Genomic DNA, 144,179 nt, shown 5'->3' with positions numbered 1-144,179 from the left:
ATGGATTTTAATACCTCATCCGAATTTTTCTTTTCTTTCCTTTACTGCTTGCTCAATGTACAGATTGAATAACATCGGGGAGAGGTTACAACCCTGTCTCACTCCCTTCCCAACCACTGCTTCCCTTTCATGTCCCTCGAATCTTATAACTGCCATATGGTTTCTGTACAAATTGCAAATAGCCTTTCGCTCCCTGTATTTTACCCCTGCCACCTTCAGAATTTGAAAGTGAGTATTCCATTCAATATTGTCAAAAGCTTTCTCTAAGTCTACAAATGCTAGAAACGTAGGTTTGCGTTTCCTTAATCTAGATAAATCGTAGGGTCAGTATTGCTTCACGTGTTCCAATATTTCTACGGAATCCAAACTGATCTTCCCCAAGGTCGGCTTCTACCAGTTTTTCCATTCGTCTGTAGAGAATTCGCGTTAGTATTTTGCATCCGTGACTTATTAAACTGATTGTTCGGTAATTTCCACATCTGTCAGCACCTGTTTTCTTTGGGATTGGGATTATTATATTCTTCTTGAAGTCTGAGGCTATTTCGCCTGTCTCAAACATCCTGCTCACCAGATAGTAGAGTTTTGTCAGGACTGGCTCTCCCAAGGCCGTCAGTAGGTCTAATGGAATGTTGTCTACTCCCGGGGCATAGTTTCGACTCAGTTAATTCAGTGCTCTGTCAAACTCTTCACGCAGTATCGTACCTCCCATTTCATCTTCTTCTAAATCCTCTTCCATTTCCATAATATTGTCTTAAAGTGCATCGCCCTTGTATAGACCCTCTATATACTCCGTCCATCTTTCTGCTTTCCCTTCTTTGCTTAGAACTGGGTTTCCATCTGAGCTCTTGATATTCATACAAGTGGTTCTCTTTTCTCCAAAGGTCTCTTTAATTTTCCTGTAGGCAGTATCTATGTTACCCCTAGTGAGATAAGTCTCTACATCCTTACATTTGTCCTCAGCCATCCCTGCTTAGCCATTTTGCACTTCCTGTCGATCTCATTTTTGAGACGTTTGTATTCCTTTTTGCCTGCTTCATTCACTGCATTTTTATATTTTCTCCTCTCATCAGTTAAATTCAATATTTCTTATGTTACCCATGGATTTCTACTAGCCCTCGTCTTTTTACCTACTTGATCCTCTGCTTCGTCACTACTTCATCTCTTAAAGCTACCCATTCTTCTTCTACTGTATTTCTTTCCCCCATTCCTATCAATTGTTCCCTTATGCTCTCCCTGAAACTGTGTACAACCTCTGGTTTAGTCAGTTTATCCAGGTCACATCTCCTTAAATTCCCACCTTTTTGCAGTTTCTTCAGTTTTTATCTACAGTTCATAACCAATAGATTGTGATCAGAGTCCACATCTGCCCCTGGAAATGTCTTACAATTTAAAACCTGGGTCCTAAATCTCTGTCTTACCATTATGTAATCTATCTGAAACCCGTCAGTATCTCCAGGCTTCTTCCATGTATACAACCTTCTTTTATGATTCTTGAGCCAAGTGTTAGTTATGATTAAATTGTGCTCTGTGCAAAATTCTATCAGGCGGCTTCCTCTTTCATTTCTTAGCCCGAATCCATATTCACCTACTACGTTTCCTTCTCTCCTTTTTCCTACTCTCGAATTCCAGTCACCCATGACTATTAAATTTTCGCCTCCCTTCACTATCCGACTAATTTCTTTTATTTCATCATACATTTCTTCAATTCCTTCGTCATCTGCAGAGCTAGTTGGCATATAAACTTGTACTACTGTAGTAGACGTGGGTTTCGTGTCTATCGTGGCCACAATAATGCGTTCACTATACTGTTTGTAGTAGCTTACCCGTACTCCTATTTTTTATTCATTATTAAACCGACTCCTGCAATACCCCTATTTGATTTTGTATTATAACCCTGTATTCGCCTGACCAAAAGTCTTGTTCCTCCTGCCAGCGAACTTCACTAATTCCTAGTATATCTAACTTTAACCTATCCATTTCCATTTTTAAATTTTCTAACGTACCTGCCCGATTAATGGATCTGACATTCCACACTCCGATCCGTATAACGCCAGTTTTCTTTCTCCTGATAACGACGTCCTCCTGAGTAGTCCCCGCCCGGAGATCCGAATGGGGGACTATTGTACCTCCGGAATATTTTATCCAAGAGGACGCCATCATGATTAAACCATATAGTAAAGCTGCATGCCCTCGGGAAAAATTACGGCTGTAGTTTCCCCTTTCTTTCAGCCGTTCGCAGTACCAGCACAGCAAGGCCGTTATGGTTAGTGTTACAAGGCCAGATCAGTCAATCATCCAGACTGTTGCCCCTGCAACTACTGAAAAGGCTGCTGCCCCTCTTCAGGAACCACACGTTTGTCTGGCCTCTCAGCATATACCCCTCCGTTGTGGTTGCACCTATGGTCCAGCTATCTGTATCACTGAGGCGCGCAAGCCTCCCCACCAACGTCAAGGTCCATGGTTCTTGGGGGGTGGTCGGTGTAATTATAGACAGTGATCTTTTGACTTCTAATTAATACTGTCTGGGAGGAAGTGTATTTTTGGGCAGGGGTTATGGTTCCTGATTTGATTCCTTCTCCTCCCCTGGCCTCACGTGAGGTCGATGTGATTGCTGAATGTGAGGCGTTGTGGGTCTGTTAGTCCGCTTCTAGCCTGACAATCCATCAGAAGACAATTGTGGCCGCCCTTACACCCGGTCGGTTAATTATTTCTATCCCAGGACATTTTGGTGGCAGGACATGGTATTAAAGTTGTTAGTTATTGTAAAATGTTAAATGGTTGTATTTTACTCTGATTGTTTTTGGAAACTGTTTGAAAAGGTTAAGTTGACCTTTCATTGGCGGGTTTTTTAAAATTGTTAGTTATTGTAGAAGGTGAATAACTCTATCTTTATTTTGATTGTTTTAATCTACTTGGCATCCTTTGAAAATGCTAGTTCTGCCTCCCTGTTAGGGAGCCCTTGTAATTTATTATCTTGTTGTGCCAAAATTTAAAAGAAGTGGCTCCCTACATGTTCGGTAGCGAAATTGTATGCAAATTTGTGTTCTTCTTTCATTACTTGGAAAGTTTTAATTTTTTTGTTAAATGTTTTATCAGAGTCTGTTTTAAGTAAAATGGCTTGGCTATTGACGGTAAAGTAAAGTTTTTAATTTCATTACTTGGAAAATTTTGATTTGTTAGCAAATGTTTTATCAAAGCCGGTTTTAAGTAAAATGGCTTGGCCGTTAACTGTAAAGTAAATTGTTTTGAAAAGGCACTCATGCCTGCTAGCCGTTTTGGATCTGTTCCTGGTCAACTGGTAAAGAAATGACTTTTAATGGTTGAAGTAATCAATAAAGAAATTGTAAATTGCAAATCGACAGTAACCAACTAATTTTGGCCCCTTTTCCCAACTGGGGGTTTTCCTTGATTAATCGTAACACCCGTCTCAGCAGCTGAAATATCACAATTCTGTCGGGGAAGACATCAAGCATGAAGGGATGCAGGTGTCTCGCATTTGTCAGCGTGTCTTCGGTTACTACCACAGGACCCATGCAAGAGCAGAAGAGTTTCTTCCGTAGCATGATTCTGCATATCCCAGGCCTACCAGCCTGCGTCCGTGGTGCGCTGCACGTTTCGAGCCGCCGTTCATATCGAGGACGGCGTTTGTGGAGACCCCTACTGACCTGGTGTAGCAAAACTGTGAGTCTCCATAAGAGCCGACATGTTTCCATTGATCGACAGCCGAATCCCGATGATCCCGAGCCACTGCAGTCTTAATTGACGATGTCGTTGGGTCAACATGTGAACGGTAGGGGTGGTGTGCTACGGAGATCGATGTACGAGGAACGTTATGCTCTGAAATACTTGTGGGTGCACCAACATTGTGCCCTTTCGGCAGGGATCTCCACACATCTCTATCTATCCTGCTGTACAGCAAGCCTCCGAACGCCGCGTTCTCTGAAGATTCGTGGACATGCAACCACATAACCCCTAGTGGTAGTTTCACTGACGACAGAGACACGTGAACATTAGGCCAGTTTCACCATTTTCTAGATACTCGTTCACAGGCTTTGAGTAATAATAACCTGTCCTTTGACAACGTCGTTATCTCAATGGATTTTTTTCATTTGCAGGCCGTATCTTCCTCCATCTGTCTCTGCTGCGCTTACATACTTTTCATAGCGCGTGACATGACCACAATGTCACCAGACGGCATCCAACCGGGCGGTGGACAGTGGTCATAACGTTTTGGTTTAGCAGTGTATGTCGGAATTGCAATTACGAGCGAACAACTTCTACATCTACATCTACATGTACATCGTACTCCGCAAGCCATCTAATACCTCCAACCCTGTTCTACTCGCGAATAGTGTGTAGGGAGAATGATTGTCGGTAAGCCCCTGTATTGGCTCTAATTTCTCCAATTTTCTCCACGTGGTCAATAAGCGAGACGTATGTGAGGAGAAGTAACATGTTGTCTGACTTCTCCTGAAAGGTGCTGTCCCTAAATTTCAGTAGTAAATCTCTCCGTGGTGCACAACGTCTCTCTTGTAACGTCTGCAAGTGGAGTTTGTGTAGCATCACGCTCTCTCGCCAGCTAAACGGTCCCGAGACGAAACACGCCAATCTTCGTTGGATCTTCTCTATCTCCTCTATCAGTCCTACCTCATAGGAATCCCAGATAGATGAACAATACTCAAGAATCGGGCGAACAAGTGCCTTATAAGTCACTTCCTTCGTGGGTGAGTTACACTTCCTGAAGATTCTTCCGACGAATCTGAGTCTTGTGTCTGCTTTTTCCACTATCTGTTTTATATGATCATTCCACTTAAGGTCGCTCTGGATAGTTACACGTAGACATTTTGCGGCAGACGCTGTTTGTCATCAATAGTGTAGATGTACAGTAGTGAATTTCGTTTCCTTTGTATGCGCAATGCGATACATTTATTTGCGTTCAGGGTCAACTGCCAGACTCTGCACCATTCAACAGTTCTCTGCAGGTCGTTCTGCAGATTCTTACTATCTTCTCACGTTGCTACTTTGGTATAAACAACTGCATCATCTGCGAAAAACCTTAAAGAGCATCCGACGTTTTCTACTAGATCATTTATATATATTGTGAACAGCAACGGTCCTGTCACACTTCCTGTGATACTCGGGAAATTACCTTTACATCTGTCGATTTACTTCCGTTTAGAGCTGCATGTTGAGTTCTGTCTGCAAGCAAGTCTTGAATCCAGTCACAGGTCTGCTTCGATACTCCGTAAGATTTTTTTCATTAAAGGGAAGTGTGGGAGGGGGTTAAATGATTTACTGAAATCAAGGAACACGACATTAACCTGAGCTCTGTTGTCCACTGTGCTGCGGATCTCATGGAGGAACAGTGCCAGCTTGGTTTGGCAGAATCTCTGTTTGCGGACTCTATGTTGGTTTTTATAGAGGAGCTGTTCATTTTCCAAGAACGTCGTAATTCTTGAGCATAAAACATGTTCCATAATTCTACAACAGATTGACGTCAATGATATAGGTATATAATTATGTGGATCTGTCTTAACGGCCTTTCTTACAAACAGGGATGACCTGGGCGTTTTTCCAGTCGTATTTTAAAGCTAGTTTCAACCAATTAAGTATAGAAAATTCATGATTAAAGAAGTGGATGCTTACTGGATACGCTGTTGCCGACGTAAAGCAAGAGTATCCACTGTGTTGTGTTACGCAAGAAAAAACCTTCCAGAATATTCTAACTACACTTGTTTATTTGCAGTTAACGTATCACACAATAATGATACAAGTCCGATAAAACTGCCAAACAGTGAGACGGATCCTACTCAAGTAAATTTCATACTTTGCAATAATTTAGGAACGTAACGTATTACTGAGAATCTTGTATTAGGAATCCTACGAATAATACACAAACACGAAAATATACTGCCGGAAAAAAATCGCAAAATCAAAAAATAATTAATGAAGAGTAATGAAATTTTAGGAATACATTTGCCTAGGTAACATATTCGAGTGATTAATACTGCAGGCTCACAGGTTAATGCAAGCGCAAGATAAGCCATTGCAAGCGTGAAATGGTGGTATGTTAATAATCGTTGTAACAGCCAGACTATTGAATGCAAGCATGCAGACGTGCGTGTATGGTGTTGTACAGATGCCGGATGTCGGTTTGTGAGATGGTGTTCCATGCCTGTTGCATTTGTTCGGTCATTACAGAGACGGTTAATGCTGTTCGTGGATGACGCTGCAGTTGTTGTTTGATGATGTCTCATATGTGCCCGATTGGAGACAAATCTGGCAATCAAGCATGCCAAGACAATATATCGACACCCAGTAGAGCATGTTGGTTACAACAGCTGTAGTTGGGCCAGCATTGTCCTATTATAAAACACCCTCTGTAATGCTGTTCATGAATGGCAGAACGACAGATGAAATCACCAGACGTACAATTTTGCGATCAGGCTGCGTGGGATAAACATTAGAGTGCTCCTGCTGTCATACGAGATCGCATCGTAGACCATAGCTTCAGGTGCATGTCCAGTATGTCTACAACGCAGACGGTTGGCTGCTGTCCCTTAACTGGTCTCCTTCTACCAACACATGGTCATCACTGGAACCGAAGCAGAACCAGCTTTCACCGGAAAACGCAACAGACCACAACCCAGCCCCCTCCCCTCCTTTCCCCAATGAGCTCTTGCTTGACACCACTGAAGTGACCTATTTGTAACTGTTCGTTGTGTCACTCTAGTGTCATCAGGTGTTGAAATTGATGCTGCAGCTGTAGGTCATTGCCCCAGAGCCACATATCTAACACCGTCCCTGTAGTGCCACGTGACCGTCCGGATGTCTTCCTGCGACTGTACATTTTTGTGACACCGCTGTCAACAATCATGCACAGTGGCTACATTCTGCCTAGACTTTCTGCAGTATCACAGAAGGAACATCCAACTTCTCGTAACCCCACTACAAATCCTCGTTCAAACTCAATTAGGTGTAGATAGTAGCGTCTTTGCAGCATTAAAAGCATTCTTGTCTTACACGAACTCACCACGACCAATCTCAAAGATAACTAACGCTCACGACCGTAAGAGCTTGTTGTTAAAGCAGAGATGATTTGCAGCGTTATCTTTCAGATGTAGAAACGCGTCTACCAACTTTCGTTTATTCCGCACAACTCCGTCTTCGAGATGCAATTTTTGTTCTGTCGGTACAGTAGAGTTTGTCGAAGTTGAAACACTACTTCTTCTTACATTACGCTTAATTCTACCGTTTCATAAGATATGCATTAACATATACGAGGAATGATCAGAGAACGAGGTTCTCTGTTGGTGCCGTGCGTGAGGAAATTGCAGGAAAAAGTGCACTGTAGGTGTACATACGCCGCCTGCAGCGATCTATCTGTGTCAGTGGTTTGTAGCAGCAGTTTTCCGCTCCCACTGGTTTCCGGCGCAGCCGATATTGCCTCAGGATCGGAGAAACTCTTACTCAGCTCTCTGCGTGGGCGACCGGCGGCAAGAAATTGGTCGGTCGCTGGCGTACGATGGCGCGTCCACCCAGCCAACGAGATATTGAGCTACGCCCCGGGAACATTTCTTGCCGATAGAAGGTGCACTTCCGATGGCAAGATACTGTTCACCGTACGGCGCAGCGTAAACAGACAAAGTAGAAAAAGCAATAGAGTCATACCTTTACTATCACATTTTAGTTGTCTACTACTCTTATGTAAGTGATACTTACTTTGTTACGTTGCCAACACTCATTCGGGCCGTATCATACCCTCTCGAGTTGAAATCCATTATAATACCGTTTTCTGTAATCGGTTCTTCTGTCTCTTTCAGCTGCCGTTCCAGTTTTCTTCCGTACTAAGTCGTTTTATAAGAGTCTACGCTCTAAGCGTGGCAGTACATCTCTCAGAATACGCAGACGTCGTGCTGTATCCTGCTGGGTCGTAAATAGTGTCAGATAACTTGCGTGTATTAAACAGTGTGTCTCTCCATATGATATAATTTTGTAATCTAGTTTATGTGAGAGGATTATGCATTCAATCACAGATGTATTTTGACGCGTAATTTAAGGCACCACTTAACACTAGGCTAGGAGAAAATAGAGTATATAGAAGAAAAAATTGGCAGTTGTTGGTATTATACCGATACCGAGTAATGTCAGGTTAGGTGAAAGACAAATACGTATTCAGTTAAATGATTTATAGATTGCTGGATCTCTAAGTTCCCTTGATCTTTCTTGAACAAATCTCAGTAGTGTGGTTATAACTGCCTAACATGTCTTCATGTTATGCCACTAGCTATTCGGAATTGGAAACAAAGAAATTTAGACAGACAGACACACACACACACACACACACACACACACACACACACATGGTGCGCAATGCGTCTAAAAATTAACTAGTTTATGAATTAAATTAATACTCAAAGATAAAACTTACAGGATGGTTGTTTTTCTGAATCTACGAAGATTCAATGTACAACGTAGCCTTTACTTCACACACAAAATTCAAATGATGTCATCGTCATAACTACTAGTAGAGAGTACCCAATAATCACGTAATTTCGACAAGTGTCCCTGTTCTCCGCCGTGAAAGGATGACTTCATATTCTTTATGTTGCCAAATTGTTGTTGTTATGAGCCGTAAGTAATTTATTTGTACCGAGCGAGGTGGCGCAGTGGTTAGCACACTGGACTCGCATTCGGGAGGACGACGGTTCAATCCCGTCTCCGGCCATCCTGATTTAGGTTTTCCGTGATTTCCCTAAATCGTTTCAGACAAATGCCGGGATGGTTCCTTTGAAAGGGCACGGCCGATTTCCTTCCCAATCCTTCCCTAACCCGAGCTTGCGCTCCGTCTGTAATGACCTCGTTGTCGACGGGACGTTAAACACTAACCACCACCCACCTAATTTATTTGTAGTTGTAGTCATTTTTACACTGGTGTGTTAGCTTCGATAAGGAATGTTGAATAACACAAAAGTGCTGAAGTTACTCTGAAACAGACATCGAATGCTACATTTTACAGAAATGTGAAAAACAAAACATTTGAAAGCGAGTTTCTATCCTCTTTCCTCCTCACAGTCTTTCGACGATGTCACTTAGAGACTAGTTCAGTACTTTCACGTAGGAAGAGTTTATAATGAATTTTAGAAAACCGCATCTCATCATCATGCACTTTTTCTGTTTTTAGTGCCGTGGCGTCCGTTGCATTGTGAATGATTGTTTAGAAGTTTGTGGCAGTTCCCCATCGAAATGGTATCATGTGCCCTGAACATCTTTCCTGTCTTTTCAAGAGTAAGTTCACAGAATAAAAGAGATTTATTAGATCAAAAGGCTATGGATTGTTTTTCAAAATATAAGCAGTTGCTCAGATCGTGCCAAGCTACTACAGTAATTAAAGATGCTAAGCCTTAACCACGAAGAGCCTTCTTTTTTTTGGGTTATCAGTCTTCTGACTGGTTTGATGCAGCCTGCCACGAATTCCTCTCCTCTGCCAACCTCTTCATCTCAGAGTAGCACTTGCAACCTACGACCTAAATTATTTGCTGCATGTATGCCAATCTCGGTTTTCCTCTACAGTTTCTGCCTTCTATAGCTCTCTCTAGTACCATGGAAGTCATTCACTGACGTCTTAACAGTGTCCTATGATTCTATCACTTCTTCTTGTCAGTGTCTTCCACACATTCCTTTCCTCTCCGATTTTGCCCAGTACCTCCTCATTCCTTAGCTAATGAGACCACCCAATTTTCAACATTCGTATGTAGCACCATATGTCAAATGCTCCGATTCTCTTCTATTCTGGTTTTTACAGAGTCCATGTTTCACTACCAACAATGCTGTACTCCAGACGTACAATCTCAGAAATTTCTGCCTCAATCTATGTTTGATACTAGTAGACTTCTCCAGGCCAGGAATAACCTTCTTGCCAGTGCTAGTCTGCTGTTAATGGCCTCCTTGCTCCCTCCGTTATTGGTTATTTTGGTGCCTAGGTAGCAGAATTCCTTAACTTCATCTACTTAGTGAACATCGATCCTACTATTAATTTCTCACTGTTCCCATTTCTGTTACATTTCTTTACTTTCGTCTTTCTTCTATTTACTCTCAATCCATATTCTGCATTCATTAGTTGTTCATTCAATTCAGAGAATCGTGTAATTCTTCTTCTCTTTCACTCGTGATAGCAATGCCATCTGCGAATCGTATCATTTTTTATTTCCATCACTGCTTCTTCAGATTGAACAGAAGGGCGAAAGACTATATTCCTATCTGACACCCATTTTAATATGAGCGTTACGTTCTTGGGCGTCCACTCTTATTATTCCTTCTTGGCTCTTTTACATATCGTATACTATCTGTCTCTCCCTGCAACTTACCCCTGAATATTACATCTTAGTAATCTGCAACTCGCGAGCAATACGTATGGCCGCAGAGTTGCCAGAAGGCTCTGAATAATTAGAATACTGCATTTCATAAATGGTTCAAATGGCTCTGAGCACTATGGGACTTAACATCTGAGGTCATCAGTCCCCTAGAACTTAGAACCACTTAAACCTAACTAACCTAAGGACATCACACACATCCATGCCCGAGCCAGGATTCGAACCTGCGACCATAGCGGTCGCGCGGTTCCAGACTGAATCGCCTAGAACCGCTCTGCCACACCGGCTAGCTGCATTTCATACATTTTACTGTTGTACAGAACTTCGACTATGGCCAATGTAGAAGTATTCACTATCAATTATAGGTGTACTCGTTTACCACACTGGCGTTATTAGTACTCATGACTGAGTGTTAAAAAATGCAACTAGCGGGTAATCATATAGCGACTGATAATTTATTAAATGCGTATCCTTATACATATTTGCTCAGCACATAGCATCTTTATTTCCTCAATTGCTATCAACTGCAGCTCACGTAAGTTAAAATGTTAGTTTATGAGGAAGTCTGTTTCATAGAGAAAAGAGCACATTATCATCTTACTTTTTGATACTCTGGATAAATTTCTTTCCATGTAAGATAGTAAAAAGAATGTAAATCATCAGAGTTCTCAGCTCAATTTTATTTATGGCAGCAAACTACACACAGGTTACAAATTTTCTCCTGCTGTCATTAATTCTAATGTGAACCTCAATTAAACTAACTGCAGTTATCCTTTATAAAACGTATTCAGAAATAACTGACTACTTTTCATTGGGCAAGAAGAGCTGGAAGGAAATGATGATAACCTCTCTGATTCAATAATGATCACGTTGTTCTCATCCTAGGTATTATTTATTCCTTTATATTTTATGGTCGTTCTTCGGGAATGTAATGACCAGGGGGAGTTGATCATCACCCTGTTTACACGCTGTGTGTCAGAGAAAAGCAGCATCTGTCAGAAGTAACTGAGTTGTGTGTGAGATGGGGGTCGTGCTGAACAATTGTTATCACTGATTCTGTCTTATAATTACTGCTTACATTCAAGACCAAATTCTTGAGCAATTATTCCATCACTTCCCTCTGCAAACTGTGTTCTGGATGTTTATTTAGGTTTGTTTCGCCATCTTACATTGGTAATCTCACTTATAGAATCACTTGTTAGCAATTTCTATTGCTCCTTTGTAGCCCCTCTTTAACCAAAACAGCAACCACACATTGGCCAAAGCTGTTTTGCTTCTATAAGCATAGCAGACTACAGGTTAGTTGGCAGCATGTCTCTCAAAATCTGCTGACTTGATGGTGTCCTAGTGGTTTATAAATCTTATCGGGCACATTCGCATTTATTCTCAGAAATGCATCATGGTCTTGAGCCACAGGCAAACCCTAAAAAGACCCATACACGTGTACTGTGGACTGGACAAGCTCACCTGCTGTGTCATTATCTGTTTGATATTCTTTTCCCCATACTAAGGCCTGAGTGATGCATGCATATTTTATTTGCAACATCTTCATCCGTTATTTCTTATTCTCTAGAGATGCAGCATATGAAAGCATTTACACATACAAAAAGTCACACAATGAGGGTTAGGACAGTTTGTAACACAGCAGCTGAAAAACGTTCAGATATTACAACACATAATTCTGATTTCACTAACGTAGAGACGCTAGCTGTAACCCGCGGCTGCGCCCACAAATCAGCTCTCCTGTTTTGGTAAATGGTTGTGAGTAAGTGGGTGCAATAACGAACGACAGTTCCCTGCATGTGAGTGCCTGTTCGGGTAACTATAGCCCTTGATGTGCGCTCTCCCCCAACTACCCTAATGCATGACTACGTTGCACGTTTAGAGCGCATGTGAGGGGGCAGGGACATCTATACATTATAAAACATGTACATTTTGCAACCAATCAATAACTTTTTAACGTTGCATACGTTCACTTGTGTGAAACTGATGTTTCATTCCCTATTTTACTCTGTTAGGGGTCGATTCTTTTCTTTTCTTTTTTGAAGTAACCTATGCTGTTCCTCATGGATCAAGCTATCCCCATACCAAATTTTATCAAAATTCGTCTGCGATTTAATAGAGCTATTTTTGTATTTACAGTACAATATTAAGTATGGTATGGATATGTGGTGTTTGTTGTTTCGGACATGTCCAAAAGAACACACACCATTTTGATCTTGCAGCCACTATGAATCAATACACAAAGGAGTTAAAGACATTAGCTGCCAGTGTGCATTGATTTATATCAATGGGGCGAGTTGAAAATTTGTGCTGGAATGGGATTCGAACCTTGACCTCCTGCTTACTAGGCAGATGAGCTGACAACTACGCCCTCCAGACACAGTGATCACAACAATCGCACATACACGAGTATACCTCTCCTCAGACCCAGATTCTCAAATTATACCCTGAGCTACCGCTACAGTTCCCCTGCTCCTTAGTTTCACTCACGGCACCGTGCCACTTCCTTTAAGCTCAAGTTCAAGCTTGATCTGCACCTGCCCCGACACTGGATTGTTGGCCACCTTCTCCTTATATATATTGGCCATGTTCTCCTTAATATACCTATATATAAAACTAAGGTGAACATGGCCAATGATCCTTCCAGTGTAGATGCACACCACCCTCGAACACTTACGGTAAACGGCGAGATGCAGCGAGTAATGAGTCTAATGGGCAGGGACACTGTATCAGTAGTAGGTGCTGTAAGATGAGAATTAGGATATTCCGTGCGGCTGAGGTGACCTCTGTGTCTGGATGGCGTGGTGGTCAGCGCATCCGCCTAGTAGGAAGGAGACCTGGATTCGAATCTCGGTCCAGCACAAGTTTTCAACTTTCCCCACAGATATAAAGCAGTGGCCACTGGCAGCTAATGTCTCTAATTCCTTTGTGCCTTGATATCAGTATGAATTTCACACCAGTGTTCTCTCTCTTAAGTCTACCTTATTACATGAGCGCAATTTAAATCCAAATCGGAAGTCCATATGCAGAGAGCGCTATGGTCCACCATCGACCTGTGCATCAGGTGACGGCGATGGCGTGCCGGAACGACCGAACTGGTAGTCTATGGTGGCGCAGATGTAGGCGGCTGCCGGCCGGTGTGGCCGTCCGCTCTAGGCGCTTCATCCTGGAACCGCGTGACCGCTCCGGTCGCAGGTTCGAATCCTGCCTCAGGCATGGATGTGTGTAATGTCCTTAGGTTAGTTAGGTTTAAGTAGTGCTAAGTTCTAGGGGACTGATGACCCCAGATGTTAAGTCCCATAGTGCTCAGAGCCATTTGAACCATTTTTTTGTAGGCGGCTGGCGTATGATGGTTGGGTTGCGACGAGGGCGTTACGTGGAACACACAGCACCGCCAGACGGTATTTACACGGCATCATTATCGCCCGATTGACCTCATACAGCGTACAGTAGCACGATGAGGGTTGTTCATTTAGTGTAGCACCCAAGTCAACGGTAACGCTACTAAGTCTATCAAAAAGAGGCTAAGACGTATCACCTTTCATCACCCTTGCTGTCAGTGTGTGTGGATAATACTATCCAATAGATTATGCATATTCCTTATCATATCTTTACTAACTTATTTCAATATGGAAGTTACTCGTCATAGTCCTTACACGAATTTCATCTCTTCAGACTTACCCTTCAAACAATGTACATGTATTTTGCATTACATATCTCCCTTGGAGGAAAGACATGCAATCTCTTCGCCCATTGTTTTTGCTGGAAATTCTTCGCTTTTCCTGGTACCTTTCAACGATGTACAAAATAAACTGGTAAAAGTGTTCCACATATTCATCTCTTCCTACACCACAGTTTATGACAAACTCCATGAGACAATATCCAGAGTTATCTTTTCTGCCATTTGCCTTACTCGATTCACTCTAAAGGTGGGCATCCCTTACACGAATGCCAGTGACCAGTCTAATAACTTTGTCGTCCACGGAACGACAAACCTTATCTTTCCTTATTTTTTTATTAATATGCAAGGGGAACTCTCATATCACTGGTGTCCGCTGGTGGATCTTGTGTTGTTTGTTATTTTATTTTAATTTTTATTCCTAAATGTTAGTAGGATCTAGAATGAAGAAATTTGTATCGTCTCATCAGATGCTTCAAATGGCTCTGAGCACTATGGGACTTAACATCAGAGGTCATCAGTGTCCTAGAACTTAGAACTACTTATCGTAACTAACCTAAGGACATCACACACATCCAAGCCCGAGGCAGGATTCGAACCTGCGACCGTAGTGGTCACGCGGTTCCAGGCTGAAGCGCCTAGAACCGCTCGGCCACACCTGCCGGCCGTCTCATCATGTGGGAGAACATTATTCAGAAATTTTCGGCCTTGAAAAGATTACACAACAGAGCACCAATGAGAAACCCTACTTCATTTGGCTTCACCAAGGTTTTGAAATTTTCTATACACTTACAAATTTAATCACGCTCTTACACATCAATATTACTAAAAACCTCCGCAAGCCTTAACTTTAGATGAGAGCAACGAGTGGATCGTTGCTGTATTCTGCTTGCAGTTCCTTAACTGCGGTTTAGTTGATTCAGGCATATCTCTGTCTTTGTCCTTGTGGCGACAGCTGCGCAGAGCACAAGATAGAAGAATCCTCTTGTGGAGGTTGCGTCAAAACCTGGGGTAGATGCACACAAGTAGGTATGTGGAAGGACAGAATTTAACCTGATAGGAATCTACGACTAGCCTTCGATAATCAGGAACATAGCACACATAACCAACATCCACTGCCTCCACAGGAATCTATCACCGCAAAGTAACAAGTTAAATTATATTTATGGAAAATGGGAGGGGGGTTTGCGGAATCTGTGTATCCCAGTCACGAACGTCGCTTTTATCAATTCACCAAGAAGCAAAAATAGTGTCATCTAGATCGCACCAGTGGAAGTGTATTATTCCACTGCTTTAATCTGGATGTAAGGAGTTCTGTTGCTTCAGTAAAAATAATATTCATCCCCATCCTCGCAAGATTTCGATAGTGCTATTAGGTGGATATAATCTTATCCTTAGACTTCCTTTGGCCTTCTAATAACTTGTTTTGGGCTGCGTGCCACATTCTAACAGTGTTGTGTGTCAGCAATTCAGGCACGTTCCAGCTACACGACATCAACAATTGTATTTCAAGTGATGTTACATTCATCCATTATGGACTATGGGGTGAGGACTGTTGCAGTTATCAAAAATGGAACCGATGGAAACAAGCAGGTATTTTAACTGTCGGGAATCTATGATATAACGCCACTACTTACAAATTGCTCAGTCACCTCTCCGAGAAACTGAATAGTGTCACAAAATAACGAATTCTAGATATTGAGTTGGTCGGTAAGTTCATAGCGTTTTTCCATGAGTTCGATAAAAACAACACATACCCATAACAGTGACGGCAGTCATCAATAATGCATTCTCCTTCACTATTTTTATCAATACATTTTCCTTTCATGCGAAGAACTCGTCAAACAATGTTTGGAGCACATTTTCATACAGAAATGAAGTTCCTTGAAGGTTGTTCGATTGAGAGCGGAAAAGGAGAAAATATGAAGGTGCAAGATCAGGTGTTTTTGACAGTCTAGGAGAATGCGGACGGGCGCTGTTGTGGAGTAGCATCCTGGTCGTTGTTTTGCAGGACACCTCATTGTTGACAGTAAATGTGAGCAGTGAAGGTTACACCTCGGGGAAGGAATTCGTAGTACACCACACCGTAGCTGATCCATCAGCTGCATAATATTATCTTTTGTGGATGCGCGCAGTTCTTTATACGGTCACTTACTGCTTTGTTTGGGCTCAACCACTCCTTTCTTTTTCTTATGTTAGCATAAAGAGACTATTTTGTCGTCACCAGTAACGATACAGAATAAGAATGGTCGGTGTCGCTCACTACCCAGTGACGAACCAGCATTGATTCACATATGGCCACCCGCTGATTCTTCTAGTTTTGTCTTAGAATATGCGGTATCGAAAAACCCGATTTTTGAATCTGCATGTAAATGTCGCACAATGGTGGAGTGAACGCAGTTCATAACATTCGCCAGTACAGTGGTGTGGATCGTTGTGCATTAATCCGCATAAACGATTTTCAACAAATTCCGAAGGTCTTCCTGAACGTGCAGAGTCACCAATGTCAAAACGATCCTCCTTAAAACGAGAAAACTCTTTTCTTGCCGTGCTCTGTCCCACGGGGTTATCCCCATACACGCCTCAATTGTTTCTGGCTGTCTCCTCTGCTGTCACCCCTCTACTGAACTCAAACAGAAGAATATGTCGGAAATGCTCCGAATTCTCCACTTGGCATTCCATTTTATAGCGTCCACAGTTCCACTCATTATCTACAAATGACAATATATAAACTCAAACAGCAACAGTGAACCACAAATTAATACCGTCACAAAAAATAAGAACACCTACAACCGTCCCTACGATTTTATTTTAATTTGTCGCTACCAGTTTCGACGCTTCATTGCGTCATTTTCAGGCTTGTCAGCCTGCCAACTGACAACTGCTGATGGTTGGAGTGCTCACACGCCTGAAGATGACGCAATGAACCTTCGAAACTTGTAGCGACAAACTAAAATAAAATCATAGGCTGTAGGAATTTTTAATTTTTGGCACGATAGTAAACGACCGTCGTCCCAGAGGCCTCCTGCTAAACGGATGGACTAGAAAATAAAAATACAAATTAATACACTCGACAAACAAGCCCATTGTAACGGGTATACCATCATGCAAAATAAAAACGCTACGAACTTATGCACAAACCTAATATTCATGGAAAAATAGGAGAATCGAGGTATTCCAGTCACGATCATCGCTTTTATCAACTGACCAAGAAGCAAAAATCTTTGCATGTAGATTCCACCGGTAGAACTGTCTCACAGTTTTATTCTGCGTATCAGGAGTTGTACTGGCTAAGTAAATAAAATGTCCATCCTGGTACCGGTAAGGAATGTCAAGAGCTGCACTGGCTAAGTAAAGAAAATATTCATCTCGGTGTCCGTAAGATTTCGATGGTTGCTTAACTGGTTTCTGGTTGCATGACGCTTTCGAATAGGGTGTTGTGTGCCGATAGTTCAGACATGGTCCAGATTCTCGGCGACACGAGGGCAACAGTGATGTTTTAACTTCCCTCCCCCTCTGAAGTTTGAAGCCAAATTATTATGACCGAATGATATCTAGTTACTTGAATGGAAACTTTAGGGCCGGAGAAGTAGCTTTCCCAATATTTTTACACAATTACCTCCACTCTTCCAGATATAAAATTAATTATTACACCTGAAATAAAACCTCTGTGTCTCAGGAAAATTCCGGCGATCGTCGACTCTGAAAATTCTTAAAATAATCAGAGGCACATTCGTACGCCATGGGGAAGCCGTCTTGGATGCTACGACGCACTCAGTATGGAGAATGGGAATCAGAGTCCAAGTTGTGTATCAGTTTCTATAAAGTTCAGAACTGAATCTCTTAAAACAGAGTATAAAAGGCGTGGTGCAGGCTTTGCTGATTGCTCAGGATGCAAAGTTCCCTACGAGTTACAACACATCATATAATGTTCCGAGTCACAAACAAGGTAGAAGTTAAACGTAGAACTGGTCGTACCTTTTTCATTCATGAAATTTTAATTTTCCATAAACTATTTTCCTAGCTACACATCAGTACATAGCATTCTCTTGTCTGATAGGAAATGTCATCATAATTCATCAAATTACACTTAGCATTAAAAATGGCAGTTTACAACAATGCCGCTAATTACAACTTCACTCATATCGAACTTTCCGCAATTCTCAATTAGAAGTAAGTAAATGTATTGTACACATAATGTTTCACAGTCAATGCACAGAGATTTTGTATCACGAGGCAGAGATAATTTGTCTCTCGTAGTCGTGAGGAGTCTTGAGCATTATCAATCACTTGCTCGATCATACACTAACATTGGTACTACATATCAAAACGTAACAGAACCAACGTGGTAGGACGGACGTATAGTAATACCAAATTTGTCCGTTGTGAACTGTGAGGTGATGACAGCGACGGTTGATAAAAACGAATATAACACGCTGTTCTCCATGAGTCACAAAGCCACTATATGAGTGGTGCAGATTTACGTATTCATAGTCTATTGTGTTTCAACAACTGCTGTGTAATAATGCAGAAAGTCTCTCATGGATGTATTATGGCTTCAGAGTGTTTATATTCACCTAGCTTGGATGTGAGTTAGTGTTCTGTAATGGTGAGTGACAGGCGAGTAGTGATAGACGTTACAATACAATTAACGTGACTAACACGCTGTTAGAACAGGACGCATAACCAGTAAGACAGACCAGGGAAAAAAGACCACTCGGAGCAAAACTATCACGCTTAATTTCTGCCTAGTTAGTGGTACTATCTAATGGAGAATTCGTGAATTAAGTCTTCAAATGAGACTAAGGCTACATCTGTGACATAGTTTCTGTTTGTGTTCTTCCACAAAAATTACAGTTGCAAACATCGTTCTATGAATTGTCCATTTGAGGTCAGTTCTAAATCCGTAATCAGCTTTTCACATTTTGTGCCTCTGCAGTTAGTCACAAATACATAGATGATGAAGTAATAAAACAGGGAAGTTGCCTACATTTTGTTCTGAACATACGAGATGCCATACTACCGTAACCTTGTGTTCCCTGAAATACAAGAGTCTGTGACAAAATGATAACGAAAGGGGGGGGGGTCATTTTACCCGGTAGGGATCGTATTACCCACTGCTAAATTTTCAGGTGTTCACACTTACGTGTTTTTATTCATTTAGAGGTAAGTTCTTTTATTTATTGAACGATTCGTTCATTCAGTGGCACTTGACTTGCTATTTAATTATTATGTCTACTTGTTAATTTTCATGTATAAATTATTATTTTTATGATTTTATCAATATGTTTATTTGCGTATTTAGTTGTGAGATATTATTTATATAAGCGTTTCAATTTTGATATTCAAGAATGGTGAAAAATTACGTTCCAGAAACTGTTCGTTAGAAGTGAACAACGCCATGAAGGCAGTTGGAAATAAAGTGCTTGTAAAAACAACAAGCAGAAAGTTTAGTGTATCTAAAGTGGTACTAAGAAGAAGAGCAACGAGAAAAAATACATCATCTGTGCCACACAAAAGCCTTTTGGAAAATTATAAATCTATAGTCACACAATGCCAAGACGAAGAACTAGTTATACATATCTTTGATATGGGAACAAGGTTCTACGGTCTGAGACAAGATATGGGCGCAATCTAGTATTTCAGTTACCAGTGACAAATGCGACGTCGGCAACCAGAGCTCTCCCTCCGATCTCCAGGATCTACATCAGTCGCAAGAGCCCGTGCATTCAATCAAACTTTTTAAAAGTCTCTCGGAAGTGTATTCTGATCAGCCATGTCCTCCCCACACGATTTTTAATGTAGATAAAACTACAACTGAAATACTTTCATTTAGGATTTCGAGAGTTTTAGCGAAGCAGGGACGACGGCGAATAGGGCGAATAGCTTGCTGTTATAGTACTGACCAGTAGTCCGTATAAAATTCCTTTAGTGGAGGAAAAAAGAAAGAAGGATCATCAACGGGAAAAATGTAACCTAGACCTAACAATCAACAAGAACGTGCAAACAAACCTAATGGCTCTTCGCGGGAGAGAAGAGGAACGTCTAAGAAACTGAGACGTTCAATGTCCAAAAGAATTCAAAGAGTGATGAAGAGGAAGATGTTGTTGATGACGATGGTAACCAACAGTCTACGTACTGCTATTAAGAATAATTACATTCTGTACGTTGGATTATGTGTCGTTATTGTGAAAACTGGTCCTATAACCAATATTCTGGAGTGGGTGATGATGATAATGAGTTTATCTGTGATTTTTGTAAAAGAAGAAATATTCCGGAAAATCGTAGAATGCTCAATATGTATAGAGCCTTGTATTATTATTATTTAATTTGTTCTTTTCAATAACAGTTCCTAATATTTAACTTTTTCAGTTTGTGATAACGAAAAAAATTGCATTTCAGCTTCACTTAAATGGATTTTATCTAAAACATTATGTTACCTATTTCTAATATAAAAACTGATTAACATATGCTTGTTTTGTTGTGTTCTTCAGTCCGGAGACTGGTTTGATGCAGCTCTCCATGCAACTCTACATCTTTCTGAATCAGCTTAGTCTCCATCTACGATTTTTGCCCTCCATGCTTCCCCCCAATACTAATTTGATATCCCTTGATGCCTCGGAACGTGTCCCACCAACCGATCCCTCCTTCTAGTCAAGCTGTGCCACAAATTCCTCTTCCCCACGAATTCAGTACCTCCTCAATAGTTACTTGAAATACCCATCCATTTTTCAGGATTCTTCTGTAGCATTACATTTCAAAAGCTTCTATTATCTTCTTGTCTACGCTGTTTATCGTCCATGGTTCACTTCCATACAAGGCTACACTACATACAAACGTTTTCAGAAAAGTCTTCCTGACACTTAAATCTATACTTTATGTTAACAAATTTCTCTTCTTCAGAAATGCTTTCCTTGTCGTAGCCACTCTACATTTTATATCTTCTCTATTTCGACCATTTTGACCCAAAGTAGCTAAACTCATTTCCCAATCTAATTCCCTCAGCATTACCTGATTTAATTCGACTACCTTTCATTATCCTCGTTTTACATTTATTACTATTCATCTTAACTCCTCCTTTCAAGACACTGTCCATTCCACTCAACTGCTCTTCCAGGTCCGTTGCTGTCTCGACAGAATTACAGCGTCGTCGGGAAACCTCGAAGTTTTTATTTCTTCTCCGTGGATTGTAATTCCTACTCCAAATTTTTCTTTTCTTTCATTTACAGCTTGCTCAGTGCACAAATAACATCGGAGATAGAATACAACCCTATCTCACTCCCTTCTCAATCACTGCTTCCCTTTCATTACCCTCGACTCTTATAACTGCCATATGATTTCTGTACAAATTGTAAATAGCCTTTCTCTTCCTGTGTTTTACACCTGCCACCTTCAGAATTTGAAAAAGAGTATTCCTGTCAACTTTTTCAAAAGATTTCTCTAAGTCTACAAATGCTAGAGACGTAGGTTTGCCTTTTCTTAACTTATCTACTAAGATAAGTCGTAGGGTCAGTATTGCCTCGCGTGTTCCAACATTTATATGGAATCCAAACTGATCTTCCCCGAGGTCGGCTTCAACGATTTTTTCCATTCGTCTGTAATTAATTCATGTTAATATTTTGCAGCCGTAACTTATTAAACTGATAGTTCGGTAATTTTCACACATATTCATCTTGAAGTTGAGGTTATTTCACCTGTCCCATACATGTAGCTCACCAGATGGTAGAGTTTTGTCATAGCTGGCTCACCCAAGGCCATGAGTAGTTCTAATGGAATGTTGTCTACTGCCGGGGCCTTGTTTCGACTTAGGTCTTTCAGTGCTCTGTCATACTCTTCATGCAGTATCATATCTCCCATTTCATCTTCGTCTCCATAATATTGTCCTGAAGTACACCCCCATGTATAGACTGTCTATATACTCCTTCCACCTTACTGCCTTCCCTTCTTCGCTTAGAACTAGTTTTCTATCTGAGCCCTTGATATTCATACAAGTGGTTCTCTTTTCTCCAAAGGTCTCTTTAATTTTCTTGTAGGCAATATCTATCTTACCTCTAGTGACATATGCTTCTACATACTTTACACTTGTCCTCTAGCCATCCTGCTTAGCCATTTTGCAGTTCCTCTCAATCTCATTTTTGAGACGTATGTGTTCCTTTTCGCGTTCTTTATTTACTGCATTTTTATATCTTCTTCTTTCATCAGTTAAATTCAATATCTCTTCTGTTATCCAAAAATTTCTACTAGCCCTCGTCTTTTTACCTACTTGATCCTCTGCTGCCTCCACTATTTCATCTCTCAAAGCTACCCATTATTCTTCTAGTGTACTTATTTCCCCTGTTCTTTTCACTCGTTCCCTAATGCTTTCTCTGAAACTCTCCACAAACTGTGGTACATTCAGTTTATCCAGGTCCCATCTCCTTAAATTTCTACCTTTTTGCAGTGTCTTCAGTTTTAATCTACAGTTCATAAGCAATAAATTGTCGTCGGAGTTCAGATCTGCCCCTGGAAATGTCTTTCACTTTATACCTTGTTTCCTCTCTGTCTTATCATTACATAACCTGTGTGGAACCTTCCAGTATCTCTATGCCTCTTGCACCTATACAACCTTATTTCATGATTCTTAATCAAGTGTTAGCTATGATTATGCCCTGTCCAGATTCACCCACTACTTTTGCTTCTCTTCCTTTTTCTACTAACGAGTTCCAGTCCCCTATAACTATTATCTTCGTGTCTATCTTGGCTACAATAATGCGTTAACTATGCTGTTCGTAGGAACTTATCAGCTCTTCAATTCTTTATTCATTATTAAATCTACTTCTGCTTTACCGTTATTTGATTTTGTATTTATAACCCTTTATTCAACTGACCAGAAGTCTTGTTCCTCCTGCCTCCACTTCACTGATTCCCACTATATTCAACTTTAACCTATTCATTTCCCTTTTTAAATTTTCTTACCTACCTGCCCAATTAAGATATTTGACATTCCACTTTCCGATACGTGAAACGCCAGTTTTGTTTCTCCTGATGACGACGTCCTCCAGTAGTCGGAGATCTGAATGGGGGACTATTTTACTTCCGCAATATTTTACCCAAGACGACGCCATCATCATTTGACTGCACAGTAAAGCTGTATGCCCACGGGAAAAATTACGGCTGTAGTTTCCCCTTGCTTTTAGCCGTTTGCATTACGAGCACAGCAAGGCCGTTTTGGTTAATGTTACAAAACCAGATCAGTCAATCATCCAGACTGTTGCCCCCTGCAACTACTGAAAAGGGTGCTGCCCTCTTAAGGAACCACACGTTTGTCTGGCTTCTCAACACACACATTTACATCTATATCTACGTGATTACTCTGCTATTCACAACAAAGTGTCTGGCAGAGTGTTTAATGAACCACCTTCAAGCTGTCTCTCTACCGTTTCACTCTCGAACGGCCCGCGGGAAGAAACGAGAACTTTATTTTTTCTGTGCGAGCCATGATTTCTCTTACTTTATCGTCATGATTATGTCCCCTATATAGGTGGGTGTCAACAGAATGTTTTCGCAATCGAAAAAGAAAAATGGTGATTAAAACTTTATGAGAAGATCCCGTCGCAACGAATAGCGCCTTTGTATTAATGATCCGCACTACAATTCACGTTTCATACCTGTGGCACTATCTCCCCTATTTCGCGATAATACAAAATGAGCTGCCCTTCTTTGTACTTCTTCGATGTCATCTGTCAGTGCCACCTGATGCGGATCCCACACCGCACAGCAGTACTCCTAAGTATGTAGTTGAATTTACAGGCTTTAGATTTGTGTGACTTATCACGTAATAGAAATTTAGAGGATTTATTTCAGTAGCCGTTTGAATAGCTTCACACTTTCCTTTATTCAGGGTCAGTTGCAACTTTTCGCACCATACAGATATCTTACCTAAATCATTTTGCAATTCGTTTTGGTCATCTGATGACTTTACAAGACGGCAAATGACAGCATCATCTGCAAACAATTTAAGACGGCTACTCCTGTGTTGTTCATATAGACCAGGAACAATAGAGGGCCTGTAACACACCGGATATTACTTGTGTTTTACCCGATAACTTTTCGTCTATTACTGCGAACTGTGACCTTTCTGACAGGAAATCACGAATTCAGTCGCACAACTGAGGCGATATTCCATAGGCACGCAGTGTGGTTAGAAGACGCTTGTGAGTAACGCTGTCGAAAGCTTTCTGGAAATCTAAAAACATGGAAACAATTTGATAACCCCTGTCGATATCACTCATTACTTTATGAGTGTAAAGAGCTAGTTGTGTTTTTCAAGAACGATATTTTCTGAATCCGTGCTGACTATGTGTCAATAAATCGTTTTCTCCGAGGTACTTCACAACGTTCGAATAGAGTATATACTCTAAAACCCTACGGAAAATTGACGTTAGTGATATGGGACTGTAATTCAGCGGATTACTCCTACTACCCTTTTTGGGTATTGATGTGACTTGAGCAATTTTCTAGTCTTTAGGTACGGATCTTTCTGAGCGAGCGGTTGTATTTAACTGCTAAATAAGGAGCTATTGTATTAACATACTCCTAGAGGAACCGGCCTGGTATACAATCTAGATCGGAGGCTTGGCTTTATTGATTTAAGGTGCTATGTTACACCGAGGATATCTACTTCTATGTTTCTTACCTTGACAGTTGTTCTTGATTGGGATTCAAGAATAGTTGCTTCGTCTTCCTTGGTGAAGGAATTTGGGAAAACCGTGTTTAATAACTCTGCTTTAGTGGCACTGTCATCCGTGACTTCACCATTGTTACCGCACAGTGAAGGTAGTGATTGCGTCTTGCCACTGGTGTGTGTGACCAGAATCTATGTGTTTTTTGCCAGATTTCGAGACAGAATATCGTTGTAGAAATTATTGAAAGCATCTCGCATTGAAGTACGCTGTATATTAAGAACTTCTGCAAAACTTTGCCAGTCTTATGGATTTTGCGTTATTTTAAATTTGGCATGCTTTTTTCGCTGCTCCTGCAACAGCGATCTGGTCCGTTGTGTGTACCATGCGGGATCAGCACCATCACCTATTAATTTATGTGGTACATATCTCTCAATTGCTGTCGGTACTATCTCTTTGAAAACATTCCACAATTTTTCTACGTTTACATTATCAGTTCAGTAGGAAGACTCTCTTAGAAAGGCGTTAAGAGCATTTTTATCAGCTTTTTTAAATAAATATTCATTGTGTTACTATTTGATGGTTGTAGGTGTTACGGTATTTAGCCTAGCAGCAACAGCCTTGTGGTCGCTAATCCCTGTATTCGTCACGATTCTCACTATTTGTCCAGGATTATTTGTTGCTAAGGGGTGACGTATGCTTTCGTAACCATTTACGCTTCGCGTAGGCTCATGAACTAATTGTTCAAAACAATTTTCTGAGAAAGAATTCAGTACAATTTCGGATGATATATTATGCCTGCAGGCGGCTTTAAAAGTATAATTTTTCCAACACATTGAGGCTGGATTGAAGTCACCACCGACTGTAATTGTATGAGTTGGGTACCTATTTGAAATGAGACAATGGTTTTCTTTGAACTGTTCAACAACTATATCTTTTGAGTCGGTGGGTCGGTAAAACGGTCCAATTAATAATTTAGTCCGATTGTCAGGTATAACCTCTACCCATACTATTTCTCAGGAACCATCTACTTCAATTTCACTACAAGGCAAACAACTTCTGATAGCAATAAATACTCCACCACCAACTGTATTTAATCTACCCTTTCTGAGCACTGTTAGATCGTTTTAAAAAATTTCGGCTTAACTTATTTGCGGCCTTAGGCAGCTTATTTTACCTATAAGTATCTGAGCTTCAGTGCTTTTTATTAGGGCTTGAAGCTCTGGTTTTTTCCCAACACAGCTACGACAATTTACAACTACAATACCGATCGTTACTACAACTACCTTACTGTGTTTTACCTGCCCCTTTTTAGAAAGACGCCCACTCTGTGGTTGCCTGAGACCCTCTAACCTAAAAAACCACCCAGTCCCTTCCACACAGCCCCCGCTACCCGTGTAGCCGCCTCCTGTATGTAGTGGACTCGTGACCTATTAAGCCGTACTCGGAAACCCACCACCCGATGGCGGAAGTCAAGGAATCTGCAGTCTACACGGTCACAGAACCGCCTGAGCCTCTGATTCCGACCCTCCACTCGGTTCTGCACCAAAGGACCACAGTCGGTTCTATCGATGATGCTGCAGATGGTGAGCTCCGCCATAATCTCGGAAGCAATACTGGCAGTCTTTACCATCTCCGCTAGCCGTCCGAAAACAGGGGGAATCTCCCCCAATCCAAAGCGACACATGTCACTGGTACCGACATGTGTCTCACCTGCAGTTGGCTGCACCCCGTACTCTTCATGTCACCCGGAAGCACCCATTCCACATCCGGAATGATTCCCCCGGTATGCACACGGAGTGACACTGCTTTTCTTCCCCTTCTTGGAACCCATGTTACTAAGGGGCCCCATTACGTGCCTAACGTTGGAGCTCCCAACTACCAGCAAACCAACCCCTGTGAATTCTCAGACCTTGTGGGCCGAGAAGCTTTCTCTGGAATAGGCTGGACGACTGCATCCTGCTTAGAAACATCGTCAGCCACAGATGGCATCCGAAACCTGTTCATTAAACGAACCGGGGAGGCCCTATGATCGGCCCTCGCAAAAGTTTCTCGCTACCTGCCAGACTTTGGAATTATCTCTCACTCGACCACGGGTGAAGGGTCAGTCTCAGTGCAGGCAGTACCTGGGGCGGCCACAGTAGTGGACCGATCAGGAGACACGTGGAGGTGCTCGACATCCCTCGTATCTCCGTGTCTGAACCCCCACAGTGATACCCCTTGGCAGCAGCCTCAAGCTGTGTGACGGAAGCCAAGGGTCACCAACTCAGCTCGCATCTGTACACAGCAATCGCAGTTCCTATCGATTACTGCAGTCGCTCTTGTTTGAAGCTCGTAAAATATGTAACAAACGACTGGTGTTCTCGCCTTATTAGCAGCAGGAACACGAGGTGCTATGTCTCTGACGGTCTATCCGACATTGAGCTATACTAACCAAAACTAAACAAAATCCTGTACGATAGGAGGGTCGATATAAAGGTCGATAATAACACACACACACAAAGGAAGAAAATATGTTACGTGGACATGTGTCCGGAAACGCTTACTTTCCATGTTGGAGCTCATTTTATTACTTCTCTTCAAATCACATTAATCATGGAATGGAAACATACAGCAACAGAACGTACCAGCGTGACTGCAAACACTTTGTTACAGGAAATGTTCAAAATGTCCTCCGGTAGCGAGGATACATCCATTCACCCTCCGTCGCATGGAGTCCCTGATGCGCTGATGCAGCCCTTGAGAATGGCGTATTGTATCACAGCCGACCACAATACGAGCATGAAGAGTTGAGGTCAGGAGAGCGTGGAGGCCATGGAATTGGTCCGCCTCTACCAATCCATGGGTCACCGAATCTGTTGTTGAGAAGCGTACGAACACTTCGACTGAAATGTGCAGGAGCTTCATCGTGCATGAACCACATGTTGTGTCGTACTTGTAAAGGCAAGTGTTCTAGCAGCACAGGTAGAGTATCCCGTATGAAATCATGATAACGTGCTCCTGGTGGAAGATCATGGGGTCCAATCAAGACATCACCAACAATGCCTGCCCAAACGTTCACAGAAAATCTGTGTTGACGATGTGATTGCACAATTGCGTGCGGATTATCATCAGCCCACACATGTTGGCGGTGAATCGAGAAAGTACAGTACATACTGGCGAAACTAAAATGAGCTCTAACATGGAAATTAAGCGTTTCCGGACACATGTCCACATAACATCTTTTCTTTATTTGTGTGTGAGAAATGTTTCCTGAAAGTTTGGCCATACCTTTTTGTAACACCCTGTATAAACAGAAATAAAGCAAAGTGTAAGATACCAATCAGTGTTGCACGTAAGTGGTACACTACATGAATTAAATGCTCTAGTAATTTCGCTCAATGCAAATTGTGTTTTTCAGTGTTTGGCAACAAGTGCCGCATTGGCAGTGTGGTACCTTACTGTCTGCCTTATGCAACAGTAACAAGGTATTCAGCTACAAGGGAATTACGTTAGCAAAATATTATACTTCCAAAACTTTTTTCCTGAGAAACCTCAACGTGCCGTGGTGTCAAATGACTGTCCTTTAGCGGTCTGTGTGAATGCCACCATTTGAAGTGCATTCTGAAATATTTTGACGTGGCGTGAATTGACATGACGTGACGTGATGTGACGGCAAACATGAATTGGCCTTAAACAAACAACTTCGTCCCTGGATCACGTGCAATTCCAACTTACTGTCGACAACAAGCACAGAACGAAATTCTCTCTCCAGTCCGACTTCCTTTGGCAACCGGTATTATCATCCTGCTGTCCTCACTCATGCAGCCGAATTCCAAGTAATTTCATGCTTGCCACCGTCTCTGGATCTTGCATAGTGTCGTTACAATAAGTTTTTCACTTACTTGGCACAACCACATACTTGTAGTTTGGCGTGGTCTCTCAGCAATATTGATCGATAAGAGTTCTTGTCTTCATGACTTACTCCAGGATTAAAATTATGGATTCACGGTCGTCGTAGACAAATCGTTACGCAGTCTGTGCCACCAAACACTTCCTTCCACTACAAAAAACGTAAACCTCTGTATGTATATACTGAAACTGTAAAATAATAGCTTGAAATGGGTTCTAAGTGAAATATTACAGCACTTAGCCGTGGCATCGTTGAAAACAAATATGCGTTTTTCAGTGTTTTCATACCGACGGCCAATAGCCAACTAACCTCCAGTCATTTTGAAGCCGTCCGTGAAGTCGTTGATCGAAGACTAAATCCTGTGTCTCCGGCGTGATTTTCATTTCCGTCATTCAGCACAATGCTTGGACGAGATAGCCTCTGAGTGAGGACTTCGAGTGTGTTCGTTGTGGAGACTCTAAGGGGTTCTGTGATCAACAAAAGAACCAGCTCTTTAAATAAACACCTCCACACGCTGCAATTTGGTTGAAAACCATCTTCATCATGTTAGTGGCATCAAAATGTCCTCATGGTAGAAGCACTGTCATGCCAATGTCATACATTGCACAGAGACTTCCAGTTACCGCTAAACTGGCTCCAATCATTCAGTTCGGGAATATCGAATGCATGTTCAGTCAGCTATAAATAATTCACTTCCTCCCTTAAGTGCATTCCACGCTCTGGAAGGTATGCAACATCAACACACCAATTTAAACATTCTATTAGCACATTTTATCTTTGTACTCGTTTATAAAATAAAAACATTTTAGTCATATGCTTATTTGTTTTACGAGTAAATACTTTCAACACTGTTCCAGTACTGGTTCTGACAGAGATGTGATCTTGTTGCAGTTCAACAGTCAGGGATTGCTGAAGACGTGTGACTGTCGAATGTACGTGATAGGCTTGCTGAGTGTTGCAATGTGGTTTGGATGTTAACAGATAGATCTGTAATTCGAAGGTTATGAGCTACAAAGGCTCAATAATAGAAAAAAAACATAAAGAAGAAGAGAAGATCCTCCTAACGCAAAGGATAGAGCCATCTAAGAAACCTAACAAGCCTAAGGTCACTTTTATTTCGAAGTGTGTGAGATAATTAGGAGAGCTTCACAAGACTGAGGTAATCAGAAGCTGTTAATGAGTCAAGAGCGGCATAACTAACAGTCTGGTAAGCAGACACATTATTTCATTTTGGTCACTGGCATCTGATTAGAGAAGCATGAGCGGAATGACGCCCTGATCATCGCACAAATCTTCAAATTCTTGCCTGAAACCAGAGGTCTCTCAACGCTGTGTTTTGGGGTAAGATTTAAGGTACATTTGACTGCTTTTACGGTGCTCTTCGTCATAACTTGCTTACCGAACAGTGTAACAGTGTTAATTCTAGAGCTTTCTACACCTAACCGACAATCATATAATTATTTTGCTAGGCTTTATCTACATATTTCTGTACAATTGAGAAAAGAGGATTATTTTTTAAAAAAAATATGAGATTGGACGCAGAACTTCCAGTTTGATAATCTGGAAACAACGATGTACTTTACGAATGAGAAACCTAGACAGTTGAACCTAAGTAATGAGTAGCGAGACAAAATAGATAGTAGGTAGTATAGATTTATAGAGTTTGGGTGACATGAAAGGGAAAATTATCGGTGGAAAGCGACACGTTTAACAATGAATACACGAAATGTGAATTTTTTGTCATAAAAAGCTTCTACTCTTCTTCAAATCTTGGACGAGAATGATACAGTTATTCTAGGAAAGTAGCGGGGCGGACAAATCACGGATCTACTGAATGCAGCAACATTTTCAAAATAATTACCTGTAGTTTCATGTCGTGCTTAGAAAACATTGGATGGGGTCACTTAACGTACTATGCTTTGAGTCGTGCACGGATAGCCATACTGTAACGCGGGAAATCCGGCTTCGAGTCCAAGTCCGGCACAAATTTTCGTTGACGTCATTCCATTCTACAGCTCATGGTTGACCGTATTCACTATTACGAATACATTTAATGTACAACAATACGTCGGGTGTAGATAACAAATTTATCGTAGGGGAGAGTGTTGCACGTAGAGGATAAGGTACACTGTAACACACCACGTTTTTTGGTCGGTACTTCGGACTAGCAATTGATTTTAGAATAACATGAAGGACACGCGCGCCAGACCGCCATAAGCAGTGTCTGCCATTTTGTACAGTTTTTGTTGTCTTTAGACATGACGTTGCTTTTTGCGCAGTATTTGTAAATATTTAGCGTTATATTAAGCCAATTTGGAATATATTATTAATTCTTCGAGTACAGAATTGTGTCATGTGTGATATGCTACAGATTTTTAGAACTATTTGTATCAAATGTGAAAAGTTAAACTATAGCTCGTCGCTCGTGTACAGTCTTCTGCCTTTGAAAGTACTAACAACTATTTATGTCTCGATACTGAATATTAGTGTTGGTTTCCAGTAGCATGTACTTCAAAATGCATCTAACTTTCAACTGGTTTTTGAGAATTGTCTTACTTCATCTGATTTCATCTACTGATTATTGGTCAGCAGTAGAATAGTAATGTAAGAGACAGTCTATTAAATGCAGTACTGACAGGATCTTCATGACTGCAACATTTTTAAATTTTTGTAATGTACTTCTGCCTAGGTTCATGAGCGTGTTGTACCTTGGAAGATGTATTCATATTTAGAGAAACCTAATTTTTTAGTTTTACAAAACGGATGTAGCACGTAAAAAGTCAATGCCGACACTTAAATATGAAATAGGAGTGTACATTAAACTTCTGTTCCAGGGCTGGCTAGAAACGGGACTTTGCAAAGTGAACCAAGGTACAACGCTCTCCCGTTAAACGGGAAACTAAATTATCGGAAGAATAAGAAGGAAATACATTTGTCTATAGTTGATTAAGTGATACTTTCCACACAAAAGACATTATGAAGTAAAGGAAGCGAATACAGAATACTGAAATACACTCCTGGAAATGGAAAAAAGAACACATTGACACCGGTGTGTCAGACCCACCATACTTGCTCCGGACACTGCGAGAGGGCTGTACAAGCAATGATCACACGCACGGCACAGCGGACACACCAGGAACCGCGGTGTTGGCCGTCGAATGGCGCTAGCTGCGCAGCATTTGTGCACCGCCGCCGTCAGTGTCAGCCAGTTTGCCGTGGCATACGGAGCTCCATCGCAGTCTTTAACACTGGTAGCATGCCGCGACAGCGTGGACGTGAACCGTATGTGCAGTTGACGGACTTTGAGCGAGGGCGTATAGTGGGCATGCGGGAGGCCGGGTGGACGTACCGCCGAATTGCTCAACACGTGGGGCGTGAGGTCTCCACAGTACATCGATGTTGTCGCCAGTGGTCGGCGGAAGGTGCACATGCCCGTCGACCTGGGACCGGACCGCAGCGACGCACGGATGCACGCCAAGACCGTAGGATCCTACGCAGTGCCGTAGGGGACCGCACCGCCACTTCCCAGCAAATTAGGGACACTGTTGCTCCTGGGGTATCGGCGAGGACCATTCGCAACCGTCTCCATGAAGCTGGGCTACGGTCCCGCACACCGTTAGGCCGTCTTCCGCTCACGCCCCAACATCGTGCAGCCCGCCTCCTGTGGTGTCGCGACAGGCGTGAATGGAGGGACGAATGGAGACGTGTCGTCTTCAGCGATGAGAGTCGCTTCTGCCTTGGTGCCAATGATGGTCGTATGCGTGTTTGGCGCCGTGCAGGTGAGCGCCACAATCAGGACTGCATACGACCGAGGCACACAGGGCCAACACCCGGCATCATGGTGTGGGGAGCGATCTCCTACACTGGCCGTACACCACTGGTGATCGTCGAGGGGACACTGAATAGTGCACGGTACATCCAAACCGTCATCGAACCCATCGTTCTACCATTCCTAGACCGGCAAGGGAACTTGCTGTTCCAACAGGACAATGCACGTCCGCATGTATCCCGTGCCACCCAACGTGCTTAGAAGGTGTAAGTCAACTACCCTGGCCAGCAAGATCTCCGGATCTGTCCCCCATTGAGCATGTTTGGGACTGGATGAAGCGTCGTCTCACGCGGTCTGCACGTCCAGCACGAACGCTGGTCCAACTGAGGCGTCAGGTGGAAATGGCATGGCAAGCCGTTCCACAGGACTACATCCAGCATCTCTACGATCGTCTCCATGGGAGAATAGCAGCCTGCATTGCTGCGAAAGGTGGATATACACTGTACTAGTGCCGACATTGTGCATGCTCTGTTGCCTGTGTCTATGTGCCTGTGGTTCTGTCAGTGTGATCATGTGATGTATCTGACCCCAGGAATGTGTCAATCAAGTTTCCCCTTCCTGGGACAATTAATTCACGGTGTTCTTATTTCAATTTCCAGGAGTGTATATGCGATGACGTGTCTAATACGTCAGTACATAAAACTAGAAAACCCTTAATGCAATAAAAAAAGAGCAAAACCACCACAAACGGTTAACTTAACAATGGGCAATCTTGAGAAGCAAATATGAATATGAACCGATGAAGAACATAATTATGACGATCAGGAAAAGTGAATATTCGTACAGTTTATCAGTATTATCTTTTTCAGAAAAATGGGAGTGGAACAAAACTAGAACTCAATTTATTACCCTTACGATTTGTACAGCTCCCGATCTTAAGAAGAGGAAAGAAATTTTACTATAACTTTATATACCAATTATAGTTCTCTCCGTGGTGGTAAGACCAGGAAATTAAATAAGAAATGTCCGTTCGAGATAGCTGACTTTTGAAACATCTCAAATACGGTTTGAGCACCGGCTCGTAAGCCACGCTAAAAATGTGGACGAGACAATAGTTGTTAATCGTACCGTAACGGTGGATAACTTGGCATTCTAGTATCTTTTATTCTTGCAACAACACGTGTAAATCAGCAGATGAGCTAAACATCCGATACTGTTACGTACAATACTGAGTAGATGACAACGCAGTGAGACCTACGTTATGATGTAAAGAAACAGCAGGCCTAACAATAAACGTAAGTTAACATCCAAATTATTTTAATTAATGTGTGACGTAAATGTACGATGCATGTGCGCTCAGCTGCAATGACTTTTGGATTAATATAAAACTAATTTCGTAAAGAAAGAGCATCACGACAAACTTTTCTGTAACGAACTTTTTTTTTTTAATGTGTATAAAATCTGCACGAATGTCGGACATAGTTCCTCGTCTCTATTTATTGATATTTAAAAGTGTCTGCTAATACTCCAATGACAACAACACAGACACAACAATATATTTTCGAAAATTTCGTATTCTGAATTCCGTTGTATTAACTGATTTCAGGCGACATTGCGCAAATTACAAACAGCCACATAATTTCAAACTTCATAGTAAGGAAGCGATTGTGTAACATCAATTACTGGTTTCGAATGATTTCATTATTGTTGCTCCGTGGACATAGAATTGGTAATAAAAAGAATGACACATGGATTTATTTACTAGTTACATAGAATGGTTAAGGAAATGTGGCAATTTGTGTCAAATCCCGTTGATATCAAACGAGGCATTTTGCTTGGAAAACCGTAAAATCTTTCCGAAGAGGAGTTCTCCCTACCAGTAACATTGACTGGAAATCACATATAAAGTACTGCATTGGAAGCCAAATGCAGGACTCAGCTTCATATTACGTCATAAAAAACAGAAACAAGTAAGGTTTCGGGGATGATAACTACTCGAACACGGTTGAGACTACCTTCGGTACAAACGTTTGTCCCATTTCTCAGAATAAAAAGTTTCTACACGAGAAAAGGAACACATTTACCAGCTTTGTTACTGGGCATGTTTCGGGACTACAAAAAAGTAATAAAGGAGATATGCGAATCATTGTTCGCCAGCTGGCCGCTGTTCAGAGACACAAGCATCCGTCGTTGCCGTGGGCTGCGAAGTTATCCGTGCCCCCTGACGTTGGTGCAACTGCCCCCCCCCCCACTACCTCATCCCTACGGTGTTTACCGTCAATCCGAAGGCCGAGCACATATGTACAATTATTTAAGAACTGAAGAGACATTAATAATTCATTTTGAGACGTCAGTCTTCTGATTGGTTTGATGCGGTCCACCACGAGTTCCTCTCCTGTGCCAAAATCTCTTCTTCTCAGAGTAGCTCTTGCAGCCTACGTCCTCAATTATTTGCTGGATGTATTCCAATCTCTGTCTGCCTCTATGGTTTTTACCCTCTATAGCCCCCTCTGGTACCAAGGAAGTTATTCCAACATCACCTAATGGGTGTCCTAGCATCTTGTCCCTACTCCATTTCAGTCTTCTCCACATATTACTTTACTCTCCGATTCTAAGCAGAACCTACTCATTCATTATATTATCAGTCCACCCAATTTTCAACATTCGTCTGTAGTACCAATCTCAAATGCTCCGATTTTTCCCGTCTTCTGCTTTTCCCGCAGTCCATGTTTCACCACAATACTCTGCTCCAAACGTACATTCTCAGAAATTTCTTTCTCAAATTAAGGGCTATGTTTGATACTAGCAGAATTCTCTTGGCCAGGAATGCCATTTTTGTCAGTGATAATCTGCTTTTGATATCCTTCTTGTTCCGTCTGTCGCTGGTTATTATGTTGCCCAGGTAGCAGAATTCTTAACTTCATCTACTTCGTGACAATCAATCCTGATGTCAAGATTCACCATGATCGCATTTTTGCTAATTTTTATTCCTTTCATCTTTCTTCGATTTACTGTCAGTCTGTACTGTGTACTCATTAGATTGTTCATTCCATTCAGCAGATCATGTAATTCTTCTTCACTTTCACTCAGAATAGCAACATCATCAAACAATCATATCATTGATATACTTTCACCTTGAATTTTAATTCCACTCTTGATCTTTCCTTTTATTTCCATCACTGCTTCTTCGATGCACAAATTGAACTGTACGGTCGAATGAGTACATCACTGTCTTACGAATTTTGAATCGGAGCGTTCGTTGTATATTACCCTTCTGCCGCTACAGTTTACGTCATTTTTATCAGCATTTCGAACGTTTTGCCCCATTTTACATTGTCTAATGCTTTTCCCAGGTCGATAAATCCTATGAACGTGTCTCAATTTTTCTTTAGTCTTGCTTCCATTATCAACCGCAACGCTAGAATAGCCCCTCTCCTGCCTTTAACTTTCCTAAAGCCAAACTAGCATATCCTAAGCTTTATTTTCCATTCTTTTGTATATTATTCTTATCACCAACTTGGATGCATGAGCTGCTAAGTTGATTGTGCAATAATTCTCGTACTAGTCCGCTCTTGCAGTCTTCGGAGACGTGTGCATGATATTTTTCCGAAAGTCAAATGCTATGTCGTCAGACGTATAGAATCTACACACGAACCTGAATAATGGTTATCTTGCGAGGCCCCGAATGATTTTAGAATTTCTGATGCAATGTTATCTATACCTTCTCTCTTATTTCCTCTTAAGACCTCCAAAGCTCTCTTACATTCTGATTCTAATACTGGAGCCCCATCTCTTCTAAATCAACTCCTGTTTCTTCTTCTATCACATGAGACAAATGTTTTCCGCTTGTAAAGGGTTTCAGTGTATCTGTCAACCTATACGCTTTCTTTTCTGCGTTTAACAGTGACATTACCGTTGCACTCTTATCGTTGCCACACTTGTTTTTAATTTCACCGAAGATTGGTTCAAATGGCTCTGAGCACTTTGGGACTTAACTTCTAAGGTCATCAGTCCCCTAGAACTTAGTAAGAACTACTTAAAGCTAACTAACCTAAGGACATCACACGCATCCATGCTGGAGGCAGGATTCGAACCTGCGATCGTAGCGGTCGCGCGGTACCGGACTGTAGCGCCTAGAACCGCTCGGCCACCCCAGCCGGCTCACCGAAGATTGTTTTGACTTTCCTGTCTGCTGAGTCTGTCCTTCCGACAATCATTTCTTTCTTCGATTTCTTCACATTTTTCAAGCAGCAATTTCGTTTTAGCCTCCATTACTTTCTATTTGTTTGATTCGTCAGAGACTTGTATTTCAGTGTTCCTGAATTTTCCTGAACATTTTTGTACTTCTTCTTTCATTGATAAACTGAAGTATTTCTTCTTTCCCATGCTTTATTCTCATTTATCTTCTTTACCTATGTTCTTCTTCCCTACTTCTATGATTGCCCTTTTTAGAGGCGTCCCTTCCTCTTCAACTCAACTGTCTACTGGGCTACTCCTAATTGCCCTATCTATAGCCTCAGAGAACTTCAAGCGTATCTCCTCATTCCTTAGTACTTCTGTATCTCACTTCTATGCGTACTGAGTCTTCTTGACTAATCTCTTAAACTGCAGTCTACTCTTCATCACTACTACGTTGTAATCTGAGCCTATGTCTGCTCCTGGGTACGCCTTACAATCCGGTATCTGATCATGATGTAATCTACCTGAAATCTTCCAGAATCAAGGGCCAATTATACCTTCTCCTCTTGCTATCCTTGAACAGAATATTCGCTATTGCTAGCTGAAATTTGTTACGAAACTCAGTTAGTCTTTCTCCTCTCTCAATCCTCGTCCCAAGCCCAAATTCTGCTGTAACTTTTTCTTCTGCTTCTTCCTCCGCAACTGCATTGCAGTCTCCCAACACTATAAAACTTTCGCCTGCCTTTATGTACTGTAGTACCCTTTCAGTATTCTTTTCATCTTCAGCCTGTGACGTCGGTATGTATGCGTGAACTTTCGTTGTCGATTTAGGTTTGCTTTCGATTCTGATAAGAACAATCCTATCACTGAACTGTTCACAGTAACACACTCTCTGCCCTACCTTCGTATTCATAACGAATCCTACTCCTGTTATATCATTTTCAGCTGCCGTTGGTATTACCCTATACTCATTCGACCAGAAATCCTTGTCTTCTTTCCATTTCACTTCACTGGCGCCCACTATATCTAGATTGAGCCTTAGAATTTCCCTTTTCAGTTTTTCTAGCTTCTCTACGACGTTCAAGCTTTTGAAATTCCGTAGCCCGACTCGTAGAAATTATTATTTACAGATAATCAGCGCTTTCCAAAATTTAAATTTACAAATTTTTAAGAAAATATACACAGAAGCTGTAACGTGATGGGACCATAACGCACTCACGGATACTACACTTAAAGTCATTTTTACAACTGTTATTCAAATGGCTCTGAGCACTATGGGACATAACATCTGAGGTCATCAGTCCCCTAGAAATTAGAACTACTTAAACCTAACTAACCTAAGGACATCACACACATCCATGCCCGGGGCAGGATTCGAACCTGCGACCGTTGCAGTCGCACAGTTCCGGACTGAAGCACCTAGAACCGCACGGCCACAAACCCGGCAACTGTTATTCACGCAGCTGAACGTCTAATATATGTTCCTTGAATATGAAAGCAAAAAGGGAAAAAAACAACGCACCACCAACGAACTATCCGAATAGGACGGAAACGGTAGATGTCATGCATACGTGGAGACAAAAAATGTTTACAGTTTCAGAAAAAGTGTACAATTTATTCAAGAAAACGGGCTTCGCAAATTGATCTAGTCAACAACGAGTTGGACCACATCTGGGCCTTATGCAACAGTCATTCGATTTGGCATTGGTTGATGGAGTTGTGGGATGTCCTCCTGAGAGATAGCGTTCCAAATTCTGTAAAATTCTGTTGGAGTGCCCTATCCCTGATGCTCCAAACGTCCTCAATTGGGGAGAGATCTGGCGACAGCACTGGCCAAGACAGGGTTTGGCAAGCACAAAAGACAAGCAGTACAAATTTGGCCCGTGTGCGGCGGGCATTATCTTGCTGAAATGTAAGCTCAAGATGGCTTTCTATGAGGGGCTACAAAACGGGGTGTAGAATATCGTCGACTTACGTCCGTGCTTCAATGATGCCGCGAATAACACCCAAGAAATCCTACAGTGAAAAGAAATGGCACCTCAGACCATCATTCCCAGTGTCGGCCATATGGCGGGTAACACTGAGGCTGGCATTGCACAGTTGTCCAAGACGTCTCCAGCATGTCTTCGGCCTGTAATCTCATTGACTGGAGTATAATTGTGTTCATTTATGAGTCCCGCTTTGAACTGAGCTCAGAAGACCAGCGAAGATGTGTCAGGAAGTGGTTCGGAGAGCGGTGGGATACCAACCTGACTGACGCCCGCCATACGACCCGTCTGCTGGGGATGATGGACTGGGCTGCCATTTCTTTTCATAGTAGGATCTCTTGGGTTGTCGTCGGTGGAGCATTACAGCACAGTGATCTGTTGACGATATTCTACGCCACGGTTTTTTGCTCTTCGTAGGAAGCCAACCTGGTCTTACATTTCAGGAAGACAATGCCCTCAAGCACCCGTCTAAGGTTTGTATTGCGTGACTTCGTGCTTGCCAAACACTACCTTAGCCAGCAAGCTCGTCGGGTCTCCCCAAAATTCAGAACGATTGGAGCATTATGGGCAAGGCGCCCAACCAATCAAACGCGTGAGTTCGGCAGAATGTGACAGGATATCCCTCAGGAAGACGTCCTACAACTCTATCATTCACTATCAAACCGAATAAATGCTTGCATGAGGAGCAGACGAGAGCCATCGTGTTAGTCACTTGCTCCATTTGTGAAGATTTTTGACTTGAATAAATCGCTGATTCTTTCTGGAACTGTAATCATTTGTTTGTGTGTACACGTACATCACATGTACTGAGTTCTGTCCCATTCGAGAAACTCCTCCGTGGTGTGTCTTATTTTGTCTTAGAGTGTATTTGAGATGAATGTACAGGCGTGGACAAAACGAGCGAGACCCCTCGCCTTCTCGTTATGCTGATCCGCACAGCTATACAGTCTGCAACACAGCATAACAGGCAAGGCGACGAAGTGCTACCAACATACTATGCACAGGATTGAAATTGAAAAACTATCCGAACTTTGTCAGACTGTTTTCAATCATGTGTAAGACTATATTAATGATGATTGGTTTGTTAAACACAACACGTAAATATAAGATATAAATGAAAAAAGAAACGCTTATTAGAATTAAATGTACTAATAAAAACGAATTTCAGCTTGTCGAGATAACATAACTGTTTTACTAAGACAAAGTACCCGATATCGTTCCGAATTAACAAAATGTTAGGCGCATTCGGCCGCGAAATGGTCTGTGTCAACGTTCAGACCAGTCAAACTGGATTACCGTCGCTGATCTACCATGGAAGTGTGCAAATTTAGCAATGCGTGAAGATTCATAACGAAATTCAGTTAAAAATCATTCAGTGCTCCACGTAAGTCAGTTCAGTTATTGACAGAAGCGGAAAAATAGTAGGCAGTAACAAGTATGAAATTCTACAAGATTTTCATATTTACATCCACATGGCGCTGGTACAGAATAAAGGTATGGGATCCTTGACAGACGTGATTGACGGTGCGCGCCAAAAGCGTCCAAAGATCGGTAGCACGATTTGTAATGTCACGAAATAGGAGAGAGAGAGTCCCAGATTTGATAAGCGAGTTGGGGTGACATTCATCAAAATAAAAGCGTTTTGAGTTGCCGCAAAGATCTTTTTACGAAATTTCAATAACTAACATCTGTTCTGAATGCCAAAACATTATTTCCTCGGGAACTTACACAAGAAGAAATGACCAGAGTAATAATGTAATTCAGGACTCGTAAGCGAAGATCTAAGCGGCCCTTTTCCCCGAACGCTGTTAAAGAGTAGGACGGTAGAGAATAGTCCGAAAGTGGTTCGACGAACCCTCTGCCAGGCTCGTAAGTCTGGATTGCAAAGAAAGACTGTAGATGTAGTCACGTATATGTAACAACGAAATTATGTTGTAATTGCGAACACCGAAGTTGTTTGGTGTTTATTTATTTTTCCTTGATTATTTTCAGCTATAGGCAAACACCTAGGTGCGTTAAATTGGTACTGAAATAAACTGTCATGCATGGTCCAATTACAATAAATTCTTAACTACTTGTTATGGTACTGCAGTATCTGCCAGCGTCTTTAGAAGTAAATATCGCATACGACGTTACTAGGGTGTTTATAAGTGCGTATTGCAGACGACTTCGAAAAAAATTTGAGTGTAACTTCGTAAAAGTTCCGTGATCGATCGATCTGAGTTGCTGGCGAATACAGTTTATTCTCACGAGATAGTATATATTACCATTACACATGAGGTGAAAAGGGTTCTCCCGGGTGTGGTGGCCGAGTGGTTCCAGGCGCTTCTCACGAACCCCACGGCTGCTTCAGTCGCAGGTTGGAATCCTACATCGGGCATGGATGTGTGTGACGTCCTTAGGTTAGGTAGGTTTAAGTAGTTCTAGGTCTAGATGACTGATGACCTAAGCAGTTTAGTCGCATAATTCTTAGAGCTATTTTTCGACCTTTTGCGTAAATTGTCTTGACATAAACGGCCGTATCATTAGATTGCGTTGACATTGAATCTCATTTTTTTACGCCACCAAGGGACCGTACACCGCAGGAAGAACGATACATTTCCGCTTATTATGTCTACCCGTACTCGAGGTAAACGGGTTATAAGGGTTGAGTGGACAGACAGACGGTCTAGAAAGCGAGACTAGTAGGGTTCGTCGGCCGGTGTGGCCCAGCGGTTCTAGGCGCTTCAGTCTGGAACCGCGTGACCGCTACGGTCGCAGGTTCGAATCCTGCCTCGGACATGGATGTGTGTGATGTCCTTAGGTTAGTTAGGTTTCAGTAGTTCTAAGTTCTAGGGGAATGATGACTTTAGACGTTAGGTCGCATAGTGCTCAGAGCCATTTGAACCATTTTTTTAGTAGGGTTCCATTTTTAACGATTTAGTTGACTAAATCCTAATAACGAAAATAGCTACGTCAGTTACTAAAGACGAGGCCCGCATAAATAATTCCTCCAACTCTTTATTCGAAATGTTCTAGTTACAGACGATACATCAGCATATTAATCGTAGCTACGCTTTCGATCCAAATCACGTTTACAGCAACGCAAATAAAATCCATTTGCCTATACACGTGGTAATTCAGATCCCAGTGTTAATTCCACCGCGTTTTAGAAGTGCGAGCATTCTCATTGCTAGTTAGCTTAAGAAAGAGTTCGGCTAATGAACGTTTTCTGGCTGTGGCGAGTCTAATGGAGAATTCGAAACATTGCAGAATACTTTTGGCAGCTATGTAGCCGTTTATTTCCTGGGGTGGTGCAGAATTATCCTACTAAATTTACTCGCTAATAACAGTATTTTGTTATTTCGATAAACATCCCGAATGATTGTCATATAAGCGGTGACATAAAAGTAGAAAATTCATGTTTTTGAGTTCAGAAAGCTCTATGCAACAGAAACTGCAGATCGTTTTTCCACTTTCATTGCGAAATTGCCAGCTGGAGGAATAGAGGGCTACCTGCCTGGGTTGTCTGCTAGCGTTGTGAAAGGTGTTTGCTATTGCAAGGGAGGTCTGGTTTGTTTTCGGTTCTAATCTAGATGGAGGCAGAGACCTTTAAAGCAATTTTAAGAAATTCTCGCGCCCGCAGTGCGCTTTATTGTTATCTTTATTCTGTACCGGCGCCCTGTGGATGTAAATATGAAAACCTTGTAGAACGTTATACTTGTTACTGCCTACTTTTGCCGGCCATTGGTTGCACGTCTCGGTGAACTGAATTTCGTTATGAATCTTCACGCATTGCTAAATTTGCACACTTTCATGGTAGGTCAGCAACGGTAATCCAGTATGATTGGTCTGAACGTTGGCACAGACCGTTTTGCGGCCGAATGCACATAATAGTTTGTTCATTCGTAACGATCTGGGTACTTTGTCGTACTAAAACAGGTATGTTATCTCGATAAGCTGAAATTCGTTTTTATTAGTAGAGTTCATACTAATTAGCGTTTCTTCTTTCATTTATATCTTATATTTACGTGTTGTGTTTAACACACTAATCAACATTAATACAGTTTTACACATGATTGAAAACAGTCTGACAAAGTTCGGATAGTTCTTTCAATATCAGTCCTGTGCATAGTATGTTGGTAGCACTTCATCGCCTTGCCTGTTATGCTGTGTTGCAGACTGTAAAGCTGTGGGGATCAGCATAACGAAAAGGCGAGGGGTCTCGCTCGTTTTGTCCACGACTGTACCTTCCTTGGACATTTACGTTTTTCTTAAGAGTATAGGTACAGTGTTCTAAAGATCTAAAATATGGTAAGGCTTTTAGATTTCTGATCACATCGTGGAAAGTCAAATGTGTTGCAGATGTTAAACGTTGTCCCTCGAGGAACTTGCCGTTACGTCGCCAAGTAATGATTGGTGCGAGCCATTACAGCGGAAATTCAGATGTAGCAGCGACAGTGACGGGACCTGTATGGAGGAAGAGACCATGTGTGTACAATGGTATGTATTGTTAACCTTGCTCGGTTCCAATAATTATGGTCTCGGGTTGAAGGAAGATTATATGTACAGACTCCGATAAACTGGCTTCTAGTCACAACAGCTGGACGCAAGAAGACTGTGACATCCGGATGGTGTAGAATCAAGGTTGCGCAAAACTGAGCATCTCAGAACAGGCGTTAGTCAGCCGGTACTATGTCAGTAACACGCAAGGTCATTCCCTTTGTTCATTGAAAACTGTTAGAGCGTGCTGCTCAAGATAATTAGTGAAACGATTAGTTACAATAAGATCTCATAAGCTTAACCCCTGAGTAACTTCTCGATCACGTTACCGTCTTATTTTATCATATCAAATTTTGAGAAATGCATTATTAATGCTGAAAATATTGATAGGAAAGGAAAAGCAAACTAGCTATTGCCTGTGATTCATAGTTTTCTTGGAAACATTGCTGATAAAGTAACAGATTTTGATTACATTCTCTTAACTTCAAACAGCTTAACAACTTGGGGCATATTTATTAGTTGGAACTGTTTAAAGGATAACTTTATATCCACCATCTTAACCAACATTTGCAAAAGTGGTTTACAGCGTGTGTCTGGAAAAAAAGTAGAGTAAATCCGCAAGCAGCAATTTATTTAAGATAAAGGATAAAATCTTCAGTATTCTTTAAAATAGCACTCTTGGACGTAAATACATTTTTTCAGCGATTCTGTCAGCTCTTTTAGACTTTCTGCAGCACGTTGTCGGGAAATCTCCTTCAGATACCTCGTCGCGGTGGCTTTCATGGCACCTACCGTCCCAAAATGTTGGCTCCTTACATTGCTATTTATTATAGGAAACAAAAAGAAATCATCTTTTGCCAGATCGGGACTATATAGTGACTAGGGCAGCGTTGCCACACCGTGCTAGACCAGCAAGTCACTATAAATGAAGCCGGTTTGAGACAGCGTGTTGTGCAGGTGTCACCTGTTTTCACTTATTCCCTTTTGACGCGAAGCACCCGAAACCTGTATTCTCAATTCCTGTGCTTCTGCTTCGTCAAAGATATTCAGATACCATTCTCAGTAAAATCAGATACATTTCTTATCTAAAACCACAGAATGCATTAAAACAAGGACTTTTACAAAAGGTTTAACCAAGAAGAGTTAGTGCAGGTAGAAATTACAAATGTGAGTGCTAGCTCCTGCCTCATTGCCTGTTTGCTGCACTGTACTGATTTTGTTGTATGTGGAAGTAACCAGTAAGCAGTCAAGATGTGAAATATGGTGAAGTCCCCCAGCAGCAGTCAGTTATTTAATGTGTAGCGCAGCTTTGGAAAACAATTTCTTTTCCAAGGAATGTGTTTGTGTGTGTGTTAGATTAAAGCAAATACACATAATGTCTTAACGACTCAATACAATGGACGACAAGGAAAGTCGTAAAGGTACGGTACATATGGCAGTTAGTGAGAGCAGCCTTCTCTCTTGTTTTAGGTAGATAGTGACTTACCAAATAATTACCCATGCAAATGTAGTAAGACGAACTGAAAACTTGTGCTATAAAGGTTACGTGTCTGTCTCTTTTATATATTACGACAATTGTAACATAAAATAAATTTAAATTAACAACAGGCTGAATATAGAGAGAAGGTGAAATTTAAGAACTTACTTCCGATATGAGTACCATTAACATTCCACCAACAAACAATTAAAATTAATAAAAAATGCACCATTGCTACTGTTACTGAAACAGTAGTGAGCATGAGAGATACCCAATTTGAGAAGAAACTGTGTGTCCCTGATAAGTACTATTTCCACTATTCTTCCAAACCATAGCATATGTTAGGGAAAGAGCATAATAGACTTTTGATTTTTCTGTACTACAATGTGCTGCTACATACGTCATTGCTGAAACATTTATGCGCTGTATTAAATTCTTCCTGTAAAAAGTTCAGTATGACAGCAAAGAGACGATAGTCTCGCCGATGTGTTTATAAATGTGGGGATGTACCGAGAGATCAAAGTTAGGAAAGTCAGAGATAAGGAACGTATCTTCAAGTTGACAAACAACAGTTTTATCCAGGATATGTGGAAGTCGTTGACTCTAATGGAAGACAGGAATATACAAATGACGAATTGACACATGCTAGAGGCTGGAATACTTTCCCATACCTTGAGGAATTTAATTGTATTCTGATGTTGGTTTTCAGTCGAGTCTATCAATCGTGTCAGCGTTTCTTCAGCTATATGTGAGGTTATGAATGTGTTACTGTCGTTTTCGATGTTGTCTTACTGTGACGTGAAGTACGATATTGGAGTACCTGTGCTGCTCTGAAGAACGGTGCAATATTCCTTCAGATATGCAGGCATGTCCGAAGGAATATTGCTTCGAACTTTGGAACAACACACGCGCTGCCGCATCTTATTTATCTGCCGACATCGGGCGAGTGACTTTTTGTTAACATGTATCTCTGTCCGGGAATATACATAGTGGATGTCAGAGTATCGGTTATAGACATGTGGGTGACGACATATGGAAATTTGAGCCTGGATGTGAGTCGTGTTCGCGATAAGCGGGAAATCCGGGTTCAAGTCCCGGTCCGGCACAGATTTCAATTGTCGATATTCCTTTATTAGATAAATGACATGTCATTATAATACTCGTTTATACACTTCTTTCAACACGCTCTATAAGATCTCAAAATAAAAAGCACTGCTGTACATACAAATTGCATCTATAGTCTACATCTCAATCCACTAAGTGCGATGACGCCCATTTTGGGATTTGTCTTTGTATCGGAAATTTTGCATTTCTAATAATTCCGGCAGGGAATGCTACCATTTCCCATTGTTGTTTGCACCTTTGCCGAGCGCTTGCGTTGACGTTTCGTCAGTTGTCGTTAAACGAGTGAGTTTTGCACTTTTATTTCTGTGAAGAAGCTACGTTTTCAGCTTTACAAGAATTGTATATTTTCAAAACAGCATAAGTTACGTTATTATGTAAATAATTTCCAGTGTTTGTGTACAGGCATGTTCTGTAATGGTTTCAGAAGATGTTTATCGGTCATTTACTTGATAGACCTATTTCATTTCGGCAATACACTAGTCGGACCCTCGATCCCCATTTAGGGCTCACGGCAGTTTCCACGTAAAACTTTATTTTGCTTTTATTGCCTCCTCAGGCAGAGTGAGTTGCTATGAAGCACTTTCCATTAGGGAAATAGATGAAATTGTAAATGACCCGAACTTCATGACTTCGTTTGATGATGATGGTGATGTGAATGAGACCACTGAGATTGCCGAGCACCCTCCAGATGGTGTATATGAGATGTCTGACTGTGAAGATATTGACGAAAATATATTTGAAACTACTGTTCCATCTGATGTGCCAGGTTCCTTGGAAATTCATGCCAATGGAGAAAAGGAAAATGACGAACATGCAGGCCAACGAAAGAAGAAAGTGAAAGCTATTATCACTTCTAAATGGACAACAGAAGATGTGACTTACTCTAAAGCCTATCCTAAAGCAGCAGAAATTGAAAAGCGAAAATCCAATTTGGTAGCAGCATTAAAAGGAAAATCTGCGGTTGAGTGCTTTGAAGAAATTTTGATGAATAGATATTGAACTTGATTGTCAGTGGAACTGTCCAATATACTACACAGAACAATAATCACACCTATGAGTTATCCAATGCATGCTTAAAAAAGTTCATAGGTATACTATAATACTCTTCACTGAATACCATGCTCTTCCACAGCAAAAGCTATGCTGGAATGAAGATGAGGACTTTGATGTAAGGTGTGTACGACAGTGTATGAGTCGCAACAGATATCTGGAAATAAAGCGCCACCTTTATGTCAATGATAAGACACGTCTGAACAGAATCCCACCTGACGGAAGGGATAAACTTTTTAAAATTCGTTCGTTGATGGATTTACTGAATAATAATTTAATGAAATTTCAAGTTTTTTTTTCGTCAGCCTGAGCACTGATGAGCTAATGGTACGATATCATGGACACCATAACCTAAAACAGTTCATTCGCGGGAAACCAGTAAGATTTGGATTCAAACAGTGGGTCATGTGCTGTTCTGAAAGAGGTTTCTGTTACCATATGTCAGTCTATGATGGAAAACCGAAGGATAGAAGTGATGTTTCAGTTCTGGGACTTCGTGGATCAGTTGTGTTGAATAAGATTTCTCTTCTACAGACTCTTGAACTTCACAAAATATAGATTGATGACTTTTTTATGAGCTTCCATTTGATGAAAGAGCTCTCAGAAATGAGAGTGTGGGCAACTAGAACTGTCCTTATGAACTGAATGAATAACTGTCCAGTCAAATCTGAGAACAGCATGAAGAAAAAGATGAGGAGCGTATGACTATATATTTGACAAGAATACGGAGATAATGGCAGTAATGTGGAAGGATAACATTTGTGTAAAGCTCTTATCAAACCATGAGACAGTGCACCCAGTAAGGCAAGTAAAGAGATGGAGCAAAGCTCAGAACAAAGAATTGCAAGTTCCAAAGCCAAGAATTATTTAACAACATAACAAACATACGGGGTGTGTGGACAAACTGGACTGAAATGCGCAGAAATATCGAGTTCGAGGTAATAAATGGTACTTCCCGTTGTTCACCAATGCATTCCATGTAGCGTTGGTCAACGCGTAAGTCATCTACTGCCTCTGGAATGAAAATATTCCACGCTTCAATTCCGGAGGATGGTGACAGGACATATCTTGCTCAATCATCTGCTGCTTCTGATCCGCAAAGCACAGGACGTCCATCATTCCCAAACTCATCCCTTTCACGTGTTCCAAGTGAACTGAGGACTTATGGCAAAAGGTCATGTGAATGAACGCACGACACTGGGGTAACAAACAAAATGTGCAATTTGCAAGAAAAATTTGAGGAAACAGAGTTCTGTGTGCAGTGTGAGACTCCATATTGATAGTTTTGTGGTCTGGCACAAAAAATAAAAGAAAATGTAAAAACAGAGTGGCATGTGTCATGCTCCCCATTTGGGGGTCGATTAAAATAAATCATTTCTGTTTTATATTCCTTTCCCTCATCTCTACACTAGCCAGGCAACACAGAAATAAATGTAGATGGCAGTAAAAAAATTTGGTACTTGTGGGTTAATATAATGAATATTCCACAAATCTCTAGATATTAGTCTGGGGAGCCACAGGGTATGATTGCAGGCCACAACTGCTAGTCATATTTGGAAGTCTGAGGTAACGGTCATCCAGCGCCCTCATGTGTTGCCTCTTATAGGACAGTCTCGTGGTCTCATTTTTCAGCAGGACAATGATCGTCCACACGTGGTAACGGGTATTATGCAATTTCTGTGCGATGTTAAAGCACTTCCGTGACCAGCAAGGTTCCCAGATCTTTTCACGATAGGCCATGCGTAGGATCTGCTTGTATGTCAACTACGCCCGCGTCAATATCCGGAATATTTCAGGACTGGGTGCAACAGTAGCGAGCGAAGTTGCCTTAGTAGACGATACAACAATTATGTGACAGCTTTCCCAACCCAGTCATCCAGGCCGTAGGAGGCTCGTATTACCAAGCTGTATGCAAATTTGACTCGATTGTGTAATTACTGAAGTAGCATCACCTACCCTCTCAAACCGTGAAGTTTCATTTCTTTTCCTTCTTCCCTTCTTCGCACTTCACCTTCTTTTTTAAAAGTAAAAGGCTTTGTGTATACATACCTGTTCTACATTTCAGTTATCGAAGTGCTTCGACGCAAGCTGACTCTCCGAAATCCAGATTGGAGGTACATAGGTATCAAATTCTGCTTAACATTGTAATCAACAGGCCTTGTTTATTCAGTACAGGAATTGGTGTGTTAGGAATTATCTCGAGGGTGGTAATATCGCAGTGCGAAATTCTAAACAGCAAACGATTGTCCTTTAAAACACGCGTTTGTTCTATGGAACTTTTAGAGTCTTTACTTGCGAGATGTAACAAGGGGTTAACTCTGTGACAGGCCGCCTACAGAACTGGCAGTTGAATGTGCACATAAACAATGCACGTCTATTGTGAAGTCAAATGCGTAGGGGTGCACGTATGCTCACTGTACAGGACCTGTAAATCTCACACTCAAATTCGCAGACAGGCGATAGGGACTATTATTTACAAATGTTACTCAAACATGTGACTATAAACATCACTCGAATTGTCTTGGAATAATAATAATCATTATAAATGCAGAAAAATTGTTGGAATAGCATCATAAACTATGTATAATCACGATGTGAGAAGAAGAAAAGGTGTACAAATAGTATTAGACAACTTATAATTTTTTAAAGTGAATCAACGCTACTGACGTCGACGCCTTCCCCAGCAGATAGCCAATCAGAGTTAATGTGGAGCCATTGTGTTGCCTTCGGCGGTAAACTGTGCAGACAATTTTACTATACTCCATGTAACCTAACAAGTATTAAAGTGGGGAAATAGACAGAAGCTATAGTCACACGGATTCCTTAATAAATAAATATAGGTTGCGGCCTACGAGTAAAAAGCAGTCATCTGTGCGCTAAACGATCTTTTACCGTGGAGTAAATCACAGAATTTTTATAATTAATGACGTATCACACGGATAGTATCTGACGGCAACGCGTGTGCATATGCAATTCTATGATATCGTAAATGCGTGATAAATCGTGTCCGAACATGACAATTGAAACGTGGCGTAAATCGTATTGCGGCATCGCACCAAACTTGTTCCATTACACTACAAATAAACAACACACGCTCTTACGCTAGAAACAAGCGGCCGCCGAAAAATAAAACCGTTGGTTTGATGACACCGAGAAAACACGCTCGGCGCACGTTTTAATTGCGCGGAACAAGCGTCAGCAGTTTTGACAGTTGTCAACTACAGCGGGCGAACACGCGTCCGAGTTACAAACAGCAATTCTGCATTGAGCGTCGCTGAACTCATTAATTATAAATAAAAATGTCAACGGCAATAGGACACTGGTCTAATTGAGGGGAGGCAGAGAGAGCTTTTTGGGAAAAGCGTCGGACAGTCCACACTATGATTCAAAGGACCGTCGACACTAGAACACTCATCTTCGTCTTAGTTTTTTCTCCCGTAATTAACAACGCAAAAAATCGAAATTAATCGTGGAACAGAACTTTTCAAATGAAAAAAAAATAATCGATGCGAATCGTTCCTGTGCTCCATCTCAAAAATAAAGCATGACTTACACACCAGCAAATACTGCGACAAATTCTACAAATTTCTCCACCCTAAGTATCCTGCAATTTTCCATAATCCATTTCTGGCGGAAATGGACGAATATATTTATACATCGAGTCATTTAACACCACAATGAACAGAATCTAGACTTTCTAGATTTTCGTTTGTTCACGATGAGTAGAACAATCTCATGAATACCACCTTGATTATATTATCTTCAAAGGTATAAAAATGTGATTTGTCTTTCTTATTCATTTGTGTGGCTCGCAATCTTGTATTAGCCTATGTACTTTTCAGAAATTCGGCGGTTTCTAGTGACTTTAGTGTCTATGTCTATAGTAACTGATGGTGTCTGGTGTGTTAGTTTGCCACAATTCATTGTATACCTGCGTAAAGTACTTTTTTGTAAGGTAATCAAATGCAATTCAAGGTTATTTTATTATTACATACGACTGCACGCGTTTTTAAACCATGGCATTGAATTTTCTGAATGATTAAGCTGCGCCATATTCACAAAACCTTGACGAGAAGTATAACGTGCACCAACAGATCAGGAGTGCGTGCCATCAATTTTTTTATTGTTTATTATGATGGTAGTTGTTCAGTAATTGTTGACAATTGGCTTATATACGGTACGTGGTGACACCGGGTCGTTGTAATTGAAGTGCAGCTAATCACGGAGGTCCAGCGTAGGCTGCAGTTATCGTATGGCAGCGAACTTGGTTGGCATGCTAATGTGTAAAAGCGAAACCCGATCTATACAGGGAAAAAATTAGTTACAATTTAGGCCACCAGGTGCAAATGTGGCCTAGTACAACTTCTCACCGATGTCTTCGGTGTTCGTTTGAAAACAAAATGTGTAAGAAACGGCTAATAATTAAATCAGAATTATGTCTTTCGTGCGTGATAGACGTTTACTGCCCACATCCCGTTCCTAAGCCATTACGAATCGAAACATTTATACTTGTCTTTCTTGCATTCAGAACGTTATATTTGCACCGGGTGACCAAAATTGGAAATAGTTTTCTTGCAGAGTAGATCGGTTCGGCATTAAAACATATCCACCAAGTTTCGATGCCATATGATAACTGCAGTCCCCATCTGTGAGTATCTGAATTTTCATTACAATCACCCAGTACAATTGTGGCTAGATTTTACAGAAGTATATCCTCACTAGTTGTTATATCAGGTTATTTCTAGGTAGTTAACTGTCCCAGATCTAGTACCATTGTCTGCAGATGCCTTTCGAATAATTTTTTTCACCGACACTAGGTTGTTTGCCATCACTTTACACAACAGTTTCGTTGATAGAGAAATTTTAGGGCTGTCTTTCACGTTCACAGATTTAAGCAGACATATTGTTTGCTTGGCCATGAAAGGGCGTATAACCGTGTCACAAACGTTGAGTCAAAAGATGGACTTGTTTGCAGAAAGTCAAAGTTTCATATGGACAGTGTGACGACGCCCAGAGCACCACGTACTGACCGAACAGTGATCATTGTTAGTGTGTCCCTTGACACGACAGCAGAGAGAAGCCCGTTGTCTGCGGTGCGCTCAAAAATAAAACTGAATACCACGTAGTCTTTTGAAGTATCTGCGTGTCGCGGCTCCGAGGAAAACGAAAGTTGCCAGTTTGCGTTCCTCATCGTCACAAAGGTCCACCATCTAGCGTGATGGTGGGCTGCTGCTAGGCGCAGGACCCGATTTGAATCGCACATCCAGAAATTGAAACGGCAGCCATTAGATTTCAGATATGTTAAGCTCTGTGGATGTATCCCATCTGCGGGTTGTCTGTTGTCTCGCTCAGAGCTGGTGTTGTACAGTATATATACCAACGCCCAGCCAATGCATCCCGATGGCAGCCGCAGTTTATATATGCTGATAACACTGCCATGGCTGCCCAAGGGAGCACCTTCGAGGAAGTGGAGAAGACATAAACTAGCAGCCTTGATATATTGGGGAATTGCTGTCACTAAAACCACCTTAAACCAAACCCAGCCAAGACAAGAGTTTACGCTTTCCGCCTGAGAAATAAGGAATCCAAAAGAAAAAGAAAACCCCATGTGAGTTGGAGAGAGCGATAGTTAGAGCATTGCTGCACTCCCAAATACACTCCTGGAAATTGAAATAAGAACACCGTGAATTCATTGTCCCAGGAAGGGGAAACTTTATTGACACATTCCTGGGGTCAGATACATCACATGATCACACTGACAGAACCACAGGCACATAGACACAAACAACAGAGCATGCACAATGTCGGCACTAGTACAGTGTATATCCACCTTTCGCAGCAATGCAGGCTGCTATTCTCCCATGGAGACGATCGTAGAGATGCTGGATGTAGTCCTGTGGAACGGCTTGCCATGCCATTTCCACCTGGCGCCTCAGTTGGACCAGCGTTCGTGCTGGACGTGCAGACCGCGTGAGACGACGCTTCATCCAGTCCCAAACATGCTCAATGGGGGACAGATCCGGAGATCTTGCTGGCCAGGGTAGTTGACTTACACCTTCTAGAGCACGTTGGGTGGCACGGGATACATGCGGACGTGCATTGTCCTGTTGGAACAGCAAGTTCCCTTGCCGGTCTAGGAATGGTAGAACGATGGGTTCGATGACGGTTTGGATGTACCGTGCACTATTCAGTGTCCCCTCGACGATCACCAGTGGTGTACGGCCAGTGTAGGAGATCGCTCCCCACACCATGATGCCGGGTGTTGGCCCTGTGTGCCTCGGTCGTATGCAGTCCTGATTGTGGCGCTCACCTGCACGGCGCCAAACACGCATACGACCATCATTGGCACCAAGGCAGAAGCGACTCTCATCGCTGAAGACGACACGTCTCCATTCGTCCCTCCATTCACGCCTGTCGAGACACCACTGGAGGCGGGCTGCACGATGTTGGGGCGTGAGCGGAAGACGGCCTAACGGTGTGCGGGACCGTAGCCCAGCTTCATGGAGACGGTTGCGAATGGTCCTCGCCGATACCCCAGGAGCAACAGTGTCCCTAATTTGCTGGGAAGTGGCGGTGCGGTCCCCTACGGCACTGCGTAGGATCCTACGGTCTTGGCGTGCATCCGTACGTCGCTGCGGTCCGGTCCCAGGTCGACGGGCACGTGCACCTTCCGCCGACCACTGGCGACAACATCGATGTACTGTGGAGACCTCACGCCCCACGTGTTGAGCAATTCGGCGGTACGTCCACCCGGCCTCCCGCATGCCCACTATACGCCCTCGCTCAAAGTCCGTCAACTGCACATACGGTTCACGTCCACGCTGTCGCGGCATGCTACCAGTGTTAAAGACTGCGATGGAGCTCCGTATGCCACGGCAAACTGGCTGACACTGACGGCGGCGGTGCACAAATGCTGCGCAGCTAGCGCCATTCGACGGCCAACACCGCGGTTCCTGGTGTGTCCGCTGTGCCGTGCGTGTGATCATTGCTTGTACAGCCCTCTCGCAGTATCCGGAGCAAGTATGGTGGGTCTGACACACCGGTGTCAATGTGTTCTTTTTTCCATTTCCAGCAGTGTATTTACTCGGTAAGTAGGACAGAACTCTGTCATTCGAACAGTAGTGTTAGGATACTAAGCAGAAAGTCAGTGCTACGAATAATATTATATGTAAACTGACCTACAACAAACTGGGCTGCTGACACGCAAGTGCTTCGAACAACAGCCATTGCACTCAAAGTGACGGCAGCTGAATATCCCGTGACGGTCTGAAAGAATTCGGCCTATGTCAAACACATTGATGTGACCGTAAATGAGTCATCTCGCATCATATCAGGATGTTTTCGGCCCACGGGAAGATCGACCCTATCATAGGGATAGCCCCCCCCCCCCCCCAGTACACGGTGGCATGTAGCTGCCAAGGTGGAGAGGAAGAAACAGATGACAGACGATCCTCACTCTCACACGGGCACCATCAACAGTCCAGAAGGCTTCGCTCAAGAAAGAGCTTCCTTAGTGCGTCAGAACCAATCACCGTCACTGTCGAAAAGATCAGCATTCAGGCATGGAAGGAGGCAAAATCAAATACCATCCTGGAGCTGAAGGAAGAATTCGCGATTGGAAGTAACATGTCCTCCCCAGCCTGCAAGGCTATAAACAGGCCGAGGACTACCAAAAATTGGTTCAAATGGCTCTGAGCACTATGGGACTTAACATCTATGGCCATCAGTCCCCTAGAACTTAGAACTACTTAAACCTAACTAACCTAAGGACAACACACAACACCCAGCCATCACGGGGCAGAGAAAATCTCTGACCCCGCCGGTAATCGAACCCGGGAATCCGGGCGTGGGAAGCGAGAACGCTACCGCACGACCACGAGATGCGGGACGAGGACTACCATCTCATATTGGAAGTACAGGGTTGCCCGATGGGGCTGTTTCGGTGGGGAACCATTATGTGACCGTGGGAATGTTAAAACTTACGACCACCTACTGACGTGTCCAAACCTCAGCAAAAGCTCTACGCTGCTAGGTTTACAGCTATGTAATAATAAAGCCATCAGTGTAGTTGATTATTGGGCAAAATATACTGAAACTTTTAAATTTATTACAACTGACTTACACTAGATTTTAGTGTATGGTGTTCTGGACACGTAAAATAAACAAATGATGCCTGTGACGCAACTTTTCAGTAACATAGCGCAGTATGCCATTCCTCGATAATAAGGATGTTCGACTGTTGTCATGTCCAGCACGTTCTGTGTATGTGTCGCCTATTAAATAACTGAGGTATTGTCGATAGCCTATCACGAAACCAATTGTCAACCACAGAGATTCATGAATTCTGGCGCAGTGTTGAATCGGCCTGCAATGATATACCACTATCTGGCATCAAGCTCAGTTCGACTCCATGACCAACGTTAGTTTCGTTGTTCCTGGCGTAGGTGGGAGCTCTGTTCTCTAGATCTCGCAGCCTAGAAACCCACATATCACTTAAAAAATTAGATTTACTCTTCTTATTTTACTGTATAAGCACCGTATGTACTCGTTGTCTGCTATCCCTTCTGCTACTGCAGCTTTAATCCTCAGAATTGTGCATCAATACTCCTGGAAATCACTAGCTTTAGTGGCGGCGACCGTAATGCACTTAATAGAGGAAGAGTGGCCATCTTATTATAGGCTCAGCATCCGTTGAATAGAAATCTAGTTTGAAGGATTTCTTTTCTTTAAAAAAAAATGCAAATCTCTCGGCCCAGGTGACTGGTGGGGTCGTTTCAATCTTTGGCTGCTTGCCATGAAAATAGACAACAGACCAAAAGCTGAAGCAATCACCGGAGCATACAGGGGAAGACTTGTGATGCACGAAATGTTAGATAAACTTTAAGACAACATTTTATCAGTGCAGACATATGTTAAGAAACAACTGAGACACGAAATATTGCAGACTCGAAATCCATCAGCACCGAAGAAACTGAACATTGTTACAATTATGGAGATTCTTCAAGCTAGAGTCTCACGTTTGATTATGAATTACCTCTGAGAGAAAATACAAGTAAAATTGTCTCAGAAGATGAAACACGCGTCTGCGATACATTTTTCAGCGCCAGGACTACAAGATTTTGCTAGCGACATATGCGCAAAAGAACTTAAAAGCTTTTCCACGCTGGATAATTGGCTTCTAGAAGTAGATCATGATTGCATGCAGAACAATAATAAAAGATTACAGACAAGAAAATCAGAAAAAGAAGTAACTGAAATTGAAGTGATCGAAGCTTCTGTTACAGATGTAAAGAATGAGATGATTGGTTTTAGTGATGTGTGGCATGTACAATGCAGGTCAGTCTAATTATTAAAAAGAAATACTCGTTAATAGGATTTTTCAGACATAGGTGAAGAACATCCAAAGGTGACCACGTAGGTGGTGCCTGCACTATCCGGATTTGAGCTAACCGTTGTTATATATCATCAATAATATTTTGCAGTTTTCAAATACTTTAACAGTGGCTAACACAATTCAGGGACTTTTCGGGAGACATTGCTCTCATCATAATGCTGTCAACACTCACACTAAGCACACAGTTTATTAACCATAACCTCCGAGTGCGTCTCCAAACGCGTTGTTGAAGTGTCTTAAGGACGATTAAAGTGGTTGAATGCTTCCAGTTATTACTGCCGAACTGATCAGCCCAGATGGTACATTGTAACAAGTGATACTTACGTCTCCTCACAGATAACTCGAAACCTCGGATCATGTGTGAAAAGGTCAATGTTCTAAACAGAATGCTCGTGATAGAATCATCGTAGTTGGAAAAGCTGGAATGGAACATGTTACATTTTTCGTGCGTCACGCACTTAGTGATTCGTGTGAACAAATTCTTTGTCCTTACGTCTCCATCAGGTCATATTTATTACGAATCATTATTAACAATATTTCGAATTGAGCACAAAAGTAAGTACAAGTTTCTCTTGCCATGACGAACATATTTCAACCACTACATTAAGATATCGCTAATTTACGAGCGAAAACGACACACCGTTTGACCTCAGCGACAGGTGTTCGTTAGCGACAAAAAATGTGATTACTGGCAAAGAGAAGGAAGAGGAGGTATACGGTGCTCTTTTGAATGAAGGAAATCTGCGCTGTGAACACTGTTACAGCCCAAAAATTCACCAGAGAGAGTTTTCAGACAATACAAATTTAACAAGAAAGTTTATATTTTTTCTGCAACTCTAACTGAATCAGAAATGTTTGAACAGATGAAATTTCGACCTAAAGTTCTTATTATAATTTCTGTGGAAGAGTAATTCACACGGGTATTATTTCGTCAGTTTTTATTGACATGTGGGTCTTTGTCCTGAAATTTTACCGCATAAAAATGATTCAATTTAAACTTTTTCTTTTCCACTCTTGTCTATATTCTGCTCGTCAGCAGTCTGATTGCATGAGCTGTTAAACTGGTCGTGCGATAATTCTCGCACTTGTCTGATCTTGCAGTCTTCGGAATTGCGTGGACGATGCTTGTCGGAAGGTCAGATGCTATATATCGCCAGACTCGTAATTTCTACGCACCAACGTGAAATGTCGCTTTGTTGCCACTTCTCCCCATGATTTTACAAATTCTGATGGAATGTTATCGAGCCATTCTTCCTTATTCGTCTAAAGCTATTTTAAATTCACTTTCTAAGTTTGGATCCCCTATTCCTTCAATATCCGCTCCTGTTTCCTCTTCTATCTCATCATGAGATACGTAAGTCTTTCAACTCCTAGATGCTTTCAATGTACCCGTCCCATCCATCCGCTTTCACCTTCGCATTTAACAGTGGAATTCCCATTGCACTCTTCATGTTACCACCCTTGCTCTTAATTTAAATGAAGGTTCTTTTGGCTTTCGTATAAGATGAATCAATCTTTCCTACAATCAATTCATTTTCGATGTCTTTTTTCAAACAGCCAATGCGCCTTAGCTCCCCCGCACGTCCTATTTATTTCATTCCTCTGTGACTTATATTTTTGTATCCGAGAATTTCCCATAACATTTTTGTATTTCCTTCTTTCATCCATCAGCTGAAAATTTCTTCTGTCACCCGTGGTTTCTTCGCAGTTGCGTTCTTTGTAACTACGTTTATCTTTCCAACGTATGTGATTGCCATTTTTAAGAGATGTCTACTCCTCTTCAGCTGAACTGCCTCCTGGGCTTCTCGTTATAGGATCTACAACCTCACGTCAGGGAATTTCAAGGGTATCTCTTCATTCCTTAGTACTTCCTTACCCCAGTTCATTTCACACTTATTCTTCCTGAAGTAGTATTCGTGAAAATGTTTCAAATGGCTCTAAGCACTATGGGACTTAACATCTGAGGTCATCAGTCCCATAGACTAAGAAATACTTAAGCCTAACTAACCTAAGGACATCACACACATCCATGCCCGAGGCAGGATTCGAACCTGCGACCGTAGCAGCAGCGCGGTTCCGGACTGAAGCGCCTAGAACCGCTCGGCCACAGACGGCGGCCGTATTCCTCATTATTACTAAATGGTCTATATCTACACCTTAGTATGCCTTACAGCACAGTATCTGATTTCGGAATCTGCCAGATCATGATGTATCCAACTGAAATCTTGCCGTATCTCCCTGCCTCTTCCCAGTGTTGTGATTCTTCAACAGAGTGTTCGTTTTACTAGCTGAAAATTATTGTAAAACTCAAATAGTCATTTTCCTCATTCCTAGTACCAACCCCTATTCTCTAGCAACCCCTTCTTCTAGTCCTTCCCCTACAACCGTATTCCAGTCCCCCATGACTGTAGGATTTTCATCTCTCTTCGCGTGCTGAATTACCCGTTCAATATCCCCATATACTTTCTCTGTATTTTCATCTTCGGCTTGCGACGTCGGTTTCTGTACCTGAACTATGGTTCAAATGGCTCTGAGCACTATGGGACTTAACATCTATGGTCATCAGTCCCCTAGAACTTAGAACTACTTAAGCCTAACTAACCTAAGGACATCACACAACACCCAGTCATTATAAGGCATAGAAAATCCCTGACCGCGCCGGGAATCGAACCCGGGAACCCGGGCGTGTGAAGCGAGAACGACCTGAACTATGGTTGTAGGTGTTGTTCGCTGTTGGTTCTGATGAGAACAGCACTATAACTGAACTGTTCACTCTCTGTTCTACCTTCCTATTCATAAAGAATGCTACTCCCGTTATGCCATTTTCTGCTGCTGTTGATATCACCCTATACTCATCTGACCAGAAATCTTAGTCTTCTATCCTTTTCACTTCACTGATCCCCAATATATCTAGACTGAGTCTTCGCATTTCTCTTTTCACATTTTCTATCCTCCCTATCTCACTCAAGCTTCTGACATTCCACGCCCTGACTGGTAGAAAGTTATCCTCTCGTTCGTTACTCATTCTTTTTCTCATGGTCGCCTCTTCCTTAGCAGTCTCATCCCGGAGATAAGAATTGGGGACTATTTTGGAATCTTTTGTCAATCGAGAGATCATCATGAAACTTTTCAATTAAATGCCACGTGTCGTTTGGGTACCAATTACGTGTCTTTAATGGAATGATTTCCATTACCTCGTGCATACCCATGAAGTTGATCATTGCTGGTTCTTCCGCCTTTAGGAGCAATTTCCCACCACATGGGCAAGCGAATGCCCTGAACCTCTGCCCCCTCCTCCTCCTCCTCCCTCTCTGACAAAGCCGTTGGCAAGATGAGGGTGACTTCTTATGCTGGAAGTCATCAGCCTCCCTTAATGATGACTTTTATTCAAAATTGTGGCTGGTTACGATACTTAGACCGATGACGTTTTGATTGCTAATCAGGGACACTAACTCTAGGTCATAGGGGCACCCGCCGATATTTTATGCTGTAAAATTTTTCAAGAATATCTTGAGCTAGTGTTTCTAGTCACTTCAGATTGTTTATGCACTTCACACAGCCATGAAGTGACATCGGCCTGTCAAATGTAGAAGCATTATATAACAAACATAAACTTTACTATACTGCACCGATTACAAGTTGCTCATGTTTACCATCAGCTGACAACAAATACTCGTTTACTTTGTATTCGATCGTTATGAAGGACAGTTATGAAATTTCCTGGCAGATGAAAACTGTGTGCCGGACCGAGACTCGAACTCGGGACCTTTGCCTTCCGCGGGCAAGTGCTCTACCAACTCAGCTACCCAAGCATGAGTCACGCCCCGTCCTCACAGCTTTAATTCCGCCAGTACCTCGTCTCCTACCTTCCAAACTTCACAGAAACTCTCCTGCGAACCTTGCAGAACTAGCACTCCTGGAAGAAAGAATATTGCGGAGTCTTGGTCCGGCACACAGTTTTAATCTGACAGGAAGTTTCATATCAGTGCACACTCCGCTGTAGAGTGAAAATTTCATTCTAGAAACATCCCCAAGGCTGTGGCTAAGCCATGTCTTCGTAGTATCCGTTCTTCCGGGAGTGATAGTTCTGGAAAGTTAGCAGGAGAGGAGAGCTTCTGTGAAGTTTGAAAGGTAGGAGACGAGGTACTGGCGGAATTAAAGCTGTGAGGACGGGCCGTGAGTCGTGCTTGGGTAGTTTCATATTAGCGCATACTCCTCTGTAGAGTGAAAATTTCATTCTAAGGACAGTTATGTTTAAAGCAGTCGTTTCTAACATCGTTTTCTACCGTAGAGCTCCAGTATCCCACGAATATTCCACCATAAGAGGGAACAAAGAGCGAAAAATTTACGTAAACTTCAAACAAATGATATTGTGAGCAGCATTCTGTCGAATCTAGATCGTCTCCGGCGTTATTTACATAAATAAATATCACTATTTCTAGTGGCTGGTTGATGTATTTTTCTTCGAAGGAACGCAGGCTTGATCTCAAAACGTCAGTTTTCAACAAAATAATATTTGTACTAACTAGGATACACTGGCGGCCCTCAAGCAAACATTTGCAATTATCTCGCAGTATAGCTCGTTTGGTGAGTCATGTTTACTGCAATATTTTTGCTTGATTTATGATGTACATTCAAGCGTATCAGTTTTATTTATTTATTTGTATGACTAACGAAATTCGTCTATGATTCAGGATGATCTTCCGTTGTTTGGGGTACTCAAAGGCGGGAAAAGGGACAGGTGCCTCTAAATTCAGTTGATGTTCTCCTCGCAGCAGTAAAAGTTACAGCCGCGGCGATTTCTCCGGACCAGAGCGCAGCAGAGAGGCCTGCCGCTGCTGAAGGTTTCGGTGGACGTCAGGCGGCAGCCTAGTAGCCTGTGGACAAGTTTTGTGGCGGTCGCCGAGTGGCGCCGATCGTCCCGCAGGATCAATTTTTACTGCCGGCTGACAGCGGGCGGCTGCAGGCCACACACGCGCGTCCACCCCGCTGGAGGGCGGCCAGCCGTCGGCACTGCCTCATCAGCGCCAAAAAAGGAAACAAGGCGGATCTATCGGTGGGCCCAAGCAAACGAAACACACTAAATGCCTTCCATCTGGTGCAACCACCAAAATCACCTATACCAAAGTCTCCCCCCAGCCTTCAAACATACAACTCCTTTTCCCATTGTCCGATAAGTTATTTTTTCAGTGAATTCTCGTTGCTCTCTTGGTATATACATGATACACCTGCTATTCGCACTAGTCGCTTTAATTAACATAAATTAAGCAGTTTCTTAACTACCATCAGCATGCAATGAGCAACAGCGGGTCTCTCTTCTAATACGTTATCACCTCTTATGATTATAAGCAACGAAACCTCTGTTGCTTTCGACTAGAGTGCCATAGTCAGTGGCAGCGAAGGTTTTTGACAGAAATTTCACATTTTTGTCTCGATCAAATAAAGTCACAATTTGCCACAACACAGTTCTCGGAAATTTTGTACTAGAAATCCTAACTGCAGTCTGACAATGGGTTTGAGCCCGAAGCTACTAACTGTGAAACAACTAATTTAATACAAACGTGTGGCTTGTTACAGTTTTTTTCCTTATTGCTGTACAGAAATGGAGGAAAAGTGATTATGAATTTTTCTCACACATTTGGAATGTTTGCCAGATTGAGAATCAAAGCTGTACCCTTGCCTTTCTGGAGCAATAGTGTTTTCTATAGAGCTATACCGCACGGTTCGCATTTCTTATTCAGTCTGCCAGCACCGCCTTCAACGTTTCCAGATCACAGAAACCTCTCCAGCACTTCCGCTAACTCGTCGTTCCTTCTCTCAAGAGCGTTACTCCAGCGGGATGTACAGAGAGGTCCTGAAGCATAGCTTAATAGCTCAGTAGGTAGGACAACTTGGATAGGAACGCGAATGCCTAGGTTTGAGCCTCATTTTGAAACTGAGTTTTTATTGGTCAGGACTAGGATGTCAGTGGGCACAGGGGACAATTTTGACCCCGACTTAGAGGTCACTGGTTTCTTATTACAGGTAGTGCAATAGCCATGTCATATCGAAGGACACCTCTGGTGGTGAGGCTGCGAGAGAAGGGGGAGGGAGTGGTGATATAAAGTATGGAGGAGGGAAGGGGAGGACATCGGTCAGTTACGTTATGTCGACGTCATCGTTTTTATGGCCAATGGGGATCATTTGTGATCTATGCTCCATAGTGAAATGACCTGCTGGTCTTTAATGAAAAGATAAGAGTTTTCATCATTTAGTTAAAAATAAAAATAATATATACTGCTTACTGACAATAATTTCTCAACCCCTATTCATTTGGAGCAATTGCACGAGTATACAGTGAGGATCAGGACGACCAGTAGGGAACTGTAATTACGAGCGTTACCCTAAAAGTAATGCATTGCATTTTTTTCTTCAACAGTTCTTTATTGAACATAATTAAAATTACCCACACGAAAGAATGGTGTTTTATCTACACGCCCTATGGTTCCACGTAATCTCCATCCCGTTCTATGGCCTTCCTCCAGCGTGAAACAGGTGCGTGTATGCCCTATCGGTACGAATCCTTCTCCAGGTGGCGGAGCCAGTGCTTTACTGTTTGGATCGTCTCCTCATCGCCCTCAAATTGTGTTCCACGAATGGCATCCTTTAATGGCCCAAACAAGTGGAAGTCCGAGGGGGCTAGGTCAGGTGTGTCGTGGGTGACAGCCGTGGATGGTCTCCCCGACTGCTGCAAATCGTGGAGCTCCGCCGAACCGCCTTCTGATAACTTCAGCCTCGGTTTCCAGTGGCTAACTGCACTTCTGTCGACAGCAGATGCTCCATAGACTTTGTACATGCGTTTGTGTATATTCCCCACAGTGTCTTTCTCTACAGTAGAAATTCAATGACGCCACGTTGCTAGTAACGTACATCAGCAACAAATGTCATTTTGAAACTGTCCTGCAGCTACGTTGTCGGAAGGGACGGCCACATGGTGCGCTCATTCAGGCGACTTCAGATAATACATACGTAACGTTTCGCATTCGTAGCATTGTTTTCGGTTGAGAAAAAAAACGGTATCTTACTTTCTGGGCAACCCTCGTAAATTGTCCATAAATGATGGTTGATATTGACAAATTGACCACAGGATTGGTAAACTGGTTGTTGAAATTGGCTATAAATTGGCCATAAAATTGGTACAATAGACCAAAATGCAGTGTGTAAATAATTGGCTGTCTGAAATTAAGACAATAAATTAAATTAAACACCTCTCTACTGGCAATATATATATATATATATATATACATACGTTCTGTAGTAAAAAGAACAGTTGTAAATGATGTTTTCATTGTGCATCGCCTTACTGGGACCTCCAAGACAATGAGTAGCAATTTATGTTAGTAAGTCTTTAACCAAATTAATTATTACTATTAGGTGAGTGTATGTCGTTATATTTGGAGCTTTGTTATTATTACAGCGCTCGCTGACCTAGTGCAAGTGTTCCCTGACCACTGTTTCCTGAACCATCACAACGGCTGCAACAGTCCGCAATGCAACACAAGAGTATTACGTTTACTACGTATTACCTGATACTGAAATAGCAGCATGAACAGTCCACAAGTCCACAAGTGTGATTCTTCTACATCAAGACAGGACGCTTTATCAGTACTGCGGAATAAATGTAAGCTATAAAATTGTTTCCTTTTCATTATTTTCAACCCTATAAAAAAGTAACAGTTTGTGCTGTTGCACAAACAGTTTAGAACGCAACTTGAAGTACGAATGTATATGTTTAGTACTTGTCCAGCTTTGCTAAATGCAGTGAATGCATCTTTAAACACAAACTGCCCATGCTCATCATAGAACACCTTTATATCCACAACGATGTTTTCACTCCGAGATGTCTTTCTGAAATATGTTGCTTGTGGCGCAACACTTCTGTATTTCTAGTACACATCATACGATCCCTGTAAGATGATCTCTCTCTCTCTCTCTCTCTCTCCCTCTCTCTCTCTCTCTCTCTCTCTCTCTCTATATATATATATATATATATATATATATATATATATATATATATATATACTAAACTTTCATGGTTAAAGTCTACTGCATCTTCCACTGTTTTTACATCTGCACTGGATGTAAAACATATTTATAAAATAGATCACAAATCCGCTTGCTGGGAGTTCATTTTTCCAATTTTATATCAGAAACGAAAACAAAAACACGAACTGTGTTTGAAGGATCGAGAAATTTTCATTTCCATGTATTCGTGAAAACACCTCTAAAATTATGAAACAGTCAAAAAATTGACCTTCAAAACACATGACTCCGCGGTCGCTCGGTTCCAGACTGTAGCGCCTAGAACCGCTGGGCCACTCCTTCCGGCTGAAACAAAGAAGTATGCATTATGTACAAATGTGTAAGTGTAGTATGCAAACTAATAAACATGATCCCTGACAGTTAGTTTATGCTGTGTGAGGCTGCTTCATGCGTCTACATGTGATCCATTACCAGCCAAAGAGGTGGCCATAAAAGAACTGTCAGATTTTTTAGCTTGGTATATTTCATACACAGAGCATCCGCCCTGTAACCACCCAGTCTGATCACAGGCTCTCCCCATGGGTGCCACCAAGCCACAGCAAGGGCCGCTTGGCATGGTGACTGTTTCAGAAGTTCCGATGCACCAGAACTACAAGCAACGACTACTAGGCATACATGTGGAGGCTACAGCTCAGGCATCAGAAGTGTGATTCCTGTGTAGTAAGGTGGTTCAAATGGTTCAAATGGCTCTGAGCACTATGGGACTCAACTGCTGTGGTCATCAGTCCCCTAGAACTTAGAACTACTTAAACCTAACTAACCTAAGGACATCACACACACCCATGCCCGAGGCAGGATTCGAACCTGCGATGTAGCAGCAGCGCGGCTCCGGACTGGAGCGCCTAGAACCGCACGGCCACCGCGTCCGGCCTAGTAAGTTGGCTCAGCCAGATGGGTGTGTAACAGCCCCACTACATGGACTGGTCGCAAGCACTGTTGTCCTAGCAGAGCAGTGGTCTATGGCAGGGAGGAAAGAGGGGAAGGAAGGGAGAGGTATCCAAATCATAGATGCTAGGGAGGGAATTCTTCCCCAAATGGCTCACATGATAAAGAGAATATTTAAAAATGGATATCAAACACCACAGGGGGACCAAACATACCAAAAACGATGGATGAGAAAGAACAGATAAGGGGAACAAAATCGCAAGGAATATGGAAAACCAGGTGGATAGCCACGTCGAAATAAGTAAGAACATTGAGAGAAGGGAAGGTGGGGGCAGTAGGAGAACAGTGAGGACAGGGAGAGAATGGCACGAGGAGGAAAATGCACCCTGGGTAGAAAGATTGGGCTGCAATTGCTAAGGGCCCCATGTGTGCTTTGAACGAAGTAATGAAAGGACAGAGAGCCACAGAGGGAGCAAAAAAGTAATAAATTGAAATGTCATGTGTGTGATGGTAATTTTTCATCGATCTCAATGTTTATGACGTCATATCTCCTGTCGTATGTGTTAAAATATGACACAATTTGGTAGGTACACTTAGCGGCATATATGGATGCTGTATGCAAATTGTATTGCAAACTAAGTTAGAGGAAAATAAGTAATAAAGTTAAAATTGGTGCCCTGCAGCAATTTTTCACTCTTCTCCGTGTTTATGACGTCACAGCTCTTGAACTATGTGTGGCACCACAATATAATGTAGTAGGTCAGTTACTGACATATGTGGATTCTGCCTGCGAAATTCATTGTGAATAAAGTTAGTAGCACGGATGGTGCAGCAGTATTTCAATCGTCTCATCATTCATGACGTCATATCTCCTGAACTATGATAGGTAGGTGGTTCTTACCCACAGCAATTGTTGCCGACAGCAAATGATATGTGTGCCAAGTTGGATTGATATAAGTGTAGTTATTTAAGACGAGATGTGGAACACACACGCTCACTTGCACATACACAAAGTTCCATTTTTGTAATATCTATCGAATCAAACTGTCAATAATGAACATATTTAGGTTCTTTAGTGCACAGTGCGCTTCGTCCACATTTTTCTTAAATTTTTCCCACAACCCTATTTAACCATGCTACCTTTCTAAAACACATATGCTCTTTTGGGTCATAATGATCTGGTATGGTAGTTAAAAGAGTGATGAGTATAATTTGTTAAAACTTACTTTAATTTTAAATTGAGGTTATCTGTGGCAATATAAACAAATTTTGTAGCATTACATGTCAAAAGTCTCAAAAATTATTTAAGCTCTGTATCTCAATGGCCTGTTGCGCAATAGGGTTTTACTTAGGACACAAACTGTCAGTCACAGAAAATGATAGAATATAGTTTACTTAGAACTCCAAGAACGGGTTGTGGTATCCAAGTTGACCTTTACAGTCATGTTTGCTACAATGCGAACACTTCATTGGTGTCTTGTTTTCACGTATTGATGGACAGAATTTGCATCTGTCACGTTTGTCGCCGTTGGAGCTTGGCTTTGATGGGCTTCCCATTTATATTCTTTTAACAGTAGCTGCTGACTTCATTCATGGAAGCATTTTTCTAGCTTCAGTGTAAGGAATAACTAGGAGTCTTCCCAATTCAACGGGAAATATTCTCCTTTTGTAAATACCTTTTTTTTCCACCATGGACTTATTTCTGTCCACAGCGCATAAGCATAGTAGACATAAGTATCAATAATACTGTAGAAATTGATCAATGGCCACAGGGGGTTTTCCTCTTGAGTGTTTAGGAACCAATAAGCAGGTCCAATGGATCAACTGCTCCGTTACTTGCATTGTAATTCAATATCATTTTTGGTTCCTTGTTTTCTCTGCTATGTCCTCACTGTTTTGCAGTGTGCTCATCACACATTTTGTTCTTCCTTTGAATGTAAAATATGACTGTGGTATCCTTAGTAATAAATAACTTTCAAGTGTGAACATCATCTTTGCTTGATATATTATTAGGGACTTCAAGGTTATCCTTTCTCACCGTTCCCAGCATTGTAAGATGTCTTTTGGGAAGTCCTTAGCCTAACGGATTTGATGTGAAGTGTGGTGTCACCGCAAGGCACCACACTTGCTAGGTTGTAGGCTTCAGATCGGCCGCGGTCCGTCAGTACACATCTGACCCGCGAGTCGCCACTGTCGACACTAGCAGACCGAGCGCCGCCACTCGGCTGATCTTACGGGACAAGCTAGCGCACTGTCCAGTTCTACAGCCGACTGTATTAGGAATGGTTCACTTGTTTCAGAGATCACAAGTGCAGAGACACTAGTTAGCATAGCGTTCAGCTAAGTCAGTATCTACGTCCTAGCCAGGCGCCAGTTTATGCATTGCCAGTTAATCTATATGTGCGAAGCAATCTGGATTGTAAAGAATTATTTGCAGTTCAGTCTATAACTGCACTTTTAAATATTATTGTACAAAGTCAAGATCGACGTTCACCGATGACGCCGAATTAAACCTAGTATTTAACTGTATTCCTGTCTACTAATTTTCTAATCACGTAAGATGTTCCAGACACATCTCGTCAAGTATAGTTCCTTGACCATCACGTCAGCTTACGTGATTAATGCGTGCAATTAATGGCCATCCCTTGTGATCAGTCTAAGAGTCAAATTGCGTGACTCAGACGGGTCACCCTTTTTCCATGAGGCCCATAGTTGCGCCTCATACACAACATGAAGAAATTGTCACAACTCTCTTTCCTATCTTTACCTTCACAGGTAGTGCCCCCAGCGAATTTCGATAAGTATCTTAAGACCATTAAAGTATACCTTAAATCTTTATCTTTAATGCGAATATTGTTTCATACCTACAAGAAAAATCGTGTAAACCTAGTATTATGATGTGTCTATTTGGGGGTGAGAAGATTCTTCCCGGAAGCGGCGGGGAAAGGAATATATGAGAAACACTGTAAAGAAGGATCGACAGGATCATTATGACATGTGTTAAGACGTCAGGAAATAACCTCCATGGCATTAGAGGGAGCTGTAGATGGTAAAAATTGTAGAGGAAGACAGACATTGTGATGCATCCAGCAAATAATGAAAAGTTTGGCACAGACAGGAGAGGAATTTGCTGCAAGCTGTATCAAACCAGTCAGTAGACTAATGACTCCAAAAAAAGCGGGAATGTTTAGTGCACAGTTATGTGGAGCAAATTAACGACCAAATCATACAGAAGGGTTCCTGATATATAATGCATTAAGTAACGGGTGATCTGTCCTGTAACACACACACATAAAGGCAAAACTAAAGATTATTCTAATTGAATATAAAACCAATGCACAAAATGTGTTTGACAAGCACTGAAAGCGTTAAAAATATTCTGAGAAAATACAGAAGACTAATGAGTAAAGCCAATTTTGCAGGTATAAGAGCTAAAGTATTTTAATAAAATTCCATAAACATAAGTCAACTAGAGGCTGGCAAACACTGGATAAAGACTATTTTAATAAAATAAATAACACTAGGCAGTATGTCAGGCAGGTAGTGTACAGTTAACCTTAAGAGTAAGTATATACAACACTAATAAAATGCAAAACACTTTGAAAAAGGTTGGCGAGGATGACATAAAGGAATCATGGTAAATAATCTATAGAATGATATGAGAGAACAAAATCTGCAGTGTAATGCACGTTCACCACAAACTGCGAATATGTGTCCAGTAAATAGGCCAGACACAGAAGATTATTAAAACACAAACGAGTGTCTTCACCTCAGTGCAGAAGGTAAGAGGAATGACAAATATGAATAAGAACCGAAAGGAATCAGGATGCGATGATTCACACACATCTCAGGAGCAACATTACTGCCGACTGTCAAAAGAGCTTACCATATAGTGCACGATATGGGCGCAGACACGTCGTCGGTAAACACGGACCTCCGACTGCCCACCTCTGGCAGAAAGTCGCTTGCCCACAACTAGCCGAAGAAAGCCCTATATCCACGTCCGCCGCTGCTTACGCGCGCAGTATCCCCTGTAGCTCAATTCACGCGATTTTGGGAGAGCGCATTTTAGCCCGCACAGCCTTTATCGTATTGTCGGTGTTATTACTTCGCTGCTACAGATAGGTCACCTTCAGAAGTAACGCGAAGTTTTTGGTGTGCATTTTACATACATCTGAACAATTTCATACCAGGACCTGGCATTTTCTTAAAAATGTGAAGAGCAATGATATATTGCTTTTTCGCCACAGTATCATAGCTCCCCTTGATGTGCGTTCTTTCCGTAAGGGGATAAGAATTAGCAGCCAACAATATTTTTACGTCTTGTATTGCACATATTCACGCTACCAAATTTCTGCTCTAATTAATCATGTTACAATGACAAGTATCACGAAAAAACAACGCATTTGGAACTATGAAATTTTTACACTAAATTCGCTCAACATTTTGCACCAGCTGCGTGTCCATCATTATTTTCAGTTTTTCCTTACTTAGCCTTCTTCTTTTTATAGGCAAGTCAAATATGTATAACATTTTTACATCATCATATCAGTAAAGTAAAACTACACGAATTTTGAAGTAATAAAAAGTGACAATCAGCAAAATTTTTTATGTTTCCTGATACATTGATTCATATTGTCCAATCTGTTCTAATTAATTACGTTACAACGGTACTGTACAGGAAAGTGACTCGTGGAGAAATACTTAGGTGGGCACAAAAGCTTGAGAACGTCAGACTGTCATGTACAAATTTTATCTACATATGAACGTAGCAGCAATATTTATACACTAAACGGCAGTTTACTCAGACACACGTGCAAATTTATCTAGCATTTGTAAACACATGGCCATAAAATCGCTGTAACTATCTCTGCAGTACAAGACTTTATAATATTCTGTCTCCATATTTATCTACATTTAAAGTGCCTCATATCAATAAGACATTAACAATTATACGTTTGTTGTGTGTACCTACGAAAAGTAACTGGTCCTCCTTTAATATATAATACTGCACCATAGCAAGTAAGAGTGATTTCAGGTGTGCCGCAGGGGAGTGTCATAGGACCGTTGCTATTCACAATATACATAAATGACCTGGTGGATGACATCGGAAGTTCACTGAGGCTTTTTGCAGATGATGCTGTGGTGTATCGAGAGGTTGTAACAATGGAAAATTGTACTGAAATGCAGGAGGATCTGCAGCGAATTGACGCATGGTGCAGGGAATGGCAATTGAATCTCAATGTAGACAAGTGTAATGTGCTGCGAATATACAGAAAGATAGATCCTTTATCATTTAGCTACAAAATAGCAGGTCAGCAAATGGAAGCAGTTAATACCATAAATTATCTGGGAGTACGCATTAGGAGTGATTTAAAATGGAATGATCATATAATGTTGATCGTCGGTAAAGCAGATGCTAGACTGAGATTCATTGGAAGAATCCTAAGGAAATGCAATCCGAAAACAAAGGAAGTAGGTTATAGTACGCTTGTTCGCCCACTGCTTGAATACTGCTCAGCAGTGTGGGATCCGTACCAGATAGGATTGATAGAAGATATAGAGAAGATCCAAAGGAGAGCAGCGCGCTTCGTTACAGGATCATTTAGTAATCGCGAAAGTGTTACGGAGATGATAGATAAACTCCAGTGGAAGACTCTGCAGGAGAGACGCTCAGTAGCTCGGTACGGGCTTTTGTCAAAGTTTCGAGAACATACCTTCACCGAAGTGTCAAGCAGTATACTGCTCCCTCCTACATATATCTCGCGAAGAGACCATGAGGATAAAATTAGAGAGATTAGAGCCTACACAGAGGCATACCGACAATCCTTCTTTCCACGAACAATACGAGACTTGAATAGAAGGGAGAACCGATAGAGGTACTCAAGGTACCCTCCGGCACACACCGTCAGGTGGCTTGCGGAGTATGGATGTAGATGTAGATAGCTGTTACTAAAACTCAAACGTGCAGAAATGTATATAAAAGAAGGCAAATACATGTACTCTGCAAGTTTCGCTATTACTGCATATTGTAGACAAGGAGCGTTCTCACTAAACTCACGTAACTAGCCTGGGTTGATGTTGAGAACGTGCGCAGCAGGCTATGTTAATTCCATAGGTACACATGCGCTATAAAATGGGCCGTAAACAAACACAGACCACACAGAATTGATAGCAGACCACCACAGATATCATGCATGCACGGAACATGAATGATGTAACGACGCACTTTCAGTGGCAAGAACGTTTATATATGTTTTTAATACTTTTACTGTAATAAACTGTAGCAGTAACATTTATAATGATGACCATTTTTGTTCAAATATTGGAATTGTATTTTCACCGTACTCCATCAGTTTTGTGTGGGATCACAGCCTCCATAAATCACTGGCGGCTGGATACAGCATAAAAAACTTACTGTGTTCTTTGCAACCAGAACCGATCTGAAGACGTTCAGCATCTGAATGTGACTGATAATCTTTATGAAGACAAATGCCACTATAGAAAGCTATAAAAAGTATTAGAATAGTAGTGAGCTAAAGAAGATTTATTTACTGTCAGCATGTCAAGCTTTGAAAAATCTATATGTGAAAGTAGAAAAAGCCGAAGTCCTAAAGCCATTTCGTAACTTAACGACGATCTCTAAATTTCGTTTGCAGTAGAAATAACGTAAACATGAGCTGACATATAAGGCCAAGCTGAACTGATTTATTTTATTAGAAATAAGACACAAGGGAGTTAGAGGCAGAGGCTACGAGTGGGCACTTATTTAAATCATGGGGAAGGCTGAAAATTTGTGCCAGACTAGGAATCGAACCCGGGTCTCCTGATTACATTTTTTTTAAATTCATTTTGTTTGTTACCGTTCTCTTTTTATTTAGTCTGGGCGGGCATCTTTGCAACCAGAACCGATCTGAAGACGTTCAGCATCTGAATGTGACTGATAATCTTTATGAAGACAAATGCCACTATAGAAAGCTATAAAAAGTATTAGAATAATAGTGAGCTAAAGAAGATTTATTTACTGTCAGCATGTCAAGCTTTGAAAAATCTATATGTGAAAGTAGAAAAAGCCGAAGTCCTAAAGCCATTTCGTAACTTAACGACGATCTCTAAATTTCGTTTGCAGTAGAAATAACGTAAACATGAGCTGACATATAAGGCCAAGCTGAACTGATTTATTTTATTAGAAATAAGACACAAGGGAGTTAGAGGCAGAGGCTACGAGTGGGCACTTATTTAAATCATGGGGAAGGCTGAAAATTTGTGCCAGACTAGGAATCGAACCCGGGTCTCCTGATTAAATTTTTTTAAATTCAATTTGTTTGTTACCGTCCTCTTCATTTAGTCTGGGCGGGTATCACAAGACACCTCTTCAAGTTCTTCGTTGAACAGTTCACTCATTTTACAGGCAGCCCTCTGACCGAACACGCTGACTTACAGTGCAGGCTTAATGAATCGAGCCACAAAGGAATTACAGAGTTGGGCTGCTAGTGGGCATTGACTGAAATCAAGCTGAAGACTTACAAATTTCTTCCCGACCGGGATTCGAACTCGAGTCTCCTGCTTACTAGGCAGATGCTCCAACCACTCAGCCATGCGTACAGGAGCGCTAATCTGCCCGGACACCGTGGTCAGCGTACTTGCAGGGACTACCCTAGCACCCAAATTCTCGATTTATCCACACACTGCCGGCCGGGGTGGCCGAGCGGTTATAGGCGCTACAGTCTGGAACCGCGCGACCGCTACGCTCGCAGGTTCGAATCCTGCCTCGGGCATGGATGTGTGTGATGGCCTTAGGTTAGTTAGGTTTAAGTAGTTCTAAGTTCTAGGGGACTGATGACCTTAGAAGTTAAGTCCCATAGTGCTCAGAGCCATTTGAACCATATCCACACACTCTGCCCATTATTCTCATTACTTTCGACATTTCGCTGATTCCCGTTAGAGCTCGAGCCTAGAGTACATCCGTACTGAAGATATTATTGGTCATCTCTGCCTTAGATTTTATCTATGTGGTGTCTGTTCTTTCGAATTCGTTTGAAAAATCCAGGTCCCAAGTATATATTTCTTACAAATGTCAGAAACGGGAAAAAGAAAGCATCACTAATTGCAATTGAACTGTTATTATAAAAGAGAAGACGTTTCCTTTAAAGTCTGAGACATTTCTGCGGATGTGTCGGCTATACTTCTCCCTCGAAATACGAGAAAAATATTTTACAAGCCTCGCGAGTGTAGTTTTGCTTCGCCGCGAGTACAGCGACACGGTGGGCTAATATTTCTCCTTTGTAGAGCAAAGAGCTGGTGAGATAGCGCGTCAAGAATTTCGCAAAGACTGCGCGCATTTTTCTCTTTTATTTGATTGTGAATGTTGGCGGCTGGGGTGCAGTTCGGCGCTCCTTCGGCGGCGAAAGTTGCGTCCCGTATCTGGGGCGAGCCGCGGAGGCTCCTTGGGATGCAAAGTAGTTTACGCGCGCTGCGCGGCCCTCCAGAGCTCATCTCGGAAACATCCGGCCTTTCTCCGCCCGTGGAATTCTGCGCCCCGGAGCTATCTCGCCAACGCAGAGCCGAAACTGTGAACGCGGCGTTAATGGAAATTTATCTGCGCCCATATGGGGTTTTTGTTCTCTCGTACACTGGCGGAAGCAGCGTGAAAGTTTCGGTTACGACAAGTGCTGCAAGGCTGCCTTTCAAAACATATGTAAGCGATATAGTTGTTCCTGTAGTCCTACAACACGGAAGAGTAAATATTTTAAGGTACCATAGCACATCGGGAAAATGATGATGACCTACACAGGAACTGAAAAAGGCATTGTTAAATGATTCAGCCGGCCGAAGTGGCCGTGCGGTTAAAGGCGCTGCAGTCTGGAACCGCAAGACCGCTACGGTCGCAGGTTCGAATCCTGCCTCGGGCATGGATGTTTGTGATGTCCTTAGGTTAGTTAGGTTTAACTAGTTCTAACTTCTAGGGGACTAATGACCTCAGCAGTTGAGTCCCATAGTGCTCAGAGCCATTTGAACCATTTTTTTGTTAAATGATTCACAGCCATGTTTTGTAAACATGAATAGTATTCACTGATGTACCTTAAGCCTCAGTACATGATTGTTTCAATGGGACATCCGCATCTGCATAGCGCCTTAATCGTTTATCTTAAGAAATATGTACTAATACTGACAACTGCAAATTCTTCTGGGACATAACAGTGCCTCAGCTCTTTACCTGCTTGCAATGTAGACATCGTTCACAAACTTGCTCATGCCCTGTATTAATAATGTACATATGCTGTAGGCAACAATGTAGTGATAACTGAAATTGCATTGATTTTCCTTACAAATGACATATGCAGCAATACTAGCTGTCTCTCCCTACCTTTGGTGGGGTTACAGTCTAGGGCGAGTTACGAGGCACTTTGATGTGCAACCGCTGATTGTCACCGGCGGAGGTTCGAATACTCCCTCGGGCATGGGTGTGTGTGTTTGTCCTTAGGATAATTTAGGTTAAGTAGTGTGTAAGCTTAGGGACTGATGACCTTAGCAGTTAAGTCCCATAATATTTCACACACATTTTTGCGGATTGTCAAACGCGGTAACAGAAAGGTAAGATTTTGCTAGCGATATAGAAGATGGATTTAATTATCCACATCTACACACGTACTACGCAGCCCACCATCCAGTATATGGTAGTGGGTACCCTTCACCACTTGTACCAATTCGCCTTCCTTTTCTACTCGCAAATGGATGGAACGACAGTCTATATGCTTCAGTATGAGTCCAGGTTCTCTTATCTTGTCTTTGCAGTCTTTACGTGAGATGTGTATTTGTTGCAGTAGAATCGTTCTGCGTGCTATCAGAAATACCAGTTGTCTAAACTTTCTCAAAAGTTGATGGAACGAGTACATGGATGTACGGCCGGTTCATGGTGTCCATCTGGCACAAAATTTCGATCAGAGACGTCGCCAGCGTCAAGTGCGCTGATGATATGTCCTGGTCACTCGTGGCCGACTGATAACTCCCCCCTCCCGAGCCCTGTTGACGTAGTGCAGGTGTGGCTCCGTAAACAGATCACTGTGTTTCTAGAGTGTCTCCTTAATCAGACTCAGTGCTGGTTAGCGAGCCACGCTGAGATTATGGCCTCGGTCCCAACTGATGAGACTCTCTTAACGACGCTGTCTCGGTATTTCTAAGTTTGTGCTGAAATACGTTACTGTGCTGCTGGTTTTCTCGACATCAATTTTAAAAGATGTCCAGTACTTGTCTTGCCACATTGCAACGGAATCTGACATACCCTGGCCTTCCGTAAAGCGGAGATGCCTTTGACGCTCCACGAAAGTGCCCGTGTTTTACTGGGTGGACAAAAGATCGTTTTTACTCGGCGCTTTTTCAGTATGCGTCCGATTTCTCCCGGTGTCCGGTAGTGGCTACCTCTTCCTCCGTGAGGTCTTCCGTCTCCAAAGGTTGTACTGTACTGATGAGACGAAGAGCGCGCCTTATCTACCACTCTAAATAAACGTTCTATCGGAAGAAAATTCTGAGGTGTTCTAGTTCCTGTGGTAGACTCTTTGCGTCTGAGATGGTGCGTGCCCTGTGTACTAGTGTACTACCCTATGTCTCTCTCCAGGGTTTCCGTGAAATCTTAGCATTCGATACAAAATCCACTTCCTCAAAAGTGTTTCGAGAAAAGCAGTCCTTTTCAGGGATTCCTATTTGAGTTCGCTAAGGATACTCCTAATACTTCCCTGTTAATCTAAACTATCGGTAACAAATATAGCCTCATATTTCTGAACTACTTCGATGTGTTCCCTTAATTTGATCCGGTGAGGATGTCAGACAATAGAAACGTACTCAGTAGTTCAATAATGGGTCACACGCTTTTTCTATACGCAGTCCCTTTATAAATGAGCTACATTTTCCTAGAATTCTCTATATAATGTAGTATCATACCTAAGGAACAGCAACATCCCCAGTAAATCGCCGTTTGGATTCCAGAAGAGTTTCTAAACCGAGAATGGCATTTACATGTTTACTCACCAAATTTTTACTAGCATTAAATAAGAAAATGGTATTTTCTATGACCCATCTTAAGCATTTGATTTTGTGAATCATCATATTCTCCTAGATAAATTGAGGTTTTGTGTAACTGACTGTATAGTCGACCAGTGACTAACATCATATTTAAATAAAAGAATGCAGAAAGTTGTGCTTAATAATTCAAAGTGAGCAGGGGAGATTTGTATGACTGGGGAGAAATCACTTATGGGGTTCCATAAGGCTGAACCTTAGGTCCACTATTGTTTCTCATTTATGAAAATGAACTTTTGTTTACAAAGAGCAGAATTAATTCTTTCCGTGGATTGCGCTAGTATCGTAATCAGTCAAAATACACCCACAACAACAGCATAAATAGTAAACATTGGTCTTAAAAGTATTATTGCGTGGTTTTCTGTCGATGGTAGCACTCTCAGTTTCAAGAAGTTACAACATACTCATTTCTACACATCTAGAGGTACTACACTAGTGTTAAATGTAACACATGAAGAGGAAGTAATAACTAGGGCGGAAACTTCAAAATTTGTGTACGTCTGCATTGATGAGATTTTCAACAAAAAGAAACGCAATTTGGAATTCTTAAAACAATTTAATTCAACATTTTGTTTTACCTCCCTTACTTCCTTTACAGCTATAACCTTGCGTGAAGTGACGTAGCCTGTACCTCAACATGGAAAAACTGTTTAATAGATGGGCTCCATTAAGTGTGTTAGCAGGTTGCATAAAACGTTCTGGAAGTTGCATGTATCGTTTGTTTCCACGTGCAAAGTGGGTTGTTTATCGTAAGTCAATTGAAGCTACTAAGTAAAACAGATTTTTGACTAAATGTTTGTCATATAATCTCAGTTTAATAGAACATGAACTGCTATTATTCGCGTCCCAAAAGACATTTCCTCAAGTAAAAACACATATTTACACACAGTTTACTAGTAGCCAACATTACTGTTGAACTCACTACCTGTTTTCCAAAGATCAACAGCTTTTGACAATCAGCAAATGTTTTCAGTGTACAACAATGTTACCAGTTTTTGTATGTTCGGTCAACACTACACAATTCATCCATATTTCGTAATCAGCAATTCGGAATTATAGCTACATGGAACCCATGCAGAGCTTTTTAGGTCATTGAAAGGACCGCACACTATTCTACAATATTTCAGAAAAGTTCTGGAAACGTTGTTTATTCTTATTCTCACCATTATTCGAACCATTCCCTTTCTCATTGAAAGCAACACATATAAAAACATAAAAATAATTCCACACATTACGATGTCTGACTTACGACTCCCTAACAGTCAAGCACCGGATTCCTCTTTGCTTCATAACGCGCGAACGTTATCTCTCATGACTGTCTGAAACACACTGTAGCCAATCAGCTTCATCGCTTTTCAGGAGCAGCTCGGTGATTTTCTTCCTTGAACAAACACAATTCCACAATCACTTAAATCAGTTCCCAGAATCAGTATTTCCCGAAAAGTAAGTAATCTGAAAATAATCTCATCTTTACATGTCTTAAGGACAGAAATAAAGATTTTTGCTTCTACGATCATTAAGCTAGATACTATACTCAAAACACTTAATGTTGCGCATGTGATTCACTGCCCGATCACGCAACAAGATTCACAGGTTCAGTCATCATAAATTACACCAAATTTCAAGACCCATGTATCATATGAAGGGCTTATTTCAATAGTGATACAAGTCCATTTTTGTTCATTTTGAGATACAGAGTCCTAAAGTTAAATGAGCGCTGAATAGTCTGCAGTTGAGATACCAGAAACATTGAAGCATATGGCTTCTTGCTAGAGATGAACCTTTCTTTCGGTTTGTTTGGATCATTAATTTCAGAAGGATTATAGGCAGAAAAGTGGAGGTAATGGACTTGTACCACTATTGAAATAAGCCCTTCATATGCATACTGTATTCACCTCGTTATTCACTCTGGCAATACAACAAATGCGTGAAACAAACGAAAAGAGTCATTGTTACTTGAGAACTGAAACATTTCGTAACTTATTCTGTTCCGGACAAATATGGTTTAGCTATTTTGTGATCAGGTATTGAGCATAGGTCATCCTCTAATTCAGTTTCAAGAACGTATTAAAGTGCCTCAATATTGATTGAAATGGGAACTTATAAACGATTGTTTTCATATAATTTTAAGTATCTCGGAAATTCTTTCAGGTATGAAACTGAGGCAAGTACAACCTTCAGCTATTTTTAGTTAGAAAGGCTCCATAAAATTTCAGATCGGTCAGTGCGCGGCAGATGACTTTGTTAATTCACATGCTGGTTTGTAATTTAGATGATCCGCAAAGAACGCGCACGTCACTATGCCTACCAGCAAGCGAACACAGGTACGACTGGGGGCACACTCCCCACTGTGCGAACGCGTTCGGCAGGGCGTCACAGCTACTGGCACAAACCTTTCAGTTTCCTTTAGCACGAGTGCGTATCACTGCGGCACAGGCTGCTCCGCTGGCCGTCAACTGGCATCATGCCAGATACCCTAACCACGCCATCACATCTCACTAGACGCGGAAGTCGCCGACGTAGCGTGAAATAGGAAGACTTGCACCAGATGGCCGAACAACCTCGAAAGGTGTCTACAGACCAATAAGTGCATACGGTAATTTCATTTCACATCAGAAAATGTAAAAAAAAAAAAATGTGGAGGAATCTGTTCCTGCAAGATCGTAGGCGTGCAATGCAAGCCCACTGCAACACTTCAAGAATACGTAACAGTGCATCTGAAAGAATTCCATAAAAAGAACTAAGCGTGAGAAAGGCTTCAGTAAAGGTTGCGCCAAGAATTTCTCAACATAATCAGAAGAAACATTCTGTGGGAGACTGAATGACGTGCTTCGAGATGAACGTTTATTTCAAATGTTGTCACCGGTGGCGAAAGGTGGGTTTGTGGGTGGCTCTGAAACTGAGAAGCAATTGTCGCAATTGACTGAAAAGAACAAAAAAAGTCGACAGATCAAAAGTAGCCTTAAGTCCCTGTTGATCTTTTTTTATTCGTTAGTATATTTGTTGACGAAGAGTTCATCAAGTCTGGTCAGACGGTCGGTAAAGATCTTGCGATATTCTAGGACGTCTGAGGGAGAAAATGAGGAGATAACACCCACAGATGTGCCACCTAAACCACTAGGTGTTCCACCGTGACAATGCACAATCGCATACGATCTTCATTATGTCAGTTGTTGCCCAACTTCCGCACTCACAAGACTTACCTCTGCGTTATTCTTCCTCTTCCTCAATATGAATGGTTGAATATTTGATACAATGTACGAAAGGCAACAACAAAGAAAGCTTTCGTGATGCATTTCAAAAGTGATGGGTATATTTTGATCTGGAGACTCTACTACAGTAGAGGACATGCACTATGTGTGAAACGTATCCGGACACGTGGCTGAAAATGACATACAAGCTCGTAGCGCCCTCCATCGGTAATGCTGGAATTCAATATGATGTTGGGCCACCCTTAGCCTTGATAACAGCTTCCACTCTCGCAGGCATACGTTCAATCACGTGTTCGAAGGTTTCTTGGGGAATCGCAGTCCATTCTTCACGGAGTACTGCACTGAGGAGAGGTATTGATGTCGGTTGGTGAGGCCTGGCACGAAGTCCGCGTTCCAAAATATCCCAAAGGTGTTCTATAGGATTCGGGTAGGGACTATGTGCGGGCCAGTCCATTACATGGATGATATTGTTGTGTAACCACTCCGCCAAAGGCTGTGCGTTATGAACAGGTGCTCGATCGTGTTGAAAGATGGAAATCGCCATCAACGAATTGCTCTTCAACAGTGGGATGGAAGAAGGTGCTTAAATCTTCATGTAGGCCTGTGCTGTGATAGTGCCACGCAAAACAAGGGGTGCAAATGCCCTCCCCCCGCCCATCCACAAAAAACACGACCACACCATAACAGCACCGCCTTCGAATTTTACTGTTGGCGCTACACAAGCTGGTAGATGACGTTCACTGAGCATTTGTCACATTCACACCCTCCACACCCTGCCATCGGATCGCCACATGTGTACCGTGATTCGTCACTCCACACAACACTTTTCCACTGTTCAGTCGCCCAATGTTTACGCTCCTTACACCAAGCGAGACGTCATTTAGCATGTACTGGCGTGATGTGTGGCTTATGAGCAGCCGCTCGAGCATAAAATCCAAGTTTCCGCACCTCCCGCCTTACTGTCATAGTACTTGCAGTGGATCCTGAAGCAGTTTGGAATTCCTGCCGGCCGTCTCTGTCAGTCAACAGACGAGGTCCACCTGTGCGCTTTTGTGCTTTCCGTGTCCCGTCACGTTTCCACTTCACCATCACATCGGAAATAGTGGACCTAGGGATGTTTAGCAGCGTGGAAATCTCGCGTACAGACGTATGACACCCAATCACCTGACCATGTTCGAAGTCCGTGAGTTCCACGGAGCGCCCCATTCTGCTCTCTCACGATGTCTAATGACTACTGACGTCACCGATATGGAGTACCTGGCAGTAAGTGACAGCACAATGCACCTAATATGAAAAACGTATCCTTGTGGAAATGTCAGATTACTTTCGATCACATAGTGTATATTTGTGATGGAATGAAATCAATTAATGTATTTCATCCTCTACTTTCCACTCCTATGTATTTTGCAGTTGATACTCCACCAATTTTAACTCCATACGGAAACGTTGTCCACAGCGCCTGTACGAGTATACACTCCTGGAAATTGAAATAAGAACACCGTGAATTCATTGTCCCAGGAAGGGGAAACTTTATTGACACATTCCTGGGGTCAGATACATCACATGATCACACTGACAGAACCACAGGCACATAGACACAGGCAACAGAGCATGCACAATGTCGGCACTAGTACAGTGTATATCCACCTTTCGCAGCAATGCAGGCTGCTATTCTCCCATGGAGACGATCGTAGAGATGCTGGATGTAGTCCTGTGGAACGGCTTGCCATGCCATTTCCACCTGGCGCCTCAGTTGGATCAGCGTTCGTGCTGGACGTGCAGACCGCGTGAGACGACGCTTCATCCAGTCCCAAACATGCTCAATGGGGGACAGATCCGGAGATCTTGCTGGCCAGGGTAGTTGACTTACACCTTCTAGAGCACGTTGGGTGGCACGGGATACATGCGGACGTGCATTGTCCTGTTGGAACAGCAAGTTCCCTTGCCGGTCTAGGAATGGTAGAACGATGGGTTCGATGACGGTTTGGATGTACCGTGCACTATTCAGTGTCCCTCGACGATCACCAGTGGTGTACGGCCAGTGTAGGAGATCGCTCCCCACACCATGATGCCGGATGTTGGCCCTGTATGCCTCGGTCGTATGCAGTCCTGATTGTGGCGCTCACCTGCACGGCGCCAAACACGCATACGACCATCATTGGCACCAAGGCAGAAGCGACTCTCATCGCTGAAGACGACACGTCTCCATTCGTCCCTCCATTCACTCCTGTCGCGACACCACTGGAGGCGGGCTGCACGATGTTGGGGCGTGAGCGGAAGACGGCCTAACGGTGTGCGGGACCGTAGCCCAGCTTCATGGAGACGGTTGCGAATGGTCCTCGCCGATACCCCAGGAGCAACAGTGTCCCTAATTTGCTGGGAAGTGGCGGTGCGGTCCCCTACGGCACTGCGTAGGATCCTACGGTCTTGGCGTGCATCCGTGCGTCGCTGCGGTCCGGTCCCAGGTCGACGGGCACGTGCACCTTCCGCCGACCACTGGCGACAACATCGATGTACTGTGGAGACCTCACGCCCCACGTGTTGAGCAATTCGGCGGTACGTCCACCCGGCCTCCCGCATGCCCACTATACGCCCTCGCTCAAAGTCCGTCAACTGCACATACGGTTCACGTCCACGCTGTCGCGGCATGCTACCAGTGTGAAAGACTGCGATGGAGCTCCGTATGCCACGGCAAACTGGCTGACACTGACGGCGGCGGTGCACAAATGCTGCGCAGCTAGCGCCATTCGACGGCCAACACCGCGGTTCCTGGTGTGTCCGCTGTGCCGTGCGTGTGATCATTGCTTGTACAGCCCTCTCGCAGTGTCCGGAGCAAGTATGGTGGGTCTGACACACCGGTGTCAATGTGTTCTTTTTTCCATTTCCAGGAGTGTATTATTGTAAGGAACTATAGGAATACAACAGTCAATCGCAATCCCATTGCGTTGTAATTGCTGTTGCGCATCCGAATTTCAGTAATAAATAGCCGCCTTCAGTCCATTTGAGTGAGTTATAATCCAGAAAACTCCCAGGAGTACACGTCACCATATAAATTTACAAGTGTGCAGGCAGGAGGAAACTGCGGCTGTCCTCATCTACTATGAGTTTGTTGGATTATAACTCACTCAAATGCACTGATGATGGCTATTTTTAACTGAAATCTGGAGATGTAAAAATAACAAAAATCCTAAGGTGTTGTGACTGATTGCTGTATTCCTATGCTTTCTTTCAGCTGATGATGTTTCCAGTGTTGTCACCAATAGCATAATCGAACAGCAAATTATTTGCGCAATGTATTACATTCTTTCATGTCCTGAGGGATCAACTGCCAGCCCCTGCGGCAATCACTTACTTTCTCTAGTTCATTCCGCACTTCGCTGCGGTCTCCTCGTGTTGCATCATCCCTATAGACAACAACATAGCTTTCAAAACCTTATTATTTTTACCTGTGTCAGTTTAATTAATTTTTTTCTTACTCTTAGGAAATTTTGAATCAAGATACAATTCGTGTCCGATACACGGTAAGCCATCATTTTGTTGATTAAACGACAGAGCGCAAATGTCCCAAACGACTTGCGAAATCAAAGAAAACAGTATGAAAGTGGGAAATTTGTCTACGGCGTTCTGGAAATCATGGGCGAACATAGTGAGATTTGAAACTTCCTGGCAAATCAAAACTATGTGCCAGACTGAGACTCGAGCTCAGGACCTTTGCCTTTCACTGGCAAGTGCTCCACCAACTGAGCTACCCAAGCACGACTCACGAGCCGTCCTCACAGCTTCAATTATGCCAGTATCTCAGATTCTACCTTCCAACATTCCCGAGAGCGAATTTGTTTCTCAAGATCCCTGTTTACGAAATCCATCTTAGTTCTTTCGTAGTTCTACCGATCTACGATATACGACTGCTGCAAGAAGAGACAATTCGTTAGTATTAGCTCTTAAGAGTGTCACATATAACTGCTCAGTTTCGGGCGTAGAGGTCTAGTGGCAAATCGTGTGCTAAGAAACCGAGTGACCGCAGGTTCTAATTCCGGTCGGATTTCAATTTGCCTATTTAGACGCCATGTCTAAAGAATGTGGTAAGTTGGCAGCAACGACACGTTGCTCGGATTCGACTTTTTACTTACTTATCCCCGATTTGATGACAGGGATAGATTAATCACATGCAAGTCGCCTATGCGCCGTACAACTAGAAGACCATTCAGACAAATGTTGTTTTTATTATTATTTCATCCGATTCAGAAGTCTTCCCTATTATTTAGTTATTTATCCGAGTCCGAAGAACACTGAAGTACAATATAGTAAAAGGTACAACCTAATAGTAACTATAGAGAATTTCATACTTTATAATTTCAATGTTCAGCAACGAGAATGGCACAGTTATTCTTTGCAAAGAAGACTTACATGTCAAAGGGTTCGCTCAGGTACCATTAAACAAACAGGCTTTGAGAGTCCTGCCTAGTCGTACATTCACAACATCCATCGTGACTAATAACAAACTTGTACAGATTTGTCGTACACCTTGTCACATCAGTTCTCAACCTATTGAAGGTTTTCCAGATTCCGTTTTGGACATGGCAGTCTGATGGTAGCTTCTCTTTTGCTGTCGATCATCCTCATGGAGACTTCATTCTCCACTGCTGAGTCCGGTGGGCTTCTGCTGAACTAGGAACTGGTCCAGTTGTAAGTAGGATCTTCTTCTAGGTTTCAGCCGTGATGGATAGGTGTAACTTCTGAACAGAGGATGCCTTGGATCTGTTTCTTACTTCTGCTTTTCATTCTGTGCTGCTACCTATCTTCTCACATCTGGAGATGCTACACCGGTGAGTGGGCAGATAATGCTGACAGATGTTGGTCTTATACTCCCTGTGATTACGCGACCTGTCTCAACTTCGTCCACATATAAAGAGATTAAACTTTAAACCTAGGTACTGGGGGTGGGCACAATTATTTAGACTGCTTATTTTCCAGGTGACGTTCAACTCTCTTCTTGCCTCCTTACAGCCTAGGTGAAAAGGTCACACCTGAGCTTACACTGGGTTGGTTTTCAGATGGTTGTCGTCTCAGTTGACAAGTTCTTCTTCAAACGTCGCTCCCTATCCAGTAATGAATCATTTCACTTCAGGATGTGTTGTCGTTGTGAGGTCCTCAGTCCTGAGACTGGTTTGATGCAGCTCTCCATGCTAGTCTATCCTGTGCAAGCTGCTTCATCTCCCAGAACGTACTGCAGCGTACATTGTTCTGAATTTGCTTAGTGTATTCATGTCTTGGTCTCCCTCTACGATTTTTACCCTCCACGCTGCCCTCCAATACTAAATTTGTGATCCCTTGATGCCTCAGGACATGTCCTACCAACCGATCCCTTCTTCTAGTCAGGTTGTGCCACAAACTTCTCTTCTCCCCAATCCTTTTCAATACTTCCTCATTAGTTATGTGATCTACCCATCTAATCTTCAGCATTCTTCTGTAGCACCACATTTCGAAAGCTTCTATTCTCTTCTTGTCCAAACTATTTATCGTCCATGTTTCACTTCCATACATGGCTTCACTCCATGCAAATACTTTCAGAAACGACTTCCTGACACTTAAATATATACTCGATGCTAATAAATTTCTCTTCTTCTGAAACGCTTTCCTTCCCATTGCCAGTCTACATTTTGTATCCTCTTTACTTCGACCATCATGAGTTATTTTGCTCCCCACTTTACTACTTTAAGTGTCCCATTTCCTAATCTAATTCTCTCAGCATCACCCGACTTAATTTGACTACATTCCATTATCCTGGTTTTTCTTTTGTTGATGTTCGTCTTATATCCTCCTTTTAAGACACTGTGCGTTCCGTTCAACTGCTCTTCCAAGTCCTTTGCTGTCTCTGAAAGAATTACAATGTCATCGGCGATCCTTAAAATTTTTATTTGTTCTCCACGGATTTTAATACCTACTCCGAAATTTTTGTTTTGTTTCCTTTACTGCTTGCTCAATATACAGATTGAATAACATCGGGGAGAGGCTACAACCCTGTCTCACTCCCTTCCCAACCACTGCTTCCCTTTCGTGTCCCTCAACTCTTATAACTGCCATCTGGTTTCTGTACAAATTGTAAATAGCCTTTCGCTCCCTGTATTTTACCCCTGCCACCTTCAGAATTTGAAAGAGAGTATTCCAGTCAACATTGTCAAAAGTTTTCTTCGTCATCTCAGTATTAATTTAGCTCATTTTGTGTCATTTTGGAAGCTTTTGATTAGCAACTAGTACGTAACAAGAATAGGTAATATTTTGTGAACTAAGCTTTGAGGAGCTGTCTAAAGTTAGTCACTGTTGCTAGGAACACGATACCTGCAGCTTTTAGCTAATAGTTGGTGGCGCCCAGAGCGCGGGTAGTGGGACAGGTGTCCGGCACGGCGAGATGGCCGGCGTCGAGCGAGGCCTGAATGCGGCCCCCTGCAGCCTGCCTAGCGGTGCGTGCCCGAGATAAGGGCAGCTCCTGGGGCGTGCCGCCCCTCCAAGTCGCCCATTGTGCTTTGCACAGCGGCGGCGGCGTGCCGAGGGCTCGCAGCACCTACCACGGCGGCGCGCGCTCGCCTGCTGCAGGCGGGTGGATGCCGCGGAGTGCCGCAGACAACCCTACACACCGCATACCGGGGCGGACGCTGGAAAAGTGCAACCGCTGCCAACCTTCCGCGGTGATGCTCCCGTCTGCAGTTGCTTGCGCTAACTAAGGAATTTGGAAATGGAAACACTCGACTAAAAGGAGACATGTATTTGTAGTAACTCATCTGTCTCTGTTTATCATTTGCGTTACCACATCGAAGGATGGCGATGAAACGCACATTTATCACTCCACAATCGTTCTGTGTAGTGCTGGAATGTCTTTTTGTACTTGAGTTCAGGTACGTAGCTCGCTTGGTCCTGTCTGAACATGTTGTGCGCTAGTGAACATGAAGGGGTGAAAGGGTGATTGGAAAACACAGCATACGCCACGATCTGAATAGCAGATTTAGTAATAAAAACTTTCGTACCTTTTATGTATGTTTTGAAAGTCTTTCAACCTACATCTCAGTTGCTTAGAGGATATAAATGTTGCGCTATCTTGCCATACGAACTAACAGTCGCTATAGATTTTTTCTAGTCGGTGTTATGTAGGTGAACTTGTGCGTGTTTCCTTAGTCATTTTCATTCGCTGTCTGGGATCTTTGCCAGATAGAATTAATGGAGCTCATCGAGGAAGCTCATAGAAGAGCAGTACGTTTTGTGTTATCGCGAACAGGGGAGAGAGTGTCACTGGCATTATGCTGGTTTTGGGGTGGATACAATTAAAACAAAGGCATTTTACGGAGTCTTCTCACGAAACTTCAATCGCCAACTTTTTCCTCCAAATGAGAAAATATTTTGTTGACGCCGACGTAAAATGGGAGAAACGACATCGTAAGAAAATAATGGAAAACAGAGCCTGCTCGATAAGATATAGCTGTTATTGTAAGTAATAGATTTCAGCTGTCAGTCTTCCTTTATAAATTTTATTGGTAGATCTAAATTTCAGCTAGAAACTAGCCATTCTCAATGCACTACCACTTTTGATCAATGCATGTAATGCCTGTTAGTCGTGCTTCATCCACAGTTCATTGGTAGTATTCAATGAACTGTGGGTGAAAGGCCGAAGGAGTCAGTGGACGTCTCCATTCACTAACGTACATAACTGTAATCTAGTAACTCTTTTATGGAACTACTATGTTTCTCATTTTAAGGGCTTAAACAGCCAGTTAATCTATGCCAGTTTGGTCACTCTTGTCTTAATAGTGTAATGTGTTTTTAAGTTAGGCCTAGATTTTTAATTACTACTTGACGCTACTCCTGTTGTGAACTGACCGTTCTTTTGTTTTAGTACTTTATTTAATATGGGAGTAGCACTCACCCCCCTTTTCCTTTAGTGTCGGGGCTGTAACGGCTCTGGCTTTGGGGACCTCGCTCTCGGTTTGACCACAGATGATTGTTTTCTGTAGGTACTGTGCCTAGATGCAAACAGATTGTTTTCAATTATTCGTTATTTTGTCAGGACATCACACTGTTGGGCTCTGCTTATTGGGGTTGGTGTGCCCAGTCAACTCTTGTAAGAGGAAAAGCATATAATCTGCATTCTGGGGCTTAAACCTCGTGCTTAAGGGATTTATCTCTGCCAAACATTCCGACCATTTGTTAACAGTGACCGTTCTGGCATGAGATAGAGTTTCTTGATATTGAATTTCAAAAAAGTAAATAATTGAAAAACAAAAAATTAGATAAAGGGAATGGCCGCAAGCCAAATATTAAATTCGTTTCTTCATTCATTGAATTCAAAGCGTAAAAAAAAAAAAAAAAAATGGCTCTGAGCACTATGGGACTCAACATCTTAGGTCATAAGTCCCCTAGAACTTAGAACTACTTAAACCTAACTAACCTAAGGACATCACACACACCCATGCCCGAGGCAGGATTCGAACCTGCGACCGTAGCATTCCCGCGGTTCCGGACTGCAGCGCCAGAACCGCACGGCCACCGCGGCCGGCCTTCAAAGCGTAGCTATGACGTTTGAGATATAGAGGTAGCGCCTCTCCTGACATTTCATTTTTATTTTTTATTTTTTATTCTTGAATTCACGCCGTTGTGCCTTAGTTTCATGGTTGTTCAAGTGTTGAGTCAGTTCAGTGGGGGCAAGTCTGTAACGTTCTTGTCAGAATTAATGGAAAACCGTATATAACTTATTTGCACCCGTTACTGTTCTCCCAACTGTCATCATTGTTAAAATATGTGCAGCTTATGGTTTAAATGATAATAACATTTGGTCTTGATCTGATTTTAAACATTTCCAGGTTATGGACTTCTCTGTAAAGAGTTGTAATTTGGTAAAAGGCTCTGTTTCATTTAATAACTGTTGTTTGCTTCCGAACTGCTGTTTCCTTTTTAACTGCTGTTTAATGTGAATGTTGCTGATCTCAGAAAATGTTTCTCTTTGTATATAAAGACTCTTTTTAATGACTTGAATATACAGTATTAATGTTTCACAATAAGAATTATATTATTGTGGAACATTAATACTGTGTGTTCAAGATATTAATATGTCTATGTTCCTACAAATATCAACTGAATATTTCATAAATTGAGTGCTTTTTTAATGGTAATAAACTTTGTCAAATGGTGAATAATGTGTATTTACCACACAGGCTCAATCCTTGCACGTGTTTGGTTTTGGCACTTTAATTATGTTGAACCCACTTTAAAATATTAGCGACATTGTATGAAAAGGCATAATAATGTATTATTTATTCACAGGTAACAATGATGTTGAAATGTAGCAGCACTATAATGTCACATGAGAAGTAACACATGAGGACGCAGGATGTCTGTCCCTCAATCACTTCCTGCCATGCCCAGAAGTTATATCCGATGGCAATCGGCCCTCACCCTTGCTCCATAACGCCAGGAGTAACACCACTTCGCGTCTCCAAACCTCTGGAAAAACCTCTTCCCAGGACCTGCGACGATCACCGACAGCCACCTAATGCACTGCAGAACCGCAATTAATCACTGAACGGAATGAGGCGACGTTCATCATCCGTCCATGCTCTCTGGTCACGGTACCACTCCAAGCGCAACCTTTTGTTTTGTGGTGGTAACCCCAACCAACTCATGGTTCGGTAACTCCCTAGGTCTGCTGCTGCTGGTCTCCAACCAACGATGCAGGAGGATGCAAAAAGAATGCAGGGAGTGTACCATTTGTTCTCGGATGGCAGGCAACATGTGAACGGGCTGCGATGTGCCTGGTGCCCGGACATGGCGTTCCATTTCTTTGGTTATCAGATGTGATCGATCACAAACGTGTGTGTAGCTACTCTCACGCTCTCATGCAGCTCCACTTCGTAGCCACTGTTACATATGAGTTTCCATTGTAATGTCCATACGCAATGTAATGTTACTGTAATACTCCGGCTGCGAGTACCAGAGATGATGGGCTACCGTAACTTTTTTTTCTTTTTTTTTGCGGGGGGTGCTGGTCAGGTAAGTTTGCATGTTTGCATATAGACGTAATTTGAAATGCAGAGGAGAAGTAATCGTAATTATCAAGAATAAAAATAAAAAAAAATTCTTGTGAAAAAGAAGGTAAATATTGTCTATGAACTTTTATTCGATGTTGGATTCTCGGACCTTCATAAAACGATTAGTGTGTCTAGTAATACAGTGCATAGTGATTTCTTCACGAATTAACAATATTGGGCGAATCTGCAATATTTCGCCGTCAGCTTGCATGTTCAAGACGTTCCCTAAGAGACCAGTTTGTAAGTCAGAAGATATCACAATGCCACTGTTGTTCAACGTTCTCTTTCTGGAAGTGTTTGCAGAAGATCGTACGTCGACTGTCAGTACTAAAGCTGCCAAGAGAGGTAGAGTCTTCAACGCGAGTTGTAGCAGTTTTCTCCGACTTTGCCTGGTGTTCTCTGCGAACTAGAGAAATGAAAACCTCCGATCGCCAACTCATCCTGTACCTAACCTGTTCTCTCCTTACAGTAGCCGCAAAGAAAACGTATTCATCTACAGTCAATTTTTTTCGCAGTTTTTTATCTGAGACAGGTTAAAAATTAAAAAGTATTCATCTGCGCAAAATAAATGGAACGGGAACAGAATACAAGAGACAATATTCAATCATTTGACTAGGTCCCTTCCACTGACAGTTCAGTAGCTGTAATGACCGCAGCTAGGACTGAGGAGATTAACATTAAAGATCTTTTACTTAGTATAACCAAAGCGGTGCAGCCGTTAACTGCAAATCAACAACCGATGTCTGCTAAAATGTAATCTGTATCACTTCAGAGTCTAGGACAGCTTCCGCACAAGACTCAATGGCAGCGGAACAAGACAAAATTTCGACTCTAGTTCATACTGTAGCAGTAGAAAAGGCAAGTCTCTATGCTAAACAAGACGGTCGCGCTAAGCAGAAGGAGGCACTAGTAACTGAACAAGCAAATATCAGACTAACTGTGTAAGATATTATTGCTATGGTTGAGTCGTTGCCAACCAAACAGAAATTTGAGAGTTTGAAATGCGAAGTGGATCATTTAAGCATTCAGCAAAATGCTCTTGCTACGGGAATGGCAAATCTTAAGCTGTCTGAGAAAATTCCTGAGGAAATCTCTAAAATCCAAACCGAAGTAAAAGGTGTTACCGCAACCGTAGATTCTCTTGTGTTCATATTGGAACTTGATAAATCACACTGTTTCGCAGTTATAGAAGAGACGGTGACACAAAGTGTTAATTAACAACCCCAACAAGCTGTGCGAAACGTTCAGCTGGCTACTGTATCGGATTCCACATGGATCCCGAATGATAGTGATGTGATAAGCCATCAATTCGGTGAATAGTTCTCGGAGTGGAAAGACAGTATAACCAAATCGATTGAAAAATGTTCTAAGTCAAGAAACGAAATAAGAGCAAGTGGGACTGAGACACATGTCACATTTTTCGACGAAACGTAGCAAAATGTGATGAATTAGGCGTCAGTGATGAGTAGCCCGACGGCTACGATAAAAAGTACACATGTGGTGTCTGACCCTATTTATTGCTAATACACCACCCAACAATGTGTACGCCAAAATGTTAATGGAGGAGAAGCTCGTAAGGTACCGGCAGTTCCAAGCCTTCTGTCCGCCAAAGAAAACTGTTAACCCCGTCGATTTCATTCGCGGGTTCAGAGGAGTTTTATCCCGTGCATGGACTTGTGCGCAAAAGATTTCTTTTGTCGCTGGCTACGTACAAGGGGAAGGTAGTTTATGGTGCACGGATATTGAGCGAGCGTTCTTGAGTGGTTATTGGCCCAAGACAATTCAAGAACGACTGAAAAGACTGAAAGGAGGTTTATAATTCAGAACCATTTTCAGTCAAAAGTGGGAACTTGCGTCGGTACTTTGAGAAGTACCTGAATAAAAATATATATTGGGGCACTCCAGTCCCACAGGTGGATATTTTGAAAAGTATTAAGGCAAAGTTACTTGCCGAGATACGCGAAAAACTCACGTATGCCTCCGAAGACAATGTCGAAGAATCTCTCGCTGTCGTCACCATCGACCTATTAAAAGAAGACTTAAGAGCTAAAAATCATGGGAAGGGGTCGTCGATTAAACAAGAACTTCGCATATCACCGAAGACCGAGCGGTAATAATAATGGTAGAGCGCGTCAGAGCTCAGGCTTCCAAGCTCAGCATAACAAACAACAGCTGAACGTCGGCCAACGATTGAATACCAATGCGGTGGAGTTCCAATCTCGCTGGGCGAAAAAAAAAAAAAAAACTAACGAGCGAACATTCAAACCGATTCAAACCACGAATCAAAATAACCACAACCAACATAGAATAATCAGCAATTGCACGGGAATAATCAGAACTGCCAACCACAAAATATTAACCAGCTTCTCCGAATATAAATAACTGCAGAGAGCAAGCGCCAGGAATTACGGATGTCACTGACGAACCCAGAAGCCAGCCGTTAAACTAAAGACGACCGGATCGTGCCAGGGAGAATCGGTAGGGTGTGATGTAAGGGGCTCTGGCAAGAGAGTTGTCATGTTCCAGTGTAATGACGGACAGAGACTAGTAGCTGAACTTACGCATGACGTCCAGCTTTGCACAGCCAAGCATATGACCGTTCCTGTACCTCCAGAAGTCTATGGCCATACCATTAAAGTAATTCTTGATACAGGCGCAAATGTGAATGCAATCTTCGCAGCACTGTTTGAGAGGTAGACACGGCATCGGGAACTATCAATCTTTCCCGTGAGTAATTGGGAAGTTATAGGAGCAATCGGTACTAGGGCACAGAAGATAAAGATACAGACTGTTATTGAATTAAGAATAGGAAATGCAACGACTTAATGTAGTTCCTAGTAATAAATAAATTAATAGAGAACTGTATTTTTGGTATTGACAGTACTCTGGAGACGGACGTAAAATTCGACTTCTCTGGGGGCTGTGCCTCTTTTAAGATTGATGATGAGAAGAATGTGTGTGGAGATGATCAGAAAAGACTGTAGCCACGGAAAATATTGTCGAGGTTCAACACTTAAGCTTGTAAGGTGTTTCAAGAAGAGCCGGGGATAAAATGCAGAAGAGGTTTATCAAGTATGCACATTAACCGATGTTGTATCTCAACAGACGTCTGAATCTAACTGTTTGGACGATCGGCAGCGAAAACAAATGGCAGACGTATCGCAGCATAATATCGATTTGAAAAACTGGGTATAGTGAGGGGCTATGTGTATAATTTAGAAGTGTACCCATATAGTAGATATTGCCAAGGTTTTTCTCCTGTACTTTGGCGACTTCGTAGATGTGTCGATGAAGAATTGCAACGAATGTAGGATTGGAAGTTGATTGAGCCATCCAAAGCCCATACTGTAATCCTTTATTGGTTGTCCATAAACCTGAACTGCGTAGTCAACTTACACTTTTTGTCGACAATATTCTCACTGCTACATCTTCTTGGGAAGAACACATTAACCTCTTGGCCAGAGTCATAAATGGATTTAGTAAAGCAGGCGTGACAGCCAATCTACAATCACTTGAACGCATCCGTTTCCTTGGGCATATAATAGACAATAGGGGAATAATGCCGGATTCAGCGAAGGTGAGCGCTATCAATAATTTTCCCACACCATCAAACAAGAAGCAGTTAAAACCTTTCATAGGAATGACGACCGCCTGTGGGTGATTTTTAAACAAACAAGTGATGAATGCAGAGCCCTTACACCAGCTTCTACGAAAAAAAGTAGCGTGGAGCTGGACGAATGAGTGTGACGTTGCATTCCAGCTCATCAAAGACACTCTTACGGATGCAAAATTGTTACACCACCAGGATATGAATTTGGAGTTTTGTTTGATGACTGATTCATCGATCATTGCTTAAGGTGCTGTTTGTTTCAAATCAAGGCCATCAATAATCAGCCAACGTTCTGCCCCATAGCTACGAAAGTTGCGAGTTAACATGTCGCGAGTGCTACTACACAACCACAGAACTGGAAACTTTGGTGGTTGTGTGGGTGTTTCGAAAAAATTCCTCTGTTACTTGTTTGAAGCACCCACTACCGTGTACTGCGGTCATCAAGCTCTCACATTCTTCAACAATGCAAACTACTTCACGCTCGTCTATCATTCTGGACCTTGGCTTTACAAGAATATAATTTCAGAGTTGTATACATAAAGAGACAACATAACCAGATAGCAGATGCTTTATCTAGACTACCTGAAAGTTTGGAGAACATTATTACTGTGGAAGATGAGGAGAAGCAACGTAGGATCTTGCTGATGAAAGATTTGGAATTTAGGAGATATTCTTTATACATGTGTAGTAACCTATCTGTCCTCCAGCAACGAGATGATCAGTGGTCTATAATTTTGAATAAACTGAGTCAGTCAAGGGCACCTCCAAAGATTTTTTTAAAGTAGTTGATAATGTTTTGTTCCACAGAAGGTCTGATGCTTGTGGTAAGTGGTGTGTTTGTATACTAGAAGATTATGTGGAAAAGCTTATCCTGCGCACTCATTATGTTTGGGGACATTTTGGCGTTCTTAAATGTGCAAGCAAGATAGGTAGCTATTGTAGTTTCCGAATATCAGGAGAAGAGTTCATCAGGTTTTGAGGAAATGCGAAGTTTGTCAGCTGTCTAAGCCTTGTAACAAAGGTATACAAGATGAAATCCACTCCATCATTCCACATAAGCCCTTACATCTAATCTCTGCGGACATCTGCGGACCAGTTCCGAGGGCAAGATGAGGTAATAAATACATAGTTGGATTTTGGATACATTAGCTAAGTATGTAATGTTGTACCCAATTCGATCAGCCACAAGCAAATCCGCTATCAAGAAATTGTTTCCTGATTTTATTCTATCTGTTGGGGAGCCAAGAATGATTCTAACAGATAATGCAACGATTTTAAGGTGTTATACTTCGAAGAAGGCTTTACGGGAAGCAAATATTACACATGTCAAAACGTCGTGTTACAGTTACGTAGCGAGTCCCATCGAACATGTATTTAGAGAGATGAATCGTTTTATGAGAACCTACTGCTCAACGAAGCAAACCAAGTACTGTAGATTGATCTGTTGAAAGACTTCACTACAATCGTAAATAACCTACCGCATACAACTACTGGTTACACTCCATAAGAATTGCAGCTAAATACCGAAGAAAGTAATGAGTGGGTGCAAGCATTACCAAAGATATCCCGAAACAGGATCTCATGGAGAGAGAAAGTTCTTGATGCTTACCTCAACATGAAAGTGAAAGCCCTTATGAGAAAGAAGAGACCGATGAGGGATTAAAGAGAAGACAATATTACAATGTTGGAGATTTGGTACTACCGAGATCTCATTCAAGAGCTTCACTTACCGAGAAGAGGACCAAGAAGTGGGAAAAAATATACCATGTACCATATGTTATTATAAAACAACCACATCCAGGTGCATATCTGGTGGCATTCCCAAAGACATTGGAAATGAAGGGTGACTACCCTCTTAAGGATTTAAAAATGTTCTATAAGTAATTCTGTGTTTTTTATACGTACGTCATGTTTTGTGTAACTATATGATCTGCAAATAGTAGTAATTTAAGTTATGTAATTTGTTTTCTATGATATGTGTTGATAATATGCCACTATTGTGTGCCATGAACTGGTGTTCTAAAATGAGTGATCTTCCGTTCCAGATGTAGGGATATAACTATGTGATTTATTTATGGTTACTATCACCATGCTTGATTTTATAACTCTGGGTTCGGTGTGGGGCGGCGGAGGGGTGAAGTGGACTGCGGTAGTCGCCGTGGGGTTGTGGACCACTGCGGCTGCGGCGGGGACGGAGTCTCTCCGTCGTTTCTAGGTCTCCGGTTAAAATATAATACAATACGATGCTTCATTTTCTTGTCGCTTATCAGTACTTGTAGGACAATCTGCATATTGTTTTTTTTTTCTTTTGGATTCTGTAGGTAATTCCAATTTTTGCAACTTTCTGATTTCTGTGTCTTAGCGTTAAGTGTGTTTCTTGGACTTTTTCTTCTGAATAGGATATCCTATCTCTTTTCCTGTTCTTTTGTCCTTTATTAGTCTAGTGTTCTAGTTTTTTTAACCTTCAGATCGTACAACAAATTTTTTCGTGTTGCTCAGTTTATGGCCACATATATGAATATTATTATATACAAGTTACTGTTCTGCAACATTATGTGTTACGTTTTGTAGCGATTACTTTGTCTCATGCTAACTAGTGACTGTTCCGGACAGTATTCTTCGACATTGAGTGAAATCGCCTTTAGCGACATAAAGACAGTTAACTTTGTTCCTGTAAGTTGTTTGAGGCCTGTTTCCTGTCTGACAATGAATCTTCAGTGGACGTGTTACAGATTGACATTGACGTTGTGGTTTTTGTTGAGATAGGCGGGCTAGTTTTACTATGCAAGGGCACATGTGACTGTTTGCACCAATCTTAGCTGAAGAGTTCTAGTGTCATTTTTGAATGGAACTGTGGATACTCTGGACAATTTATCAGGTGTTGCGAAAATATCTCAGTGTACATTATACGTATCAAACCTGTCGGAAGAATGATGAAACAAAAAAAAAAAAGAAAATCTTGGGTTATTAGAAAGAAGTTTATACACTCCTGGAAATGGAAAAAATAACACATTGACACCGGTGTGTCAGACCCACCATACTTGCTCCGGACACTGCGAGAGGGCTGTACAAGCAATGATCACACGCACGGCACAGCGGACACACCAGGAACCGCGGTGTTGGCCGTCGAATGGCGCTAGCTGCGCAGCATTTGTGCACCGCCGCCGTCAGTGTCAGCCAGTTTGCCGTGGCATACGGAGCTCCATCGCAGTCTTTAACACTGGTAGCATGCCGCGACAGCGTGGACGTGAACCGTATGTGCAGTTGACGGACTTTGAGCGAGGGCGTATAGTGGGCATGCGGGAGGCCGGGTGGACGTACCGCCGAATTGCTCAACACGTGGGGCGTGAGGTCTCCACAGTACATCGATGTTGTCGCCAGTGGTCGGCGGAAGGTGCACGTGCCCATCGACCTGGGACCGGACCGCAGCGACGCACGGATACACGCCAAGACCGTAGGATCCTACGCAGTGCCGTAGGGGACCGCACCGTCACTTCCCAGCAAATTAGGGACACTGTTGCTCCTGGGGTATCGGCGAGGACCATTCGCAACCGTCTCCATGAAGCTGGGCTACGGTCCCGCACACCGTTAGGCCGTCTTCCGCTCACGCCCCAACATCGTGCAGCGACAGGCGTGAATGGAGGGACGAATGGAGACGTGTCGTCTTCAGCGATGAGAGTCGCTTCTGCCTTGGTGCCAATGATGGTCGTATGCGTGTTTGGCGCCGTGCAGGTGAGCGCCACAATCAGGACTGCATACGACCGAGGCACACAGGGCCAACACCCGGCATCATGGTGTGGGGAGCGATCTCCTACACTGGCCGTACACCACTGGTGATCGTCGAGGGGACACTGAATAGTGCACGGTACATCCAAACCGTCATCGAATCCATCGTTCTCCCATTCCTAGACCGGCAAGGGAACTTGCTGTTCCAACAGGACAATGCACGTCCGCATGTATCCCGTGCCACCCAACGTGCTCTAGAAGGTGTAAGTCAACTACCCTGGCCAGCAAGATCTCCGGATCTGTCCCCCATTGAACATGTTTGGGACTGGATGAAGCGTCGTCTCACGCGGTCTGCACGTCCAGCACGAACGCTGGTCCAACTGAGGCGCCAGGTGGAAATGGCATGGCAAGCCGTTCCACAGGACTACATCCAGCATCTCTACGATCGTCTCCATGGGAGAATAGCAGCCTGCATTGCTGCGAAAGGTGGATATACACTGTACTAGTGCCGACATTGTGCATGCTCTGTTGCCTGTGTCTATGTGCCTGTGGTTCTGTCAGTGTGATCATGTGATGTATCTGACCCCAGGAATGTGTCAATAAAGTTTCCCCTTCCTGGGACAATGAATTCACGGTGTTCTTATTTCAATTTCCAGGAGTGTAGTAGCAATCCATCTCAATACGTCAGAATTTGGACGGCAACGACGTTCTGAAACGTGACGTCGTTTAGTAGCACAGTCCTAACAATTTGCGCTTCGCACGTACCGCTGAAGAAATGTTTCTGGAACATGCCATGTAGAAAAGTGTTGAAAATCTTCAATTCCTGTGATAAACAATGAATGAGTGTGTCCACCACAGCCACAATCCTTGCTGTGATTTGTAGCGCCGTTACACCATGAATTAAGGCTCATATCATCATAAATTACCTTTCAATACGCTTGTTGACAAAAATTTTGGAATGTGACTGGCAACAAGGTCTCATAATTTCAAATGATATATCGAATATTATCCTGATTTGCGAGTATTTCTGTTTTATCTACAACGGCACGACTGTTTTACTACAACCAAGTTAAGCAAACGTGGTACAAAGGAAAGGTGGCTGATTTTCGTAAACTGAGTCAGCAGTTTCATGTCACTATCTGAAAAGTGATAAATACTATGAGAGTAGATTTCAGCCGCTACCGTACCTGTAAACGTAATCTAACCCGTAACTGTTCTTCCATAAATTTCAAAGGCTGTTCAACGTTTCTCATTTACTTTTTTTAAATTTTTGTGACAGTATCCTTGCTTCCTAGCGTACGCAAGTAAGCCACTGGCTAGACTGAATGGTTAACGTGTATTAGTGGATTAGTCCGCTTCGTTGGCACAGCTTCAAGAGTGAAATCATATGCAAAGTCCACCTTTGTAAATAACTGTATGTTATGTGAAGACTGTACTGAGTATGTGCGGCGGAAGTCAGTATTACACAGATGTAGACGAAAACTGAAGGCTACAGCGAATACGTCAGAGGTCTCTTGAATCACTTTCCTAGAGATTTCTTAATCTTTTTTCATCGCTGAGTCTGAGAGGAAGCTTTTTCATGTACATTTATAACACATTGATTCAATGACAGGAACATGGAGAAAATGTCGCTTCGTTTAATAAACTAGGAAATGCTACGAACAGAAACAAAAACGAATTTTATCGCAATAAATGTACAATTGCACAGTAATTTATCAGATAGCAACAGAATCTTTAATATCTCAATACCGAATGCTGACGCAGCAGTCTACAGATTAGTAAATTGCTCTCTCGTGACATCATATTTCGGGGACCCCAGGAGCTTTAGGTAGATGAGCAACTAATTGGAACAGAAATATTTTACTTTAGACTTTCGCTACGGGCAGAATTTTCTTCGGAGTAATTCCTTCTTGCGCTGCTGTTTGCCTTACACTTTACTTCCATTAAGAAAATGACTCTTCGGCAAGTAACAGAAAGCCTGGGAGATATTGATGGTAGTGCAGGTCTCGCAATACTGCCCAAGATTTCAAGTGAATTGAGTTCGATTTCCATTTATGTCCTCAGTTTATCGAAATGGCCAACGACTAAGATTCTTTTCTCTATATTTATTATGCTATATCTCATACACTATCTTTTAAATCCTTTTGCTGAATTTTTATGTCAGTCTTCACTTTGGGATTTTGTTGGTAAAACAGTTTAGTTTGGATTGCGTTGAATATCACTTTGCTTTTAATAAAACTTAATTTTCCATAAAATAATGGGATGTATGAACTGTAAAGGCGACAAAGTTTGAATTTTGGCATCATACCCTTGCCAAAACTACTATGCTATTATTCGTAAAGACAAGTATGAAAAATGAGTGTTTGGTTCACGATAATGAGTTAGATTAAAGAAATAACCTGACTTTGGTGAACAGAATGGAATATGTTTCTCCTTGCCAACTTTTGAATCGTAGATTGCAACTGTTCGCTCTGACTCGTCACTAAACACGTCTTCAGCGAACCTAAGAACACGGCCACACCTGTTGTGGTACACTTAAACATCTGCTGGTAGACTCAAGTATGGGAGATAGATGTGACGGTATTTTGTTACTCATTGATCCCATTGTTTTACAACGTTGTTTTGCGAAAACATATCGGGTAATTTTTAAGAACGTGTATCCGAACATTTCTATGTGATCATTATTCTGACACCAACGTTCACCTGGGGATATTGATAAAAAGATAGGAGGGATTACAGATTGAATAGATGCTTTTGGCCATTATTTCGCCCTCGATCAATTTTCAAATGGAATAGGTAAGAAGTCGGCAATGTTGGTAGATGTACCTTCAGCCATATACCGTATTGTGGGATGCGGAGTATACACAGCGGTAACAAATATTCTAAAGGGTTTGTAAGGGTGTTGCAGGGAGTTAGTGCCGTGAAATAACTGGTAAAAAATTTCGATTCATTCCGTCATTTCCGAGTTCTTTAGCACTGAAGTTAGCCAATCAAGTTGTTCAGCACGTAAATTCAAACACTTGTATGCATTAAAATGTGATCATGCGCAGAAGTTTGTGGGTACCTTAGTTACCACTTGCTGCTCATTAGCGGTAAAAATGTACCTTTTCCGGAAACGATAAGTTTAAGTAGGCAAGAAAAAGTAACGTTTCTTCAGCTTGAGGAAATCACACAAAGAACACGTTTGCAACACCGTCTCTGACAGGATGCTTGAAATTCAGCGCGGAACGACCTGATTGGCAAAATTTAGTGCTAAATAACACGGAAACGCTACCTATGTCATTAATTTTTTCTTAACAATCATTTTCGAGGGAAACCCACCTCTGTAACACCCTTACAAACTTTTCAGACTTTCCCTGACCATTCAGTATACGTACTCGTAGATGTAGTTACCTGAACAGCAACTATTTTCGTCTATTAAGCGAATCAATGCACGGTGTTTAAACCCACCAGTGACGTAACATCACTACAAAACGCTCGTATGTTTATGTTTGTTAGTATCATTCACGTAAGTGAACCTGTTATAGGTATTCTTTGAATATACACTGAAGAACCAAAGAAACTGGTACATCCGTTTAGGGCCCTCACGAGCACTCAGAAATGCTGCAAAGCGACGTGGCATGAACTCGACAAATGTCCGAAGTTGTGCTGGAGGGAATTGACGCCTTGAATCCTGCAGGGCTATCAATAAATCCATAAGAGTACGAGGGCGTGGAGGTCACTTCTGGACGGTACGTTGCCAGGCATCCCAGATATAATTAATAATGTTCACTTCTGGAGAGTTTGGTGGCCAGCGGAAGTGTTTAAACTCGGAAGAGTGTTCCTGGAGCCACTCTGTAGCAATTCTGGACGTGTGGCGTGTCGCATTGTCCAAGTCCATCGGAATTAAAAATGGATGTGAATGGATGCAACTGATCAGACTGGACGCTTACGTACTTGTCACCTGTCAGAGTCGTATCTAGACGTATTATGGGTCCGGTATTAATACAACTGCAAGCGTTCTACACTCCCACAGGGCCTCCACCAGCTTGAATCGTCCCCTGATGACATGCAGGGTCCATGGACTCATGAGGCTGTCTCCATACCGGTACCCGTCCATCGGCTCGATGCTATTGGAAACGAGACTCGTCCACCACGCAACATTTTTCCCCATCAACAGCCCAATGTCGGTGTTTATGAGCCCAGGCGAGACGTAAAGCTTTGTGTCGTGCCGTCATCAGGGATACGCGAGTGGATCTTCGACTTCGAAAGCCCGTATCGATGACGTTTCGTTGAAAGATTCACACGCTGACACTTGTTAATGACTAGGGTTGGGTTTGCCAAGTTTGAAGACAAGCAACAGATCTCTCGCCGAGTTCAGGAGGGAATTACCTCGCTGAAATTTATCAGTAACAAAACAGGGCGTAGAATATTGTCCACGTACCGCTGTGTCGTAGGGGTGTCTCTATGAAATGAAATGACACCCCAGAGCATCACACCTAGTTGTCGGGCCGTATGGAAGGTGAGGTAACGTTGGTTTTCCGTTGCTTACTGAGGTATCTCCAGGCGTTCCTTCGCCCTGGAATCTGATTGAGTGGAGTTGTCTTCAGTGATGAGTGCCGCTTCGAACGGACCCCTGCTGACTAGCGAAGACGTGCCTTGAGTCGCTCCAGTCAGTGGTGGGACAACAACATGACTCTCGCCTACTTACAGCCGAACAATCAGGAGTGGTGGTCTCGGGTTTCATTTCATTTCATAGTAGGGCCACTTTCATCATCATCCGCTGCACCCTTACAACACGGCGGTACATGGATGATACTTTACGCTCCGTTCTGTTGTCCTTCAAGGCAAGCCATCCAGGGTTTATATTTCAGCTATAAAACGTCCTCCCGCACACGGTGAGAGTTTCTGCTTCTTGTCTTCGTGCTTGCCAAACCATTCCTTGGCCAGAAAGTTGCAAGATCTCTCACCAGCTGAGGACGTTTAAAACATTGTGGGCGGGACCCTTTATCCCGTTAGGACTTTTGACAAACTAACGCTCCAGTTGGGCAGAATTTGCCGTGATATCCTTCAGGAGGGCACCCAACTCAGTCAGTCAGTGCCAAGCCGAATAGCTCCTTGCGTGATTGTCAGATGTAGACAATTGCGTTATTCACTTGTTCTGTTTGTAAAGTTATTTCTGTTGAATAAAGCATCCAGTTTTTCTGAAATTATTATCATTTGTCTGCACGTGTACATTATATCTACTACCTTTACGTGATTATCTGTTTTTGTCTTAGAGTATATGGGGAAATAATCATAGTATATCAATGCATACAATTCAGCAAGCGGAAATATCTATTTATATATGTTGAAAAATATATACATAGTGAAGTAACCGCATGAGTCGGATTTTTTCTTGCTTGAAATAAAAAGGCAACATTTTGTGTTCGGATTCTAAACCAACCCCAACTCTGGGGGTAGTTCCTTCTGTACTTTCCTTAGACCCTCCAAATACTGCTCTGGTGACAATACGTTTACCCCTAGCTGACCTCTTGCAGCATAGCCTCCTGTAGTTCTGATACAGTCCCTTGAGCTACCCGAACACTATCTACTAAGGATTGCAACCATTTTGTCATTACTACTTTCCTGCCTAAAACTTCTGTTTCCGTTTGTGGTTCCCAGACACTTTGGTTAACTGCCTCTTCTGTGGCTCTGGTATACCTCATTACTTCCCCAGTCAGTTGTCGCAGTAGTCGTGTGTTATTCTAGACACTCCAATCTTCAGTAACCATGCATTACCTAGAGCTTGTACCACTGCTGCTGTCTGATGGTTTGGCATCACGACTGTTTCTATGTATCTTGAAAAATGATCTATCATTGTGAGTACATAAAATTCCTGCAGGTGTTTTGCTGAATAGATCTAAAACATCAATCCCCATGAATTCAAATGGCTCTATTGCTTCAGGTAACCTCTGCCATGGTACTCTTGTTCGACACAAATCCGCTCTTTGTGCGCACTATATGCAATTCCACTGGCTTACGTCTATCTGCCTATTTCTCCACCAATATCTTCCTGCTACACTTTTGTTGGAGATCTGCAACCTCCATGGCCCACTAAAATATGATAATGAACTTCTTGTAGCACTCTGTTCCTTAGCTTTGCTGGTATCATTGCCCCAACTAGGTTTCTCTACATAGCAACACATCTTGTATACAAAACTGTGACTGCTTAAAATGTTGCTAACATTCTTCATCAGCTCTCCATGCTGTTAGCCATTCATCATGCTCATTACCTCCCATGTTTAATACTGCTACTTTTACAGTCAAACAATCTGCATTTCTGTGCTTCTTCCTAGGTTTATGCATGACTTCGAAATCTAATTTACTTAGTCTTACTGCCCATCATCTCAGCCTACTAGAAGGATCCTTTAACAACAAGAGCAATATTAATGCCCATGATATGTTATTACTCTAAGCTTTTTACCATACAAATAACATTTGAAATATATCATTTAATAAATAAAGCTTAGCATACCTTTCTCCATTGTAGAATAATTTATTTCTGCAGAATTTAGTTGTCATGATGTGTGAGCTATTGGATGTTGTATGCCTTCTACCTCTTATGACAGCACACAGCCAAGTGCATGGTTTGATGCATAACATGATGAAAAAATTCTCTATTAAAATCCAAAACTACCCATATCGGACTCGAAAAGCTCCTTTTAGCTCCTTACAAGCTAACTGGCACTCTTCTGACCACACAAATTGAGTACCTGTCAATAACAGCTCAGTCAACAGTCCAGCAATATCCGAAAATCCGTTTATGAACTGGCGGTAGTAGTTCGTGACTCCTAACAATGATTGTGTCCTTTACAAGTTCTGTACAGGAAATTCACGTACAGTTCTAATTAGTTCTGGGTCTGTCTTAACCCCATCTTTACTTACGATGTGGCATAGGTATTTCAAACTTTCAATCACATAATTACAATTTTCTGTACTCAGTGTTATTTTCGCTGCTCTTAACCTAAGGAATAATTCCCTTAATAACTGTATGTGCTGTTCTGTATCACTCCCACTGACGTTTACATAATGAAGAAACACCAAGCAATGTTGTGATTTTAAACCTCTGAGTACTCAGTCCAACAATCTCTGAAACGTTGTAGGTGCATTTTCTAATCCCAATGGCATTCTTTTGAATTGGCAGAGTCCCCAGAGTACCGAAAACGCTGTTTTGTGTCGATCCTGGGATGAAACTTCTATTTGGTGATAACTACTCTTCAGATCAATTGTTGAAAAATATTTGCATTACCTTAAATGGTCCAAAATGTCTGTGATGGTTGCCAGCTCGTTGGTGCGTGTTATGATGATTTTTGCAGTCAGACGTCTGTAATCACAACGCAAACAATATTTTCGTTTTCCACTCATAGATTCTTGTTTGCATCCCCCCCCCCCCCCCCTCTCTCCCGCTCCACCACCATGCAATATAAGTTCATCCAAAATTGGTTGTAAGTAAGTAAGTATTTAAGTATTATGTATGGTTTCCGGTAGACTGGTGACACATTTCCCATTGGTATGCAGTCCTGTGTAATATGTGAAGCTTGCAATTGTCTGGAAAAAAAATCTTTAAATTGCCAAAGTAATTTTTCCATCCATTGCCTACTGCTTCCCTCTACGTACTTCACTTTCCGTCCTAAACCGGTTTCAGTTGCGTTCGGACGTTTCTGTGGCTAACACCCATTGAATCTCATTCTCCTTCATCGAGGATATCCGTATTAGCGATTAACAAACGCTTGGTTAATTCTGTGTCGCCTGAGCTAAAATTCTCTTTAAAAACAGATGCCCCTTTTTTCTTGTAGGCATGCTGTATTTCTTTTAAATAAGCAACCCATCTGATATAATACTTCATTCCCTTCTATCGGTTCCACCATGCACAAAATTCCAACCAGCAAGCTGGACTCGTCATGGACCCAAAGTGATATCCCAGTAGCCTTAGGTACACAGTCATCCAAATCAAGTCGTTCGCAGTTTAATCAGTTCGTCTTTCGCAACAGACTCACCACGAGGCATCATTACACTGGCTATGGCTTCATCTGCGTGAAACACTTTTCGGTTAAGTTCTATCCTATGATGCCGAAGAGCAATTATGGCACAATGGTGAGAGACGAAAGCAATGCTAGAATCATGTCACATTCCTCACTCACGTGTGGCATGACATATACACTATGTTTAAACTCGACGGTATTCAGCTAAAATACTATTCCCACCAATCCTAATGGTGACATCTTTATCCCGCACTCCACATAATCTGTACTGTGGTGAGTCCAATTGCTTACGTATCACCAGATCACTACTGGCGACCGACACATGCGCCCATGTGTCCAATAATGTCCTGAAACCCATATTTTTCCTACTATTTCTCTTATCGCTCAATCACCTCTGCATACGACTGAGTGGCATCCAGCTTTACTGGGAGTGTCCGTAGGTGGACCTGGGGTTCCTGTTGGCGTTTAACACCTTATTTTTTCCCTGTCCGCTACTTCTAAAACTATTACTTCCTCTTATTTTGTTCACGCTACTCCATGGTTGACGACACTGTCTCGTTATAAGATCTATTCGCCCACACCTGGAACGTTTTATGTTAGTTGCAAACACTGTCCATGCAGCTTGTATTCCAGTCGGCAAAACGATGTCCTCACACTCTATAGCTAACTGAACTGCTGATTGCAAATCCATTGGACCCCTTTCAGTACATGACTTGTCATTTGTGCATGCAATACTCTTAAAAAAGCATCGAGTGCCCTCTGTTCAGCTTCTTGCATAGTAATTTCCTGTCGTAATTCGTATGTACATCTATTAATTTTCGTTATTCTATCCGAATTTTTTTCAGTAAATTCTGTATGTCTGTCAGATATTACGCCGAATGGTTCCATATAGTGTATGGAACTATTTAGTTCTGTATATCTCTGAATTAAGCCTTCTTTAAATTCTTCGAAAGTTGTGGCCCCCTTAAGAGCTTCTGTATACCAGACATAACTTTTGGCTTTTTCTGTTAGTCTCAGTTTTGCAACATTCAACAATTCCTTACCAGTTCAACCTCCCAACCCAGCCAGATTTCCTAGGTCTCCCACAAAGGCCTGAACATTCTCTGTTGCCTTAGCAGAAAGAAGAGCAATTAAACTTGCGACTGGCAAATCAACATCCCGTGATGATGACTGCTGTTCTACCAATCTATGCAGTTCTCTACTATCTACTGTTGATTATACTACCTCTCCTAACAATATGTGTACTGCTTCCAGCTCTGACACACGTTGTGTCTGGTTGTGTCGAAGATTTGTCCTTGACACACTCTTTTGCGAAATAACATTCACAAGACAAGAAAAGTACATTAATTCTTACATATAATTAGAAGCCGTCTCTACTCCCAGCACTGCCTAGCCTTATGCCTCCGACAATTACATGTGCAACATTTTACCGTAACTGATTTCGTGCATGGCTCTGAGTGGCTCTTGGGGTTACACTGTGCACATATAACAGGCACTAACGAATTCCAACTTTCATCACGTCAAAAAGTAGACAAATCCACTGGTTCTCTATTCACAATAGAATCTACTTTATGAACATCAAACCTTCCCTCCATAATCAAAATACCGTAGCGTAGGCTGTAGCTTTAGACGTTTTTCTAAGAAGGTGATGTCAATGATCTGCCACCATCGTTAGCTGACCGTGGATTGTCACTCGCGGAGAGTAAAAAGAAATTTCAGGATACAGTAGATCTGTTTTATTAACTTCTTTATTGTGGCCCTTGGCCATAGTACACCAGGAACAGCTTGGTGGAGGTGTCTAATTGCCTCTGATGCATTCCTGACAACACAAAGAGCGGAGCCGAGAGTGGCGTCGCACAAATGCCACCGTCAGCGACGTCTTCAGTTGCGACTGTGATGGCAGCGCGGCTGTGCAGCTGGCGATACCACGGAGGTGGCCGTGACTTCCCTCCAATGCGCAGGCGGCTCTCTGTTCTGGTGGCTACAGCTCTTTTGACTCAGGGCAGACTACCTCGTCCAGTGATCGAACTGCGGACCCAAAACTGTGTTTCAGGATGTTGTTGCAGTTGTCGCAGGCTCGTGGTGTAGGCTGTGATACTGAGATGTACACGAATGGCTGAGTACTTATGCATTCCAGGCATGGGCCTTTAGGGTTTAAGGCAGTGGCAAGTGAGGAAGGCCTTCTGTTCTTCCGCTAGCATACCGCAGCATCAGCTGTTAATATACCACCTACAGCTGCTGTGCTTCGTAACACCTGGTTTCACAAAATACAACACTCTAGCCTGCCTGCAACTAGCTCTGTCACCTCTCATTTCTGCTGAGGCGTACTTACGCTACAGAAAACATTATAAAACTTAAGATAACTTTTCGCACGCATGGTAGACAGCTTTTTGTAGCTATTGAAAATTGTTCTTGTCCTCTGGGAACCCAACTGATAAAGTGTCGTAGTAAGCCTGGCTTATGCCTACAGCATGAGTTCAGTGCGAATGGCCTGGCACTCTAGACTCTACAGCAGCTGCTGCGTACGAGGCAAGAGATTGCATGTCAACATTGGACTGGATTGTTAATCTTGCTCAGTGTGTACCATAAATGTGGGTGTGGATGGATGGAAAAGTATATGTGCCGTGTTTCCTTGAACACATCGAGACAGTCACAGTGGAAATGAATGTGAGAGTGATATCTGTAGAACCAGATGTGGCGAAACACTGAGCTTCTTATAAGAACTGGCCGTAATTGTTCCACACTCCAACAGTAAGAGCTAAGGTCCTTCCTTTGATTTATTTAAAATTATAGCAGGGCGCTGATCAAATTAATTTCTGAAATGATTATTTAAAATAAAATTTCATGATCTTATCCTCAGTTTGAGCAGCCAACTGATCTTGTGGATTCCTGAATTTTATTCACATTAGTTTGTGATAAGCGCAGCAGTAATGTTGAAAAGTATTTGCTGTTGCTTCCCAGCTTTCGAGAAAATCTTAATTTAAAACGTAACAGCTTTTGATAGAATGACAATAACTTCTGAAAACTTAAGGCCATCGTCCAAGTTTATATGCTGCACTTACTTGAAGTCTGACTTACGCTACACAAATTTTACACCAATGACGTCACTTACCAATTTCAAAAGTAGAAAGTGAGTAATTTTCTTGCTTCTGCTTCGTCAGACATACGAAAATAATATTCCTTTTCTCGGTAAAGTCACCTACTGTTCCATTATAAAAGTATAGGATGCATTAGAAATACCGTTTAGCAAGAAGTTCTGCCCCAAACAATTGCTACGAGGTTCGGGACATTAATAGTGGCAACTATTTATTTACAGGTCGTACAAAATAGATACGTATGTCTTTTACTGTCCCTCAAAGTAGTCACCAGCACTGTGTATAACACGTTGCAAGCGATGTGGAAGTCGTAGGATGTTCTAAACAGTGCCAATTGTGTTGACAGTTCGAGCGGCGCGGTATATTGCCCGACGAAATTGTAGCAGTTCTGAAGCGAATGCCGTGAAGTGCTTCCTTCAGTTTATTAAATCGAGTTGAGTTTGCGATGGCTTAAGTCAGGGGAGTGCAGTAGCTGGTAAGCACTTAGCAGCCCCATCAGTCAAACAAATCAGTAACAACTTGCATTATACGTGCTTGAGCATTGTCCTGCAAAATGATGATCGGGTCCTGCAGAAAGTGTCATCACTTCTGTCTCTATGATGTTCATTTTTGGAACACAACCTACGAATAGATCAGAGACACATCGCTGGCAACAAGTTGTACACAATACTGGTGACTACTTTGTAGGTCAGTAGAACTTTGAAATACATATCTGTTTTGTACGAGCTGTAAATAAATAGTTGCCACTATTAAAGCTCCTACACTCGTACGTGTGTAACATCTGACGGTGCGTTCTGGTCCAGTCTCAGCACTTCTGCGCTGCATTGCAGTGATTCTATATAACGCGAGAAGTTACTAACATGCAGGTAAGAAGTGAAACAGGGTGAAGAGCTACAATAGCGGCCAATCTATACATATTTAAAAGGTAATGTGCTGACTGACTCATCATCGACCAGCCCAAACCGCTAAGGATAGAAACTTGAAATTCGTTGATTTTATACTACAGGCCTCATTTAAGAAGGGGTGAAACAGGGGATGAATTTTTTTTAATATGTTGATATTAAGGAAATTTTGACGCTATATCTATGATAGTAATTGTTAGTTGATTTCTTGGTCAGATATAAAAAATTACTTTTTTTAGTGTTATCGAAATTCATTCCGTAAGTGTGTGACACATGACCAGACTGATTCACTGATTCATTATCGCCCACCCCATATTGCTAACGACAGGAACTTGGAATCTGTATAGGATGTGGTTCTTAAATTCTGCCATCGTTTAAGAATGGGTTGTTCGAAATTCCATGCATCAGGGATGAAGTAGGGGACGAAAGCTGCTGTATCCAGCATCGAATCAAGTTTTGATATGTGTCCAAGCATTCAATCCTTTCATTTCATTACGTCGTTCTTTTCGTAACCTTGTTGCAAATCGTCTTCATTCCTTATTCCCTCACTCCGTATGATTTTCATAACTCTCCTGTACTCCAGCTCCTGTCTTCTCTAATGTCCATGTTTCGGATGCCTACAGAGCTGTTGTCCAAGCATAATCTTTCATGGATATTTTTCTGGGCATACGTGAAAGTCAGTTTACCTTGTGCAGTCCGCGATTGTAAGTCTCCGCGTGCCTCTTGGTTATCTCTCTAGTTCCTAGACAGCAACATTCAAGCATTTCTTTAAGACTTTCCTACATAAATTTTAACCATGAAGCACTTAAAACGTCTGTTCAGACCAGTATTTCGGTTATTCACATATTAGAACTGCCATACAGCACTCGCTCCCTTTCAACAAGCACCCGACTAATACCCTACGTTCTTTCGGCGGTTGATGTCGTCTTCATCGAATAGTGTGCACTGATAATGGATTTTCCTGATATCCTTTGTAGTTTACATCTCGGTACTAAAAGACGTTGTATTCCAATCCACAACACGTCCAAATGAAAGCAATGACAAGTAATTTGCACTAATGAGTGATCTAAAATTACAAACTAATTGCGTCAATGCCCACTTAATACACTCCTGGAAATTGAAATAAGAACACCGTGAATTCATTGTCCCAGGAAGGGGAAACTTTATTGGCACATTCCTGGGGTCAGATACATCACATGATCGCACTGACAGAACCACAGGCACATAGACACAGGCAACAGAGCATGCACAATGTCGGCACTAGTACAGTGTATATCCACCTTTCGCAGCAATGCAGGCTGCTATTCTCCCATGGAGACGATAGTAGAGATGCTGGATGTAGTCCTGTGGAACGGCTTGCCATGCCATTTCCACCTGGCGCCTCAGTTGGACCAGCGTTCGTGCTGGACGTGCAGACCGCGTGAGACGACGCTTCATCCAGTCCCAAACATGCTCAATGGGGGACAGATCCGGAGATCTTGCTGGCCAGGGTAGTTGACTTACACCTTCTAGAGCACGTTGGGTGGCACGGGATACATGCGGACGTGCATTGTCCTGTTGGAACAGCAAGTTCCCTTGCCGGTCTAGGAATGGTAGAACGATAGGTTCGATGACGGTTTGGATGTACCGTGCACTATTCAGTGTCCCCTCGACGATCACCAGTGGTGTACGGCCAGTGTAGGAGATCGCTCCCCACACCATGATGCCGGGTGTTGGCCCTGTGTGCCTCGGTCGTATGCAGTCCTGATTGTGGCGCTCACCTGCACGGCGCCAAACACGCATACGACCATCATTGGCACCAAGGCAGAAGCGACTCTCATCGCTGAAGACGACACGTCTCCATTCGTCCCTCCATTCACGCCTGTCGCGACACCACTGGAGGCGGGCTGCAGGATGTTGGAGCGTGAGCGGAAGACGGCCTAACGGTGTGCGGGACCGTAGCCCAGCTTCATGGAGACGGTTGCGAATGGTCCCTGCCGATACCCCAGGAGCAAGAGTGTCCCTAATTTGCTGGGAAGTGGCGGTGCGGTCCCCTACGGCACTGCGTAGGATCCTACGGTCTTGGCGTGCATCCGTGCGTCGCTGCGGTCCGGTCCCAGGTCGACGGGCACGTGCACCTTCCGCCGACCACTGGCGACAACATCGATGTACTGTGGAGACCTCACGCCCCACGTGTTGAGCAATTCGGCGGTACGTCCACCCGGCCTCCCGCATGCCCACTATACGCCCTCGCTCAAAGTCCGTCAACTGCACATACGGTTCACGTCCACGCTGTCGCGGCATGCTACCAGTGTTAAAGACTGCGATGGAGCTCCGTATGCCACGGCAAACTGGCTGACACTGACGGCGGCGGTGCACAAATGCTGCGCAGCTAGCGCCATTCGACGGCCAACACCGCGGTTCCTGGTGTGTACGCTGTGCCGTGCGTGTGATCATTGCTTGTACAGCCCTCTCGCAGTGTCCGGAGCAAGTATGGTGGGTCTGACACACCGGTGTCAATGTGTTCTTTTTTCCATTTCCAGGAGTGTATACACGCTGACATTGCTAAATAGGGACAAATTGCCGTAGACGGTTCCTGAGACGATAAAAAAGATCATGTAGACATAGCCGAAAATACAAGGTGTCTACGCTGTTATATATTCACGTTTTGTATTCGCGGTTTCCTGCAACCTTTATGAAACTGATGACTGACATTATATTTTCCCTCTACCACTCCAGGTATAGGCCTAACTCCTGTTCTGGTCTCACCATTTCTTCTTTGGTCTTATGAATATGAAGCTGCTTCTTTATATCCGTTTTTGCTGACACAGTATCAGACTACATGCCCCATATGCATCAGTCCTACAGAAGATACAGAATAACACAATATATAATGTTATATGCAATGTATCATGGGATGTGTTTACAATTTTGCGTTACGGTGGCCAGAAATGAAATAATCTTTTAAAATGAATGCAACAGAATTTATATCAATTGTATGTTACACAATTTACTTTTATATTAATTATACTTTGTGTATTTATTATTATTAAATAACGCTGGCACCTAACTCACAATGAATCGATATGTCTGACTACAAAATAGGTTGGCAGCCATGACACAGAGCGCACACCTTTGAATATTGAGCTCGTGAAAATAAGTAGTTAATTCTGTAGTAACTGTCAATTATGTTAATATACATCATAAGGAATGTAATTGGAACCTACTTCATGTTATCTATTGAACGTTTCGCTTTTTTAAACGTATTTCCGCGTACTTTAAACGTAGGTTTTCATACAAATTGAAGCCGATTGCGTAAGTATCAAGTGAAGGATTTAGGTTGTTTTCGTTAAATATGCTGCATTATTGTATGTTTAGTAGTGCCGTTTCTATTCGTGGACTTTTAAGTTCTCTTACTTCTTTTAAAAACGCGCAAGGTTCATATTGCGCATACGTGACCTGAGGCCTAATTTTTCGGTGATACACATTTTGAGGTTTAACTCTTTTTTAACGCGTTATACAACAATGTTAATAGCATAAACATTTATTAGTGTTCCAGGTAACTTTATTGAGTCTTGTGATCTGTAGATAGCAGAATAATACTTTTATTGCCTAAATGAACTTCATAAAAATATTGTAAACAACCGTGGACGAGATGTCTTTGAACTGCCATAGGGTAGTTAGTTCTTGGTTTCTGTAGAACTGTAGTGACAGACGGTTACATTAGGTGAGGTGCGGGGGAGGTGGTATGTAGTGCGCTGGGAATTTGGGAAGTAAATGGGTATATTCAATGGTACTGCAAAGCATGTAGCTGAACAGGAATGGAAGATAAGAACTCTTAAGTCTGAACTGTATAGTGCTATTAAGGAACTTGTAAGGTTAAGGGGGAAGAAGGGCGAAGACATGTGGGGAATGGTAATAAGGAATAGAGGCCACAGAAAGAGAACAGTGTCTGGCAGTTTCATCAGTGGCACAACCAACAGTTTGCCTTGCTACCTCAGTTAGGAGTCTCATGTAGAAGTAAGAGCACTTAAAACTCAAAAGACTTTCAACAGAAAACCAATGGTTTCAACAGAATTAGAAAATAGAAGGAAGCTTCGGTTGTGAGGCCGAGCCATGGGAGAGGTGTGAGCCAGATCTTGCGGGAAAAATTATGTGACAAGTACCAGGTCACAGCCCAGTGCATGTCCTAGTTAAGTGACAGAGGATGTAGCATCATTATGCAAGGTTTTTTAGAAAGCAGGGCCATGTTGTGATAGTCGGTAGAGCTTGAGGCAGTAATGATAGGGATCAGGACTACAAAATTGAATGTGACCTGGGAAAAACAGCATCTGCAAGAACCATACAAATGTTGGCTTGGTTCCTGCTTTCATGTGGTATGATCGGCCCCAAATAAACCGTTCTGTCAGGGGGGCCAATATTGAGTTAGATCAGCTACTTCAAGCAACTACTTTGTGAGTCATAGGTTTAGCTCCTGTTGATAATAATTGTAGGTGGATCTTCACAAGGCATGGCCTGAATCTCTATAGTAAAGAGAAGGTTAAATTGACCTGGGTGACAGCAAAATCTTTAAGGGAGGGGGGAGCACTGAAACTAATGGAAGTACTTCTTTTTCAGGCAATGATTCCACAATCTGTGGAATTAAGCTTAATGAGAAGCTCAGACAGCCATGAACTAGAGATGTTAAAATATCACAAGGTTCTCATAAAAGGTCGGTGAAAAATAATGTTAATACGCCTCAAGATTCTCATTAAAGTATAGTGAAAAATAATGTTCGTATACTGCGTCGGAATATCAGGGGATTAAAAAACTACGTTACACGAGCTTCTTGTTTGTTTAGAAGATTTAGAAACTGTGGGCAATATAGATGTACTAAGCTAGATGTACTAAGCCTGTCCGAACATCATGTAGTCACAGATACCGATGTAAATGGTAAGTGTAGGTGGATATAACCATTCAGCACATGTAATTAGAGACACTGTGGAGAGAGGAAGAGTTGTAGTGTACATTAAAATTTATCACAGAGTAAAAAATTTAGAAACTAAAAAAATTTCTGTAGGGCAACATGTAGAAGCATGTCCATGTGAGCTCAAACTAAATAATGGTACTTTTGTAATTGTGGCTATGTGTAGGTCCTCTTTGTGATGTTTTCAGCTGTTTCTAAAAAAACTTGGGTTCTTTGTTGTGCTGTCTGTCAGAGAGAAGCTAATTATTGTTTTTATGAGTATAGATTATTCCAGAATGTTTGATAGAAGGAATTACCTTGAAGTATTACTTGGTTCTTTCAGTTTGACTTCAGTTATCGATTTTCCTACTCTGGTAGTACAGGAAAGCAGCACACTGATAGATAATGTTTTTATAGGTGAAGACAAATTTTAACAAGTAAATAAGTTTCATATCAGCGCACACTCCGCTGCAGAGTGAAAATCTCATTCTGGAAACATCCCCCAGGCTGTGGCTAAGCCATGTCTCCGCAATATCCTTTCTTTCAGGAGTGCTAGTTCTGCAAGGTTCGCAGGAGAGCTTCTGTAAAGTTTGGAAGGTAGGAGACGAGATACTGGCAGAAGTATAGCTGTGAGACCGGGCGTGAGTCGTGCTTCGGTAGCTCAGATGGTAGAGCGCTTGCCCACGAAAGGCAAAGGTCCCGAGTTCGAGTCTCGGTCGGGCACACAGTTTTAATCTGCCAGGAAGTTTCATATCAGCGCACACTCCGCTGCAGAGTGAAAATCTCATTCTTCAAGTAAATACTTTACCTGTTAAGAATGCACAGTTGGTTACAGTATATGACGTAGCTTCATGTCATAATGCAAAACAGTCCTCCCAAACAGTGCACTCAGTTAATGATTTAACAATTACAAATTTTAGGAAAAGCATGCAACAGAGAGGGAACCTGATACTAATTTAAAATTTAACATATTTCGTGATACCTTGGTGAACATATTTAAAAACAGTTTCACTGAGGAATGTTAGGATTTCTAATGGGAAAAATATCTTGGAAACAGGACAAGGAAATGTATCGAATAGCTAGAAGGAGTAATGATCCAGAAACAAACATTATAAAACTACTGCATTGTGTTAATAAAAGTTCTGACAAAATCCAATGTAAAAATGAAGTTCTAACAAAATGTCTGTTTGGTTTTTAGAAAGGATTTTTAGGAGAAAATGCTATATATGCTTTCACTGGTCTAATATTAAATGCTCTGAATAACTGAACACCACCCACTTGGATTCTTTATGAGCTCTCAAAGTCTTTCAACTATGTAACCCATGAAATTCTTCAAGACAAGCTTAAGTATTGTAGTACGAGTAAGACAATGTACAAATGGTGGAATTCTTATTTAACGAGAAGAATTCAGAAGCTTGAAATTAACAGTACAGATAACATGCAAAAATGAGCAGAATCCTGTAACTGTGGAGGTATAAGGAATGGTGTCCCATGGGGTTCAGCCTTTTGTCACATGCTGTTCTTAATACGTATTAATGACTTGCCACTCTGTGTTCATGAATATGCGAAGCTAGTTTCATTTTTTTAATGATACAAGTATAGTAATCACACCCAACAACTAATAATTAGCTCAGTAAATTGTAAATAATGTCTTTCAGAAGATTATTAAGTGGTTCTCTCAAATGGAGTCTCACTAAGTTTTGAGAAAACGCCTCATATACAGTTCTGTACAGTAAATGGCATAACACCATTGATAAATACAGAGGTTGAGGAGAAGTCTGTTGCTAAGTCAGAATATTCCAAATTTCTGGGTGTGTGCATTGATAAGAAACTTATTGGAAGAAACCCACTGATGATATACTGAAGTGTTAGAGTTCAGCTACTTGTGCTATTAAAGTTATTGCAAATTTTGGTGACACCTGTATAAGTAAATTAGCCTATTATGCTTATTTCCATTCACTGCTTTTATATGGCATTATATATTGGGGTAATTCATCATCAAGAAAATATTCATTGCACAAAAGCGCGTGATCCATATAATAGCTGAAGACCACACAAGATCACTTGGAGGCATTTATTTATGGTACTAGGAATATTCACAGTACATTCAAAATAAATGTATTTACTTATGAAACTTATCATTAGTAACCTATGCCAGTTCAAAAATAATAGCCAAAGTACATAATTGCAACATTAGAAGAAAGTATGATCTTCACTATTTTTTGTTAAATCTGACATTGGCATAGACAGAGGTGAATTATTCTCCCACAAAGGTCTTTGGTCATTTACCACATTGCATTAAAAGCCTGAAAGATAGTAAACCAGCATTTGAAAACAAATTAAAAGACTTTCTGAATTACAACTCCTTTTACTCAGAAGATGAATTCTTTTAGTATGAAGTAGTAATCGTGAAAAATTAATTAATCGTGTAATGAAACTTATTGTTAAACTGACACTTTCCACATCATTATGAAATGTCACATTCATGATCTATGGAGCAAGTATTAATGCAATGTAGTTTAGCTGGTATTGTGGAGCACGGTACCACATGTATAACGCAAGAAGAACGATCTAAAATTCAGCTAAAATAATAAAGCAAATCCCCAAACTGTCTACAGAAGTTCTATGATGCGAAAATACTTAAATAAACTATGCGTTAAGTACCAGACAACACAACGCATAATTGTGAAGAAATCCCAAGTCCGATTGCCTACTGCACTGCTGAAACCTACACTGTCAAACATCTTTTATCTCCGCTTTCAGGTGGGTGTACCTCCTTGGAACGTATTTCCAACGTTATGTCTAGGTGGCCTTTTATGCACCTCACCCTCTCACGGATCGTTTCCTGCAGTTTGTTCTCATTTAGCAAAATCACCCCGTACATTTGGTATTTGAAATGCATATCGAAATGAATGCTTTGTATTCAATACTGTATTAGTACTCAGGTATCCTAGGGCTGGTTCAGAATTCTGCTTCTGAGGCAATTTGAAAGAGGGGAGAAGATCTTCGACTAAAAAGATACGTGAAGTTGAAATGCATTTCATTTATTCTTTACGCTGCGAATACCTCCAATACGCCGATGATTTACGTGACTTTTACGATTCCGTCATCACTGCAGCACAGCTTCGAAGAAGTCGACGAGAAATGCACTCCGTGTTAATCAGGTTTATCTCAGTTTTGCAGTAGAGAAAAACTTATATCATGAAATCAGTTTTCAGAAGCAGTAAATCCTTTTATGGAAAGAAGTTCAATTCGTTTCACAGATAATACATTTAATGTTCTAAGGGAGTCTCATGACACTCACCCGCTGGTCGCTCTTTACGGCCTATTTATAGCGTCTTGCTCAGTATTTTCCAGCAAATTTTCGAAATGACAAATTGTGTTTCATATCTAGCTTTTACCACTCTCAAGGTGTAAAAATAGAAAAAATCGTCTTTCCCATTTGTTTGCAGTTCCTTAGCTTTCTTTCATAACGACATCCTCTGAACCCTGGTGCTGAATACTTCAGTCGCGTGTGTCTGAACAATTCAGAACCCCATCAAAAACGACTTCTTCCCAAGGAAGCTAATTTCGCTTTCATAATCTGAAACAAATTCTAGAACGAAGAAAGGTTGGTTGCTGACGCTTTCAGTCGCAATTACACCAACATACATTAACAGAATCCTTGATGTATTTGCGTCATAAGCGGGATAACTGAGCTGTTACACAAGGAAACAGTGTGAGAAATATGTTTCTCAATGTTTCGTGCTGTTCGTCATTCACTTGTACCATCGCATTGTCTTAAAGTAGCTGGTGCTCTCAGCACAACACTGTCTAGATGGAATTCATTCAATAGCCTATGCCTTGTCAAGTGTTACCTGCCAGATGATTGTGTAGTGCTGAAGGTGTGTAGTGAGGGAAATGAGGATGTAATGTGACAGCAGTGCGATGATTCACCTTGTGAGCTGAAAGATAAAGTGCGTACCACACCGTTTCCCATGCTTGTGAGTGGATCAGGCGTGACAGCTGTTGCGCAGAAACTTTCCGCTAAAATTACTGTTCATTAAAATACAACTAAAAGTGGTGAAATATTAGCACGTAACTGTGGTTGTAAAACATCCGAATTTGAAGCCATTACAATTTTTAGTTAATGAAGAATTCGCGTTTCCTCATGGTTTTGATTTCCATTAAACTGTAAAAGTTTCTGACAAAATTTTTTTAATGGTCTATTTATTTGACTAAAGGAAAATCGTTCTGAAAACTTGATTAATGAATTTCATTAGTTTACAAGTTATTAAGTAACGTGTGGATTTGTGATAGAAAACCAGTAAATCATTGTAAATTATCACACCTTTTAATTTAGCACATAGAACAGACATATCAGCACCACATTTATTTCCCAATACGTTGACACTGTAGAATTTTTCATGTTTGTAATTACACACAGTTCTGGAGAGGAACTTTCACTCCACTTTCAGAGGTGAAACTTTAAACAGTTCCATTTCAAAAAACAGGGCACCCATAAAAGGATGTCTCAGATATAAATTTTGATAGTATCAACTGTAAGAGGTTTAGAGCCTGGGTTCAAGGACACAATTAAAGGTTAACTCAGCAAGTTTCAAATATGCGCATACACGAGTACTGCTTCGTTTTTTCCTAGTTACAATGCCACATACGTAAAATGACGACTGCTGAGCTTCAAGTGTTTTGAATTTTGCAATTTGCGAAGATTGAATCAGCAACTTCAAAATGCTTTCAAATTGAATTGTGATCCACCACGTGGCAAAAATAAACCAGTTGTATAGTCAGATCGAAACGATCTGATACGTGTGTAAAGGGAGGGCACAGGACGATCAACAGTGTCTGAAGAGGATGTTGACCGACTCACAGCATCTTACCTTCTTGGTCCTAAGAAGTTTGTTCGGAAAGCAGGTCTTTAACTTCAGCTCCCGAAGAAGATAGTATGTAAAGTTTCAATAAAATGTTTACACATCTGTCCATACCGCTGACAGCGGGTGCATGCTTCAGAGACAAATGACTATCGTGTACCTACCTTATAAATGTGCAAGTGAAATGTTGCAGTGGGAAGTTGAATTTCTTGATCGTGTGATGTTTAGTGATGAGGCAACTTTTCGTTTTTGTGAGAAAGTAAATACCTACAATGTACGAATCCGGGTGACTGAACATATTCATGAACTATTAAAACAAGGATTGGCAAACACTGAACGTTTTCTCTGCTATGTACCGAATTCACGTGTACGGACAATATTTTCTCTGAAACTATCGTAACAGGAATGACTTATCTGGATATACAGGGTGTTTAGAAATTTCCTTTACAAGCTTCTACGACTTGTAGAGGTGAGTGAGTACATAATATTTTGAATAGGAAGCTATGTTCGAAAACGTCTTCCAACGACGCTACGGGAAATTGTTAAATAGCTGACTGTGTTTCACAGTATTAAAGATGAACTAGTGCTAATAGCTCCTTAGCTATACATTTTAGAGCCCATGTTTACTGGACACTTTTTCCTTGTTATGGTCCATACTACCATGTCTGAAAGTTGTCTGACCTACAATCTTAGCTACAGCAGTACCGGTACATGTACTCCACTGTCAGATGTATCACAACTGTTTTCGCTTATAACTTTCAACTCGTTCGTTTCCGATGCAGGAACTCTTACCTCAAATTGAAACATTTCTCCATCTACATCTACATCTGCATCCATACTCCGCAAGCCACCTGACGGTGTGTGGCGGAGGGTACCTTGAGTACCTCTATCGGTTCTCCCTTCTATTCCAGTCTCGTATTGTTCGTGGAAAGAAGGATTGTCGGTATGCCTCTGTGTGGGCTCTAATCGCTCTGATTTTATCCTCATGGTCTCTTCGCGAGATATACGTAGGAGGGAGCAATATACTGCTTGACTCTTCGGTGAAGGTATGTTCTCGAAACTTTAACAAAAGCCCGTACCGAGCTACTGAGCGTCTCTCCTGCAGAGTCTTCCACTGGAGTTTATCTATCATCTCCGTAACGGTTTCGCGATTACTAATTGATCCTGTAACGAAGCGCGCCGCTCTCCGTTGGATCTTCTCTATATCTTCTACCAACCCTATCTCGTACGGATCCCACACTGCTGAGCAGTATTCAAGCAGTGGGCGAACAAGCGTACTGTAACCTACTTCCTTTGTTTTCAGATTGCATTTCCTTAGGATTCTTCCAATGAATCTCAGTCTGGCATCTGCTTTACCGATGATCAACATTATATGATCATTCCATTTTAAGAACTAGAAAGTCTGTAAAATCATCAAAGAATCACTCTGCATGTACATACATTTAGAGGCCGCGGCACCTATAAATTTGACGCTCTGTATCGTCACTTGAAAACGTTCCCAGACATGGGCTCCTATTCAAAATACTATGTACTCACTCCCCTTTACAGCCCTAGAAGTTTGCAACGGGAATTTCTGAACACCTAGTATCGCAAGAACGGCTCTTCCACCAGTTAGAAGGCAAAGCTGAAAACTTTATTTGGCAATAAAATGAAGCCTCTCCCAACTGGTATCTCTTTGTACGAGATTGGTTGAAAGTCGAAGTCCCTAACCATTGGAATGGTCACAATGGTCAACAGGCCGATTTTACGCTCACTTACACGTTCACCCGACCACGCAACATGCGAATTTTTCCCGTATGGCTTTACGTTCCGCCACTACCTAATGATTTTTCAGAGTTGACGCATGGAATGGAAGAGACTATACCCTCCCTTATTCCAGACTTGTTTACTACAGTGTGGGATCAATTGGATTTTAGGTTTTATTTGCGCCATATAACCGAAGGCACTAATATTAAACATTTGCAAGAAAAACTACAGTATTTTACCTTCAGTTTTAAGTATTATACGTCGTAAGTAGTCTATTTATTTGTGCCATACAATCGAAGGCACTCATATTAAACATTTGCAAGAAAAACTACATTAGTTTACCTTAAATTTTAAGTATTACATGTCGTAAATAATCTAAATTAAGCTGTTACGATATACCATTCAAATTGAGTCATTCGTTTATGGACTCCCTGTGTTATAACTTCCCAGTTTATAGAAGTAGTGGCTTCGAGTGTATTCTCACGTACAAAGGCTATAAAATGTGTCTCAATAAGATAGACTCGCAATTGCCAATGCTATATAAATTTTTGTATGACGCGAGGTACCTTTCTTATCCTTAAACAGTGGGTTGTTGCAAGAGAGTTAAGGGGGGATGTAGCGGAAAATGTAAACATTTATTTAAGAAAAAATACAACCATATTTATTAATGTAAAAATGTAAAATTTTGCATGTGTAAAGCGAAAGAGCTGTGTTTCAACGGAAAAATATAATAAAATATGCAGGATTAATATTTTAGAAAAATCTGAATTCTTAATTTTTTATTGTCTTTTATAAAAAGACATAACTCAAATTCTAATCATGCAATTAATCTGGAAATTTTATTGTAGGGTCCTGAGAAGGTTATAAGGCCACCGAACTACAGTTATTAATCTCTGGTAGAAACTGTATCATGAACAGAGTTTTTAATTTTGCGCAACCAACATTTCTTTTCTACACACATCTAAAAATGAGAATGTAATTGCAGGATCTCGTATTGTTCAGTTCTAGGGAGACAGCAACACGTAGCTCTATCACATGTTCTTTTTGAGAAAACACTTCTAACAACATAAAAAATGTAAAACAGAGAAAACGAGGTTCAAAAATTTTCTTCTCACACTTCTACATGTAATAAGCGTACTTCAATTTTAAAATCCTCCATACAGATACTCTTCATCCTCCAGGTTTCTCTTCCTCTTCGAATCTATCTGGCTTGTATTTGCAGGTAAGACACTGATCTGTTAGCTTTCTTGACCCTCCGTTCGTCGATGGTGTAAAATCTATTTTTAGTACCTCAAGTCCACAGAATGTCTATTTTGAGCGTTTAATCCACATTAAATTATTGAGGCTTTCATTTACATTTTGTGTCTTTCCCTGAAGACACTTCCTCAATAAATCCAGGTTTACAAGAAACCTGAATGTGGGCTTCATTGCGTTCATAACAGGTTCTGGTAATGAGTGTTTATGTGAATACGTCTCATTTATTTTGTTGAACTTGAACCAATCGTCTTTCGGTCACAGATTGTGCACTGGTGTTTGGTCAGTAGATAGTTTGTGGAAAAAAAACGCAAACGGAGCACGCCTCAGTGCCTCCCAATTATGTGTGTTTTTCCTTATAGCTCTTCTATAAAATAAATGAAGAGGATCAGTTTCTCTCAAAGTGAGCCTACCTTTTCCTCCTAGTACTTTACGTTTCTTCTCTTTCAGCAAACGACGAAGCCTATCACTATACTTCTTTTGGATGTGGCAAACACATTCCAACTTTTCTATTGTTTTATTGTACGGATTTTTATCTGTTACAGCTTTCTAACGAAGAGGAGTCCCCATCACCAAGGTATTTAGTATATGTAGCACCATATTGGTCCTTAGATCTGGAGAACATCCTCCATGCCGCCGCCCGAGCCACTGTAATTTTTAGAGCACGCTACTGCTTGCTTTTCTTGCCACAGTTTCTCACTGTCTTTATTGTTGGATATTTTCCTTGTTGCAAGCTGGTGGCAGTATTTTGACATAATTTCTTCTTCTAAAACTCTACCTGAGTCAATACCAGTAAGAGATGCATTTCCGTACAGAGATGGTGTAGCCGAGCGGTTCTAGGCGCTTCCGTCTGGAACCGCGCGACCGCTACGGTCGTAGGTTCGAATCCTGCCTCGGGCATGGATGTGTGTGATGTTAGGTTAGTTAGGTTTAAGCAGTTCTAAGTTCTAGGGGACTGATGAACTCAGATGTTAAGTCCCATAGTGCTCAGAGCCATCTGGGTCCCATCTACAGACACACACAGGTCAGTAACATTTGCAGGAGAGTCACTGTCATGAATATCTACCCCAGGATCTAATTCTTTTTTATTTATTTCCACCAATTCGTTCACTGCCTTCTTCAGATAAACTTTGGCAGTATCGCATACAGCATCAGTCATTTCTTTATTTTATCTAACCTTGCACGAGGTGAAGGCATGTTCAGGAAACCATACAATAAATTACCTCCTTTCCTGTCCTGTCCAAGGCATCTCAGAGCATATGCTAACCCAAAATTGCTTTCATAGCTACCAGTGTAAATTTTTTTGGAGGAGGAAATTAAAAATTCTTAGCCACACGAATTACAAATTAATTTAAAATCACTGATTTAAAATCTCTTCTTTCTTCAACAACAATCATGCATTCTGTATTTAACACATGAACATGAAAACTTTACTGACTGGTAGAGAAGTTAAAAATCAATAAGTCTGAATTCAGTGGAATCCATATCAATATCATTCACGCAGCTGTACATTTCTCCTGTCCCAAGCTTCGATACTGAAGGTGAGAGCTTATGTTCTTCATTTCGAGCTGCTTCCTCTTTTTTGATGGTAAACCGATTTCATGAAACCTCCGTTTCCTAAACACAGTTTTTCCACTACCTATTATGCATAAATCTTGACTTCCAAGTAAAAGTTTGCAAATTCAACCTTCCACCTACTAATATGTGTTACTATTGTCAAACGTAAATAAAGCACATGCAAGAAAGTTTTCAGGCAAAGATATAGGTGTCACCCGGAGATATAGATGTCAGCGGGAGATATAGAAAGAAAATACCGTTCGCACTGACAAAAATTCCGCTGAAGCAAGCAGTTTCCCAAGCCAGAATGAGATTTTCACTCTGCAGCGGAGTGTGCGCTGATATGAAACTTCCTGGCAGATTAAAACTGTGTGCCCGACCGAGACTCGAACTCGGGACCTTTGCCTTTCGCGGGCAAGTGCTCTGCCAACTTTTTTTTTTTTTTTTTTTTTTTACAGTAGTGGAAGGCTTGTGATTTATTTATTTGCGTGTGTTTTTGTAATATTCACTAATAGCATGAAATTATGGGAACACATATGCGAAAGAGAAAATGAAATATAAATTCTGGGTAAAGAAAAAGAAAGAAAAAAGGAAAAGCAAAAAGAAATAAAATCCGCGCAATCTGCGACGCGCTCTCCCATCCGCGGAGGTCAGAAGTAGAATAGATCGTCGGCGGTTGAAACTCAGACACCGCCGGGGGTGGAGGGGAGGGTGCCCTCTGTGCCAGGCACCCCCCAACTCAGTGGAGGTCTAACAAAGACCGCTCGAAGATAGTTAGCAAATAATGTTCGGTAACGTGGCGTGTTTTCGAGAGCTGCATGGGCTGTTCGTAAATAGGTCCAGAAGTCGAGGCGGGATTTAGGTCCCTCAGGAAAGAGATAAGCGACCGCCCACCCTTTGACCCACGTAATAGCATGACATTTGGCGGCGGGAAAATGTCGGTCCTCTGGGTATAGAAACATTCGAGGCTCGACTGTGTCTGGTGGCACCCGGAGATAGCAGGCAATGATTTGCTGCACGAAGCGCCATACATCTCGCGATGAGGCGCATGTCAGACGGTGTTCATCAGTGTCCAGTTGCTGGCAAAGGAGACAAAGAGGGGATTCTGACAAGCCAATGTTGTGCAGGCGCTGCTTCGTGGCAAATTTCCTGTTTACTATGTGATACCACAGTGCCCGGACGTTCGTAGGGAGGAAGGGCTGGTGGACGGTAGTCCACACTATGGGCCACTGGATGGAGGGGTGTTTGGTCTCCATCACATTCCGGGGAACACAGCGCAGCAACAGGCTGTAAAAATCCTTAGTCCGAGGTGGGCGTGTATCTGGGAGACTGGTATGTATGTAACTGTAGTCGACGAAAAAGGTCGAAATATGGGACAAATGAGGCACGATATGGCCGACAGACACCGGTGGTGAGGTGGAAGCAGGTAGGAGGACCTCAAGCAAGCTGCGTGTTAGAGATGTACCCTGGCCCATCCACTGTTTTCTCATGGTACTCATGTACAAGGCTGCAGCTCGCATACGGACATTGACGACCCCGACGCCACCATACCGTGAGGGCAGGGTAAGTGTCTCATAACGGACTTTGAACAGTGAACCAGCCGTGAGATAATAGCCAAAAGCCGCCTGAAGGTTGCGCCCAATTGCAGTTGGCAGAGGGAGAACTTGCGCGATGTGAACCAATTTTGATGCCACATAAAGATTAATAAACGCAACCCGTTGAAGTGTGTCCTGGCGGCGCAAGAGGTTCTGGCGGACGTCGTTGCGGATGACGTGTAACAGGCGACGGAAATTCGTTGCCGCCGTGCGTGTGACCGTGGGGGTAAAGGTAATGCCCAGGTACCGGAAAGTCAGCACAAGCGGCAGTGGTGCAACTTCACCCTCCTGGAGGCCTCGTCCAATGTGCATTGCAGAAGATTTGGCGATATTCATGGCACTGCCAGCGGCAGCCCCATAACGGGTAATCAATTCGAGGACATCCCGAATCTCAGAGCCGGAGCGAATGAGGAGGAGGAGGTCATCAGCATACGCCCGACAGCGAAAAGTGTGTTGGCGTAGGGTGAGGCCAGAGAGCTTGGTCGTCAAGCCTCCAATAAGTGGCTCAAGGGCAATAGCATACAGGAGGGTAGAGAGGGGGCACCCCTGCCGTATCGAACGGCAGATAGGTACCGGCCCTGCTATACGTCCATTGACTTGGACACGTGAACTGGCACTGTCGTAAAGACGCCGGATGACGTCGAGAAACGGAGGGGGGATGCCCATTCGGGCTGCCACCGAAAACAGGAAAAGATGACGCACTTTATCGAAGGCGCTGTCGAAGTCTATAGCGACGACCGCTGCCCGGAGCCTGCAGGCCGCCGCTATCGCAATTAAGTCGCGGCATTCCCCTGTGGCAGTCTGTATGTTAATCTGTCCGCCAGGCGTCGTTTGCTCTGGCGAGAGGATATGAGGGAGTGTAGTTCGGAGCCGCATTGCCAGTAAGCGCGCGAAAATCTTGTAATCGGCATTGAGGAGGGTGAGCGGTCTGTAACTCGTGACCATCGAACCACGGGCTGGTTTGTGGACTGGTATAATGATGCCCTCAGCAAAGGCGGGTGGGATTGCTTGGTCAGATGTTATCAGTTCTTGATACATAGTCGTCCACCGTGGGGCCATGAGGTCCCGAAAGGTACGGTAAAACTCAATCGGTAAGCCGTCAATGCCGGGCGATCTGTTGACTGCCCCCTTGGCGATTGCGTTGTTGACTTCGTCTAGCGTGACCGCCACTGTCAAAGCATCCGCCTCCGTGTGGGGGAGGGTGCGCGTGACGTAATTCAAAATGGAGTCGTCTGCTGCAGTTTCAGCGTCGTCATCACTATAAGTACGACGGTAGTGCTCGACGAATGTGCGGACGATGTCATTCTGAGTGGTCACCTGCGTTCCATGAGGCGTGGTCAGAGTGCTGATGATCTGCCGACGACGCCTTCGTTTGTCGGACACTATGTCATGCATGGATGGAATTTCTAAATCCGCGCGATCGTGGCGCCGCGTCCGGATCACGACCCCTTGCAGTTTCCGGCGTGCCAGCGCAATGATCTTCGCCTTAGTTCTTTGCCGTTCCAACTGGTTGTCCGGGGTTGGCGGTTGAGCATCCAGATCTCGGAGAATCGCGTAATAGAAGTCAACAGTGGTGCGATGCCAGTCGGCCATGTCCTTCCCGTATCTCATCAGTGTCCTCCGGATCGCTGGTTTGGCGCAGTCCAACCACCATGTCAATGTCGAGTGGTAGTGGGGAAGGCGTCGTTCGCAGGCTGTCCACGTTTCAGTGACTTGTTGGCGACACGCCAGGTCATGCAAGTGTGAGGTATTGAGTTTCCATGGCGCACGGCTGCGCCATACTGATTGCGGCGGAAGGAGGACCGTACAGATGTAACCGCAATGGTCGGAAAAGGCCAGCGGCCAGCGTTCGGCGCCCCGTATCGCAGATCTAAGAGTGTGCGAGACATATATCCTATCTAGTCGGCTTGCGGAATGACTTGTAAGAAAGGTATGGCCAGAAAGGTCGCCGTGTTGTACTTCCCAGGTATCGTGAAGCAGGAGGTCTCGCACCACTATACGTAGCTCCTGGCATGTAGTATAGTGGGGAATCTGATCTTTAGGATGCAGAACGCAATTAAAGTCACCCCCTAGTAGGCAATGGTCATAACGCCCTAAAAACAGGGGAGCGATTTCCTCGGAATAAAACTGGGCTCTTTCATGCCGTCGGTCGGTGCCTGAGGGAGCGTAGACATTAATGATGCGTGTCCCCATGGCAGTGAGTGCCATGCCCCGAGCTGATGGAAGGAAGGCGACATCGGTCACAGAAATCCCGTGGCGGACGTAGATGGCCACCCCGCGGCCCATAGGATCACTCGCGGAGGCGTGGGCGGTATAGCCATTGATATCCGGGAGACTAGCCAAGTGAACTTCCTGCAGAAGGGCGAAATCAATATCCGAAGCCCAGAACATCTCCTGCATAAGGCGGATTTTCAGCCTGGAACGGATGTTGTTGGTGTTGATGGTTGCTATCCGGTAGGCCTGGTGTCGGATTGCTGGAGGCTGGTCGACTCCGCCGTCCGCGCAAGGGTGTGGGCGTCGCAGCGGAACGTTATCCCGCTGGCCCGCAGGGGAGTCTGGGGAGAGTATGATTAGTGGTGCGGCCGTGACGGCGCAGGGTCCCGTAACGGCTCCTGCTCCGTGACCTCCTCCTCGTGCCACGCCGTGGAAGCGGAAGCTGGTGTATCGTCCATTTTGTCTGCAGAAGATGTTGTAATTGTGCGTGGTGTAGTGTCGCCTGTGGGACGTCCATGATTTAGTTCAGCGTCAGCACGGGGCGCAGGCTCACCGATAGATGTCTCCGCGCTCATTACGTCTTCGGCAGCAGTAGCGGGTTCGGAGGCCTCGTGCTGGTCGACGGTTACGTCCTCCTCGACTTGTAACATCTCCTCTTGGCCGGAAACGGTGCGACGTCGTCGCTTGCGACGTTTCGGGGAACGTTGTTTCCTTGTGCGACCCTCCGTGTCCGACGACGGAAGGGAGTCGCGTCGTTCTGGCAGAAAGGCTGCTGTAGGAACGATGAGCGAGTCGATCTCCATCGTGTTTCCGAGATCAGGGTCAGCGGCTGGTTGCGCCGGCATCTTCGGAGCGGCGTCAATGGCCGGCGAAGGCGGCGGGTCGTCCGAGGCGCTCTCCGTCGGTGTCTGGTCGGGCTCGTTGGTGGCGTCGTTTGTGGTGACGGGGTGACGTTGCAAAGTGGTAGGAGAAGCCAGAGCAGCGGCATAGGTCACCGGTAGCACTGTAGGTTGTGACATGGGTGGTTGTTCGGCAGCTGGAAGTTGCGTAATACGCCGTTGTAGGCATTCGGATCTAAGGTGGCCTTCTTTGCCGCACCCGGAACAGGTCCGAGGCTGGCCATCGTATATAATTATGGCACGGCATCCGCCGATCTGTAAGTAGGACGGGACGTGGCTTCGGAGATCTATGGTGACCTGTCGGACCCCGTTTAGGACAGGATACGTCCGAAACTGTGTCCACTTCTCCGCAGTGTGGCCGTGGACTGTGCCGTATGGGCGTAGTGCCGCGACGACTTCCTCAGCTGGCAGTTCGAATGGCAATTCGAAAATGCGTATCGTTCGCATACCTAAGCCTGCGTGGTCGACGGTTACTTCCCCCACATTGCCATCAGCGTGACAGAAGCGGAGCCCCTGTTTGGTCTCACGTAGTATGCGTTCGCACGCCGCGTCGTTAATGATTTTCACATAGACCGTGCTGCTCACGATGGACAAATGTATGCCGATAATATCGGTCGCCGGGATCTTCACTTCCTCTCGCAGAAAACGCTCCACCTCGAGCGCTTTGGGTCGGGCATAATCGTTGCAGAAAGTAAATCGGAGTGTTGATTTACGGTAACGGTTCGCCATGGATCGTACAAAGTAAGCCGGCACTTAAGCAACGGCCGTCAGAAAGTAAACAAGGCGAGCTCGCGCGCCGCACGAAGTCAACACGTACGCGTCCGCTCTGTTGCCCTGCCGAAGGCAGACTGCCAACTGAGCTACCGAAGCACGACTCACACCTGGTACTCACAGCTTTACTTCTGCCAGTACACAGTTTTAATCTGCCAGGAAGTTTCATATCAGCGCACACTCCGCTGCAGAGTGAAAATCTCATTCTGGAAACATCCCCCAGGCTGTGGCTAAGCCATGTCTCCGCAATATCCTTTCTTTCAGGAGTGCTAGTTCTGCAAGGTTCGCAGGAGAGCTTCTGTAAAGTTTGGAAGGTAGGAGACGAGGTACTGGCAGAAGTACAGCTGTGAGTACCGGGCGTGAGTCGTGCTTCGGTAGCTCAGTTGGTAGAGCACTTGCCCGCGAAAGGCAAAGGTCCCGAGTTCGAGTCTCGGTCGGGCACACAGTTTTAATCTGCCAGGAAGTTTCAGTTTCCCAAGCGTCGGAAAAGATGGGAGTGGCCGCCAGTGCAGAGTTAATCAGTTCAACAATTTAAAGGCATTTCTAAAGCTGCTATCACGATAAAATTCACATACAGCTTAGATCAAACTGTGTAGATCAAGAAAAACAATATTTTTGATTGATTGATTTTTTGGACTAAAATCCATGACATCTCCCCTTAAGCGCCACCTCACGCGTCCGTTCTCGTAAACTACATTAGACGGAGGCGTCTCCCTGGTTAGTTCACGCTAATCTGTGCGAAGCTATTGTCATTGAAGTTAAAAATGTGTGTATCGCATGACAATTGTTGTTTATTTTATTGCGTTTAGGAGAATTTTATTGTTTTATATGTACGAATTTTACTGCTTCGAGTACCTCTATATTTAGATCAGTAGACCTGCATTCACACATCTCAGATTTGATTTAAATTTTTGGAACTTACCGTCGACAGCCTCGACCAATGGGCGTGTGTCTCTAGGTCGTGTCGGATTCCGGTTACTAGAATTGCCTTCGAGGTGAAAGGCTCACGGTGCATTATGGACGCGAAACTTGTACAGCTCTTGGAACAGTAACAGCAACAGCAACAGCTGCTCTTGAAAGAGCAGTTCCATCAGCAGTTCCAGCAGCAAATGGACGTTTTGGGTCAGGAAATTGAGCTGTTGTCAGACAGGTTGCAGGTGCACGGTTCACAACCCGCCACAACAGTGGCCAACTCTCAATCAGAGTCCCATCCACCCGCATTTCCAACGTTTAAAGACACCAAGAACGATTGGGACATTCTTTTCCATCGGCTGAAATAGTACTTCGCCGCTTTTCGGATTTGGAATGACGCTCTACGAAGGTCTTTCTTCCTTCCCTGGGCTTCCCATGAGACATTTTTCTTACTTAAGAAATTTGCTCACCTTTCAAACTCGGTTGCACTCACTTCCAAGGAAATATGTTCGTCGCTGTCGACCTATTATTGACAACGGTTCCGAGTAGCCGCATCGCGCCTTGAATTCCATCAGTATCACAAGCAAGCAGGCCAGTCGTATCGTTCGTATGTGACAGATTTGCAAGGTCAGAGTGGTCCTTCTGACTTTAACCGCGCCAAGCCGTCTTGCAAATCCTCGTATGCCGATTACCTGATTAGTGATGTAATGGAAAAAGTGGCTCCTGAACCATAAGTTCGCACTGCTGCCTACCTTCGCCGACGTACTTAAAACTGTGCACTCTTTCGAGATCGCGCAGGCAGCAAACAAGCGTCTTATGGTCCACCACCATATAATTGCGGTCCAACCACCGCTATGGGGAGAAAATTCTCGCAAGCCTTCTTTCCGACCTCGGCATCATGGTTCGTCACTTTCTGACGTGCCAGTGACCTCTGAGCAGCCAGTCCAACACGTTGGCGCAAAAGCGAAGTCTGCCTTCATGCCCTGACTGTTGTGTGACGCACCAACGGGCAGACTGGCCTGATCATTGGGCGCACCGTTATGACAGGGATGGACATCTCCGAACTGTCTGCCATCAACCGTCAGGATAGTGTAAACCCTCCGCTAATTTGCATCTTGGGACAGAGCATGAATTTCAGGCCAACAGTCTCCAGGGCCATCCTTGCGCCCTCCAAGTTGTTTATGAAGCTCACGACTGCTCGTCAGGACGCTTGTTTCCAAGCCGATACGAGAGCGACGATTTAGATGGTCACTCTCCCAACGGAGGACGCTCGTCTGGGTACCTGGCGTTCGCCCCGCCCTCTCGCAAGTGGTTGCATATTCCTTTACTTCACGTCTATGGTTACAATTCTTTTGTCATCAGGCTACTGGTTTCAGTCTATAATGACCATCTTCAGATCTGCAAGAAAGTATGGGAAAACACAAATACACTAGCAGATTGTCTACAGTTTAAAACAATAAAAGAGAACATAATGAGAAGTATTACTGACATACATGTGCATTTGTGCGATTTAAATATGAAGGCACATACCTGTTTTATAAAAACATGTAGTAATACACTGCAGCCAGAGTGGCATCGACAAAAGCTAAACAAAATCAGTGGTAGCATCGTCAAATATAAATGATAGTATGCACAAGTGTCAACTTGTCAGCAACACTACTCTTCAAAACAAACTGTCGTACTGCAGGCACAAAATGTTTGTGTTGCAAGTTCGCCAGATATCGCTACTGTATGCGTAAACATATTCTTCAATGATTAATTGTCCGATATAAAGTAAAGGGGTATACAACCAGTGAAGTCTGTAATGGGCTTATAAAGTGTAAGATTCTCTTTTTCTTCATTGTAATTTCATGCCCCTGCCCCATATGGGCAGGAGTGGGCTAGCAGCAGCACAGTCCACCGTTCTTCAGCCAAGTGGCTTTACAAAAGTACATGAAAAGGGGAGCTCTAACATAAAAAGGGGGATAAAAAGGGGGACATAGGAAACACAATGAATGGAGATGATGGGAGTTAAAATATACACTAATATGGGGAAATTCACTGGGGGATAGTTGAAAACTCGACATAAAGTTAAAAGAACACGGCAATTCGTTGCACACTTAAAATACACTGGAGTAAAACCCCAATTAAAATGTCGGCAACAGTATAAAAATCACATAGAGTAAGATAAAAAAAACAACACTGGAAACGATAGAGCACTCGTGAAGAATAAAAGCCACTGGTAGGGACCTGCCAAGGGAATGAAGGCTGGAGAGAAGAGAAAAAAAGGAGACAGAGGTGCAGTGGGGAGGTAGGGGACTGGGGGGAGTTGGAGGAAGAGGAAAAAAGGGGGGGTCAAGAGGCATTAGATGGGCAGGTAGGGAGATGAAGAGGGAAACCAAGGCAGGAGGGAGCGCAGAGACAGAGAAGGGGAGCATGGGAGAGGGGGGTATAGGAGGGGGGAAACCGCACAGGTGAAGGGGAGGGGAGGGCAGAGGGAGCCTCGATTAATAGGGGGGAGGAAGATGGTGTTAAAGTCAGTAGGAGGGGTAGATGTCAGCTCGAAGCTCATCATCTGGGAGGGTAGGTGCTGGAAGTTGTATTGGGTAAGGAGATGAAGGAGTTGTGGAGATGGAGGGTGTGGAGATGGAGGGAGGGTGGGACTCAACGGTAAAGGTGTGGCAACAGGCTGGGTGTGAAGGGGAAGGCGGATGCCAGGGGGTGGGGGAGATAGACCTGAAGGGCAATATACAGAGTGTGGATGATTCAAGGAAAGGAGAAGGATGCGGAAGGGGATGAGGTCATAGAGGGTGTATGTGAGGGATGGAAGGCAGATACGGAAGGTGAGATGGAGTACATGGCATTCCAAGATTTGGAGGGCTTCATAGAACCTGGGAGGGGTGTAAATCCAAGTGACACTGTCATAACAAAGGATGGAGTGGATCTGGGATTTCTGGATGTGAAGGATGATGAAAGGATGCAGACCCCATGTCTGACCAGACAGGAGTTTCAAGAGCCAGAGTCTTTTGTGCACTTTGTGTTGGACTGTAAGGAGATGGGGCATCCAGTTAAGGTGACAGTCAAGGGTGAGGCCAATGTATTTTAGAGTAGCAGTGAGGTGGATAAGACAAACAGAAATGGAGATGGAAGGAGTGAGTGATGTGATCTATGATGATTGCTTGGAGGGTTTGATAAAAAGCAAACACTGGTTGTACGAAGTGGTGAAGTTGACAAAGAGGGTTTGGAGGGTACATTGGGACCTTTGAAGGTTAGGATAAAGGGCCAGGAGGTGGTGTCATCAGCAAATTGGAGGAGATGAAGAGGCAGGGTATGTTTGGGCTAGGCAACTCCTACCCCACCCCTTCGCATGGCAATGTGACACTGCCCTCTCGACGGGCAAACTGGGAAGCTGGCAGCTGTGCTAATACTGACAACACCCGTCGAGCTAAGTACTAAGCGCATTGTGTCTCCTGCTACAAGCCACAGATAATCACTGAGAGTGATACCGAATCTTGTGCACCCTGCATACAGCGTCATGTGCAGGAGTGATCTTCCTCTATGTCCTCCAATGATTCCCATGTCTGCCTGGTGATGTACCTCTCACCTAGTGATGGTCAAGCCATATCGGCCCCCAGCATTGATACAACCTACTGCCACATGGACACCCCATTAGATGCTGCTTTGTCCACCATCTTGTAGGCCCAACAGGCATTCTGGGGATTCAGACCCCGTCGGTCCCCTCTGTGGTCAAAGGTCGAAATAGTCTTTCACTCACACCTGTTGCAGTGGCTGGCATTCAGATTCTGATGCCTCCACACCTGGAGCAGCAGCACCTGTTGCTCTCATAGACCAGGACACGAATACCCCTCCCGTCCCCACTTCCCTGAATCCGCTGCCACCACCACAAAAGAAGGAGAACAACCCTCCTGTCACTGTTTAGAATTCTACAAATTACATTAAACTGAACACTGAACTGTAACGCCTTATTGCAGGCCAACTGCAGGTGGTATACGAGAAAGACCATGTCATGTACCTGCATGACACTATGGATGATTATCTCGAAGTCCTCAACTTTGTGAAGTCAAGGGCTATGGACTATTACACTCATCAGGCTTCTGGTGACAGAAGAACCAAAATCGTCATCAAAGACCTTTCTTGTGAAGATACAGAAACAGACATCAGGGATGAATTACTCCATCTCCATTTCCTCCACCCTTTCATCTGCCAATACAACGAGAGGGACCCTGAGACCCAGAAATTAATCCCCACGCCCACCCATGTCGTCTCCCTTCTTAGGAGAGAGGACGTTGAACGCATTTACCAAATCAGGTATCTCCTGCACCCCAAGGTGCATATTGAATCACATGAAGGCTGCAACCGCCCCTCCATCTGCCATAGGTGTCAACATTTGCACCACAGTGGCAGTTACTGTTCACTGCCTTTTTGTAGTGTCAAGTGTACTGGCTCATATCTGTCAGAGGACCGCAAACTCCCAGCCTCAGAAAAACCCATGTGTGTCCACTGTTTGGGCACTTCACAGTCCCCACCATCTGGCTTCCTGGAAGGGTTGTCCTATATACCAGAAACCTATGAAGTCTTCCCACCCTCCGTAAAGGAAACTGAGGACGAATCGTCCATCCCCACCTTCATGGGACAGCACCCACTTTCCCATCTTATGGGGTAAATCAGATGATCATCCCACCACTGATGCTCATGCACCTGAAGCATCTGTGACGCAAGAACCACCTCTAGGTCCATCCTCTAGGACCACATTCACTTCTGCAGCTCAGTATCCTCCTGCTCATCCATCTTCTGTAATGCCTACCAACGCCCACCAAGCTGAAAGACTGTCTGTGGCCTACTCCAGCGCACCTGATGAAGTGCCACAGCCCTCCATTGTGGCGCCTTCTCCACCAGCAACCAAGCCCACTCCTGCATGTTGCGGGGTGAAACAGCCCAAACAGGGTATTCCTACAGTGGTGGAGGCAGATGCTTCTTTCCAGGATGACATGCAGTAGATCCTCCAAGTCATCCCTCTGTTCAAGAAGCCCCACAGTAGGACTGTCATTCATGAAACAACTCAAAAGATCTATCGATCGGTGGATGGGCTCAGTAAGTTCATCGCTCTCATTAAAGGGCTCAGCCATATTAGGTTTTAATGGTGAATCGCCCACCACACAATCATCAGCTCCCCCAAGATCTAGCTGTCTGTATTTGCATTGCTATTGGTCTTAAAGGTATATAGACAAAACTGAACAGTTTCCTCTACGACCACCAAGCAGACATTTTACTTGTCTCAGAAACCCATCTGAAACGCGCTAACGATTTTCGTGTCCACAACATGGTTTGCTACCCCACTGACTCACTCCATCACCAAGGTAGGGGCACAGCAGAGTCAGACACGTAAGTCACTCGCCCATAATCATTAGTTTCCCAACGACTCGAACATTGGAGGCTAGAGCAGTCACTGTTTCTACCGGACTTGGCGCTATAACGTTTGCTGCAGCGTATTTGAGCTCTAACGTACCTTTTCTTCAAGCTGAACTCTGTACCTTGACATATTTTGACAAACTCATTGTTGGGGCAGATCTCAATACCAAGTATCCAGCTTGGCATTCTCACATTGCTAAACCCAAAGGCAGACTCCTTGACCTAGAAGATCCTCTGGCATTGTCGATCTATGGCCCCCACACTCCCACACATATATCAGTCCATTCTGACTGCCAGCTGGACTTCCTGGATGTGGCCATTGCGGTGCAGTTTTCGTTGGAAACACTCCACGAACTGGCCTCTGATAATGACCCCGTGCTTCTGTCACTTACTGACATTGTTCTGTCCGTAGTTGCCTATTCTACCTTGACCATCACAGACGGGGGCTAATTTTCCAGGAACCTTAATCACACCACTCGGCTACATCTCGACCTGTCAAAGCCTGGCAATCTCGTTCGTGCTGTTGATTCCCTAACCACAAACACCAAAAGGCGATGAAGGCCTCTACTTCCATTGTTCCAAGGGCTTCAACTGCAGTCAATGACTTGCCTCCCCTCTTGCACATACTCAAAATCCAGAAGAACTGCTACGGCAGGAGGTGGCAGCAGTTTCGTGATACTCAGGACAAGCATCACATGAAGTGTCTCCATCGTGAATTCTATCACCAGCTCGCCGAATGGAAAACGGAAAAATGGGACAACAAGATGTCCATCTTCCTCCTCCAACATAAATATGAATGGGCTTTTGTCAGAGCCCAGCAGCACATCGCAGTGAAGACCAACCATCCCATCCACACAGTGATGGCTTAACTTATGATGCCCACTCTGTGGTAGAAACTCTGGCCAATGCATTTCAGTCCCAGAACCAATTGCTCAACCAGTACTTCAAGCCTGATGAACTCCAAGATGAACTTGATATTCTAGCGGCTTTTGCCACTTTTCGACAATGAGCAACTCTAACTGCCCCTCACCTTACGTCCCTGGCGGAAAACCAACGGATCCTCTGGTGAAAGCGTGGGCTGTCGGCTCCAGATTCTGATGGCATCTTAAACGAACACCTCTGCCACCTTCCACACAAGCTGCTGTGTTTATTTACCAGCATCCTGAACCGCTGTCTCACAACAGGCCTTTTTCCCTCATAGGACCATCTTGGTTACTCAGCAAGGTCAATGCTCCAGCTTACGATAGATGTCGGTCGGTACCCCTCAAGGCTCTGTGATGTCTCCTATCCTTTTTAACATTTATGTTAATGATATGCCAGTCCTCGCATTGGCTCAATACGCCCATGGTATGGCGCTCTATACCACAAGCCACAACCCAGACCAGCTCATTGCTAGCCTCCGGAGGCAGGTGGATGCGACAGTGACCTGGTGTCATTCCAACAAGATTGTCCTCAATGCTACCAAAACTACGGCAGTGTACTTCACAAAATGGGGCCCTATCCTCCGCCACATCACTATTGCAGGTGTCCAGCTCTCATGGCCCACTGATTCCAACTACCTAGGTGTCCAGATGAATCAAAATCTCCTCTTCCATTCAGAGATTCAGGAACCAGGTTTTAAATTGTAAAACAGGGTTGTAACTCAAGCTGATAAAAGCATTGTACCCAGTGTTCACAACCAGAGGACTGAACCCCAACACGAAGCTCTGGCTGTAAAGCATGATTTTCCACCCTTACCTCACCTATGGCTCCACTTTGTGTACTATATTTAGTGCCTCCTGGATGCAGACCCTACAGCACCTGCAGAAAGAGGTGCTTCAGTGGAACATGTCCCTCCCCTTAGGAGGGTAGTTACCCTCCACAAGGAAATGGACATGGCCAATCTCAAGATGTCCATGTGATAGAAGGCAATGCCTTTCTATGTGAAACCCTACCTGACACTGTTGCTGGCTTACAAAACATTGATACAACACATCCCCAGCAGTGGCACCGACACTGTGTTCCTCTCACCACTCTTGAGGACTCCGCTTCTGACCATGGCTAACGATAGCACTGTTATGGCTACTAATGTAGCGTTGGTATTGAATTGACCACTCAATAGGTACCGAACATCATCAATCCACCACTGTCGATACATAATGTAGTTTGTAGTTAGTTAATATTTCCCTCCAGCCTGAACTTCCACCGTCAGAGGGTGGTATGGGACTTCAAGTCCCATCACCACACCTTCAATGTACACTCCAGTGATGTCTTTGGACTGACAGCACTGTCGAATGGAACAGTTTTACTATCCACCAAGACAGTAAGACTGTGAGCCACCAGTGATTCTGTATTTTAACCTCCTACAAAAAAAGGTGATTAAAGCAGAACTTGTCAATCAGAGGAAAGTAGCCAATGGGCATGAGATCGCTCTGCCAGTGACGGAATTTTTTTGGCTCTTGTTTTTCGCTCTATAAATCTCGAGCTCTTCTAACAAATAGAGAGTATAGTATTTTAACACCCTGTGGAGAATATGCATTCTATTCTCGGTGATCATCATGGAGTGACCGGTCTCAATAAATGCTGTCCCAAAGATTTGTTCTGTGGCTGTGAATGTACTTTAAACCTTACGTTAAAAGAGCGGCCTGTTTGACCGATATAATATTTGATATTTGTCACTCTTACTGCAATCACCCCCCCCCCCCCCCCCCATGAACTATGGACATTGCCGTTAGTGGGGAGGCTTGCGTGCCTCAACGATACAGATTGCCTTACCATAGGTCCAACCACAATGGACGGGTATCTGTTGAGAGGCCAGACAAACGTGTGGTTCCTGAAGAGGGGCAGTAGGCTTTTCAGTAGTTCCAGGGGCAACAATCTGGATCATTGACTGATCTGGCCCTGTAACATTAACCAAACGGCCTTGCTGTGCTGGTACCTCGAACGGCTGAAAGCAAGGGGAAACTACAGCCGTAATTTTTCCCGAGGGCATGCAGCTTTACTGTATGATTAAATGATGATGGCGTCCTCTTGGGTAAAATATTCTGGAGGTAAAATAGTACCCCATTCGGATCTGCGGGCGGGGACTACTCAAGAGGACGTCGTTATCAGGAGAAAGGAAACTGACGTTCTACGGATCGGAGCGTGGAATGTCAGATCCCTTAATCGGGCAGGTAGGTTAGAAAACATAAAAAGGGAAATGGATAGGTTAAAGTTAAATCTAGTGGGAATTAGTGAAGTTCGGTGGCAGGATGAATAAGACTTCTGGTCAGGTGAATACAGGGTTATAAATACAAAATCAAATAGGGGTAATGCAGGAGTAGGTTTAATAATGAATAGGAAAGTAGGAATGCGGGTAAGCTACTACAAACAGCATAGTGAACGCATTATTGTGGCAAAGATAGATACGAAGCCCACGACTACCACAGTAGTACAAGTTTATGGGCCAACTAGCTCCGCAGATGAAGAAGATATTGATGTAATATATGATGAAAGAAAAGAAATAACTCAGATAGTGAAGAGAGACGATAATTTAATACTCATGGGTGACTGTAATTCGACAGTAGGAAAAGGAAGAGAAGGAAATGTAGTCGGTGAATATGGAATGGGGCTAAGGAACGAAAGAGGAAGCCGACTGGTAGAATTTTGCACAGAGCATAACTTAATCATAGCTAACACTTGCTTCAAGAACCATAAAAGAAGGTTGTATACATGGAAGAAGCCTGGAGATACTGTAAGGTCTCAGACAGATTATATAATGGTAAGACAGAGATTCAGCAACCAGGTTTTAAATTTTAAGACATTTCCAGGGGCAGATTTGGACTCTGACCATAATCTATTGGTTATGAACCGTAGATTAAAACTGAAGAAACTGCGAAAAGGTGGGAATTTGAGAAGATGGGACCTGGATAAACTGCAAGAACGAGAGGTAGTAGAGAGCTTCAGGAGGAGCATTAGGGAACGACCGACAAGAATGGGTGAAAGAAATACAGTAGATGAAGAATGGGTAGTTTTGAGACATGAAATAGTGAAGGCAGCAGAGTATCAAGTAGGTAAAAAGACGAGGGCTAATAGAAATCCTTGGGTATGAGAAGAGATACTGAATTTAATTGATGAAAGGAGAAAATGCAGTAAATGAAGCAGGTAAAAAGTAATACAAACGTCTCAGAAATGAGATCGACAGGAAGTGCAAAATGGTTAAACAGGGATGGCTAGTGGACAAATGTAAGGATGTAAAGGGGCATATCACTAGGGGTAAGTTAGATATTGCCTACAGGAAAATTAAAGAGACCTTTGGAGATAAGAAAGCCACTTCTATGAATATCAAGAGCTCAGATGGAAGCCCAGTTCTAAGCAAAGAAGGGAAAGCAGAAAGGTGCAAGGAGTATATAGAGGGTCTAAACAAGGGCGATGTTGTTTAGGACAATATTATAGAAATGGAAGATAATGTAGACGAAGATGAAATAGGAGATATGGTACTGCGTGAAGAGTTTGATAGAACACTGAAAGACCTAAGTCGAAACAAGGCCCCGGGAGTAGACAACATTCCATTAAAACTACTGACGGCCTTGGGAGAGACAGGCCTAACAAAACTCTACCATACAGTGAGCAAGATGTATGAGACAGGCGAAATACCATCAGACGTCAAGAAGAATATAATAATCCCAATCCCAAAGAAAGCAGGTGTTTACAGATGTGAAAATTACTGAACTATTAGTTTAATAAGCTACGGCTGCAAAATACTAACGCGAATTCTTTACAGACGAATGGAAAAACTGGTATAAGCTGACCTCGGGGATGATCAGTTTGGATTCCGTAGAAATGTTGGAACACGCGAGGCAGTACTGACGCTACGACTTATCTTAGAAAATAGATTAAGGAAAGGCAAACCTACGTATCTAGCATTTGGAGAAAGCTTTTGACAACGTTGACTGGAATACTCTCTTTCAAATTCTGAAGGTGGCAGGGGTAAAATACAGGGAGGGAAAGGCTATTTACAATTTGTACAGAAACCAGATGGCAGTTATAAGAGACGAGGGGCATGAAAGGGAAGCAGTGGTTGGGAAGGGAGTGAGACAGGGTTGTAGCCTATCCCCGATGTTATTCAATCTTCTTACTTTTTCTTTGTGGTTTTAGGGCGCACAACTACAGTGGTCATTAACGTCCAGACTAAATTATGAATGCACTGCAAGGTACAATGTTAAAACATCAACTAAAAGGACAACACTGTAAAAGGTACATTAACAGGCAAGGGAGTAAAAGAAAAGAGCATAATGAAATGTCTTTAGACAGGTTTGTCAAGTGGATAAAACGAAGAACGCGAGTAGCTGCTCCTGGGTCATCAGCTAAAATTGGATCCAGAGTACATGGCAGGCCAAAATCAATGCGCAATGTATTAAAATTCGGACAGGACGTTCAAATGTGGCGTACCGTTAGCATTTGCCTACACGGGCAGAACGGCACCGGCGCATCCGTCAGCAGACGGCGGTGGCTGAACCGGCAGTGGCCAATCCGTAACCGGGTCTAAACGACATCCTCCTGCCGAGAAGGGCGTGAAGAGGTCGTCCAAGCCGTAAGAAGAGGTTTCAAGGCCTGATGCTTGTTTGCAGTAACTGTAGACCAATCGGCATGCCACAGCGATAAAATGCGCTGACAAATGACCCTGCTAAAATCAGATGAAAGCACACAACAAGAAGATGTCCGAGGCTGGAGGACCACAGCCTTGGCCGCGGAATCTGCAGCTTCGTTCCCAGGGACCACGACATGGCCAGGAATCCACATAAAGATAACCGCAGAACCGTCGTCCGCCAGCTGCTGAAGAGAGCGTTGGATCCGATGCAGGAAAGGGTGCACTGGATACTGATCAGTGAGGCTCTGGATGGCGTTCAGGGAATCAGAGCAGATGACATAAGCAGAATGTTGGTGGCGGCGCCTGTAAAGAACAGCCTGATAGGGGGCAAATAGCTCAGTTGTGACGACCGAACAATGGCCATGGAGCCGCTATTTGTAACTCTGTGCCCCGACAATAAAACAACACCCGACACAGTCATTGGTCTTAGAGCGATCTGTATAAATGAAGATAGTATTAACGAACTTCGAACAAAGTTCGACAGTCCGCGAGCGGTATACCAAAGCTGGGGTGACTTCCTTTGGGAGCGAGCTGAGGTTAAGGTGAACGTGAACCTGAGCCGGGAGCCAAAGTCACGTTTGGCTCTCGCCCACTCTAAAGGTTGCAGGGAGTGAAAAATCAAGGTGCTGAAGGAGGCGACGAAAGCGAACTCCAGGGGGTAGCAGGGCAGATACATACAACCCGTATTAACGGTCGAGAAAGTCATCAAAAAAGGAACGATAAGACGGGTGGTCGAGCATTGATAATAGCCGACAGGCATACCGGCAAAGCAGTATATCGCGCCGGTAGGTTAGTGGCACCTCACCGGCTTCGGCATATAGACTCTCGACGGGACTAGTATAGAACGCTCCGATGACATTGTAATTCTGTCAGAGACAGCAAAGGACCTGGAAGAGCAGCTGACTGGAATGGACAGTGTCTTGAAAGGAGGGTATAAGATGAACATCAACAAAAGCAAATCGAGGATAACGGAATGTAGTCGAATTAAATCGGGTGATGGTGAGGGAATTAGATTAGGAAATGAGACGCTTAAAGTAGTAAAGCAGTTTTGCTATTTGGGGAGCAAAGTAACTGATGATGCTCGAAGTAGAGAGGATATAAAATGTAGACTGACAATGGCAAGGAAATCGTTTCTGAAGAAGAGAAATTTGTTAACATCGAGTACAGTTTTAAGTGTCAGGAAGTCGTTTCTGAAAGTATTTGTAAGGAGTGTAGCCATGTATGGAAGTGAAACGTGGACGATAAATAGTTTGGACAAGAAGAGAACAGAAGCTTCCGAAATGTGGTGCTACAGAAGAATGCTGAAGATAGATGGGTAGATCACATACCTAATGTGGAGGTATTGAATAGAATTGAAGAGAAGAGAAATTTATGGCACAACTTGACTAGAAGAAGGGATAGGTTGGTAGGGCATATTCTGAGGCATCAAGGGATCCCCAATTTAGTATTGTACGGCAGTGTGGAGGGTAAAAATCGTAGAGGGAGACCAAGACATGAATACACTAAACAGATTCTGAAGGATGTAGGTTGCAGTAGGTACTGGGAGATGAAGAAGCTTGCACAGGATAGAGTAGCATGGAGAGCTGCATCAAACCAGTCTCTGGACTGAAGACCACAACAACAACATACTGCAATCAATCCTGTATAATCCACAGCCATTAAATTTGTCATACGTCATTTTCAGTTTATGTTTTACTCGCAGTTTTAGAGTGTTGTTAACCTGAAAGCCACATCTAACATCAGATTACATGAATCATTCTTCTATTTGCATGCACTTTATGCCATTAAATTTCATAGGAATGGTCTCGTTCTTTCTTTTTTTTTGTATCTGTTCTCTGTGTCAGTGCTGTTTGTTATAGTTTCTTTAGCCTATGTAAGGGCGCCCGACGTCATTTACAGAAGAGCAGTTAGTTACCGCAATATGCTAGAGATGCTAAGTTCTTCACGTATTTCGCTTTCGGCCAAAAGTAGACGAAGGAGCCGGTGAATCATGTAGGTGAAGATGTCGTTTTTGTATTGTGGAGGATGGCATGAACTGGCATTGATGATACTATCTGTACAAGTAGATTTTCTGAAAGTCGAAAACTTACGTTTGTTGTCAGCTTTCCTAATAGTAAGGTCAAGATACTTAATAGAACTCTCTTTATCAACTTCAGTGATAAAAGTTATTTTTGGGTGCACGCTACCTATTTCTTGGAAAAATGCGTTGACCTCATCAGTGTCGCCTTCGATCAATAATAAAATGTCGTCAACATCCCGTTCATAGTAAATTGTTTTATCTTTTAGCTGTAGAAACTTGGCAAAAAATTTACATATCTAAATCGTTCACTAAAATATCTGCTAAAGTACCAACTATACTATTACCCATCCCCAGCCCATCTCTTTGATATTTTGTCACTGAAGGTACAAAAACTTAGAAGCTAAAACGAATTCTAGAAATTCATTTATTTCTGTACACTTTGAAGTACCGAGCTTGATATGGCATAGGAGCTTACGTATAATAATGTCATGTTTCTTTTACTGCGACATTACTGTAGAGGTTTTTTACATCCAAGGATGCTAATGCCGCATTATGTGGTATATGTATATCCTTGATTGCATTTGGTAGCTCAAAAATGTTTTTGTCACCAGAATAATTATCGATCTATAAAGTGATTTAAGTTTATTATTAAGAAACTTATTTAGTTAAAGCATGGTGACGACATATTTCTCACAATCGGACCAACCGGATTTCCATCTTTGTGAATCTTAACCTGAGATCAAAGCTGGTGAAGTAAAAATGCACATGTATGCAGTAATACATTTCATTATGGTATATTTTATTGTCTTAAGCTGTAGACAACCTGCTAGTGTATTTGTGTTTTTCTCATATTTTGCTGCAGGTCTGAAGATGGTCATTGGAGACCGAAACCGGTAATCTGACGAAAAAAAAGTTGTGACCATAGACGTGAAGTAGAAACTATTTGCTGATTGCATGTGGTGACAGTTCTGTTCCCCTCAGAGGTCATTTCACCACTTAAGGCAACAAACAAGATGGGTACGCGGTCACTATTGCTATATGTTGTCAACAGTTATTCAGCTGGCTACATTTTCAGCCCGGATGGTTTCTCGCTGTTTGCGTTCTCCGTCACAGACGAAGTTCGTGTCGTCTCCAGCAACTTTGTACCTCTTTCATGTCTCTGTTTAGTCCTCGCCTGGGGTGCGCCACCAATTTTGAGGCACATATTTCTTCACGTCTTGCAATGCGTCGTTTCTGTCGAGTTCGTCCTCTTCCAGTCTCCTTGCAGACGTCTTCACAACGCTGGGGTCAAAGCTAGTGCTTGGGCCACACCCGTGGTTGTGGTCCAGAAGTCAATTAGTTCCCTCCAGCTTTGTGAAGATTGTAAGTCGACGATCAAGCTCTGGTGAAAACCTACCCCATACCACATCAAGATGACCTCCTCTCACAACTTGTTGGAAGTGAATGTTTTTCTAAAATAGGCCTTGCTGATGCTTACTTACAGATTCCACTAGACGAGGAGACACAACGTATTGTTGTCATTAGTAGGCCTTCTGGCTTATATAAATACAGGTGTTTGCCTTTTGGAATCTCCTTTGCTCCAGCGACCTTCCAGACATACCTGGAACAGTTAACCATGTCCATTCCAGTTTGTGTCAATTACTTTCATGACTTAATTGTTATGGGT

Source organism: Schistocerca cancellata, chromosome 6, assembly GCF_023864275.1.
Source record: "Schistocerca cancellata isolate TAMUIC-IGC-003103 chromosome 6, iqSchCanc2.1, whole genome shotgun sequence".
In the NCBI taxonomy this organism is placed as follows: Eukaryota; Metazoa; Arthropoda; class Insecta; order Orthoptera; family Acrididae; genus Schistocerca; species Schistocerca cancellata.
Note: the sequence above shows the minus strand (reverse complement) of the source record.